At 44.6% G+C, this 138782-nt stretch overlaps 1 protein-coding gene across 1 annotated transcript; it reads right to left on the bottom strand.

Annotated features, from left to right (window-relative positions):
* Positions 1-18968: 18968 nt before the first annotated feature.
* On the bottom strand, positions 18969-136015 carry PRKCH (protein kinase C eta). The gene is made up of 14 exons (XM_005149620.3): positions 135520-136015; positions 107418-107481; positions 88050-88200; positions 87167-87201; positions 85633-85721; positions 83876-84005; positions 82851-82978; positions 80636-80779; positions 79727-79900; positions 65840-65994; positions 40053-40191; positions 38558-38746; positions 21440-21583; positions 18969-19980 (listed from the first exon to the last, which is right to left on the bottom strand). Exons 1-14 carry the CDS (start codon positions 135877-135879, stop codon positions 19834-19836), a joined length of 2049 nt encoding a protein of 682 aa, XP_005149677.1. The 5' UTR covers positions 135880-136015; the 3' UTR covers positions 18969-19833.
* Between the last annotated feature and the right edge of the window lie 2767 nt (positions 136016-138782).

Raw genomic sequence — 138782 nt, 5'->3', positions numbered from 1 at the left:
GGCTGATGCTGAAATCCTGACCTTGTTTGCTCTTGGGCTGCCTGAGCTGCTGCCTACCCTGTAGCCAAGATGAATTAATTTGTGGCAGTCGAGCAACTTCCATGAAATCATAAAACAAGCAGAAAGTTGTTGGTGTGCTGTTGAGGAGGAGACAGGGAACCAACATGTAGGGATTTACGGCGCAGCATACCAAGCTAGCACAGCTATAATCTCAGGTTGTGTTGCCTAAAAAAGAAGCACATCAGGTACCGCATTCTGTTTTGTACTATCCTGAGCAGAAGTTAAGCGATTTAAATAGGCTCAAATCACATGCCAGTGAAGGGACAGTATCCAAGGAGACCAGATCTTTATTCCTTTGATGTTTCATCTCTTATACCAGGTAAGAAGCTGAGCTGTGAAGTCTGCTTTTTGCAGACAGATTTAGTTACAGTGATGAGTTGTAGGTATATATTTCCTTTCAGTCCTCAGAGCTCATCTTTGTGTTCTCCCTGATCCTGTGTTTGTTCGCCCTGCTGTCACTTCACAGTTGTGGTGACATTGCTGGAGTTAGAAAAACTGATTTAGAGGTGTGGCTCATGCTCATGGAAGGGATGGAGGGGAAAGCAGTTGTGCAAGACCTTAGTGGCTGCAAGAAACAGCAAGGCTAGCAGGAGACCTGGAAGGAGGCATAACCCATGGCAGGAGCCTCTCATCACCGTTCCCTTGAAGAAGGTCCACAGGTTGCTTGGGCAGCACATGGTGGTGGGGTTGGGATAGATAGCTCATGTCCTAGTGGGTCTGTGGGGCTACAATGACTCAGATCCATGGCAACATTGCCTTGTAGCAGGTTCACCAGGCCAACTCCACCTTCTTCTTTCTGCTTTTGCAGGTCTTTTTCCTTCAGACGCTGCCTCCTTGGGAGGGAACCATTTCTCACAAAATCTCTGCAAGCACTTTCCAAAACAATGAGTTCCTGTTAGGATCTTCACTTACTCCAGTACCAAAGTACAGGGGAACCACAAACAAGAACTGTAGTGTTGCAACACCACTGTGCTGTCACAAGCCATCTCAGCTAAAAATAAACTGCTGGGATACACTGGCAGCCTAAACAAGCTTCAGACTTTCTTTCACCAAATGCCATAACGAAGACACCTTTCAGGAGCACTAACCCAGACAGGGCACAAATAGATTCAAATACTGCAGTAAATTTAATTTTTTGCCTCTGAGTGTTAAGTCCCCCCTGCCTGCTCCTCTGTCCTCAGTAAGTAGCCTGGAGCCCCTGGGATTTCTCCACAAGCATTTCTGTCTGAAGACCTTGTCCTTGCTCTCATCACTTCAGTATATTTATGTGGCCCCCAGGAAAGCAAATCCCCATATAGGGACAGGAACAGCCCTCACCTTTGCTTTAAGCTGAATTCAAGCAATCCGTGAGCTCTGGTTTGTAGCTCACCCCTTCATGTTTTGTGATGGTATGCAAGATTTGCACAGCTTTACAGGGAGTGGGGAATCGGCCTTGCGGAAAACCACCCACAGGCAGACAAAGGCTAGCACCAAAGCCCAGCAAACTGTTCTGTCTGAGCCAGGACTGCTCCATCTCTGGCTTCTGCTGGGACTGGCAATAGTTGAAAGCCAGGCTAGTTTTCTCAGCTGATCTTGCTTTAGTCTTACCAGGTTATCCGAAGGTCAGCTCTCTCCCACTGCCCCTGTGTGAGCTGAATGGAGTGTGTTACTTGCCCTGAGTTGCAGCCACACACCAGGCTGCCCACAGTACATTGTCCTGTTGCTTTTCAAGAGCCCTTCTAGGCAAGTTCCTCAGCTCCTTGCCTTTTAAGATGAGGTGGAGAGAGTAAAATTGTGCCATGATGGTCCTGAGGACATTTTCACGAGGTTGCCCAATGTGCATCAGACATGGTCCCACTGCAGCAACAGCTTCCCATGAGATGTAGATAACAGACAACAGCTCCCAGCTTCCAAGGACACACTGTGTGTCTCATTTATACAAGATTTTCCTTCCCTCTCTCAATACTTTATTTTCAGTGCTCTCCATCTCTGAGAAAGCCAAAGAGGCTGGAAACAAAGCTGCATCTTTTTCCCTTCCTCTCCCCTAAATGCAGAGATGAGGTGCAGCCTCATAAGACCCACCAGCCTCTCCACAGAGTTGCCACTGGGCTCAGTGGGAAGCCTACAATCCACCTTTGATACCTCCTTGGTCTTTCCATCCTGTAGAGCTGCATAAGACACTGGGATGCAATCCAGAAAGGTTTGGATTTCACCAATCCAAAATCAGTGAGGAGAACAGCACAGCTCCCTCACCAATCCCAGCTTCAGTGCATCCCCACAAACCCCATCAGCAGAGACATCCCCAGTGCCCCTTGCTGCACCCAGGCGTACATGGCCATGTCACCAAAAGAAGCCATGCCTTTACTACCAGCTCTCTCTTTGTGTCCAAACCAGCCACACTTGGGTGCTCAACCCACATCATCAAGCCATGCCTGGGAGGAAATCTCTTACCCTTTATCTTCTTTCTTTGCCTTTTGGCCTTTTAAAAACACTCTGACCAAGTAAGGGAACAGGATGCTGGCAAATGGAGATAAAAGCAGGCTGCAGGTGGTAAGCAACAATATCTTTCCTCTAGCATCAAGCAGTCATGGAGCTGGTGGGGCAGGTCAGATTGCTTTTCTGTGCTACCTGGACATGAAGAATCCCAGTTCAAGGAGAGGTGACACTCAGTCCCCATCTGGATCCCATGGCAGGTGCTGTGGATACTGTGTCCTCAAAGCTGGCTGCAGATTTATAGGCTGGCTTGTGCTGATGTGGTTCACAGAGTGATGGAAGAGAAAATGCACACTGGCTCCTACATCTGCCCTCATGTAGCATGTTCCCTTTATCAGTGCAGAGCAAGGGTGAGAGATGCAACACTGGAAGATGCTGATGGTTCAGCATGGACACCCAGTTGATAGGAAAATTTTTACAATGTACCCAGTTTCAAGCAGGACCAAGTGCTGCAAAGGTTTTGATCTGGAGATGCCAAACTGCTTCCAGCTGAAAACAAAGGTACCTTTAATGCTCCCTCATTCAAGGTTAACCCTTGACTTAACCCAGCATGGCACATCACTTGGACACAACTGAGGGAGGGAAAAGTGTTTTCTAGTGCACAGATCTCTGCTGCAGCACTTCGGAGCTGCATGTAGGGTCATTTGTGGCTTTGTGGAAACAGTTGATCAGTAGAGTCCCTCTCAGAGCTCCTTGGTCAGAGAGTGTAGTCTGCAGAGCAAGGGTCCAGATCACTTCCAAGCACTGCTCCCACCCATATCGCAGTTGGAGCAGGCACAGGCACAAGCTGAGCCAGTGTTAATCAAATGAGGAAGAGTTTTGACTGGCACCTAGTGAACAGTGAGCAAGGGATGCACTTCAGATCCCTGTAACAAACAATTTCAGTTTCAAAACCTCATGTAAAGATTTGCTCATAAAAAATGCTAAAAAAAACCCAAGGTACAGAAATTCTTGGGCAGGTCCATCTGTGACCAGCATGCTTCAAGTCTCGTTTCTTCAAGTTATTAGCAGTTATAGAAGAACATTAAAAATACCTCAGTCTGTGGGGGATTTGGGAGTGAAACCATGCCCTGTCTGTATCAGGCCCTGCGAAAGGCAGAGGCGGTGAGGGTGCAAGAGCAGGCTCTGTCTCTCTGTGCATGGCTGCCAAGCTGCAGTCAGTCCAAAAGGCAGAGGAGAAGACTGTAAAGCCACATGCAAGTGATTATACCTTTCACTCACCTTCATTTGCTGATGGCAAGGCCATGAAGGAGGGAGGCTGACAGTACAATTAAAGCAGCTGAAGGTTGTTGTTAGAGATGCAAAGCACAGATGCAGTTTCCCAACCTCCCAGTGGGCCTGTTATACTCCGGTCCTCTTGGAACAGACTGAGACCTACTGCCTGACAGTGGTGGGCAGTCTGAAATCCTTGGTCCCTGTGAGATAACAGAGATCAGGATGTGGCATTTGCAATGAACCTGGAAGAAAACAAAGCAACAGCTGGAGCTGCAGCTCCAGGCCACGGATGAATTATGCCTTGCTAGAGAGGGGCTGATGCTCGGTGTGCTAGCTCATGCTAACAGGAACTTGGCCACATGTATTTGAAGCCTCTGTACCAAATCCCTCGTCATTGCCTGCAGATGTAGCAGCAGTGCATCAACACGGAGAGGTGAAACAGGGTCCTGGCCTGGGGCAAGGCTCCTTCAGCAGCAGGAAAAACAATCAGCTGAGGTTTGAGCAGAGCTCAGCACCTCACAGCTTCCCTATAGAAACACTGTGGTACTGCAAATGCTCCTCAGTTTTTGTATGTTTTCTGTCAGCAAACACTCAGTCTGACTTTTCCCTGTTTCTGCATAAATGCCTAAACATCTCCTGAAATGCCCTTGTAAAATATTCCATTTTTAAACACAATCTGAAGGCTAAAATAAAAAAAATGAAAAGAGGGGTGCAGCCGAGGCAGACAATATTGGCTGGCTATAGGATTTATGCTGCATCATTGTTATATTTGGCTGTTCCTAATGTCAATACCCACTGTGTTTTTAAGGCTGCATTAAGAAGATAAAAAAGGAACCAGACAACAACAGTTCAGGCCAAACTTTGGCACCACTGCATTGGTCAAATATACAAAGCAGCGGCACTATAGTCCAGAATCAATATTTTCACATCAGAGTGCTGCACAAAACACAAACCAGAGAACTGGGAAGGTTTTGACAGGAATTTCTTTGGAAAGTCCTGGTTAGGCTCAGGCAGATCTGGAGGCTGGGCTGGTGAGGAGTCAAGGCTGCAGGAAGCCTTTACAGGAGCTTTTTTGCAGGGAAACATCCAAGTGTTTTACAGCTCTGCAGCTGTATGGGCCAAACTGGAATTTGCTGGGTTACAGCTATTTTCCACTGGATCGACTGAGAGCTGCTGCTGCTGCTCTGTGGGATAAATTTGATCTTGTGGTGACTTGAATTTCCTCACATGAAGAAAAACATTTCCCTGCTAGTTTGTGTGTCTGAAAATACACTGAGAAGGGGAAAGTCATGTCAGGCAGTGCAGCACAGATAGTAACCACATCGCTTGCACCCTGTGTTATCTTCCCAGCTGACTGCACTGCTGAATAAATGATGCTGCAGGGGTGGCAAGTTGTGATGCCACTGCTTGGAGAGTAAATTACTGCTTTGAGAGCAAAAGCAGCAAGGTTAGTTTGTCAGATATAACTTGTTTCTGCTAGGAAGGGAAATCTCAAGCCAAGGAGCTTCTCTCCACAAAAGCAAAATTTGTAAAATAATTCACGCCAGTAAGTTATTACTTTTCTGATCAAAGCATCTTTAAGATTAATAAGAGAATACCTCTGCATACAACATCTATATGCACATGAATGCCATTTCTTAACCGCTGTCTAGCTCCAGGTGATAGGAAGGTGGAGCAGCAGTAAAAGCTGGATCCATTCAGATAGGAGCCAGCACAGCACACAGAGAGCTGACTTCTGAGGAGAAAAGAAATAAAAATTCAAATTATCAAGAAGAAAAGAACGCTGAGATGTGAGGGATGCTCAGTGCTCTGCTGCGGGGCTGGGTTCGCCTCTCCTTTGGGATTATCTTTTATTAGTTCACTGTTGCAGGTTGAGATAAAGTCCTTGAAAACAAAAGTGTAGTGACCTCTCAAACTCTAAGGAGTTTAGGCAATGTTTAAAAACATGACTTTAAAACTCATGGCAATGGCCATGGTTTTCCAGGGGCCGCTTTTACCTGGATGTCTCTATGAGGAGGGACAGGTTTTCCAGCAGCTTCAAGCATCCTTGCCAGGGAGGGAAGACAGCACTAAATCAGGGACACAAAAAAAGCCATGAGTCCAGTGCTGACCACCACAAATTGCTACTGGAAGTCACGGTCCCATGAAGGTGACCCAGTGCCTTAGCCTGAGTATGAGGAAGTGTGAGAAAGGCAGAAGCAAGCCCCAAGTACACCCCCAGATACTCTCCAGCAACGTCAAGCAGCCCCTCTCCCCAGCCTGCAACACCACAGCACCTCCTATTTATACACCCCATACCCTGTAATTGCCTTACTTGGAGCTTTAATCAGTTGCAGCATAAATACATGGGTGCAGTAAACTGCTTCTGGCAGGGGGGCAGCCGCTCCTTGCTCAGGCTTCCTGAGGGGAATGGGGTGGAACAAAAAGGGGCTGTGTAGTTTAGCCAACACTATGGTGTATGGTGCTGAGGAAGAGTTGCAACCCCTACATGAGACCCGAATTTGCTCCATACACCAGCCTTGCCAGCACACAGCACTGGCCATACCCACCTTCCATCCCCATGGGTGGCCGGAAACTCCCTGAGTGATTTTGCCTGGGTTAAGGCCACATCTGGAATTCCAGCATACTGCTGCTGGGATGGCCTGTGAGCCAGACAAGGCTCTCCATCCTCAGGAGAGCAGCCACAAATTGTACTCCTGAGGACCCCATCCCTCTTGCCCTGCAGAGGGGAGAAAAATGAGACACCAGGCATGTCCACATCCACAGTGTTTAGGTGCTTCTCAGGGCAGACTCTCACCTCGATACCAGACATATTTTGCTAGCAGAGCACGCCGATGGGGCATCCAGGGTGTTGCGGAGGGCAGAAATGTCTCAGGAGAGACTTAACTGGGCAAAACATGTATATTCTGCAATCTCCTATCCACACCCATGCTTGGCTTCTTGGGCAACTCTAACTGCCTGGTTTGCCCTATTCCTGTTCCCGAACAGTGGGGATTGATTTGCAGTCCAAGCTGATGGGGTGTTGAAGAGGCCAGGCTGAGTCAGTGGGTGCAGAAGGCTGTGACTCATGCTGGAGGGTGGATTTCACCCAAGCCCTTGCTGCCTCACTGCCTGCCTGCCACGATGCCAAAGGTGGGCAGCTACTGATCAACTGCTGGCCTCCCAGACAGCGAGGTGATGCCATTGGGATCAGTGGTGTTTTGCACTAATAATCTGGATCTGCAAACCAGGAGTGAGAAAGAGAAGAGCACTATGGGAGCAGAGATGCCAACATGCAGGGTGGGTAGGCAGCAGCCAGAAACATGCTGGGTGCTGCAGCTGAATCCTCCTGGTTCAGTGAGGCAGAGCTCTTCGTCAGAGCTGACATGCACTTCGGGAAGGCAGTGGGGATGCTAAGTCCAGCTAACAGAGCCAAGATGGAAACCCTGTCACTCTGCAAACACAGAGCCTGGAAACACCTAGGGGTCAGGACATGAACCACGGTGTACCAGGAAGGGGGAAATGGGGGGGTGAAGTAGTAAAAAGGTCTGATAAGGGCCTTGTAATCAGGACAAATGCTGAGTGATTCAGCAGCAGCTGATCAAGGAAGGAGTAAAGTATATTTCTTGCAATGTTTAACTTGCTGACTGTGACGGTGCCACAGCCTCCGATGAAGCAAAGCAGCACATGGAGCCAGCAGGCAGCTTCTCCCATCACCATGGCACCTGCTCATCTGCTTCTTCCAAAAGCCCTGGCATCTGTGGGCTTCCTGCACCTGAAGAGGTGCCTCCTCCTGTGGCAAGTGCAGGTCTGTCTTGCAGGACAGCAGCAGCAGCACTTGGTACCAACCACCAGGCAGGAGGCCAGGACAAGCAGCCAGGTTGTTTGCTGTGTGTCTCAGTAGACAAACACTGCTGGCAACCCACGTTACCTCGCGTGGGGATGTTGCAAGAAATCCAATCCCCTCCTTGTCAAGCGTTGTAACAGGGGCAAACAGCCAAGCTTCGACTAAATGTCCTGACAGCCTGTGTTATTTGCTCAGACGGGGCAGGTCTGCCTTTAGCCCTCATTTCACAGTGCTGGGGTGTGGTCCTCATGATGCTCACACTACCTCAGCTCTGGGCTCTGTGGCTGGGTCAGAGCCCAGCATGGGCATTGCCTTCTATTTCCCCTGTAAATCCCTGCAGCAGGTAGTTAGGAGGGGGCTTGCTTCCTCCCTTCCCTGAGGAGGCACTAGGAGGTGTCATGAAATGATCCACATAGGACTTTGCTGGGCTTTGAAAAGCCAGAAAGCCAGTGGTGCTCCAGGTCATGGATGGGCTTCCCTTGTCACCTCCAGGAACGCAGGCTTGGAGTCCAGGCTGAGCACCCTTCTTCAGAAATTCAGACCTCTTGATGGAGACCTAGAGATGCAATGGAAGAAAGCAAACAGGAAAAAACCCAGCCCAGCCCTAGCACCTCCCAAAACCATGACCCAAAGTTTACTTGTGAAAATCCAGGCTCTCACCCCATGCATAAAACACACGCGTGCTTCCTGCCGGCACCACCCTCTTGTTCATGGCACGGCCATTGTTTCAGAATACCTGGCTGGCAAAAGGAATCTTCATCTTTCCAAGCAGACGCCAGCTGAGGGTCTCCGATGTGTGGGGCCTCCATACCTTCAGCCCCTTTTGCTCTTGGTTATCACAGATGGGCCATGGCTCGGATGAAGTTTGGTGGGACACTTCTGCTGCCTATGGAAAACTAGAAATGCCCAGGGGAGGAAACAGCTAAAACATCCCCAAAAATGGTGGTGGGTGGTGTGAATTCCCACACCATGACAGAGTGGAGATGGAGGAGGTTCCTTGGTTACATTGGGTCTTTCCACACTCCCTGCATCTTTTCCGCACGTTGTGCCAGTGCAGGTGGCTGGGAGAGCCCAGCAGAAAGGTGCTGTGGCAGGACGGGCTGTGTGTGTCACGGGGCTGAAAGCTGTTGTGCTGGAGCAACATGGGGAAGAGTGGGAATAGCTCCCTGTGCTCAGAGCGCCCATCTCCTTTCGTGGGAATGAGTGTCTCTGATGCTACTACAGTGCTGAGGAAGAAGCAGTGCCTGCTCTCCCCACCAGTGACAGAGGGGGCTCCTGTCCATGCCATCACTAAAGATGGCATTTCAACACCACATCAACAGTGCTCACACAAAACAGAGCCACAGCAGACACATCCCTACCCAGATGGGCAGAGCTGTGCTTATCTGTGCCAGCTTGCAGCACTGACTGAGCACAGGAGTAGCTTGGCAGGCTGGGTAAATGAAAAACAAACCCCCAAAACAAAACACAGGTACAAATAGTGATAAAATCAACTTTACAGAGATCACATTTATACTTTCTCCTGGGTACAGCATGCTTCTCTCCAGCCAGGGTGCTGAAATGCCTCTTGAGGATCACAGATAGGCAAAAACACAAAAGGAGAGGGAGGAGGATAAACAAGACAATACAAAGATCATGTAGGTACTGAGTGAGGAATCCCTGTGGGCTGGCATGACTTAATGTGGATTTGCAAAGGCTTGTCCAGTGATTGACCAACCTGCAAGTGCCAAGGTGCAGCTGAACATGTCCTGCCAACCAGAATAGTGAGAGATGGAAAGTCCCTTCAACACCTGCCATCACTGGCGAAGAAGAACGGAAAAAAACACCAAGCAGGGGATTTTACTCCCCTGGAAAACAGTTAACGGGACAAAAATGCATGGCCCTACTGGTGCTCAGCTGTTTGATCTTCTCCATCAGCATAACTGGGGTTACAGCAGCCACCACCAGCCACAGTTCCTGCAATTGGTGGTGCACAAAGACTGCTTCTTTGCAGCTGGGGTTCATCACTGTTGCTCCAACCCTTTGCTTGCTACCCCACTGCACCGCCCCAGCCATCTTCAGTGTCTTTGCCAGCAAAGAGGGAGGGCAGTGAGTGGGCTGTGGTGGGAGTTTGGGGATGTGTTACCAGTGCACTGGTCTGCACATAGGGAAAATACAAGGTGTTTGCCACAGGCTTCTTGCCACGGTGCTTGCTGCTAAATCGACTACACTGAGACTTTGTGTTCCATCTGGAGCCCCTTGCCCACAGGAAAACAGGTATTAAAACACTGAGGTCCTCCTGATAATGCCAACAGCTCTGGCAGGCCCTGGAGGCCGGTGAGAGCAGCTGCCCATGCCTCACACTGCCTGAGACCATCCAGTACCTGCCACCATGACCACGTTCCCTGCCCGCCCTGGCCCCAGCCTGCTGCTGGGGTTCCTCAGCGGTGCAAGAGCTGTGACCCATTGCATCATCCTCATTCCACCTCCCTGGGGCAGGCCTCCATCAGCCCCAAACCTGGCAGCTTCCCCTGAGGGATCTTCACCAGCTGGCCCCAGCTGGCCGATGGGAGCTGGGACAACGCTTGTCCTGTGTCCCAGCAGATACTCAACGCTTTGAGTTGTTTCCTGGTCCCAGCCCATGCCAAAGCCAATACCTTCCCTGTTCCTGGTGAGCAGCACCAGTTCCTGGTGTTCCTCTGAGACAGCAGCACCCTCCTTTGTGCTGGTTCCTGCCTACTTGCAAAACCTCGCCTCAGAGGGACAGGGCTGATGGGTGTTGAAGTGTCTGGAGAGGGCTGTTACATGCACATATTCAGCTATACCTATTGCTAGCAGACAGTTTTAGTTGGGCTCCTGGGAGATGGGAAGCGAAGCAGAAGTGGAGCAATTAGCCTCTGAGGAAAGGAGGGAGAGGTGAAGGTTTAGGGGCAGGGTGTTTCTCGGCAAAGTGGGGCCTGGGTGCTGCCAGGAATGCCTTGGTAATACTGTGAGAGAGAAGATGGTCCAGAAAAGTAGCTCCCCTTGGGCTGGATTGCTCCCAGAGACACTGCACCTTCTCCATGGCCACCCATTGCCTGTGCTGTGGGCTGGGAGGCATTGCAAAGCTCTCCATTCTCCTGGCCACCTGCAGCAGGACGGCTCATGGCTCTGCCACAACCCCAACACAGCAGAGTCTTAAAAGCAGATGCAAATCCCCTTCATATAAAAATAAAGTCATCGAGAGGTTTTGGCCTGAAGGAGTCCATGGGCTCCTGTGGGGAACAGGCTGGTACCAGAACCAGATGAGGACCTTGGGAGCTGCACCTCAGCGGATGCAGAGGGAGGTGGCGAAGCCATTGCTGGATCGCACCCGCAATATTTTAGGCATTCCTTTGTGGGCTTTTCTATTTTTGACCTTCTGCCTAATCGCATAAGCTGCTTTCTAGGGCAACTACAGCATTTGCAGCTTTCAGTGACTTCCTCCAAAAACAAGAGCAAGGAGTGCCAGCAGGGAGGTGCCAGAGCCATGCTCACTTTGACGTGGTTCATTCACCTGGATGGTCCACGGGCTTCAAATAACACCAGGCAGACACCTGGGCAAGCAGAGGGCTGGCAGTGCCTGGCTGGCATCTGCCACTGCTTCTTTTGCTGGCAACTAAGAAGCAAAAGACCTGTTAAAGAGGGTGAGCTGTTTGTTTACAACTCTCTCCACACAGCAGAGGCTGAACTTTAAATCCAAATCACTCTCCACTCCACAATAAACAGTGGGTGTTGGGTTTTAAAGAGCATCTCACCATGACCTTGATGGCCCATTTTATTTGTGGTGGCATGGAAGGGAGCCCAAAGGTGAAATGGCTTACTTGGTAATGCTTCAAGCTGATTACTGCAGCCCATATATAGGGTGACCTGCATCTACTATCACTTAGCATGGTAATGACTAAGTACAGCATGTGGTTTAAATATCTCCCTAATGCTAAAGCTAAATGCATCTATAGCCCTAACCCTCTAATTGACTGATTCTAAATATGATAGATTAGCTTTCCATCTCATTATATGTATCTAATCAGGGGATGAGGGTGTGTATACCCTTGGACACATGGTTTTTCATTCCTACTGCCCTACAACAGCAATTAGAACAAAATTACTTGTCTACTTGGGTTTGTTGCAGGCTTATCTCATACCCTATCTCATAAAGCTGCCAGATTAGCTTTATGATTTTAATAAAAATATGCTGCAGAATCCTGCTTCTGTGTGGACACCAAGATTTAGAAACATAAATGTTGCCTGTGTGACCTTTGCCTGATGACCCTAAATTGTTGCAGGGCTCTCACTGCCTGTGGTCATTTCCCCATAAACAACTGGTTCATGTCTCAATGGCAGCAGTGATGAGTGGGAAAGTCTGGGAGCAAGCAGCAGGGGAAGGTCCTGGGACAGTAACCAGCTTAGGCTTCAGTTGCCCATTCTTAACCAGTATGCGCCTTTAGTAATTGCCTAAAAGAAGTTTCCTGATTCCAGCAACGCCTTTTCCTGCGGTCATCAAGCCCAGCTGCAAGGTTCTACACATCAGGCAGGTTCCAATCCCTTAGGAGCTGCTCACCACATCACCAGCCTGAGACACAAATGGGTGGAGAACTAAGGCAAAGTCCCCAAGTGACCTCATGTGTACCATGCTGAGCGCTAGTAAGCTTGCTGCATTTAGGCTTTTACCCTAGGTCTGGGTAGCTCCAGGCACCTCCTTGCTCATCGTGCCTTGCCTCTGCCTAGGAATCAGTCTCCAAAGCAGGATGCTATTGGGTCTGTGTTGAACATCAGTTGCTACTGAGGGCTCCTAAGCCATTTATTAGTGCTCAGCAGTCCTTGGGATACATTTGTGCTCTATCAGGACAGAGAGACATCTACATGGCCATGGATGCTTCATTTCCCCTATGTTTAACCCAACATAAAGTCTTTGGAGCCAAAACAAAGGCCCAGATACATTTATGGTCGCACTGGCTGGTCCAGACCAACGCTGATAGGTCTATACGTAGACACAGAGTAATTCAGCATGGGGAGATGAGCCACGTTATAATTTTGTCATTTTCCACTGAAGTGTACCAGGCATTGATTGCAGCTTGGGGATTTTCCATCTCAGACAAATGACCAGGCTCCACCAGAATAGCTGAGAGACAGCCCCATATTGCATTACATCATCTTCACCAGACTACCACCAGCACAGCTTCCCTCTGTGTGCACAAGGGAAATGCCTGCCATGGGCAGGACACTCGGGGCCATGGTAAATTGCTGAAGCACAAGGAAAATTAGAGGAGTCAGGGTAACAGATTAGAGAAGGCATCCCAAGCTGGCAGGGGAAATTCTTGCTCATTAGCAGCAAAAACAAAAGGCAGCCTTCAGCTGCTGGGGTGTAATTTAGGTGCAGGCTCTACATGGCAATTTCCATTGGTCTGTAGGGAGCCCTGGTGAAACTTGGTGATGAAGGTTCCTGCAAGTAGAAGGATTTTGCTAAAGTCCAGGCCTAGCTGAGCAGGTTTAAAGGTCACATTTACCTTTTTTCCTCCAGTTAAAAATGAGTTTTAACCTACAAAGATTAACATTTGAAAAGGAAAATTATCCTGTGACATATGGCTCACTTGACCAGTTTCCTTAGGCAGTTGGAGGTAGGTTTTCTTCACTGTCCAGGGAAGCAGCAGAAACAAAGAGCTGAACAAAACCACCACCCAGCCTTCCCCTTAGAGAAAGGGTTAGGGATGAGTGAGGATAAAGGGCCTGAGAAGTGGCAAACAAAGGTTGCCCCAAGGAGAGCAACAAGTTCAGATACGTCTATCAGATAACAGTGCTTAAGCTCAGGCCCCAGAGTTGTTAACAGAGCTTAAAAATAATGGTGACTCAGCTCTAGATGAAATACTTACCTGTAATACTGCCCTCCTGCCTCAAGTCAGAAGGTTCAAGGTACCAGTGGCACTGCTTTCACTCCAAGTCTGGGAATCAGCATCCCAGAAGCTAGAGGAGACATTGGCCAGAGTTCTTGTTGGCATTTGCAAACCCAATGACCCAGTTCTTGAGATGAACATGACACTGTGTCTCAGCTCAGAAGAAATGCGTGGTCAGCACCAAACTCTAATAAAGGCTTTCAATACCCTGGGTCTTCTAGGCTGCATTTGGGAAAAGAAAGCAAGACTTTTGTGCAGAGGGTATCTCTGGGTGGCAGACAGGTCTGTAATGACTAGGAGGCCTGGAACTGCTTCCTGTCTGAGTCCAGAAGAAGATAAGATGAAGATCTATGAATTGCCTCTCAGTTCCAGCCCAACCATAGCACATCTTGGCTAATCTCCAAAAAAGGCTTATTGACAGCTCTTGCAATGTTCTTCTCTCTTGGCATACATGGTGGTGGTGCTGTTGCTGCAGTGGTTTGAAAATCATGAGATCCTGTTCCTGGAATCAAGTGAGACCAAGGTGAAACAGGTTTCATTTAAGGAGAAACACAGTTTTAGCTGTCACTGTTGTAGGAAAACTGAGGCTCTGACCCCAGCCCACACTAAACATTTGGAAATGAGAAACCAGGTGATGGATAAACCCCTCATTTGAAGGAGGGGGTAAGGAAGCACTGGAGGAACTGAGTCACCAGTTTTGAGCAATCCTGAACTCATTGCTAAAATCTCTCAACTCCACTTTTATAAGACCTGTTGCCAACAACAGCTGTGGGAGGTCAGAGCTGGAGCAGGAGAGCTACACCACAGGCAAGTTAAAACTGTTTCAGGGCTAAAACCTTCACAATGACATGTTACATGTGGGAGCCCATGCGGTGAAGCCTCTGCCTGACCCAAGCTCATTTCAAGCTTCCTTCATGGGATGAAAGGGTTTGGGAATGTTCCTTGGCAATTCTGCCTGGCAGCCTTTTGCTGCAACACTTTCTAACTCCCACCATCCCTGGGACCTGTGGTCCCCAGGTCTCTTCAATCAAACCACCCTCATGGAGGCAAAGTCATCTGCCTTCCCCAGTGTGGATGGGGGCAGAGATGAAAGGGCAACTTTCTCATATGTCTTCAGTAGTTGCCTGCAAGCAGCCTAAGGCACTTCTAATATAAACTCCACCCTCTCAATCACAACTCAGAGTTGTGACCCCATTTCTCAGATGATACTGTCTGCTTCCTCTCTTTTCTAGCTTCTAATACAAGGTGTGAGCAGGCATACAGCCTGTCCTTCTCCCACAGGTTTCAGTCATATACAGACATCACTGGGACAGTGACAGTACCAAAGTCCCCACCACATTGTTCAGGACCAGAAGGCACCCAGGTGGTCAAGCACCCCTTCTCTTTCTTCCATGCTTCTTGACCTCCTGCTCTTCCTACAGTCTTGGCTCCATCAGCAGGACACGTCCAGTGATGATGGTCCGAGGGTCGATGCAGAGTGCTGTGCTCAGAGGAAGGCAGGACAGGCAGCGGGGCGGATGGGGAATGGCAGGACAGGCTGCAGAAGGCAAAAGGTGACAGGCTTGTGCAAGAACTGATGCACAAGTTCAGAAATGCCTCTGAGCAAGCCCTACATACAGTGTCTATACAGCATGTAAATGCCTTCCCCAGCCTTCCTCTTCTCTTCCTTCACTCCTGGGCTTTCTGTATGCTGCATGCCCTGTTATGTGGGGTTTGAGACAGGGAGACAAGGGACCACTGTGGTGACTATACATAAAGAATAGGAAGACATGGAAAAATACATAAACCCCATGTCCTCTGTTCTTGCAGTTTTATCACCCATCTCTTGGTGTTTGGCATTTTCTTCCAAGCTCCATTGCCTGGCTTCACATCAATTCATGGATCCCAGCTTTCATCTAAAATAATTATGATGACATGACATTCCAGCTTCTATTGATGTGGAGAATAAACGCAAGTCATAATCCAGATGTTACAATAAAAAAAAGAAAAAAAAAAGAAAAGACTTTGACATTTATTAATTTGGAATGCTCTTGGTTCCTGAGAGTGAGCTGGGATTTTCAGACAACCTGACTCATCATTTCTGAATGCTTCGGTTTGGCAGCCGAGTATATATTTAGTAATACAAACCCTGACTTGCAGCTTCCAATAAGGATCCTAATGGCATGATAAGACAGATTTTCATCTCATTCACGTCATTTCCAAATATCAGGAAATTTACTTAGCAGCAAGAGTTGTAAAAGCTGTGAAATGGTCTCCCTGGGGAGGAGCAGAAACCTCCTGCCTATACACTTGGACAGCTGAGCAAACCAACAGATAACAGGAAGCAGTGAATAGCTCTTTCCTTTCTGGCTAAGGGACAGAGCAGATGATCCCAGACACGTTTTCCTCTTCACTTCTCCTGGCTCTGGGCATTACTAAGCAAGTCTTCATGCCACAGCCACCGGAGCCTCTCTCATATCCAACTAGAGAAACAGCAACTTCTGCAGGAGGAACATGCAGCTTCAAGGGAAAATATTGCTGCAAACCATCTAGAATTTCACAAGGAGTAAGGAACCTGTGCCAGTGTTTGAAAATGCATTCAAAGCATCTTCATCAGGCAGTTAGAATTGCATTTTTTACATTAAAATCCCTTAGGCACTTGGAGTCTGTGAGATCTTTTTTCCATTGCCTACCAAGCAGCGGTATTAAAAGCTATGTCTTTGGCAGCACAGCCAGCCTGAGTAGATGCGAGATGATTTTCATGTATTCATTCTAGGCCATCTTCTTCTTACCCCCAACTTTCAAAGGCCACAGATGAGATGTAGACCACTGAATTTCATAGCTAAATTTCATGAACCTCTTTGAAAATGAAACAATTGCACAGAACACAAATGTAGAGACATCAAAGGGACATTCCCTTTTCACGCAGGCACTAAAAGCAGTGCAAAGGGAACTAATTATAATTTGCTCTATTGTCAGTTTTCACACTGGAGCAAATACAAGCATTTTATGCTTTAAACCATGGCTGCCAGCTTAATATACTCCTAAAGCCAGGACCAAATTAATAGACCAAACTCCATGTTGCATCCACTCAGACAAGCAACAATGCCAGAAGAGCTGGCAGGCTCGCTCATGGAAAAAAATCTTTCTTTTTTTGTATCCCTGCTTTGTTTTCTTTTAAATATCAGTTTTTCTTTGCATATTCCAATGCAGCATAAGCACTAATTCAGCTTTTGGAAAGCAAACCTATTGCATAGATACTTTTTATTAAGCTGATCTTCATCCATGCTGCTGCTAAGTTTGGAGGGAACACAATCAAAATGGCAGCTCCTTGTACAAAGTATGGGAGAGTTCAAGGATCTCAGCCAAATGTGGCTGACTCAGGATCTGCTGACTCGAGTAGCCGAAATCATGACATAGACATGTGAGTTCCAGGCAAACAATGGAAGAGAAGAGCTGCCCTAAATTATGAAGCAAGATCCAGGTGAAATTGTGAAAATCAAGCAAATTATAGCAGAACATTAGGCTTCAGGTCCAAGCACAGATCTGCACATGTGCTTTGAGGCGAGGGTGATGGCAGGGTGGAGAGACCTTGACGCCATTTGAAATCAATGAAAAGTGAAACTGGGAAGAATCTCCCTTTGATATTTGATTCCTGCCCCATCAAGCCAACAAGCCCTGGGCCAAAGCAGGTACTGGCTGGCCAGGGCAGGAGCTTTTCCTGCTCCCCAGGGTGGCCTTAGACATCATTTTATAGCTTCCAGAAATCTACAAGCTTTCTGGTTCACACAGATCCTAACAGAGCACTACAGAGGTGTCTCAGGTTCCATCCCCCAAGCTTTCAGGACACAGACTGTTTGCTATTGCTACATAAATAAAGGTCTCCAAAGGTGACTATTGCACATTCTTCATACTGTCAGAGGTGCAAGCAGAGCTGCTTGGATCCTGTGACCATGGAAGCAGGATCACATTCTGATGCTGAAGATAACACTGTGGCAATAGCTTCTCCAGCAGGAATTATTCCATAAGGTCTCCAGAGCCCCAGGGAATTACAACCAATAAAACAGTGGGATGATACCAACTTGCTGGCAAAAAAGCGTATCACTTACTGTTCTCTTGCACCAATCTCTGGGGAAGGTCATTAATAATGCTCAACAGTGGGGCATTCAAAAAGCTGTCAACACAAAATTCATAGATAGTTTTGGTGCTCTCACCCTCAGTGGCCAGCTTAGCTGTACTCACCCCTCGCCAAGCAAGCACTGTCACAGTCATAACATTGGGAAACTGAGTGAGGAGATGCCTAGGTTCATGTCTGTACCAGACAGACGAACACTACACTTAATTCACACCGCATCATGGTATAGACTCCACAGTGCCCCCCTTATGCAAATGCATTCATCCCTGTACCATTTCTTCCTATATGGGAAAGCAATCCAAGCTAGCCTGCATGACTGGTTCTTGGATAACTTTTCTGGATATCTGCTCTCTCTTTTCACACTTACACTACACCTTTCCTCCTTTGTCCTTCCTTGACTCTTGTTCCAGTTTGAAGGATCTATAGGTAGCAAAGGGCTAAGAGACGGGCTGGCTGCAGTGTAGCCAGAAGATGTCCATGGAAGGGAGGGAAGACCAGAGAATGAAGCTGTGCTTACATGTAAGAGACAATACAGGGAAGAGAAAAGGGAGAACTGATACAACACAAGCGCAAAGGCAAGAAGAGTCTGAGGGTAACTGAACCTTTGTTCAATCTGTCAAAGAGTTCAGCAGGTTGTTTCAGGGTAGAAGTAAAAGGGACTCAGCCAAGAAGAGAGGGCTTGAGTGGGAAGGGGTAACACTTTTATGTAGATCTCAGCCTTGATTTCTTATTTCTAACTTGGTCTTACAGCAGGTGAGCACGTACATGCTGGTGGGCTCGTGTTGTAATGGGGGTTATAGCAGTGTAATTTCCTTGACAAAAGCTTCTGCTCCCCTATGTCACCTCCACAGCTGTAGTGGTGCAAGGCCTGTACAGAACATGTCCCTCTCTGCTGCACCTCACCCTTCTTGCAAGTTATAGCATGTGACTAGCCCTATACAACCATGATCAGTTTTGCAAGAGGTTAGAAATCCTCCTCCTTCTCCAGTAATATGTATCTGCACAAGAAACAGGCTATGTTCCTGACGCACAGCTTCAAGCCCAGCAAGGAGTGCAAAGGTATGCCAAGGAGCTATAGAAAAATCATCCCACTTCCAGAAGAGCAGGGAAAGCACAGAACCATCTCCAGAGTGTCTGGTTTCTACAAACCATGTAGAAAAAGTGTCTCAGTCTGCCTGTGGCAGAGGCTTGAGGCTGCAACCGATAAGAAGTGCTCTGTGCGTAATAAGCCCTTAAATCCAAACCAAGCCAAGTCACCCTGTTTCTTGGATAATGTTTATCATTCTCAGGAGAGAAAGTTGTCCTTTTGTGCTACCTGTTGGTTGACAACTTTGCTTTCAAGCACTTTGCCATTTCTGTGGCTCTTGTTACAATAATGTTACAATTTAAGTGCTACCACTTTGGATCAAAATTTTAATGAGGCACTAAACCCACAAAAGGGGCTCTGTATAGCATAATTAAATAGAATTGGCCTAAATAAACAGTAAGGTTTTACAAGTTACATTATAGTTGAAAACAGCTGGGAGGCAAAGAAAGGAGCATTGAAGATGCATGATGTAAAAAGGCACTTCACAGAATGCAAACACTAAAACTTTTCATATCACACAAACAGTAGAACACTACGAGCACATGACTTCCCTCTGATTTGGAAGAATCTGTGTGGGGCACAGGGTGTTTGTTTGTTTCCTTCTGCTAGTCAGCACAATGAAATATTTTACACGGAAAACCCAAACAGTGGCAAAGAGAGCCATTTGTCCTTCAGAAAGAAATAAATACTGCAGAAACAGGTAATGTCAGTAGGAACACCTGGTTCAGTCAGGCCATGGGATGCTGGATCAAGGCTCCAGAATGCTGGACAGTGCTGGGACTCCTCAAAATAGTCTTGCAAACAATCAGAATTGTAACAAGTCTGTTTGGCTCAGAGCTGCAAGACACTTGTTTCATGCTCATGCCGACTCCTTCAATCCACTGCAAATGGTGACATTCAGGCTGAGCCAACTAGCTCAGCATTCAGTTCTCTGTCCGCATCAGCTATTTACAATACCATGTTTGTTCTATCCCTGTCAATATTTGATCCAAGAGCTGCATAAATCCCACAAACACAGGAAGGTTTCAATTTCACATTAAGGTAATGTTGACAGTGGTGCTGCTGTACCGTGTAAAGTCAGTGCACTGTTACTCCTTGAAAACGAAATCTCTCATAAACTTAGTTTTCATTTCCCCCCAGTCCTCTCAGCAGCCCTTTCCCGGAGCTGTAGCTATTGCTGCAGTTCTGGGCTTGTGAATGAAAAGTTTCTAAATTCATCTTGGTTTATCATTGGAAGAACTCCTTCTTCAATGGGAGTGAGAATGGGCTCCTCTTTTATAAAATCTGGATCAAAGTTGCTCACGTCATCTTTGGATTTCTGTCAAACAGAAAAGACAAAGGAAAGAGATGTCACAAGTATGCATCATGTGCTTGATCCTCGCTCTGTACCTTTAGTCTAGTCTTGAGTGCAATGAGCCATCCTCTCCACAATCGAGACTGAGCTTACCAAAAGCTTTTTCTGGGGTTGGGCTGGAGCAGCTGAGTGCCCCACAGAACCTTGTACAGTGCAAACCTTCTAGAGCCTCTGCAGGCTTCTGACAGGAAAGCCCCTCTCTGATTTAATTGATACCACCTCTGACGGGTTGCCTGCCCAGACACAGCAGGACGGGGCACATAAATCTTGTTCCCTTCCTTAACTGGCAGCACACACCCAGCCATCTGAAGCAGTTATCAGCCGTGTTTCCAATTAGTTGACTCCACACTGTCCTTCCTCATCTGCAGAGTGTCTATAGCTGGGTTTTAGGGGGAGGGTGGGTGTACACTCCCATGTGTGAGAGCCATTAAACCTGCACGACAATGAATTACTGGGCCATGAGAAGGCAAATGGCTTGCGTCCAGGCCCTGGATTCCTTGCTGTATGCCACAAAGTGGGACTGTTTACAGTGCACACACACAAACTGGGTCTGTGGCACATTTTGACAAGGCATGTGTTTTTTCTGCATCCAGAGCAAGATGTTTTATGGATATCAAAGTCTAATGTTCCCAGACGCTGTCCAGCTCAAAGCAGAATGAGAAGGCTCCTTTAGTGTTTGATTCAGGTCACAAACCAATCCAAGAGCCTGACTTTGAGCTGCTATGAGTCCATGATCCTGTACCCTGTGATCTTCAAGGAGCAGGACTGGGTCGACCATTGTCACTAAGAGCTTGAAGAGTGACCACAGCATGAGACAAAGCCACCCTGGGCAACAATTTCAAAGGCATGTGTCATGGTTTCACAGAGACAACCTTGGAAAGGCACTTCACAGAGAGCAGCACCTTCTATCACACAGCATCCTTAGGGCTGTGAGGCACCCCTGGGAAAAGGGGCAGATCAGTGTCTGCCCTTTGAGCCACTCCACTGACAGTGGTCTGAGCAGGGAACTCTGTGCTGGCTGTTGTACAGACAGACAGACAATGGAGAGGCAGCCCAATTGTGAAGGGTAGGTGGAGTGGGCAGGATGAGGATTACTTACCCTGCCTTACATCTGCAGCAAGGCAAAGGGTAGTTAGGTGCCTAACCTGCTGCAGCACCTCTTACAAACCTGCATCTTTTGGCTGAGTTGCCTTTGAAAATCCTGCATGGAGGGGAAATGTGACCTGTACAATGTCAGGTGGCCAACGAGCAGCCAAGCCAAGACCTCATCTCCTGGCTCACCTCCTGGGCCAGGGCTTTGGTGTCAAAGTTGCCCTCCCTTCCCCTCCTCCTTTCCTTTCTGAGGGGAACAAACCTACTTACAGAACCCAGAAGAGAACAAAACAAACAGGGTTCCTTCCCCCCACCCTTCCTTCCCACGTACAATTCGGGGCCTGAACGGTGGCTCCATCTGGCGCTGGTTCAGCAGGTCCCAGTCCAGATCTTTGAAGTAGGGGTGCCGCAGAATCGCGGTCTCGCCGCCCAGCCCCGGGCTGCCCAGCCGCATGGTGGGGTTCTTCGTCATGAACTGCAAAACAGAAAGGGCTGTTTGTTTCCTCCCATCCAGCAGGGCCATGGGAGAGGGACCTATTAGCAGTCACACAAAAGCTTGTCCTCAGCTTTCCTGTTGAACCCAGTTGCTGGCCAGACTTCTCCGTTTCATTGTACTGGAGCTGCATGCAAGGAACTTCACTCATTCTCTAAAGGAAGAAGTCACGGTGTATTTCTCCTTGGTCCTTTTTCTTTTGGTCAAATCCTTGGTTACCACAATAAGAAAGGAAAGTTGAATTACATCCTTTGCACCATTATAAATGTTGTACAGTGGTTTTGATGGTTATTTATTTCTGTATTAAATTCTCAGCAATATAAGCTCACTCGCAAATGCTGCTCCCCAGGCTTTGGACTGGAGTCAGTCCCAAGCTGCATCTTTTTCCTAAACCTCAGCCTGCTGAAGCACAGCCAGAAGCCTACACTTTCCTTCCTGTCATCTCGGGATACAGAGGAAAAAGAGCAAGGCACTGGCTTTTAGAGCCCCTCAATCCTGAGCAGATGAGAGCAGACAGGTGATCATCTCCTCTCTCAACAGTAAAACTCTAAAAGAGGATTCCTTTTAGTAACACTTTTATTCTGCGACCAGTGAAAAGAAATCTCAAACCTCAGCCAAAGTGCCCTGATTTGCCAGGGAGAGATGAGAAAAGCCATACATCATGCACATGGTGTGAGAGGGCCCTGGCGGGTGCCCTTTAATCCAGACAAAAATGATGAAGTGTGAGTGCTGCAGATATTTCTTAAGGGGAAGGGAAATATTGGGGAAGGAGAGGAATCTTTTCCCTAGGCAGGAAAAGAGCGAGTTGGCTTCTTAATTTAGGATTATAGTTCTTAAAAATTCAGTAAAAACCCAGCATTGCCCCTCCCCACAAGTATTTCTAATTCATTAGAGAAATCGGGTTATGTTTAAACTGGGAAAACAGCCGCTTTTATTTGCCTATTGAAATAGCAGCATAAAGCAAGCTCCACTCCGGTGGAGGTGTCCAGACGATTTCCTCGAAGATGAAAGAGCATTATGTTTAGCAAATAGCTGAACCAGCCAAACCAGACAATCGGTCACTGTTTCAGGAACGACCAAGTCTGCTGCATCTCGGCAATGGGGGAATTAAAAGAAGGGGAGGTGCAGACCAACTTCATTCTGACTGTAGGAGCTTTTCAGAAGGTACAAATTCTCCTAGGATGAGCAGATAAAAGCTCTAGTCATTCCCTACCTAGAGAGAAGATGGGGAGAAGAAAGACAAATGCCAGATTTATTTTAGAAGTCTGCTCAATACCCCATCCTGATGGGGCTTCAGAGCCAAAGTACATGTGGCATCCACAGCTGAGACCTTGCAGGACCCCTGACTCTGCTGACATCAGCACCCCCCACCCCCCCCCCCCAGCTCCAGCCTGATCTCCTGAGCCCTTCAAGGACATGTGCTGCCATGGGATTCCCTATGGCAGAACTGTTTCCCACCATTCCACCCCAAACATCAGTATAAAGGGCTGCTGAGTGCATCAGGATTTGTAAGAGCAGTCACCAGGAGAGGAGCAGACCCAGCACAACTCTCTGCAGCTGGGGTCTTCCCATGGTTCTCTGGACTCTTGGCCTCAGTCATGCAGCATTCTCAGCATCAGGCCCAAGTAAAAGCAGAACTTGTCTCCCAAGCCTTTCAACCCATTCTTCTCCCTTTCTACCAGCACAACCCCAACACAATTTGTTTCCCAAGAGACTCTGCCCCAAAGCTTCTGTGGGATACTGATCCCCAGACAACAGTTTGGTTTCCAAGCAAGAAATGGGTCAAGCCAAAATCTCTTGGAGACCTGGTTCAGACAAGCTTTTTCAAGTCTTGAACTAAGCTTCTTTGGTTTGCAAAACAGGACAGAAATCTCCTGGCAGCTCCATCTTTCTCTAGAGACTCCCTGCCCAGCTTCTTTGTCTGCACATACAGATATCTGCACCTCACTAGCTCTTATTTGCATTGCTGGAACACTTAGAAAGCTCAAACAAGATCAGAGCTTGCTGGTGCTGGGAGTGGTATAGACAAAAACAGCCTAGAGACAAGACAAAAAGAAGAGTTAGGAGTAAGTTCCTTGTCTCCTGACTCCTGACCTGCCACCACCTCCATCACACCAGGAAGCTTCTACTAAGCCTGGAGAAGTAGAAAAATAACCACAACAAAATAATGAAAGCAAATAATCTTTGAAAAGGGCTGGTAATGTGCTTCGCTTAGATTCCCATTCATGCACAACCATATAAAACCAAAGCCTAAACTGGACTGTCCCTTCCCAGACCAGTTCAGATGCCTGGGATATAGAAATGTATTTATATTCCTGTTTGCTTGCTTTATTCTACATTATGCCAAAACTGTACCAAGCAAAGGCATCCATGATACAAGTTGAGAGCAAACATAAATGCATTCCTGTCTAGTTAAAACACCCTTTTTGTTAGGACAATGAGGACCAGGCAAGTGCCATCCCCTGAGGTCGGCTGTTTTGAGCACTAAAAAACCAAAACATAACATTCAAAACAAAATTATTGTTCAAATTCAAATGGCCAACTCCCATTTGAGTACTGGACCTGCAGTTTAAGAAACCCAGGAACCATCTACCCCACACTGGGTGCCCAAAGGAGGCAGGAGGAGAGCAAAGGCTTCAAATTCACCCACCAGTGGAACACATGCCCCTGTGTTCCAGCAGTGGCTGAGACTTATACTGGGCTGCCACAAAACCTCTCTGAATTAATCTTTGCCTCCAATAGGAATGAGGTGACCTATGGGCACATGATTGAACAGTACCTTCTGCAGCTGTCAGGCTGTTGCCTCTCTTGCTATGCAAAACAAGAGCTTTGAAGTACAAGGGTATCAAAGGATGCAGTGTCCCACCAGCAGCACAAACAACTCCAGACATGTTTCTCTACACTTGTTTTCCAGATACTGTGGAAGAGCCTAACACAGGCTTAGGACCTTGAAAGTGAATATAAATCATGCATTCTACGTGAAGAAGCCTCCCTTTCAAGAAAACCAAACTCAAGCTAGTCTGCTTCAGCAAGAGAATCATAGAATACTTTGGGTTGGAAGGGACCTTAAAGCTCATCTGGTTCCCACCCCCTGTCACGAGCAGGGACACCTTCCACTAAACCAGGCTGCTCAAAGCCCCATCCAACCTGGCCTCAACCCCTGCGAGGGATGGGGCAGCCACAGCTTCTCTGGGCAACCTGTGCCAGTGTCTTGCCAATGTCTTCATAGTGAAGATTAATTTCCTAATATCTAATCTAAATCTACCCTCTTTCAGTTTAAAACCATTCCCCTTGTCCTGTCATTATAAGCCTTCATCAGAAGCCACTCTCTAGATTTCTTGTCAGCCCCTTTAGGTAATGGAAGGCTCCTCTTATGTCTCTCTGGAGCCTTCTCCAGGTTGAACAACCCTAGCTCTCTCAGCCTGTCTCCATAGGAGAGGTGCTCCAGCCCTCTGATCATCTTTGTGGCCCTTCTCTGGACTCACTCCAACAGGTCAACACCCACAGGGTGTGATATCATTTCAAAGGACAGTTGGTCTCTTCTTGTTAACTTACATCCCTGATAAATGCATTGTACACTGCACTGAGTCCTCTTGCTTCCATCTGCACATGGGACTAAAAATGTTGCCTTTGAGCAGCATAATGCAGTACATGAAATATGGTCCCGTATTCTGGGACCATTGCTGCTCCTACCTCACATAAAAACTTCTGGTGAATTTTGGAGGGGGCAGGTCCATCACAGCCTGGTGAAGATAGGGTGTTTTCTCTGGGGAGCGGCTGTGGTCTTTATTTGGCAATTGAACTGAAAAGCAGGTGCACAAATGGTGACTCCAACTGAGACAGTACTGATGTTTTACACTGGAACAGTTACCTGCCTTACTGCAAGAGATTTATGAAATTAAAAGATGAAATTTTGTAAGCCAATTTCACTAAAATGAGTAACTAGTCCTTTCAAACACTATCTGGATTCACTAAAAAGTACTGCACTGACAAAGAAATGGATTCTAGTTTTGTTTTGGTTTTAGTGGTTTTAGTTTGTGTTGTCCAGTATTTCACAAAAAACCCGAAAAGACAGTAATGACCTCTCAAGGGCTCAAAAACACATGAATCCTCTCTCTCTCTCTACCTTACACAGTACTGACACTTCTCTGCTGCAATAGGGTAGCATCTGACAGCCTGTTTCATGACACCTCTGCTATCTGATGGCACTTCTAGCAAAGCAGACAAAGAACCTGAGATTTCTGAGGAACTTAATTACAAGCTCAGCCTTACATCTCTGAAATAAGTAGCTCATACCCACATCTCTGTCCATATAAGAGGCACTTCTTCAGCAGGAGGGGTAAAGCTGAGTGCCCAGAGCAAAGAGATGCTGCCCTCTGTACATATTCAGGCTGTGCAGGGTGAAAGTTTTTGGAAGAGCAGCTAATCTTTCACCTGATCCCTTTGGCTTCATTCAGAAACAGCTGGAAAATGTCTTAGAAAGTGTTGTCCGCTCCTGGAATCCACATGAAGGCCAGGGTCTGACTCTTGCTTCACAGGTTGGGGAGCCCTAAATGTCTTTCCAAGTACAAACCTCCAGTGTTTTTGCAGGTGATGAGAGAAGATGCTCAGCTGAAAGTTTTTCAGCTGGCAAAATGTCACTTCCTAATGTTTGCTGAGTATCTCTAATTTTGCATGATAATCCAGAATCCAGCATGAAGCTCAACCTCTGGCATACAGAGCTCAGCAAAGAAACAGAGAAAAATAATTCAACAGTAAAAACAAGGCACAACAAAGATGCTCCTGAGCAAAAAGAAATATGTAATCACTCAAACCCAGAAGCCTCCCAGAAAAATCAATAGCAAGAGCATCAATCTTATGCCTGAACCAGGCCATCAAGCCCTCTCTTTATTATCACATCCAACCACAGGGAATTATCCCATTCCAGTGTAGACCCCCTTGTGAGCATCCTCACACTGGGTCCCTTTAGGCTACACCAATCTGCTGAGCAGCAAACTTGAGCAAGGCTCTCACTGACCTCAGCTAACCCTCTCAGCAGCATCGCAGCCAAAACCAGCAGTTGGAATGCGCCAAAAACATGACTTCATGAGATCATTTGAAAACATTTACTGAAAGCAAATGCAGCAAGCCATGACAAGAAATGAAAAGCTGGAGATTAGTCCACAGAGGGTCCAAGAAGTTACAAGGGAAAAATACGACATAGCAGTGCCAACCATTAGGAAAACTCTGAGTCAGCCCTGGGAGTTCAGCCCACAGGCAGGTGAGAGAGAGAAGGGTACCCATGCTGGTCCTCCCCTTCACCCACTGTGTGGCATAGACCATGCTGGGGAGGGGTTTAGGTCTCTTTGTCTGCTGGGCAATGCTGTATGAGGCTTCTTCAGTGCTGTTCATATGCAGCATTGCAACTTCTGTCTCAAGAGACTGAGTTTGCAAATCAGTCTAATGGCCTGGAAGCTGGAAGGGATGTTTGCACAAAACAGATGGTCCCAGGCATTAATTTCCTTGAATTTACAAGTTCCCTTTTTTGATACTGGAATCCCCAGTAGGTTTTATCTAACTCATGTATGTGCTATCTGCATCAGGACAATTAACTTTATGCAAATATCACAGTGACTAGATAGTGTTAAATTGTGTCATGTTCTAGGAAGACACTAAAGAGCTCCGACCCCTTCACAGAACTAATGCATTTCAGGAAGAGGAATACAACTTCCTGCTCAGCCATTCCCTTCACACTGTCAGGTACCTAGACAAGGATGAAATTATTATTTCTTGTATTAAAGTCTTAGAGGTACCAGCTCCCATCAGGACTTTGTTGCCCTGGGCAGGGTGCATTTACCTTGTAAGAGAAAGCCTGTGCCCCAGGCAGCTCATCTTTCACATGCAAGTGTACAGCAGAGATGGAAGCTATCCCCCATCTCACAGGCAGGAAAGAGAGACCCAGGGAAATTCATCACTTCATTTTGCCAGGAGCCCAAGAGCAGCCTGTCACAGATACAACAGCAGACCTTTAGTGTCAGCTGCTCTCTATCATACCACATGCCACAGAGGACTTCAGGATTGATCGCAGATCCTTGGTCTCAGGTCCTCTCCATCTCACCACATGCCTCAGAGGAATTCAGGATTGTGCCGATGCAATAGTCAAGCCCAATCCGTTAAAGGAACACAAGATTTCCCTGTTCACGATTTTAACATTTCCTGCCTGTTGCTTTCCCAAAGCAAAAAGCAGCAGCAACAGCATAGATTAACACTCCACAGTCTCCCCTCGAGGAATGAGGGAGAGCAGAGAGATCAGGAAATATCCAATATGCCGATCTTCATTCAGATTCATGAGCTAAACTAACGGGACAGAAATTAACTTGAAAGGAAATAAGATTTCTCAAAGATCTATCCGATCGCAGACAAAAGGGAATCGTTATATAAATAGAGCAATTACTCTAATTAAGGCTTCCCTCCATGAGTCTCTGGACTGAATGCTGCAATTGCTGGAAACAGTTTGGCTGTCTATTACATAAGGCAAACAAACCCGCACTCTGGGGTTTCATTAGCCTTCATCCACCCCTAAATAAAGGAGAAGAAAGATGGCTCTATGGCTCTGTCAATGTCGGTATTATTTCTAAAGATTGGAAGCCAGGTGGCATTAGCATAGCATACACTTCCCCCCCCCCCCCCCCTTTCCTTTATTTATCTTTTAAATAAAAAGCTGCTTATTTGAGCCAGTCTTGTCTTTTGCTCTCTTGGGCAAGGCTCCCATAAACCTCCATCACAATCCTGCCAGGGTGATGCTCACAAGCATGCCTCACTTCCCCCACACAGGAGCAATCCAGAGCTCAGACACACAAGTGGGTTATGAGGTGCAACCCCAATTTCCATAAAGGTCATCAGCTGTGGAGATCTCTCCCGTGGAATTTCTTGTGCTTGCAAACAGCTCAGCCGGTGCCTGGTACTGCAGCAATGTGACTGTGATGTGAGCCAGGTGCTTGGGAGCCCAAGTCTTACTGACCTTCAGCAAGGATTGTGCTGCTGAGAATAGGACTTGGAGTCATTGCGGTTCTCTTGAATGCTGCCTCTGTTTTACACTGGGCATTTGCTCTGATTGCAGCCATTAGAAGCCATGTGGCATTCTGGCTTCCTACCCTGGGCACAGCAAGACCGACTGCTAAAAGCCCTGATTTGTACTTGTGCAAAGTACATCCTAGCCAGAATGCAACCCACGCTTGTACAGGATGCTTCTACTGCCATGCTGGTGTCATGGCTACAAAAAACTCTGAGCAGGTGGAACCCTTCAGTGCAGAGAGGGTCCAGTGACTGCAGTGGCAGGGCAAAGAAGTACAAGACTGCTCTGTGAAAGCATTTTAAGGAGGAGGAGAGGAAGAAAGAAAGTGAGAGATCTCTGTTATCTCCTTTTCCAGATAAAAGAGGAATGGGAAGGGAGGTAAAACCAGTATACAGCCCTGCTCCTACAAGCCAGAAGACTGTAACAATAAGCATGACGGCAATCACGTTTAAGGTGCGAGCCACAGGCAAGAAGGACAAAATGTCAATGCAGTGGATAATAAGCAGAGAAATTTGATCTTGCTTTCCCCTAGTACAGAAATGGCTGTTCAGTGCTGCCCAGTCAAAGCCCAAGGAAACAAGAAGGATTAACTGCATCAGCAAACAATGTGAGCAAGGGAGTCTAGCAAAATAAACCAGATAGAGCAACTCAGATGTGGGATAGACCCAGGCCCAAATCTTCTAGTAGTGTTAACTGGTATAACATTGCTGACTACCACCAGGAGAAAACTTAGCCCAAAATATGGGAATTAAATGTTGTCTGAATAGCTACAAACTTCTTTGCTGTTCTGAAAGCTGCCTGCTTCCATGCCCCTCTCCACTCATCAACAAATAACTCATCAATACTAACGCAGATGAAAAGGCCACAAGTATCAAATGCATATTGGCCCGACAATAGCTAGTGATTTTTGACCCATTTGCCCTTGGTACTCTTGTAATAAATCATATTAAACAGAAATTAAATTTATTCATTAAATATATGGAATATTTAACATAGGTTTTGGTCAAGATGTCACTGTAGAAATCTGTGTTTTCAGAACTGATGAGTCAACCCCAGTTCCCACGTGGGTCACCAGCTGCATAGGCTGCCCAGACAGTATCAGACTCCAGCTGCTGTTTTTAAATTACTCCAATTGGACTGTAGGTACGACATGGGGATATGCAGGTCAATTACTAAATCAATACATCCATCAGACTAACACAAACATGGATGAAGAATGAGCATCGCGCTTGTTAACAGTCTGGGGGTATGATCTCACTCTCGTTTTAAGCAATGGTAAGATTTCCCTAGGGTTGCATGGGAAAACCATTAATCCTTTTCTGATGGTTTTGTCAAGAGGAACTGGGAATCTATTACACAACCCTGGGTGGCCTATTTACATAGGGTCAAGTACAAAGGGACTAAAGTGCCCCACACAAACCTGTAAAGGCCAATTAAGAAAAAAAAAAGAAAAAAAAACCACAGGAAAATACTTCAAAGGAGCTTTTTTTGTGGTCTTGGTTATATTTCAATTCTTTTAAAGTTCCTGAAAAGACACAGCAGGTCAGAAAGTTCAAAGCTGGAAGGACAAGGAAGACCTACAGCCCTGAATGGTGCTGACAGTTGAAGATTTGTTAGCCCTATCAGACCCCCCAGTCAGACAGACTGGCCCCCTCCACTGAGGCTGCACAGCAAAAGCTGGTCCCATCATTCAGCTATCATTCCCATCTCCAGGTGGAAGCCAGGTTCTCAAGGGAGGCCTTGGGCCTTCCCCCAAGATTGGATTTTAACGGACTTCACCAAAACACTTTGGGGAGGTTATAATCACGTTGTTTAACTATAGCAGAGCTGAGAAGGGAGCCCAGAACAAGTCTTAGGCTCAGACACAGGAATCGCTTGTTCCCGAGCACCTAGGAGCAAGCAGAAAAAGAAGAGGGGGAAGACAAAGTTGGCACAATGAAAGCTCCTTCACTTTTTTCCTATCTGGGGCAGGAAAGAGGAGGATGAGTCACACCTGATATTACAATAGGTTGGGTCAGAAGCTTCTGTTTGCAAATCTGAGCCTGCATACTGTGGACTTCAACAAGAAGCTAATTTCAGCCTATTGGAAAGGTAAGTCTTAATGACTACATCAAGATGAATTTGTCCTTGGCAAGCAATGTAGAGATGGCTTTGGCTTTCCTTCCACAGTGAATTATTCAGAAGCATGGGACTATTACTGTAGGGAAGAGGAGTGCTTCAGAAAGAGGTGTGATCAGATCAATTGACAGAAGAGATAAAAATCATTGGAGAAAGCTGTTTGTTGAGTATTAGGAGGCAAAGAATAAGAGACAGCATGTTACAGTGATGGATATGCAAGCTCAGGCAAAAGAGTTAAGAAGGCAATCTGTGGTGGAGCACAGCCTTGTCACTTCACCACAGTGTACGTTTATAGCAAAAATTATTAAGATGAGATCCTTTAAAACTGCAAAACTCCTTCCCAGTTTGGAAAGAACAGAATCTGGAGTCCTGCTTTTGCAGCAGAGGGTCTGGAGCCAACCAGGAAACGCAAGGCGAAAGCTTTTCTAAATAGCAAAATAAAGGAAAAATGCATACACAGAGCCAGCACAGAGTTTCACACAGAGATTTAAATATTGACCTCACTCTGACAGCCAAAACTTAATCAAACTGTGCAAGAGGATTTATCAAGCCTGCCAACTCTGAAGAGATGCCAAGGAGAATAATTTATCAGTGTATTTGAAGGCATTTTTAATATCTATCTGCCTTTGTTAACAGGCTCCTCAGCTCTGAGGTTAAAGCAATGAGCTCATCTAGATCCCCCTTTGATTTCAGTGGGTCCACCATTGTGTTGTTCTTTTTCCTTTTAATCTTTATCTTAAAAAATACTCCCAGCATCTGTTTCATTTAGAAACAAGTTAATTCTGGCTATTCCAGCACTGCATGTGAAACAGATTATCCACCTTTTTCTGTCTGTTGGAAAGAATGAACTTGGCTCACATCTATAGGATGCAAGCTAAAGGATAGACATGTGCTTGCACAGAGCGATGTAAAGAAAACGTAGGCAACCTTGCTGCCCTGTTTCACACCTCATAAGTGTTCAGGAGAGGACTGGAAAGCACAAACATGGGGGTTTAGTCTAGTTCACACAGTAGCCAAACTGACCACCCTGACTTAGGGAAAAGGCAAAGCACAAACGGAGCAGGAATCGTCTATGTACTGCACTTGAACGTGCCAAGCAAAGCACAGCCCAGGTATTCTAAGTCTGTGCAAGGAGGATGCAGGCACTCACCATGGTATCTGAGCTGATGAGAGCTAGTTCTGATCTTTCAGTATCCATGGGTGCTGGGCGTCAAACAAGTGCAGTGCATGAAGAGAATAAACTTCTCCAGATTTCAGAAGACCTCCCCCTCTGTGCTGATGTTGGGGTGATCAGCTGCAGCAAGGAGGCATCTTGGACCATCCACATCTCTCCTGAGCTTAGGTGTCCTTGCCAGCAGTCCAAAACCAGCCCTTTCTCCTCCATTCTTCCGCCACATTGGGCTCTTCACTTCGACTACATTTAAAAATGTACTTCTTTCTGATGTAAAAACACTGGCGCTCTGCCTTCTCTCTTCATTAATGGCATTTTCAAGCTCCTTACAGTGGTGTGGCCATTCTGGTTCAGCATAAAGCCCTCACCATCCAGAAAGCCTTCCTGAAAATAAGCTGCAGCACACACAAAAGGTGCCCTCACCAAGGGTTTGGGCAGTCATGGTGGCGTCCCCTTAGGATGTGTACTTTAGTCCTTCTGAAGCACAGCTCAATTCACTTTGTTTTCTGTCCTTCAGCTGCCCTAGGGAAATCTCTGTCTCTCCAATCTTCTTCTCAGCCTGTTATGGTAAGCGCACGCAGCACAACCTGAGTCTCCAAGGGCTCTGCTGGAGCTGCTATCCTGCTTACAGACAGACTGGACTTCCCTCTGCTCCGCATGCAGGACGTTTTGAAATCATATCCACAGGCTTCCCCCATCAACTCCAGAGAAACTGCTGGTGGAGCAATACCCTACTCATTACAGTACCCTGTGGGGAAGTCTCGTGTCTGATGGCTACCTGAGTGACTGAGGGACCTAAGGCAGCCTCACATTCACTCTTCTGGGCAACAAAGGAATGACAAACTCCTGTAGAAAGTTTTGAGTGGCTTTTTTAATGAACAAGATGAAAATTGGCCAAGCTATTGTGGAAGGGCCCCAATACCTCTCTCCCAGGGAAGGTGAAATGGCCGGCTGCCTTCTGCACTGCAGCATTCCTGAACCCTTTTCTTGCTCTCCAGAAAAACCCATGTGTGCTGCCTCCTAGCAAAGGGGGTAATTTACACCACCAATGAGTCCTTAGTGTGGAACACCGCTATGTGTGCTAGCTGTATAAGCAACCCCAAAAAAGAGGGAACTAAAAAAAACCCATCATTTCCGGGTGTCAGTCTGTGACATGAACTGATACAAAAGTGAGAAAAGTCTTTTACTTTCTAGACCAGGGTTTCTTTTACTTCTTGATCAGGGTTCAAGGCTGTGGGATTTAAATTGTGACACATTTAACCATTACCCTTCCAGCTGCTCCTGAGAATCATGCAAGCTCCCTCCTCCCAGAAGCTGGGAAGGAAATCCCAACTCCCCTACTTTGTGCTCCAACAACCAAAACTCAGTCCGTAAAATACAGGTCATCAGAGCAAGACCTGGCTCCTGCTGACCCACAGAGCATCACTGCTACTGCAGCTGAGTCTGACGCACTAATTCCCAGACACGACAGCCCCCTGATGATAACCTGGCAATACAGTGGGGATTTTAAGCAAATCTGAAAGAACAAAGTATAAAGGAGGATGCGGGGCTGCTGGCACGTTAGACTTCAGTGGTGTTGTCAGGGTGCAGGTATCTGGAGGGAGGAGGTTAACTCCATGACACAAAGCAGAAGAGAGTTCACTAAACCTGAGTATTTGCCTTTTGAGTCAGCATCACTTCCAGGCTATTGTTCTCTAGAAAAACAGTCTTCAAGTTTCTCTTTGCACCCTTAGCTCTGTATTGCTGACATCAATTTTCTCTGAGACATGTCGTGTTTACTGTCAGCTGATCTCACCTTTCAATACCTCTCCCTCTCTGCACTAACCCACCTGCATTTGGATTCCCCTGTGCTGTTCCACTTGGCCTGGGCAGGAGTGCAGGCTGCTAAAATTACAGCTAGTTTCCTCTGCATCTTCCTCTTTTCTTGTCTAGTGTTTATTTTTCACATGAAAACCACTTGGAGGGAGACAAAGATTTTTGCTCATTCTCTTGACTCCAGTAGTGTTCTCTTCAAAATGCATAGTTTTAACCAGCTGGAAGGAGAACAGGCTTTAGTCTCATTTATGTCCCCAGAATATAGAGCTACAGGCAAGGCTGCCCAAGCCTCACTTTCAGAAGGAGCATTTCAGCTAAGCCAGAAGTGTTTCAGAGCTCACATTAAGACTGGAGGTTGGCACGCAAACACTAAGATGACATACTTGGCTTCATCAGACTCAGCTGTGACAGACGGTCAGAAATCAAGGGTGCAAAAGGCAGAGCAATGCTGACGTTTCTGTGGGGAGATGCTGCTTTCTAGCTCCTGCTGTTACCTGGCTCAGAGTGAAAACATCCAAGCTGCATTTGCTCTTCCACGTTTCCAAACCTTTAGGCCAGCCACTGCTATTTCAGATCATCAGTCCATGGAGTGATTCAATAGGCTTAGTTCTTCTCTCCTCATCTGAAATCAGACTTGGAAAGGAAAATCCCTGTAGCTTTCCCTAGGAATTTGCTTCCTGTTACGCCATCGACTTTTGAGATCTGATTTTCATTGTGTCCCTGCTCTCCCCTCAGCTAAGCCTGACTGTGAGCAAGATAGCATGACTGAATTGCATTTGAGAAAGTCATACATGAAGTGGATGAAACATGCTGCCAAAATACCACCCCGCTTATGGGAAACGCGAGGATTGTGTTTCATTTTGCAGTTCAGTCAGCTGAATCCCAAAGCCTCTGGCTGCCTGGAAAGACACCCTCTTTGCTCAAGCACTTTCTGCTAGTGACAATTTCAGAAAAAAATTCAGAACATCAACATGCTCTAAAGTCCAGCTGCACTCTCCCCATAAAAGATACAGTGTGGCAGTCTCTGCTCTCTGCATGCTCACAAAGCTTCTCTTTCACAGTCTCTTTATCATCACAAACTGGTGACAACTCTGTCAACTGATGGCAAAGAGCATTTGAAAGAATTTCTTTTACTCACACAAACCCAATAACTTCTCTGGCATAAACTCCTTGTGACTGCATTCAGGTAGGGCTATGGAGAAACCTTTTCAGAGGAGGACTCAAAATCAAAGCAAAACTTAATGTTTAGAATGTGCTGAAGTGGTCTGAATCCATTCAACAGCAATTCTCCCTTTCTGCACTTATTTTACTCCCATAAGCAAATCCAGGCCCAGTTGCTCACACAAGCAGTGGAGACCTCAATTTGAGTCCTCTTCACCTGACTTGACCCACCAATACCCAAATTCCCCAGTGACACACTCAGACAGGGCAGAGCACATGAGTGAGATTTTCTGCTTCCCTCCTCTAGGAGTATTCACTCCAGGAAAATCCGGCTGATTTACACTGATTTAGCTCCCCCTACTCTTTCCCCAGTTCTTGAGGGAAAACATCCAAGCGTAAGAAACAAACATTAAAAATGGAAATAGATAAAAACTTTGTAGAGCACAAATACTTCAATTCTAAACAAGGTCCCAGGGCACTGAGTTTGGTTTGTTTTCCTTGGTAAAGTGCATAAAAACACACCAGGAACACCCAGTGATCTAAATGAGGTCCTAAGGACATATGTTGGCTATTATTGGGAAACTGCAGAGATGAATAGGATACAGCTTTCAGAAATCAGCTGGTTTCTGATGGGGGGAAATTGATGAAGCACAATTATGGTAAACAAAAGCAAACCAAAATAACAGCATCCACAAAATGGGTCCTGAACCATATTATCCTTGTTTACAATGAAGCTCTTCATGAAGGCAAATGGACCAAGTGCTTTCTAAACCTAGATGTATCCATTTGTAGAACATATCTAAGCACCTGCATCTAATTGCATCTTCCTGGCAGAATTTGATTTCTGTTTCAGAGCTTTGTACAATTCAGGACTAAGTGAATTCTCGCTTAGTCCTTTTCAAGGTTAGAGGCCAGAACTTTTAGTGAGGGGATAATCCAGTTATTAAGGCTATGAAGACCTTAGCCTGTAATACAGGAGACCCTCCGTTTAACTCCCTGGTCTTCCACAGGCTTCCTATGCCATGTAATTACTTATAATCATTTATGTCACTGCTGTAGCTCTGAGTGCTCTGATTCTCTGGAGCATTTAATATCACGGGTTAGAAAGCCCTGCCACAGTTGTAAGTCAGGAAGCTTAAGTTCACTTTTTGCTGGAGGCAAACACAGTAGTGATTAGAATACACTCACACAGTAATAATGCTGTATCTAGGAGACATAATATTAGCATCAGTAGTCTCTGAGAAAAATAATCTACATACTTAGCAGCTGAAAAATCTATCACCTTCCTTCACGAAATAGCCACAAAGGTACAAAAAAAAAACAGGTTCATCACTCTGTGTTACACTAAAACCTAAAAATACTGACCAAACATTATCAGTACACTGCAAATATACCTCAGCAGCAATCATATTTGTTATCATTCAAAAGAAATCAAAGCATGTGGGTTTTTCCCTTTTTAATCTAGAGTCCCAGCAAACCTCATGACAGGATGTTTCCTTCCAATTAAATGTAGTATGCTGTGATGCCTCTAAAAACTCAGCATTAGAAAGGGAGATGGAAATGAGTTCTAGTTGTCAGCTCTTTGTCCCAAAAGCAGCTACTGTGAAGTTGCAGAAATTCATGCTTTATTTTACTATCAGTGCTGTAAAATAAGATGCAAAAGTTGCCTCCAGGTAGCAGCTACCCAGGGAACAGAAACACTGAAGAACTGAAGGTCCAGTGAAAATTCCAGTTGCAACTTCCCCCCGTTAAGCACCAGGCTCCTGGTTAGTGCCTTAAATTTTAGCCTTTTTCCCAAAGCATACATAGCTTAGTGCTTCTCTTGAGTAACACACGTGCATGCAGAGAGGCAGTTTTGCTTTCATTCGCGTTTCACCAGCAACACGTGACACAGCAGACAAGCAGAGTGACAGGACAGGAGACCTTTTTCAGGCAAGTAAGCAGCAATTGCTAAGCTGTGCAGTTTTGGAGGCACTCAGTCGGTCTTTATTGAAAGTCTTAGCTCAATCCTCAATTCTGGCCCTCTTCCCCCAAAGCCTCTCATCAGGCTGCTTGCTATTAGGAACAGAAGGGACCCATTCTAAAAGCTGGGCTCTGAACACAAGCTAAAGAAGCCTGGGGTGACTGCAGCTTGTGCTGGCTGTTTCTATGATGTCCCTATCTGAATTAGGAAAATAAGCATCTATTCAAGAGGCTGTTACAATGAGCATCTATCTGGCCACATTTTACCTCCATCTTATACTTACACTAGATGCCTGCAACAAATCCACTCTGCTGTTACTTGTTCCTGCAGAAGAGGAATTGGCTCAGACACTCAGGATTCCCAACCCCACAATATGAACATGGCTCCAAATGCCACAAGAGTCTGAACTTAACTTAAAAAAGAATAAAATAAATAAAATTGAATATGTTACAGGTTATTTCCAAGACCAAAGGTAGCCTTCAGCATGACAATCACTCCTGAGCACAACCTGTTATTTCAGTAATACAATCCTTGGCCTCTCAATTCTCGGTTGATTTCTGTAGAATTTATTAGATGTGTTTTCAGAAACAGAAAGTAGCTGCTCAGTCAGTATACAACAGAAGTCTTTCAGCAGAAACCTGAAGATCTAATGAAAATGAACTCTCCTCTTTCCTTTAAATAGTCCCATCATTCATTACCTCATTTCTTAGGGTCAATGCTCCACAAGTTACTATGAGATCCCATTTTATCCAACTATTTTCTAAATCCTCTATTATGACAATATTTAATTGTATCCAGTCTTAAACACACCTTTGGTCACAGTGCTTTTGCAAGGAAATTGAATACTCTTATCCTTCTCTATCCAAAGGGTGCCTAAATATATTAAGTGTCTTGATTAGGGGCAGGAAGAAGCCAGTAGCAGAACAGCCATGTTAGGTCTCCTCATTTGTAGGTTAACACTCCCATCATTTAATCACATTTTGATTCATTACAGTAAAGCCAGGCCAGTTCCACTTCACTAGGCAATGTTTGTACATACACAGCCTGAAATCTTAAAAAGCTTCACTCCTGTGTCACAGGCAAAAATGGAATGCACGTGGATAAGAGCTCCTGGGAAAATTCAGGAATACATGGTATAAAAAGGACTAGGTATAGCCAGCAACAGCTCTCCTCAAACTGTTTGCTGTATGGCTCCATTTTTTTTTTACTCCCCACAAAAATCGAACCCCTGTCTTTGTATGCAGGTAGACAGGAAACCCTGGGGGATAACTGGTATTACCATCAGAAGGAAGGATTATCATGAAAACTTCACTTTTCCACCACTCCAATTGCATGGAAATCATATATTCACTATTGATTAAATACTGTATATAACTGCTGTTTCTGTTCTGACTGTATAGTGCAAATCATTAAGTCAGCAGGGGAATGCCCAGACACAGACATGCAGACACTTTGCTTGCCAAGAAAGCAGCTGAACCATACAAAGGACATAACTAAGCAAACACACATAGGTGTGTCAGAATTTGTTTGTTTGTTTGTTTGTTTACACTTCAAGATAAGAAAAAGACCAGGGTAACAGCAACTTCCGAGTGCCCACACCCCCAGCCCTGTTTCCTTTTGCTAGATTTAGGCTGAAGAAAGCCAGAGAGAATGAGAGTAGCCAAATGGACTCACTGCTTTGAGAATTGCCACTGCATCCTGCTGGAGCCACGTTGGGTAGACGACTTCATCATTTAGAATGGCCTCAAAGAGGTCGTCCTCATTCTCCGCCTCAAAGGGCGCGTGGCCACACAGCATCTCATACAGCAGCACACCCATGGCCCACCAGTCTACATCAGGGCCATACAGCATCTCCTGCAGGATCTGAAGAAGAGATGGGAAAGAAATATCAACCTGGAAGCTTCTTAGGAAGGGAGGAACAGGGGAGGAAACATTAATGTGGAAGTTCTCACTGTGTCCTAACAGTGCTCTCTGCTAAGCTGGGTATGTGTCCAGGAATATATAGGTGATCTCAAGCTGGTATTAACACAAAGGTACATCAGATACATTAAGAGAAAGTTGGGGCTGTTCAACCTGGAGAAGAGAAGGCTGCATGGAGACCTCTTAGCAGCCTTCCAGTATCTGAAGGGGGCCTACAGGGATGCTGGGGAGGGACTATTCATTAGGGACTGTAGTGACAGGACAAGGGGTAATGGGTTGAAACTTAAACAGCAGAGGTTTAGACTTGATATAAGGAAGAAATTCTTTACTGTTAGGGTGCTGAGGCACTGGAATGGGTTGCCCAGGGAGGCTGTGAATGCTCCATCCCTAGAAGTGTTCAAGACCAGGTTGGATGAAGCCTTGGGTGATATGGTTTAGTGTGAGGTGTCCCTGGACATGGCAAGGGGTTGGAACTAGATGATCTTGAGGTCCTTTCCAATCCTAACTATTCTATGATTCTATGAAATAAGAGCTTGACTGCTCACAGGGTCACCGGGAAGCAAACCTATGCTAGAGGTTAGCAGGAGAAGGGGATTTCAGCAAAATTGGCTGAGCCTCAGAAGTGGCAGAGCAGCCATGTGTGTGGGTTGACACCGCCTCTTTGCCCCTGGGAAGGAATTGCTTACCCAGCTCCAATGGCAAAGCTTTTAGCTGCAGAGGGGAAGGAGCATGAGTGTGTGAGAAAGGCACAAACGCAAACCACTGGCAAAAATTCAATTGTGCTGAGGAAGGATCTGAAACCCTGTCAGAACATCTGGCAGCATCTGGAGAACAGCTGCTCCTTAAAGAGGTGTTTATTAATTTTGTAGTGAAATTGGGGAATGACAGGGAATAGGAGGAGGTAGGAAAAAAAAAAGGAACAAGGGTGAATTCAATCTCCTTTCAAATTAAACTGGGCCAGTATCTTTATGTGCCTCAAGATTTTTACAGCTGCTCCTCCATTTTTCACCTCACATTTCCTAAAGAAAAATACAAGTTTATCTTGATGCTTACAGCAGCATGAAGGTTTACTCATGCTTTACTTGCACAAAGAACTAATTATACAAGCACACATCTAGGAGGAATCCTCGCACACAGCAGTCAAATAAGGTGTAGCTAAAGACACCAGGAAGTACACTTGCTGTTCCAAAGCTAACCTACACTTTTCATATTGTAGCCAGTTTTCCTGGGCTCAGAAAGGTTCCTATACCTCCGGAGCGATGTAGTCTGGTGTACCACAGAAGGTGGCTGTGGTAATGCCATCATGAATGCCCTCTTTGCACATTCCAAAGTCTGCCAGCTTGCAGTGACCCTCGTAGTCCAGCAGCACATTGTCCAGCTTCAAGTCCCTGCAACAAGAATTGTTCATCAAGTCACTACATGCTTGAAGCAACCCCAGCACAAACAGAGACAGCGTCCCAGGCTTCAGAAGCTTAACCTGCAAACTGGACAAGCCTCATAATCATAAAAAAATAAACAGAAGTCATATAGGAGGGGTTTTCTTTTGCTTCATCTCTTACAAAAGGGAGGGAGGAACAAACACCCGTTTGCCAAACTGCATTTAGTATGGGCAGGTGCTATACGAGTTCGCCCACATGGCTTTCTAAACACACCACAAGCCTGGCTGGCACAGCTCCTGTTCATTTAGCTCTGGGACTCACTGGAGCAGAGGTTGCCAGAGCTGTCAAATTGCGTAATGATGTTATGATGCAGCAGAACGCACCGCACGGGACGTGCTCTGATTCAGCAAAGTGTTGCACTGGGAGCACGGAGCTGAAGCCAGGAGGCGTGCAAGGCTTCTTCAGGGGGAAGCATGTCCCCTCTTCTGCTGAGGTGTGTGGGGTTAAGATCCCAGACTTGCCTGCTCTGATAAACCAAGCCTGGAGCATTATCCAAGCTGAGAAGAAAAGAAGCTCCCTGCTGACAACACATCATATAGACTGGGGGAATCTGTGGCTAGCATCAGATGCCCCCATCATAAGGCAAAGTCTTAGTCCTTCCAGGGGTATCAATTCCAGCAGGACTGCACTATTGCAAGAAGTGAACGTCCCCTGTAGCCTTCATTAGGGTGCATGGGGACCTCCTTGTCACTGTTACAAAAGACCAGCTGCAAAAGGGCTCATTTTCCAGTATGTTACCCCTAGGAGGCTGGGAGCTCCCTATCAAAAGCAGAGCTGCCAAAATGACAGAGCCATAACACAGATTATCAGCTTCCCTGACCCTGATACTGCCTGGGGGAATAGCCTGTAGTCAGAAGCACTGTCAGGAACATGACCAGAAAACATGGGGTCATCTGCAGACTTAGGCAACGCCTTCCTAAGAATACATACCAGGTCATAGCACCTCTGCTTTTCAGCTGCCAGGCATGCTGTAGGTACTGTCACAGATGGAGAAAAGGAGCTAAGATGGGAGCTTTGTACAGTACACATAGTTAGCAGTTCATTTTTTGAAGCATCTCAGGTACTGGTCCAAGAGTTAGACAGAGCCTTCACAGCAGCTCTGAGGCAGGGAAGTGTTACCATCACCATTCCACTGAGATGGAGGACACATTATAGGCCTAGACAAAGCCACTTTCAAAGTCATGAAGATGCCCAGAGAAGGATCATATAAATAAGGGTCTCAAGACTGGAACTTGATCCATTTTGCCCTCTGGTTGGACACCTATTTCCCTGGGAAGGGGGAGCAATGGGGAGGGTGGTAACATAGGTGATGGCATCTCCATATCAATATGAAAATCTCTGGATGAGCTGAAATCTGAATCCACCTTGATCCTATTCATCCACTGTAACTATGGTCTGAAAGTGAAAATCAGGTCATCGATTGCTTTGTTGTGCATTGGCATTTCTACAGCCCACACCACCACCAGGAACCTCTCTGGAGCTTGAGAGAACTGTGCAGTGGAAAGATCAGTGATGCATTGTGCTAGACATTTAGAGCCACATCCTGTGGCTATCCTAAAGAGATAAGGAAAAGCCTGTGTTGAAAGGATAAGAAAGCGAGGAGTAGAGGTTAAGAAATTTGCCCGTGTCCCCGAGAACAGGGACTGAACACCAGCTTCCTGAATTCCAGCTGTAGATCTTAATCACAAGATCATACATCCTCTCTCTTCCTCTCCAACTTCGACACAGCATGGCAACACAAGCCAGCAAAAAGCACTCTGCAGTGATGCTGCACTTCCCAGCAGGCCCACCAACTACATGGTGACCAGTGAGATTCCGATGCCAAGGACAGTTTATGCTGCAGTGTTTCCTGTGGGCAGGATGCTCAGCAGAAGACACTTATTTTCCCCTTTCTGAGAATCAAAAATGGCTGTCAAGGCCAAAGGTTTGTCCTGGAAAGACTTTAGGTAAGCACAGTGAGAGGTATTGTACGTGGTCACCCATGACAGCAACTGTCAGCAGCAGTTTCCAGCCAAAGCTCCTGTTGCTCTTCCCTGTGGTTCCTGGCAAAGCAGGGAAGCCCTCCAAGCATGAAGGCAGGCCTTGTTTCCAGGAGTCTGTAGCACTGTGGTTGAAATACACAGTTTATTCTTGGCTCAGTTTTAAATACAGCAGACATCTTTTTTTGGGCAGGACTGACTGCTGGGGGTGCCCACAGAGGTGCAACTGGAAGGGAAATTTTGATGAACTTGCTTGGAGATCCCCTTTGCAAACCTCCCCCCACTGTCCCAAACATCTGCCAAGGAATGCCTTGGGAATACTTCACAATACACCTTCCTTATATCCAAGCCAGCAGAAACATAGTCACATATATGGAGCAAGCAGATTACGGTTCCTCATGGAGAGCCTGAGGAGCAGAGGCAAGACACCAGGACTAGCTCTGCAGACAGGATCACCAGGCACTGTGAAATCCCTGCTAGCTGTGTAATACACCATGCTCACTGCACCAACAGGATGCTCAGAGCTTCTGCAGGTGCAAGAGCACTCTGTGCCTGCTGCATCCTCCCAGAGCCCCTATGTATGTAATTGCCATTAAATTTAAACTGCCTGCCTCTCGCTGGGTGACTACAGTTTTAACCACACAAAGCAAACCTCCATCCCCTCAGTTTCTCAGCACGTTAAATCCATTAAGAGCACCTGTTGTCTCCTTGTGTAGTTAGGATACTGGCCTCTCCTGACTTCTTCCCAGCTATGTGAAATCCAAAACTTGCATTTTCTGTTTCCACTAACAGGTAATGTGACATCAATCTGCTCTCACTTGCTCAGGCGCTCTGGCTATGTGCAGATCACTTTAGAGGAGGACCTCCCATGACAGAGACTTCTCAATGCTCTTCACTTGGCAGGGCCACAGAAGATGGCCCCACACATTTCTCTTGGAGCAGGTCTCATGGACCAGCACAGTGGCAGGCTCAGCCACGCAGCTCCTCTGGAGCCTGCTTTCTCATAAGGTAATAATTGTCAGGGAAAGCTGTGGTTTGGTCAGGTGTTTGAGCATTCATCCCAACCAATGCCAGCAGCCAAAAGCTCTGTTCTCACTGCGCAATGTTGACAGATCTCCCTATGCACCGTACCCCGTGAACCAACACAGCCACATGAGAGGAAAAACACTGACAGGTTTCTGAGAGTTACAAGGAGCGCTTCATTTTCTCAGTAAGGATTCCGGGAAGCTGATGAAACTGGAAGTCATCCAGCTCAGAAAGCCCAAATCTACCTCATTTCCTTAATACTTGCATTTTCCATTCAGTATTTTTAGCAGTTCAATAAAGCAATAAAGGTGGAAAGGTTTTCTGAGGGCTGAGATTCTAAGGTCCATCTGAGGTTCTGCCTTTCACTGGCAAACCTCCACTGGAAAACAGGCTTCATCCTGACTCAGAAAGGTAGCCTTTGTCCTCACAGGCAGCTCAACGGCTTAACGGCCTCGGTTTAGTCTAGACCCAGAAGAAATGACAAAATGAGCTGCTTCAGCGTCACTCGCTGGAAGAGGTGCTCTTTACACATCTGCTGCTTGAGTTTAACATCTGTAAAACCCCAAAATTGCAACTGCAGATGATCCAGCCCTTCCTGCAGCATCTGTCAAATGCAATTTCCCTACAGCAGGGAGCTTTGCCAGTGAAGAGGTGTTATACGTGTACCTACCACTCGTTCTACTCTGAGCATCTCACTCGTGATGTGGAAATGAGAGTTTAATGAATGAATTTTTAGTTTTGGGGTTTTTTTCTGTTTTGATTTTACCACCCTGTGCTGTAAGGGCTGTACACATGGTAAGGATCTTCCTCACAGGAGCAGGGAGGGCAGAAGCTGGCTTCCTGACTCAGCTCAAGGTTGTCCCAGGTTTAGTAATCCTAAAAGTCCAGTTTAAAGCTCATAGAAGCCTGTTATTCCCATCTTGATGCAAATCATTCAGTCATGAAAGACATAGGTACAAAGCAGTGGGAGCTAGCCACAAATAGGTGAGACTAATGTAAAACTCCAGCCAAATGTTTAAAAAAAAAAAAAAAGAAAAAAAAGGCAATTGAAAAATAAAATCCCCGAAACTGGAACTAGATAAATGAGTAATTTGGGCATTTCTGAAAGAGAAAATCTTTGCTTTTTTAAGTCTTCAGCATACAAGGCCATTTAGATACTCCTTGGGAACAGCTCTGGGTGATCAATTGCACATTCAAACACCCTTCACAAGCAGGGAGTAGATTTTGGTTTTTCTTCACCTCTTCTGCTGAAGTCATTTTGCTCCATAGAAATACTAAAATCTCCATCACGATGGAGAAAAATGTGTTTCTATTGCCTGCTCTGGTATCCAAAGCAACACAAGCTTCCAACTCCAGCTCAGTGAAAATGAGATTACTTTTTGCAAAATGAAGCAATTTCAATAGAGGAGAACAAAAGACCAACAACCTGTGGAACAGCACAGTTAGTAAGATGCTTATTGAAGAGGTGGGATTTTTCAAGTTGGAGGTTTGCTCCAAATACAGAAGACAACAGATTTAAACCAGTATTACGATTAAATAAGGAGGAGAACAGATGTTCTCAGTTTTATGTAAAGCCCTAAAAACTCATGTGAAGCTAATATAATTTCCCATTTTCCTTTGCATTCATTAATAATACTCAAACAAAAATATTTTATTTTATTCAAAAGCCATATTTTCTTAGGTTGCAAAATAATATTATTACTTTTAAGAAGCCCTAATAACTATTTTGGGCCCACAGCTTCTGAAGTGATTTTTTTATCTTTCTTTCCACACCAAACGCTGGAATTTCAGTTACCAGACTCAAAGCAAGTAATTATTTCCACAATTCCGTTCTCACCAGCTTTGGACTAGGGACCTCCATGAATTGTTCCCAACATTTCATATCACTTTGGAAACTCAAGTGACTTCCAATCCCATGTGCCTTAGGTTCTAGAGAACTCACTTAGAAATTCCTTCACAACAAAAAAAAATGTGTATCTCCCACATTTTTCTAACAACTAAACTTTTTTTTAATGTTCAAGTAAGTTTTTATAAACAGAAACTGATATTCTTACAGCATCAAGGAAAAGTTAAGGAAATTTGCTAAGCAATGGTAAAGCTGAGCGTCAGCAGGTAGCAGTAAATGCAGGCTAAAAACAACACTTGCAATATATTCTACTGGAGCTAGGACTTAAAAACACAGGATAATCTGTTATTTGCTTAGTTGGTAGACATCTTTAGGGTAGGGGGAAATACTGAAATCACAAATGAAACACCATGTTACCAGCCTTAAAAAAGGGAGCCACAAAGCAGAGATCAGGCAAAGATCAAGCTGCACAGAGCTGGAGAAAAATGGTTTGAAATCCTGAGTTTTGCTGCCAAATAAAAGGACGAGCTGTTGTTCCCTCCCAGCCTTGGAGGCTCCCTCTAATTCAGCTCCTGACATACTTTAAAGGGGAAAATCAGTGCAGCTGGAGCAATCCTGCTGTGCTTAAAGATGACACCCTCTTGGGTGCAGAACCAAGTGAAGAACCAGAGGTAAGATTCAGTGCTGTTATACAGAATATAACCAGCATGTAGCCATTTACATACACCACGGTATGGGACTCACAATCTGAGATGGAAAGTGTTGCTACACACACCCACAGCTTTACAGCACAATCCCCCAGGTCCTATGGGATTTAGTCTGTGTACTTTATCCTTCGCAGTACTGCATCAGTAATGTTCAAATACAATGCTGGGACTGCAGAACATCACTATACTCCTTATTTTCCTGAAAACTGTTCTCTTGGGTGAAGAAAACATTTCTTCTAATTTCCATACAAGTTCTGAGGTGCAAACCCGTTCAGACCACCAGCATGCACATGGACAGCCCAACTACAGTAGTCATACTGCAACTTCCAGGGTAACAGAACAGGACAGGTGTGAGGTGTCCCTGCCCATGGCAGGGGGGTTGGAACTAGATGATCTTAAGGTCCTTCCCAGCCCTAACTATTCTATGATTCTATGACAGAAATCAAGAGAAGATCTCTCCAGATATTTGTAATTCATAATTACCAGAAAGCAGGGATGAAACATAGTGAGGTGCCCTTCTGCTCTGTTCTAATGACCAGAAGTTATTTTCAAAAGCTGACCACACATGAGTGTTTAGGGACTGCAAATACAGGCACAACAGCCCCAGACTGAGCTTTCACATTTCTCAGAAACAAAGCAAAAGCAGAAATGTGACATATTGATTCAGAGATCCAACTCAGACCCGGATGAGTGATATGAGTGAGTGATACTCCACTAAAAGTTAACAGTGCTAGGCCATGTAACAGCAGACAGCACTTGATGCAGCTCTGGGAAGCAGAGGCAGCTCACAGGGAAGGTTAATTGCAGAGGCAGCTCAGTACTTGAGCAATTTTCCAGCCAGGAGCCCAGCACTAGTTCTGGGGATTTTACAGCCTCATCCCACCACAGCATATTCTACAGTCTCTGCAGAGAGCTGCAGAGGGGGAGTGTGCCAGTATAAAACATCCCCATGGCTTTTCTCCACCTAACCCACCCATGCTGGCATGCAAGACACAAACCTTTTGAAATGCTCCGCACCTGCATGTTAGGATAAAGGCATGATGGATTATGGCCACCAAGCCTCTAAAGCGGGCTCCACCTCTCTTGCAGACACCAGGATGGTAATAGTGATGCAATATGGACTGGTATCCAGGGTCAGATACACCACCAGAATACATGGCTGAACTTCTCTGAAAACTCACACTACAGCACTAGCCAAGGACCATCCTGGAGGACAAAGTCATGGGTGTTTTAATTTGTGCAAGACAGAGGGAGATTCTCATACTCACCTGCATCCATGCTCTTCAGTATGTCCAAAGGCATTCTGTATCAGTCTTACACATTCACAAGGATAAGTCTGATTAAGCTTTGAAATACATTCCTGCTCTGTTGCTTGGGCTTCAGACTAAACTTTGGCAAGCATTTGTATCCAGAAGCACTATGCTATTACATTTTAATCTCAAAGTCAAGCAGCCCTTGAAGCATTAGGACAAGTTTCTGCAAGTCTTCTGCCTGGGTTAAGGCCACACCATGGGTTTTTTGGTAGAGATGGGCTGGAACCCAGTGCTGCTGCTGGCTCCCCATCTGCCTGACCCCCTCCTGCTGGTGGGGCCTCTCTGGAAGCTAGTTCCCCAAACCACATCAGAGCACCGGTCCCCTCCTGGCACTCCCTGGGCTGCTGCTCTGAGACAAAGTGGCGCCCAAGGCGTTGACTTCTCTTATGCAAAGAAGCTGGCATTACTGGGGATCCAAGACCTCTCTGGTGATTTTAAGTGCCAGCAGTCCCACCTCCCCTCCCTCTGGGCACTTCAGAAAAGCATCTGTGGAAGCTAACACAATTACTGACATGATTTCATTGCTATTGAGATGAACAGGCATGATTCATCCTCCAATTAAATTAGAGCGGTAGACTAAAGTATACAGACATACACTAAAAAAATCCTCGGCATACCACAATATATAATTACAAAGCTTCCACCAAGTTAGTGGGTCTGAACCTGAGTGGTACAGATCCAGTGAGACCCCATGGGTGCCATGTTTCCCTTCAAGGCCAGGTACAGCTATTAGCTTCCCCTTTATTAGATGCACAGTGGCTGTAAGAGAGCTAATTATAGTTTCCAAAGGCAGATTTACAAGGGCAAAAAGACACATTGAAATGGAGCACCCAAAACCTGGAGCCATTACCCATTACTGCTGAAATACAGACACGTTGGAGATTGCTACATTGGAGTAATCTCAAAGATGGTGCAATCCATACATATTTATATACGTCCACATTTGTGGACATATATATGTATATACAATACATATATTATTTGCTTCACTTTTATGTGGGACTCTAGTCAGGAAAGAGGAGTTACACTTGAGGTATTTCCCCGAATCGCAGGGCAAACGTCCTCCTATTTACTGCAGGAAGGGGAGAGGTAGACAGAAGAAGGCTTCGTGTCCAGCTCTTGGTATGCATGCCACACGCTCCCTCTCCGGATGAGCCGTCAGCCTAGGCCTGTGATAGACTCCTCAGTCCCACTGGGCAGCGACACTGGAATTTGCTGGCCCTGAGACATCACTTGCTGAGTTACTCCCAACAGAGCTCCTATTTTATCCTTGCCAGAAAAAGAGGGAGAGAGAAAAAAAACCCAACTAACCACAATACTTCTTTCTGTGAGCCACATTGCCTGAAGTCTTTAGAGGAAGCATACAACAGACTCAAGACCTAAATGCACAAACAAGAATCAGGTGTGGGCTTACAACTGACAATGCTGAGAGGTTAAAAATATAATCCTATTATACCACTTTGACAAAAACAGACTATCACTTATTTGAACCCTTAAACTAGAATTAAATCAGGCTTGTGCCTACAGTACAACACGGTCTCAACACTTCAAGATGTGGTGAAAGAGTTACTCAAGATTAACGATCACCAACTGCCCATAGGCCACTGCAGAGCTGCTCAAAGGTCCTATCACAGCTCCAAGCTGTCCAGGTAGGATCAGGGTTGGACTGTGTTGCTGAAAAGGCTCCTCTTTCCACCTGCAGAGAGTGACACGGGTTTAACTGCTGCCTGCCACTAAGCCCGCCCTGGGGAATTAGTATCTCACACGAAAGCAACTCTTGTGTGCTGTCACTGCTAATCTCAGGGATGCTGTGAAATCCACCCTCCCCGCACTTGGAGTCTTAGGAGGAATGTTTCACTCCAGGAAATATCAAAGAACAAAAATAAAAATAAGGATGGCCCTATCCATCATGATCATGTGTTCAGACTGCCTCTGGCAACGGCTTGGGCAGCAAACCAACCTGTGCTAGCACTGATAATGCCAGCAAGTCTTTGTGGGGAAGACACTCTTGCACTGAACCTGTATGTCTAGTCAGACAGACTTCACCACGTTTATCTGATACAGGTAAGATTCACTCTACTGAGCCTGATCCTGAAACCAGGGAAATTGGGGGGGGGGGGGGGGAAATCCTGTTGGTTCAGTCAATTTTGGATTAGGACATTAAAAGAAATAACTTAACCTTATTAAGGCTCTGAATTACAGATCCAGACTTATAAAGCTAAAGTTGTAGGTGCTAATCTCCTTTCTACTATGGAAAGGACAAAGCTGAAGGCAGAAGTTATGTATTTTTAGACAGGACTTTTAAAAGCATTTTGCTTTAGCCTGCACTGCTAAATTTACTGCTGACTTTTAAAGGAGCAACACTGGACCAGCACGGATGCCTCTGAAATTTTGTCTGCACTGAATTTTTGTCCACGTGGAGAAAGAGCAGTCTCTGTGTTAATGACACACTGTGAGCAACAAGCACACAGGCATCCCAGTACATTGCAGGAGGGAGTACTGCCTAGTACCCCTTGGAACAAAGTTTAAATACATTTCCTAGGAGATGCAGTCTTGAGAGTTGTTTCTTAAAAAAGACTGGGACCATCACTGATATCATTGATTCTCTTTTTTTTTTCTAAGACTCCAATAAACCCACAGACAAACAAAGTGCTTTCTTCACTGTTCTGATCCCCCTGCTTTTTGCCACAAAAATAATTTAAATAGCAGCGGTGAAATCAGAGGGTTTTGTAGGTATTTGTATGAGCATAACAAAATGGGTCATTATCCCAAGGTTTAGTTCCTTATTTCATGTGGATTACTGTTGCTATTCACTCATTACAGCTGATTCATGCAGGGCTGTGTGAAGCTCAGGTATCCTGGATAAGCAGGATAGAGCCAGGCAACAGTCCTGGCTGGGCATGTCGAGCTCTCTGCAATCCCACTCCCACTTCTGGGGACTCCTCCCAACCTGCCTGCGTGCAAGAACCAGCAGCCCTGAGCTTTGTGCCAGGCCAACAGGGACAGACCATATCCCATGGGTCACCCCAAATGCCATACAGGCAGCAAACAGACCCCAACCAGTCTATGAACAATGCTGGTTGGTTTTGTCCCTCTGTTACATCAGGCACTCAACCCACAAGTCTCATTGGTCAGTGCTCCCAATTCCAGCTATCAAGGGAGACAGGACCCTTCCCAAGGCAGCTCAGCCCCTCTAAAATATCATCCATCAGCAGGCAAGGCCACCTAAGTTCCCAGATTGGTGCCTTAGCTGGTTGCCCAATTGCAAACAAAACTGAAGTAAGTGAGAGCACGAGTCAATCAATGCTTAGCTGACATGGCTACCGTGCACAAAAAGCTCCCTTGTTCCTGTAATATATGAAACAAATGAATCAGAAAATGAAAATAAGCACTTTCTCAACTGACCTCACCTAGAAAAAAAAAGACAGAAAAAGAACCAGGAGGGAAGTCTGTCTTTACACTGCTCACCCCTTGAGTGTTTAGCATATACATCTATCAAGTCCCTGCATGAAAGTCACTGCAACCCAACTGTCATCTCCTCAAGTGCAGCAGGGCACTCTGGCCTCTGCAACAAGCAATCATGGAAGTACTGTGCATTTGTGCCTCTGGAAATACACTTCCTGGCATGTCTTGGCTTTCCAGATGAAATATTACAGTGCTTCTTCCCCTGATAAACAAGCCAATCCTTCCATGGACATTTATAGTCACAGCTTGCAACATGAAGAATCAGAGTCTCTTTCCTTTCGTCACCCAATACACAGAGTATCAACTCCAGAGCAGAAGTGGGAAGACTGTGTAAAGGAAGCACAAGTGGCATTTTCAGGACAGGAATGGGTAACACTAGCAAGCTCCACTGAGACAGAAACTTGGGCATGTTAGGCACAAGTAGCATGTGCCCTTCAGTTGGCTGATTCAGTCAATTCATGATGTGACTCTGCATTCACCCTTCTATCCAGGACCAGGATGCCTTGCTTGTTGGAGGTACCTCTGACAACTGTTCTTACTTTGGCCTTTTCCAGGCCACAGACTACCGGACTCTCAGATTTTATTATTTTAACTGGGGAAGTTCTAAAACTGTCAGGTTCTCCTCATTTACACAGGCCTGTATTATATGCTTAGGTGTCTCCACTGTTAAGTCCCTTTTCTCCATGAAAAAGACCCCACAGATCCTCAATGAAACTTACTTCTTAAGGAGACAGGAAACAACAGGCAAACTGGACAGAAATCTTTGCTGAGAGGCATGATGGCACTGCACCAGATCAGAATTCAGAATTAAAGATAGTGTATCTGAACCTGCCATGTTTACATTGACCAGAACTGCACACCGATGCACATTTTCTACCACAATATAAAAGTCAATGTGAAAGCAAGATGTTTTTCAAAGAAGTCCTTGTCTGTGCCTGCAAAAGGTACACCCAGATGACATCTAAAGTGCATTGCTTTTTAGCTCATGTCCTCATCAAAGTTTAGCACACTCCACCTACAAGGCTGTATTTTTATTTTGTGGCAGGAAAGCAGTTCTTAATGTTATTGACAATTCCAGTGGGTTCTGTCATCAAGTACTTCAAACTCATCTACGCAGTCTAGTACTGCTACTCCCCGATGGGACTGCTGTTTTAAGATACTCTCCCCATGAATAAATAACTGAGGACTAATGGAAGACCACAGAGGCTCAGATCGACTCTTTACTGCCCTGAGAAAAAGGAACAAAAGGTGAATTATATTAATTTTAACATGCTGAAATACATCACCCACAAAAGATACATTAAAACTAACAAATTCTCAGAGCTATTCCAGATAGGCTATGCAAACAAGGAGCAACAGATGTCCCCTTTGCACTTTGAGGACACTATACACATGTGATTTACCAGTCTCCCGTTTCTGTTCTCAAGCAGAATTCACAGTCCTTTACTTTACAAATGGTTTGCAAACCTCTTCATGATTTTGCAGAAAAAATTATTTCACAGTAGGGTTGTGAGAGCAGAGAATGCTGTGTGGGGAATTGGTGTGGGTGCTACAGCACACTTTGTGCTAGACTGGAACAGGAAAGCAACCACACCATGAGGCAGCAGCTACTTTCACATCAAGGTTACATCCATGTGCAGTGGGAATCAACTTTTAAACACAGGGTTACTTTCACTTCCCACCTCACATTGTCCCTGTGGTGACTTGGGAAGCACCAGTGATACAAACGTATATCCAGCTTGCTTCCTCCTCTCCAGCCAATTCCTTAAGTTTGCACTACTGGTTTTGAATCTCCACATTCCCAACATGCATGCTTGTGTCTCCACAGCCACCTGCTACCTGGAACTCAACCCTTGGGCATTTGTTTCGCTGTCCCCAGACCAAGCACTTGTCACTCCTGGCACTGCCAGCAACCTTCACCATGGCTGGAATGACTCAAACAGAAAATGCCCAACAAACCTTATCAACAGCCTTTCATTCACCTGCAGCAACTAAAGCATGCTCCCAGAGCAGCTCTGCCCAGACATGGAGCAGGTTCAGTTGGCACCTGGTATGATGCTTGGATGGGGTAGGCTCTGCCCCACAGCTAATCCAGACTTCAGGGATCAGGCAGAATCACCTTCAACTGTGCCTGTATGGCAGATGAGCCTGTATGGCAGATTTCTTCACAAGTGCTTCTCCACCCCAGCTTTCTATCTCAAGGCAAAGCCCTTCACAGCCCAGCGGCTCTGGTGCCCACACAGCACCTTCATACCACAGACGTCAGAGCTCTGGCACTAGTGACATATTACTCAAACATGCGGTGACTTGCTATTCAAGCCAGCAGCCAAGCAAGCAGAGCTCCTTTTTGTCCTCAGTTGCTCTGGGCAGCTGGAGTTTTTTCTGGCACCTGACTAGCAACCCTGTGGCTTTTACCTCATGTACAAAAATGAGACAAAACATGGATTCCGGCTTAGCTTTTTCCTGCATCTTTAAAGAAAAGTGTTCAGGTTTAGCACTGGCCAGCCACTAAACTGCCATCAGGGCTGCTTTTTAGAAGCTAAAGACAGCAAAGTCCATCTTTATGGTGATTTAAGCCTTCTCCTCCAGCACCATGGCCACATGGATTTTTTACCTGAACATGCCCTTTCATGTCTTGTCTCATCTGTGTTTTTTGGGGCAGTAAAGCTGCTATGTGCTGGGCAGAAATGGTGCCCTGCAGAGAGGTACAGCGATGGAGGTCAAACCTAGTGCTTCCCCATGTATTACAACCAACCTCAGCAGCAAGAGGAAGGCCCTATGCATAGCACAGCTGCAGGCTTCACCGTTGGCAAAGGACAGCACCGCACATTACTCATGTCGTAAGCAGTTATCGGAACTGAGAGATTTCCTGGTTTGCTCTGTGTTGTGGCTCTCTGGTGCTACCATAGGACTTCAGATAGACCCTCTCCTCCCTATTGCACCCTTGCTTTTTGCCAAGCTCCAATGCATTTGTTCACATCACACAGTCTCCTGCTCCGCAGCACTGTCCCCTTACACAGTCTGAGACATTCCTAGGACCAAGTACCACTCAGATGAGCAAGACTGGAAAAATCTCACCCACCCCCCCACACACACAAGTCCTATTTTGCATGCTGTTGGTATAAACCACAGACTACTTCATGACTTTCTGGCATCCACAATCTACTTCATCAGCCAGTGAGTGGGATGGGTCATATACGCATTGAGAGCGCCCAGGCAAAACCACAGAAGGGTTAACACTGCAGTGGGTTGAGAGAAAATCCGACCTTACAGAAGGCTCTCAGAGGAGCCAGAGGCTGTGACTCACTGGGAGGGGCTGCACAAAAACAGGGCTTTCAGCAAGGCCCAAAGGAATTTCTTTAGGGAGATTCAGACACAGTTGAAGGAAAGTGCCTCACCTTTCCACCACAGAGGGGATCCGATGACTGCCCTGCCAGGAAGGGAATTTGCTATTGTCCAGCTGATTGTTTCCAGTCTGGCTAAAATGGGATTGCAGAAAACTAATTGCTTCACTGGAGAGGAAAAAAAGAACAGTCTGGAGTGATGGAATTATTTTGTGGATTGTTGTTGTTTGGGTTTGTTTCCATCCTGGCTTAACAAGCATTAATGACTTCAGTGGCAGAAGAAAGAGGGGAGGAAAGCCATTAGTGTGAGAACATGATCCATACAGACATCTCTCACCCAGCACACACATTTCTGCCCCAGACAAGCTCTACAGCCATGCTGGCAGCAGCACATTACATCTATCTTCTGCTCATCCCTTCCTTCTCCGGCCCTTTAGAATGAGGAAGGCAGCTGAAAGCAAACAGAAAAGTTTTCTTTTTTCATCTGTCTGACCATGAGTGCCAGCCTTACTGCAGCTCAAATGCTTTAGCATGTTGGCTATGCTCGGCAGCGTCTCCAGAAAAACCACTGTCCCTTCTCAGCGGTAGGGAAACAGAAGCAAAATGTCCCAAATCAGCGGATGCTCCAGGAGAAAACAACAGAGTGCAAAGCTTGTAAAATAGTCTGTTTGTTTTGTTTGCAGAAGCCACACTGAATCTTCCGAGATTACTGCTGTCCAGAGAGACAACATGAAACCTAAAGCCAAGACACATAATTAATGTCGAAATTCTTCCTTACATAACAGTGCCTGGGATGCAGCCACTCACTTGGCCAGTGCTGTGAACGGCCCTGCCAACACAGGCCAAGGAAAAGTCTGTGAGCGAGCGATGCCTCTGTTATACTCTGTGGCTACAGGCATTCTTACATACTCAGTGTGGGCTTCAGAGGATTAGGGATCAGGAGCCTACGGAAATCATGTGCTCACATCTACAAGACAACTCTCCTGTGGGACAGCCATCTTCTAACTGGCCACTTAGCCCTGGGAACAGAACAGCTTGAATTACACCAAACCACAGCAAAGTCTCAAGAAAGACACAACCAGAGCAAGGACCTGGAAATATTAGGAGCTTCCCTGGAGTATTTCAGAACAAGTCTGATTGTAAGGAAGTGAAGAGAAAGTATGGAGGACTCTCAGTCAGTCAATGATTTCAATTAACCTTTCCTAGACATGATAGAACATGGAAATACCTGATACTCCATGACACCTGTTTAATATCTTTGTCAGTGACATGGACAATGGAATTGAGTGTGCCCTCAGCAAGTTTGCCGATGACACCAAGCTGTGTGGTTCTGTTGATACGCTAGAGGGAAGGAATGCCATTCAGAGGGACCTTGACACACTTGTGAGGTGGGCTGATGCCAACCTCATGAAGTTTAACCATGACAAGTGCAAGGTCCTACACCTGGGTCTGAGCAATCCCAGGCACAGCTACAGGTTGGGCAAAAAGGAAATTCATGGTAGTCCTGCGGAGAAGGACTTGGAGGTGTTGGTCAATGAGAAAATGAACATGAGCCAGCAGTGTGCACTCACAGCCCAGAAAGCCAAACGTATCCTGGGCTGCATCAAAAGGAGCATGACCAGCAGGTAGAAGGAGGTGATCCTGCCCCTCTGCTCTGCTCTCGTGAGACCTCACTTGGAGTATTGTGTGCAGTTCTGGTGTCCTCAACATAAAAAGGACATGGTACTGTTAGAACAAGTCCAGAGAAAGGCCATGAGGATGATCAGGGGACTGGAGCACCTCCCATATGAAGACAGGCTGAGAAAGTTGGGGCTGTTCAGCCTGGAGAAGAGAAGGCTGCGTGGAGACCTCATAGCGGCCTTCCAGTGTCTGAAGGGGGCCTAAAGGGATGCTGGGGAGGGACTATTCATTAGGGACTGTAGTGACAGGACAAGGGGTAACGGGTTGAAACTTAAACAGCAGAGGTTTAGACTGGATCCAAGGAAGAAATTCTTTACTGTTAGGGTGGTGAGGTACTGGAATGGGTTGCCCAGGGAGGTAGTGAATGCTCCATCCCTGGCAGTGTTCAAGACCAGGTTGGATGAAGCTTTGGGTGATATGGTTTAGTGTGAGGTGTCCCTGGACATGGCAAGGGGTTGGAACTAGATGATCTTGAGGTCCTTTTCAATCCTAACTATTCTATGATTCTGTGACATTTGACTCATGCAGGGGTAACAGCTAGGCCTCTAGAAACAAACATTTAACATCCCCTCCTTTTCACATATCCCCAGTCCAGTGCTGGCTTACTGGTTCATGGCAATAGTTGGAATTTGCTGTCTTACTTCCTGGCCAGCAGGGATCCAGAGATGCTATAAGTTCATGTTGGGAAGCAGCATCCAACAGCTCTGACAGGAGCTTCTCTTGACTTTCCTGAGGCTTATAGAAAGCCCTCAATCCAGAAAGACCCAAAAGGCAGCTGTGATTTGAGATGATGAGGTGCAGGAAACAGGGCAGGCTGCGAGACAGCTTTCCATTAATTTTATCACACAACACAGCTGATTTTCTCCCTGGGGCTATCCCTGTCAGGGTAATCACCAATTTGAGTGAGCAGGGCAATTTTACTAGATCAAAAAAGTGTAGAGGGATGTACAACACAGACTTTTCACTCATGAATCAGACTTCAGCCCACTAGAGCCACAGATGTCTTGTGGCTTTAGAGGTTCAAAAGCCAGTCTTGCTTCGCTCTGACTCCTTTCCAAACCAGCATGATTTCCAGGAAGCAGTACAGGTTAGTATTGCCTTTCTGAAAGCAGACAGGAAAGTATGTTTCAAGTGACTAAGTCACAGATAAAAGCTATCTACTTAACAGATATGGTGCAATAAAAGCTTATTCGGGCATTTTCTCTTTGTATAGGGGTAGATCAAAAATCATGATTTCAGGTATGAGTTACACTGGTTCCATCTCAAACCTACCATCAACAGTATTTTTTACATTGATGGGCCATCACAACTTTGAAATTAACTGTGCAGTTCAAGATACGAGTTGGACTGGCTAAATTATCATTGGCTTGCATGCTGAGAGCTGTGGTCCTCCTCAGGGGGTTGGCTCTGGCCCCAAAGAGACCCCAGTGAGAGCAGGACTGGCAGGACCATGCTCTGTGCTTACACAAGGAAAGAGGGACCTGGCAGTGCTGCACTGTGCCCGTGGACTATCTCTTTGGGGGCTTGGCCAGCTACCAAGAGTCAGAACAGCTCCTTGGCTTTCTCATTTATCAAGGCTGGGCTGAGACACAAGAAGCAGGCATCAGCTGACAAGATTTTTTCTCCCTTCAGTGCTCAACAGTGGGTGAAGGTAGAAATTCTGGCTGTAAAGCTTCTGTTTGGGCACCAAGTTTCAAACTAGTAATATGAGAAATACTGAAATGGGGAGCTCCAGCTAGGAATAACCATTAGGGAAGAGAAAACAATTAAGAGAAGGTGCAGGCAAAGGCTACAGTGAGTTGATAAGATTGAGTCAAAATCTCCAAAACATAGAAAAGCATACAATTCCTCAAGTTACGGTTAAGAGACGTTGACAGCCAGAAATACAAAGGACACTGATTCAGCTTTTAGGCACAAGTCACAGGAACACAGGAACTTGCTACATTTTCACATCAGGGAAATGTCAAAAGGAACATAACCACATCCAGAGAAGGAAGGAGAAAATCTGATGCCCACATGCTAAATGTCACACATGAGCATGGACTCTAACATGGGTGCCACATAACCTCCATGCTGAAATGCGCTGCAGCCTCACTACAACAGCACACCCAGGCTTATTTGAAGGCCCACAAAGAGTTTGAAGGGATCGCTTCCGATCACTCCCCTTCTACCACACAGGCTTGCACATGAAATAAATTCTCCCTGCAACCTTGCACAGCTAATCCTGCTTTTCCCAATTCCCTGTCCCCATCAGGTCTCTTCCTCCAGCCCCCTTCCTTTTCCAACACAATAAACAAAGGAGCATGACCCTTTGGCAAGGCACCATAACACTTCTGCCTCCCTCAAAATGGCATAGATCAGAAATGGTTCAGATGCAAACATTCATGTCCTTATTGGATGGACTTTGCTACAGCAGTACACCTGGATCAGGGATTTAGCTAGTAAATAACCTCTCCTACCTGGAAGTAATACTCCTGATTCATAAGCACTTCTTTACTATGCTGCTGAGAGATTTGTGAAAGCAGCTCCTGATGGTAATAATAAATCATGCTTGTGAAACTTTAATTGATCCAGAAGAAATCAGCTCAAAGAGTGGAGGATCTCTGGTTGTGAATATATCACACCTTGTACATGGTTGAGACTTTAAGGTTTGCTCCTGTTCCCATTGTTGTCAGCTGGAATACTGCCACCTGCTTTAGTGGAATAATAATCTGAGACTAAATTGTGCCTTTAGGCACAGCCTCATAAAAGGGGAGGTTCTCCATCCTATTAACAGCAAAGGTGTTATGACTCAGAGGCCAAATGATGAATAATGTTTTCCCCTTGCTTTGTGGGAATAGGCTTTGCAATCTGCACCCTGGCCTGCACCAGCAGCTAACTACAAGCCTCAGCACCAGCTCAGGAATATGATGGAATTTTCTCCCACATACACTTTGAGTCGTAAAGCAGACAACCATTGCTGCAATGCTGCCATGTAAGAGCTGAAATTTTCAACTGTGTTATTATTTTTAGTTTATTTTTTATCATTACAGGCAGCTGGTGATTCTGAACTAGAATCTAAAGATAAGGTGTTACAATGGTCCATCACTGATATTAAAAGCTGCAGCTGACTTTACAAATTCCTGTTTGCTTAAAAGCAGTGTACCTAAATGCTCACCAGTATAAAGAACAAAATCTAAACACTGGGATATTGACCAAGGAAGCATCAGGCACTGATCTTGGTACAGCTAAAAGAATAAGTCAAATTCTCCCTGGATAGCTATGGCAGTTGCTGCAGGCCAAGTATGTTAACTATACTGATTTCCTCATTGTCTCCGTTACATATCGCCCGCTGCAACACAGCACATAGCAAGAAATCTTCCATTTCAGCAAGTCAGAGGGAGCAGATGCAACAGCATTTTGTTTTCAAAAACTGTGCAAAACATTTATTAAGGTTGACAGAGACCTTTTCCTCAGCTATATATACCAGCCTCCCTAATGCTATCCCAGGGATCATATTCTCTGACATTAATATTGACAGTTTCCTCAATTAAAGGTGGGTACAAAGATCAGTAAAATGATAGGATTAATGCTGGGCAATTGTGGGGATCTCAGAGCAAAAGTTTTCAAAATTGGGTCCTTAAAAATCCCAGGCCTGAAGGCTCTTGATATCAGGAAACACATTAAAAATCAGATGAGCAGTTGCGGCTAAAGAGGTAGCAGCAATGTTCACAGGTGGTTTTTAAAATAAATTTTACGTAACATCTTAAAATCTATTTCTGTTTTTATTTTTCTCTCCTCATGACCTTCACACCTTTAAAATGAAAGAAAAGGGCAGGAAAGGCAGAAAATTGGTCTTTTTGTAGAAAAACTTCTTAGTTTCAGAGTTCTAACCTAAACACTCCCAGTTGTTCTGGGGGTTAAAACCTGAATCTAATTCTGGACTCCTTTCTTTAAAAGCTTGCCTGAAGTTGTTACACCTAGCTATTTCTTGAATTGCATCTATATGCTTTTTTAATTGTGAAATGCCTTCATAAGGATATATTAGTCATGAAAAGCAGGACGGAACAGAAGTCACATCTAATCACTTATCTCCTCCACAGATGGGTAGCATTGCTTATGTTATTGCACCAATACCAGAATTCTCAGCTGACGCTGAGCTCTCATTTCAAACACTGCATAAATGAGAGTCCATGCCTGCGAGAGTGTAGTACGCAAGTTATTACGTGCAGGTCTAACAACTACACCAAAAGAGAAGAAGAGTGAAAGTATGAGACACTTGTATTTAGGTAAAGGTTATCCAGCCCTGGGGCAGGTGGGGAAACTAGACAAACTCTTGAGGTCCCTCCAAAGCTCTGTTTTTTTAAATGATTTATACAAACTCATTATGTGCAGGGTTTGCAGGTTTCAAATCAATCCCTTTAAAGAGCCATAAAGAAAAAAGTAGACACTAGCAGAGCCAATAACTTCTGTAGGCTATTCAGTAGTCCTTAGTCATGTGGAAAGTTGCATTAAAGTTCACAGACTATATACAGTGGAGTCAATGGGGCACAGAGATCTGATCTCAAAACAGAACTGCTCTACGTAAGCATAACTGTAAATCAGGACTCAACTGTCCTGCACAGTGACTGATTTAACATGACATGGAAACGTGAGAGGCTGGGGGTTTTTTTCTCTGCACTTTCCATTTGATCAAGTGCAGAGAAACAATACTTTAAACACTGCATGCCAGAGTCTGTAGAAGAGCCCCCCTTGCAAGGATGCAATAACCACATTTGAGAGGAAAACAATGTGGAAGATGCACTGTCTAGAAGCACAAATGAGGTCTACATGAGCTGTTGACTGCCAGATAAGATAGCCACAGACATTACTACACTCCTGACCCCAAGAGACATTCTTTTGTATTTCCTAAGCTGAATGAAGCCTTCCAGAGACTCAAGCATGAAAATTTCTCTTCTGCACTAAGCAGTTTTTGTAGGGACAGGGCTGTTGGTATGCTGTTCTGTGCCAATTTGCAGTTTTTAGCTGATTTGCTTCACTCACTCACCGTAAAATCAGCTTATAGTTCATTCTTTCCACTATTCTCATAATATAGCACATCCTTCATTTTGTTCTGCTTACATTAATCTGCTGTCATCTTCAGGACCCCAGTCCAGGGAAACACCAAGGCTAGGAGTTCTCCCAAATGGAGGTTTTGAAGTGACAGGGATCAGATCCCACAGCTGAGGTTATGGTGCTTCACAGAGCAGAGACTCACACGTGTTTGGCACTTGCTGAGCTGTTTCCCACCTTTTCCTCCTGGATGCAAACAACCTGCCTCTGCCCACATGTCAGAGAATCGGGCTGCAGAAGAGGGAGGCATCAAATAGAGCAAAGATGCCTCTACTGTAGCACATTCAAGCAAAAACTTTGAGAAAACTTTTAGAACACTTAATTATATAAAGATTTATTTGCTAAGAAAACAAAGCTATGCATAGCACCTAAGCAAACCAATGTTAATCCCTGGAGAGCCCCCCAGCCAGCCAGTTTGCTTTGCTGGGCACTGCTGCTGTCAGTCACAGATCCATTTCAACTGCTAATTTATCTCCCTTGGGAAGGCCTCTTGACTTCAAGGGAAACAAGATCTGGCTCCAGATGTGAAAAAGGTCATGAGATGAGAATAAACAAATTCACTAGTTGCCAAAAGAAAACAAACAAACAAACCTACACACACATACACAAAGTAAGAGACAGAACATGAGGGTTTCCATGTCTACAATACCTTGACTCATTGGAAAAAGCAAACTGAACACTAATAAAATTGATCTGTTAACAGTGGGTGTATGTAATTAGAAAAGGCATTCAGCTTCTGATTTCAGCATGTAACTTCTAACTGATTTTGCTGAAAGAAACTTTGGTGTTGTTTCAGTTAATAGGTGACTTTCCAGCAAAACTGGTCTCTGTAAAAGGCTTATGTAAACCTTACATCAAGTGCCACAGGCTTATTGTTTGAATTGGCAGAGAATTAACCTGTTGCAAAAAAACCCTTCACTATATAAGCCAATAGACATGAGACACATACCTGCAGACCTGATGGGTCTCCTGCCCTAGAGAAAGGTGGTGGTTTCAGAGACCCAGCCAGTATCCAGCAATCTTTCCAGATCCCAGAGGATATGAAGCTTTTCTGTGTCAGAAGCACTACACATGTGAAGGTGGTGCTTTCAGGTAACATACAAAAAAATAAACATTTCCTATTAACAAACTTATCTTATTTTCCTCAAGAGCTGGTGTTTAGCCCCAGGGCAAGACCTGTTCTCAACTGGGTAATTGTATAATTATCTTTTGCCTCCCAAAGGGACCACACATCCTATTAAGCACAATCAATTCACAAGACTTAATGGTGGCTGGTGCCACATCAGAGCATGGGGACTCTGTGCAAACCATTCCACATTCAAAGGCATGATAGAGTACAGTGAGACCCCAAGCATCTGCAAAATGATAAGTTGCATAGAAATATGGATATGGACACAAAGGCAAGGAAATAAGCTAACTAGCATGAGTCCTCAGGATAAAAATAAGGTTCTGCAGCCAGCCAACAACCAGTTCCTCTCCCAAGATCTCTAATCCAGTCTCTTAGCTCCTCTGGCTCTTGGTCAGCTAAATTACCTACATGCTACACTACCTATACCCTTAACGGTGTATCTGCCAGTCTGCTATGCTAACCCTTTCCTGGAAACACCCAACATGAGCTGATCCCAGATATGTCCTGGTCCTACTACTCTGTTGGTAGGGGTGCACAATATACTGTAATGCGACAAGTTGAAAAGCTTGTTTCCCTGGCTGGATGCATTCCCCTGTATGATGGGATGAGGAACCACACTGTACTTGTTGACATTTTTTTTTCAGGAAGCAACTATAAATAGCTGCTGCTGAGCTGACAGCTAAACCTCAGCTTAGGGCAAGACAGAGATGTTTCCTTGATAAGCCCAGAAAGCCATTTCTCCTTTACAGTGTTGCAAATGAAAAAAGAAACAATCACCATAATCTGTGAAAATGAAAGCTCCCTTCTGAAAACATACAAATTCACACATGTATGTTTACAGGACATCTATTCTGGCCAGAGCTTAGTAGCAAAAAGCAGTTTCCTTGAAGCAAACCTGCTGAAAATTTCAGCTGCATCACAAAAAACATCCTATAAGAGTACCAGTCCAGCAGCAGACCTGGTTTTAATGTTTAAAAGTTGCATACAAGCAAAATACAGCATTTGCCTCAGGAATCCCATTTCAAAGACTCACAGCAGCAACTGCAGGAATAGGGCACCATGGCTGTTTCAAATTGTGCACGTGTGGCTAGAAAAGTAATCAACAAACACCTGATTTTAGCTGTTACCAGCATTGTCACCCCAGGGCAAAGTGACACATTTCAGCTACTTCTCGATGAATTTTCAGTGCTGGCTCTCAAGCCTCTCTGGCATTTCAAAAGAGAGAAGACACAGCTTTTGGCAGTGCTTGCAGCAAAAGCAACTCAACCTCAACTTACCAAGAGAATGCTCATTGTGTTGGTAAATGCAGATTCTCTCCTGAACTGCTTAATCTTGAAGGGAGCAAGGAACAATACAGTATTATTATGTATAAGTTTAGTGCAGAAGAAAAACAAATTACTCAGGGTATTCTAGGCCAGCATCATTCTTACTTCATTGACACTGGGAATCCAGAAAGAAGATGCACAATGAATAGTTTGTGGCAAAACACTTTCTGATCAAGCTTTTCCTGATGTCTCTTGCCCCTACTCCCAGCTTCCTAAGCAAGCACTCACATTCTGATCACAAAATCTCCAAACTCTCTTACACAAGTGCAGTGATTCCCTTCTGGGCATCTCCTTCCATTCTGCAGACTCCATTCTGGAACCTGGTGTTCATGACCCGGCAGAAGCAACCTCAGTTCAGTACAACTGGAGCCCGCAGCTCTCTCCTCTTACATCTCCCAGAGTGGAGTCACCCTGACTAATTTTAAAACAAGTCATCCCCCTGCAAATCTGCCCCTTGCAGCTGAAGCTGTCTGACTCCAAAGCTCAACCAGGTTCTTAACAAGATCAAAGCCCATGCAGTTGTTCAAGCAGCTTTTCAATTACTCCTCCAGTTTCTACCATGAATTACAGCAGCACTTGAAGAGTGCGAAAACCCAGATAGATTGATTACTCCTGCCCTGTGACAGGCAGCAGGCTGGGGGGCACAGGACAAGCTGTAAGCACAGTGGCATTATATTATGCACAGACATAGTTTTGCTGCTGAATGACTGACAATAACTACTGGATGTCACTATTTTAAGGATAATGTCATTCACATAATTATCTGGCATGGTTTCTCTTTGGCGGCTGGCATTATTCACAGGGGAGGAATTAGACCAAAATCCAGCTGTAGAGCAAGTAGATTTGCTATTCTATGCAGACAATCACTGTGCCTTACAAGCTCAATACATATGGTATGTATCAGTAGTAATTTTCATACTCTCAAGACCCAGAGAACATTAAAATGACACTCCTTCTCTGTTTCACTGTGCCACATGTATCACATGATTTCATACTTGAAAATGATTTCATATTCTCTGTCCTCACCTGACCATCTGGTTCTCACTGGAACTCAAGCTAGGAAGAGAAAGACAAGTTGCTTTTACTTGATTTAGCCTATCATCTCACCATCAGATAGTAAAGTGTCCCCTGCACAACCCCTGGCCCTTCGGCCACTTCAGTCCTCAGCTATTCTGGTTTTAGTGTGTGCAAACCTGGTTTTATCTGACACAGGACAATGCATTACTAAATGCAGTACTGCATTGCCTAGGTTAAACCATGCAAAGCCCCAATCCAAATGGCATTTGGCTCAACCCACAATGTGAAATGGTACTAACAGAGACTAGCTGGGATTTGAACTGGTCCTATCCTGAACCCAGTTGTGGGTCTCAGCTGTACAACTGTAACCAATCAGCAAAAATTGAGAGCTGGCATTATTCTTTGCAGTGCTGGCATGCCACAAGTGGGACAGAGCAGAGCTACAGCAAAGCATACAAAAATATGCGTGTTTTGCTGCTGGAACCCAGGTAACAGTAGCCCAAAGAAAGCAACTGACTGTTCCTCTTTCCAGTGGTCTGGGCAAGATGATGCCAGAAATGTTCTGCAAAGCATGTCATAAAGAACTGTTTCTGTATAACCAGAATGCCCCATAGCTGACATCTCCTGGATCTAGCTGTCCTGTTTCAACTCAGAAGTCCTGCTCTGCCCCTGGCCTATATGGGAGGATGCTGGTCAAATGGTCATCTTGTTCAGGGAGGCTTCTGCAAAGCAGACTGGCTGTCTGATCCACGCTGGCTAGTCTATGCCTTGATGCTTGAGCTGATAGGGGAACACTTTAGCAGTACAGAAGGGAAAAAAAATAACCGTCATCCTGAGTACAGAATAATGACAAATAAAGAGCTGTGTATAGGAAGTAGCTTCCTGAGAACAGCCTTGAGACCTGGGAACGGAGGCTGACACAGGGAGGCAATGATGCTTTGATACAGTTGCAACACAAAGATGTCAGACATGTACAGGAAGGAAAAATACCTGCTGTAGGATCATGGCAGGAATTAAAAGATTTTTAGCAGCTGAGCTGCGTGGCACTGGATATGTGTGTCAAATAGATAGGGTTTAAACACGGGCCTATAGCTAATACAGGGAAATAAAAAAGCATTGGTATAAACAGCACATATTAGCCTTTAAATAACACAGCGGCAAGAGCAACAGTTCCTTGCATTTATCTCCAAGAAAATCTAGGAAGGTTTCACTTAGAGCCTGACCCTTTGCTGTCAGTTTGACACATGCTTTATGGCAGCAGGACAGGCCCAGGCAGCACAGTGGATGCTGGTCAGCATCTAACACCCAGCAACCACGCAGTCACCTGAGGTGCAGACAAGTCGCAGTTCTGGGGCTAATACAAACCAGCTACGTGAATCGCCACCAATGCAAACCCTAACCTCTGTGCCTCTCAAAAAAGCCATTTTCCTATGTGCTTGCACACACGTCATAGGAAGACCCTCCCTGCAGCCAATACTGCAGCCAGAAATTTCACTCCTGTCTAGAAGCTGGTGTGCCTTGGACAACATGCAGGGGAAAGTGGAGGCACTGTTATCCCAGCTGACAACTTGTTCCTGGTGGGCAGCAAGTCAGAGTTATTTATTATGCAGAAAACTCAGGCTATCATCTCAGCCACGGTATTCAGACAAAGAGAATGAATGAATGCAGGGCTCACCGATAAATGATGCCTCTTTCATGGAGAAACATAAGGGCTGAAATAATTTCTGCAGCATAGAACCGGGCCCGATCTTCATCGAAGCGACGCGACTTCTGAATATGGAACATCAAGTCCCCGCCATTTACGAACTCCATCACAAAGAACAGGCGATCCTTCACACACGCAAACACAACAGACATGAACAGCATTAATCATACCTTCTGTCAGGCTTAGAAAGTTCTAAGTAAAACTATTATCTACCAAACAAAAACAGATTAAATACCCATGAGGCACTGGGGAAAAAGAAAAAATGACAACTTCTTCAGAAGAGATTAAGTCAATATCAGGAAGAGCTGTTAGTGCCTCCTTGCCTTGCACTCCTCCCAGAAATGTTGTCCCTGTCATGAAATGAATTCTTGTCCACATGGGATTAGGCATATCCATAGGTGTGTGCTCATCCCTAACCAGTTCCCATTGGGTTTCCCAAACTGTCTTTAGCCTGAATCAGCAAAGAATGACACCCTTTCAATAGCACTCTCCAAGCTGAGCAGGCACAAGAGAAATCTGTAAAAGGTCACTTGCTCTGTAGTAAACACCACAGATCTCTGGGGGAATACATGTATAACCAGACTACACTCAGACTGTAGCTTCACCACAGCAGCACATGATGACATTGTCTGGAGGGTATCCTAATGTCATTTCTGGGGAATATACATTGTTTTCCAGAATGGGATTTCCTGCCATACACTTGTATAGCAGCTGCTTGACAGACCCTCCAATTTCAGCTTTCCTCTGATTAACTTGCAGAGACCTCTGGGTGTTGAAGGAACTGATAAGGACAAAGTATAAACTAGTTTTTCAGCCGGACAGAAAAGCAACCTGTTTGATAAAGTTCAGTTCACTAACCACAGCTGCTGGTCTCTGAGGTTTCTTTTTTGGCATTGCTCTGGCTTTTGCAAAAGTCTACAGATAGCGAGGCACTTGCTTAGGCTGCATGCTCACCAGTCTGGGTACAGGTTTAGTGCATGCAAAAGGGGTGCTCACTTACTTGCGAGAGGAAGGACAAACAACGATTTGGCACAAAACTAAACCCTGAAGTTGTTGCAGTCTGGTTCAGAAATTTCCCCTAGTAATTGTTTCTGGACATTTGGCATCAACTGTTTCAGTTTTACTCGGAGTATGAGGAACAAGCAGACTGGAAAACTGGCATACAATTCAGTTGAGACTAGTCAGCCTTTTAATGGTGCTATTTGGCCTTCTTTCCCCACAAGCCCCTTCCCAGGTCTGATGTTAATCATCTACAAGCTAGTTTTAAACCCTCTCTAACTTTAAGAGGATAAGCATTGTTATGCTCCACTTTCTGGCAGCCAGCCAGCTTGAAATGACTACTGGTATTAACATCTTGAGATGCACACAGCAGAAGAAAAGCCACCAGGAATGCTTTCATTCCTCTCTGCATATGAGCAGGAAAGCAAATGGCTCATGACAGACAAGAACAGCTTGCTTCTTGTCACCATCCTGGGCTCTGCTCAATAGCTTCTGGGCTCCTTCCAGAAGCTAAGATAGATGTGTTCCCAGCAATCTCACAATACTATTGTGTCTAACACCAAGGCCACGTGTTTAATGTTATCTCTGTTCCCTGTAAACAACAATACTTCATTGTTTCACTGTGCTTTTATTACAGGGCTGCTCAAAGACACCCAAGCTGGCTTGTCTACAGCACCAGTCTTAAGACAGTAGCACAAACTCTGCAAACAAGCAAAACTTGGCTCTTCAGCCCACATCAGACCTCTAATGCTACATCTTTGATGCATTAGTTAAACTGAGCCCGGCTACGCCTTGCCTACCTGTTCAGCAAGCCTTCCTCCAGCTACAGTGCAGTTATCACCCCTGCCTTGCCAGTCAGGCCAGCTTTTACATCTTGTCAGTCCTCCCAGCCTATCCTTCCTTGCTTATCTCTCCACATGACATGTGTTTACCTAGACCAGCTTGTACAGACATCTCTTCAAGCCCATACTTAAAAAAGAAATCCCTTTTGCCAGATCTCCAACAGGAAGGAATTTAGCAGCAACCCGATGGGTGTGTGTGTGTGTATGTGTGTGTGTGTATGTGTGTTTATATAAGTAATATATATATACTTGTATAAACAAGAATACAGTTAGGTGAACATGCATGTATTTTCTACTCTTTCCTTAAAAGTGAGCTTCAGGGAAACAAAGTTAACTCTTCCTAGCATAAAACTGCTTCTCCAGTGTGGATAAACCCCCACGGCTCATCTTGATCTTTTGGATGTACTCATCTCTACTATGATGCATAAAAGAGATACTACTTCTTTCTCAAATGTTCCAGTGAGCACTGAAACAGCCAGGCTTAACATTCACATCACTGCTGTCACGGCATTAGCAGCTTTTTGTTACAAACAGCTCTTGCTTCAGACTAGCTGTAAACCTGAGCTGGTATAGAATCACAGAATGGTTTGGGTTGGAAGGGATCTTAAAGATCATAACGCCTCACCTCCACCCATGGTCTCACTTCAAAGGTCAAGTATAAATACAGTACATTGAATATACTTATTTTTTTAAGAGATCCAGCTAATTTTCTGTCCAATATTCTAACATTTAGAAATCCTGTGGGGCATCTGAAGAAAAAAGCAGGATGGGTATTATAACTTGTTTATGATACAGCATTTGTGCACTGGCCTGCTACATACCTGGCAACATGTATTAGCAAAATGAACACTAAAAACCACCCTTTGGGGATCTAAGAACCAGGCAGTCTTCCATTTTCACTCTTAAGCACCATTGGCTTGACAAACTTCAAAGGCTCTCCCAGGAATCACTGAGAAATAAACTAAACAGTGGTATTTTATGGGGGAAAGAGGTGCAGGGGGAGGAAGGTAATTTTGCAGCAGGCAGATTAAGAGTGAATAAACAGATTAAAAAGGCACCAGGAAAAGAAATCTTAAAATAACAGATAGTTCAGATACTTAAAAATTTGACCTGATTTAAAGTTATGTGCATCCTTTCTTGGGGACTATCAGTGAGAATTAGTAGAAGTTGAAAGCTGGAGTGTTTTATGACAGGGCTTGATACTGAAATCCTCAGATTTCTACTCATAGAATCATAGAATCAACTAGGTTGGAAAAGAAATTTAAGCTCATCAAGTCCAACCATTACCCCACGACTGCCAAGACCACCACTAAATCATGTCACTGAAGTCCCATTACAGAGTTTTTGAACACTTCCAGGAACGGTGATTCCACCACTTCCCTGGCAGCCTGTGCCAATGCCTGAGCACCCTCTCTGTGAAGAAACTGTTCCTATTTTTCTATTTTGCATTGCTCAGAAGTCTTCCCTGATCTGCTATCTCTGTTTGACGTTGGCAAGAGTAAGAAAAGAGCATTTGAGTCAACAGGAAACAGTGACGTGAAAGCCTTTGCAGCAGTGGCAGCCACATGAGGAAATCACATTGCACCATTTCTGGGCTGGGATTGAGATAAATAAGTCACAGAGCAACTGTTACTGTAAATTAAAGAAATACTCGGAGGAAATAAAGTCCATGAGATCAGGTGGGGTCATTTCAAGGTCGGCCTATGGCTAGAGATTAGACTTGCCAATTTCAATGTGAGAGAATTGTTTGAGGTTTTTGGGGAGTTTGGGAGTTGGGTGGTTTTGGTTTTTTTAATGTATTTGTTTAAATTTTAATTTGTTATTCCTATGTATTTGTCTGTTAGCAGGAGGGGCTGTTGGAATCACACATTATGTCTTAAGGACAGTGTTTGACAGCAATTACAAATACCTTCAAAGCTTCATTTGCTTGTTGTCTTAGTGGGGTTTTGGTGGGGCTTGAAGAGAGTCCTCTGAATGCAAAAGCCACTGGGTGGGACAATCCACATACTAGTTACTGCCCCTTGCAAACACAAGCACTATGAAATCCAACCCAAACATTACTTCAGCCCTTTGCCCTCACCAGCTCTACAAGCAATCTGTTTTGAATCCTCCTACCTTTCCTCTTCAAAAAAAAAAAATACAGATTTTATTAAAAGAGCATCCTTGCCCTCTGCATGACCCAAAAAATTCAGTGTTATGGATAACTTACACCTCCTCCTAGTTAAAAGTCTAGCTGATGTCCATGTACAACCTACACAAAACCAAAGACCTCTGAAGAAAGGTAAGGTGAGAACCTTACCTTGATCACAGGCTTTCATGCTAAGTAAATGGGACAGGGCAGCAGCATTGCCCCCTTCAGGAAACACGGAGGGAGGAGATGGAGAAAGAAATATTTCTTATATGCAGGCTGTAACAGCAGATCTGCCTTCCCTTGTCTGCCCTACAACAGCTGTTGTGCCAAGGGCAGCATGGACCAGAGAGAACTTCTCTCAAGAAAGTCATCAGCAGAGGTTCAGGAAATCCACTGCAAAACAATGTGTGTCTGCTCTCCAGCTTCCAGAGCCACCAGGAATAGGCTTGGACAAGCCCTGCACATCCCATTCACAGCAGATCTCTCCCAGACACTCCTTCTGCACACACTGATTCCTCTGCAGCACAAGGGGCTGAGCTGACCCACCAAGGACACATCCCAGCAGTAATTCCACCCAAGCATCTTCTTTAGCTATCAGCTACCATGTAGGGCAGTATTTGGAGGATACAGAGACCTGGTTAAATGTGGTTTAAAGCAATAGTTCAATTTCCCCCCTCCCCCCCCAAAAAATGTATTAATCAGAATTCCTGGCTCAGGAATTCTGCTAGGCTTGCATTCATCTTTTGGAAATAATTAATGCACACAACTTCTCAGAAAATCAGCTTCAGGCTCAGTCTGAGTTCCCTGAAGCCAAAGGATTTTCCCAAGAAAACAGTAGTTCTTCATTGTTTCGGCAGTTCATGCTTTGCAGAGCAGAAGGCAGGCTTTCAAAATTATCGCCATACAGAGACAGCTGTGTCACTGCTTCCCAGCAAAAGTTTACTGTTTCCAAAAAAAGAGTCGCAGGGCTCAGGGAGCTTGCAAGCAAATTATTACAAGATAATTACAAGAGCTGGCAGGCTCCCTCAAGCACTCTCAATGTTCCTGTTCTCCCTTTGTGGTCCACAACCCCCACACAAAGCAATCTGCCTTAGGTATTGCTGGGAGCGTGCAAATAAACCGTGCTGTCACTGTACCAGGCTTTGGAAAGCCACATGTCCAACCCCCACAGCAGTGCAAGTAGCCATCCATATCTAGGTCAAGGCACTGCAAAGCACAGGACCCCAAGGTTGTTTCTCAATGTTTATCTTCATAGGTGTAACAGAACCATGAACCACACTCAGGCGCTGCTCTGCATTGAAATACCTTCCCTCTATACCCAGCCCTTCGACCAAGGATGCACCACATCCTTGTGAGCTGACTACTGGCCCAGCTAGGAAGTTTAAAGGAGGGCAGGCTGCTCAGGGGGCTATATGTGGTAGTGTTTCAAATCCAGAGAGGACTGTAGGTGTCATAAGAACGGGTCACTAAAAGCAACATGTGTGCGCACAACAGCTGAAGCAGATGGGATGAGCTCAGCCCCAATTTCCAGGCAGTGTCAAAGTCAAATTCACCTGACCAAGATGGAGCAAGACACCGACTTATGTTAACTGAAGATTTGGTCCTTTGATTTCAAATCAGAATAACTACATCAAGCAGAGAAGAAGAAACACCTCCATGCCACGCTTGCTCAGCGGGAATTACGTGCACGCATTAGTTGCGCTTCCAAAACATGGCCACAGTGATGACTGCCACGGTACCTGCTGCTGCTCTGCTTGTGAGACCTCCCAGATGAGCAAGGCGGCAGCAGGTTTTACAGCCATCTGGCAGCTGGCTTTTGGTGCTCTGGCAGCCGTTTTACCTCCCTCTTTCAGTGGCTGCAGAAGTGCACACCAGCCTCAGGAACCACTTCTGCCTAGGAAACATCAAGCCACGCAAGGGAGCATTCCACAGACAGCCCTGGGGCTATCAAAATGGAGAGATCACTGCGTGCCATATATGAGAGGCTCAGAAAGAGAAGGTTTCTTTCTTCTGATGGTTTTGGGGTGGTTAGGTTTGTTTTTATGTTTTTTTCTTAGCTAGAAGGGGGTGCAGTAAAATTAAGCACTCAAAGGGGATAAGGTGCATGTGGCATCTGTTCCAAGCTGGGCGGCTCGTAAGCATGATTCTGAGAAGTGCGGGTCACTTCCCCATACCAGGCTCAGTTTTAGTTCCTTTAACAAAGCCACTGGCATCATTGTCACAACTCCTGGAACAGGACAGTTATCACCAGTTATCACTTAAAACCACACTCTGCTATCTGACCCTGCTAGTAATGGGCACAATGCAGGTTCTCCTGTGTGGCAGTCAGGCACATAAACATCGCCTAGAGAATAACAAATTGGCTCTTCCCATTTGCATAAATAAACTCCATGGGGTCCCTCAGGGTAAAAGGCTGCCTTCTGCGCACATGTGTGCATGGCACCACACAGAATGAAACCTGAGCTCATTCCAGAAGAGCTGAACAATGACAACCACAACGCAGGGCAAGCTGATCGGAGTTAGTGCTCCCACCTGCCCCAGGAAAGTAAATAGAGAAAAAAATCACAAATCTAACTACACCCTCCAAATCTCTGCCTCTGTTTTCTTAACCATGTGACTAAATTCTCAGACTCATAGACTGGAGAGTTTTTGTAACACACAAATTCATTCAGCCATTTCCCCAGAGCAATGCAGCCTTTGGGGTACACAAGTGAACCATATGTGCATCCTTCCTCTTCATACCCTTCCCTTAAGATGGTCTAATTTGTACACTATTACATGATTAGCTAATCTTTTGATCAGAAACTTTTACTCAGCATAAATGCAAAACGATGCCTTTTATCACTCTTGCTCATCTGTATTTTTCTATTAGAAACAAACCAAAACTCACAACTAGAAAAAACACTAAATTCATCCCAGACACTAGGTCAACGATTTAAATCCTGTACCAAAAAAAGCCAATTAAAAAAGAAAAGCAAGCCAACTTAGCTACCTTTAAAACAAAACACAAAAAACCCAAAGCTAACTGAAAGAATAAACAAAATTAAATCTTCCCCTCCAGACCTTTTAAAATGGTATAGAAAACTACTTAAATACCCCTTCTCACCTCAAAGATCAAAACCCAAAGGGCTGGCTGCATTTAGAGGGGAATAAATTGAGGAATAAGGAGTTAGAATGCAGCAAGATATAGACATCGCCCGTTAATCAAAGATTTATAGGACATCTGCCCCCTTCAGCTGGCTGCTGGTATCACGGTGTCTCAGAAGAGACCTGTATGAGCTCTGTCAAGATCATGCTCATTTTACAGCCCCCAGTTCAGAAAAAAGCAATTGGAATTGGTGTTTCTGGTTTGGAGTGACCAACCTCAGACAGGTCTGAACTCTGCAATACTTGCTGGCCTCAAGCTGTGCTAGGGAATCATGGAGGAGTTAGGCTTGGAAAGGACCTTAAGATCATCTAGTTCCAACCCCCTGTCATGGAAGGCTGGAGAGCTCTACAAGCTCAGCCAAAGATCTTCAGGAAAACTTAGGATGCCAAAACACTCAAAGGCCACTTGGAACCTGCTTACTTTGAGAGCTTTGTGGATCCATTCTCCCACCCTAAACATCACCTGGAAAGCAATATGGATTCAGAGACTGAAACCTAAAGCACTGCTGGGTCACACCTCATCTAGTTACCTCTTCTCTGAGCTTTGATTGCCCTTTCTTTTGGTTCTCTTTTTCTCTATCCTTAGTGGCACCTTCTGGCTCAGGCTGCTTGTGTATTGCTTTCATTTCGATCTGCATTTATGCTGCAACTTCCTTGATTTTAAGGTCAAAGACAAATATTAGTTTCACATGCTGTGGCTAACCATTGGCAACAGCATCTCCTTCAGCTACCCTTGCAATAAACTTGGTAAGTCTAAGTTACAGTCTATCCCATAAGCCACTGCAGATGGAGAAAGGCATTTTCTCAGCTTCATAACAATGCAAGTATCCATGGTCCCTCAACAACTGGGGGTGGGAAAGTTACACTCAGGAGCTACAACATGATGATGGCAGCTAACCCTTCAGCTCACATCACCTTTTTGTGCAGCCTAAGTGTGGACACCCAGCAAAGTTCACAGATCAAATCAGAAATGTCAGTCAGATCTTGTTTCATCATCCACTATGCCCACAAAAAAAAAAAAACCCAACTGAAACTCTGACCGTGTTTGTTCCTGCAATGAAGAGACCATCACAAGGTGTACAACAGAGAAAGTTGAGCCTTTCAGATGGGGCCCTGGAGGCTTCACATATGTGATTTACTGGCAACTTGAGCTGGCATACCAGCAAAGGTGTCATGGGTTTTGGTGGATACGAACATTGTAAAACCACAGGAAGACACACTTTTTACCAGGTTGCCTTTATTCGGTGCTAGACAAAACAGGAGCCAGAGAAAGGCAGAAACAAACTGCTTCTCCCATGGTCACAAAGCCAATGTGAGAGCACCATGATGCACATACCTGCAGAAGCCACACTGGACAGAAAGGTGGAGAGAGGGAATTCCCCTGTACTTCCTGTCCAACAGCCCCCCCAAAACCCCTAACTCTCCTCTGTAGAGTCCCAGGTAAAACACAACTCAAGCCTGACCTCAGAAAGACTCTGAAGCCAGCCTCCAGTAGGGTGCCTTGTGTTTATAGCCAGGATGCATGCTAGACTGCACCAAGCTTTTTGGAAAATGCCTGACCCAGAAATAGGATGTCCCCATCAACTTCTTCACTTGATTTCTGACTGACAGCAAGAAAACTGAAGTGTGCACTGGTCTTCCAACAGACTGGCCTGGGGCTAACAATGGTCTCAGTGCTCAAAAACATGCAAAAAGGTCTCAATGCTGACAGAAAAGCATCCAAGGAGTGCACTTGGCTGTCAGGTGTATGCATGTGTGGCATCATGCCTCCCCCGACATGCCAGAAAGGGAAGGTTGGGGTTTAGCGCCTGGGAGATGATCAAAGTTTTCCTCTCTGCTTTTAAAGGGCTCCCTCTCCAGTGCTTTTCAAAGAGAATATCAAAGAAGCCTTGGCACTTCCTTACCACCCACCAGCATGCTCCTAGGCCTGTCTCAGGACACTTGTTTATCTAACCAAAGCCCTGGGAAGGCTGTCACTGCCTTTCCAGTCTTCCTTACCTCCACTATGCCATGCTCTGCCCAAGGGCTGCACTGCACTCTGCTCATTTGGTGGCAGTGGAGTAACTGGTGACAACCAGGGTGATACAGAGAGCCACTGGAAGGACCAGGACTGAGGGACTCCCCTGGACATACAAGGGCACCTACACCTCTCTTCTGGCATCTGGGGACTAACGGGTGGGTGAGCAGCCAGCCAGCAGCCACTACTCAGTCCCACCACTTTGGCTGGTGGGGTCTCACTTGAAAATTATGCCGCCATCAAAGGCTCCAGCTTATCTCCAACACTTCTAGGAAGTGAAATAAAGGCTAATCTCCCCAAACACCTGACCCATGATATGATGCCCATGCTGACCATGGGAGAACAGCTTGAGTGCCCAAGAACCAGCAGAGACGTGCAGAAACCTTCCCCTTTCATGTCGAGAGCATGACATCAGCCCGCAGCTTGTAAAGGGAGCACAAAGCTGTGTGCCGGACTTCAGGTTGCCCTTGTAAAATGGGACCAGTTCAATTATTATGCTGCCCTGGAGTCCCGGGGCCTGTCCCTATTGGCTTCAATAGCACTCCTGCTAGCTATTATCTCGGAAGGACGCTCGTTACAGAAAAATCACATCTCTGCCAAGTTCTCGTGTCTCACTATTTTTGGAACAGCACGGGCAGGCTCTATGCCTCAGCAACTGTCAGCAGAACCACCCAAAGCAAATCCATATAATGATCAGGCTAGCAAGGACAGTGCTGGAAACAGCATCGCCTGGGGTCCCCTGAAAGCATGAGAAAAGGGATAAGGGCAATAAACATAAAACCCAGAAGCTATTTGACACTATTTGCATAGGAAGTTGATCTCCCCAGTCCCTCTTCATTCTCATGCATATGAGTGGAGACAAAGGGATTTAAGAGCAAACCACCTGCACAGGAAGGACGGTTCCTAAAACCCAAAGAAGACAGGACCTACCTACTGCAAACTCCTTTTAATTAAAACATTCCAGGATCCGCATTCCCTAGGATTAAATTACTGATTTAGCTATTTATATGTATAGCCCCTTTCACCCATTCTAGGACAGTATGGTTGAGGTGTTGGATGACAGTGTCAGGTAAATAGAAACAAGCATTTTTTGTGCTTGTGCTCCCTAATACAGGATCCACGATTATCCACAGGTGCCAGCACCTGTCAGCAACTCACAGATTACTGGAGTAGGAGCATAATCCTCTGTGACACTAAAGGATGATTCTAAGGCCCTACAAAAAGCAGGGGTAAATGGCTTGGGCAAGCTGCAAAGCTCCCATAGCAAGGCTTTCAATTAAAAAAACAAACAAACAAAATATTAAACCCCAGAGATGTGGGGAGCAAGAAAAACCTCACTTGGATTCACTTCAGCACAACTTAAACTGCAAGGAAGCAGCTGGTCTCCTTCCTTGCCTTTCACAGGAAAGGAATCTGGAGGTGCAAGTCCAAAACTGCCCAGCCAAGCAGTGGGCACTCAGAGGGCCACGGCCACTCTGCTGGCCTGCTGTGCAGTTAATATTTTCTCTTTAGGCTCTGAAAACTGTGACCCATAGCAGGCAGAGACCACACTGGCAGCTCCTACCACCTAGTGGCTGCGACGTTTCTCTGTGACACAGCAAGAAGGCTGTTTGGAGGGCCAGCAGCCCCAGCTCACCCTGGCCTTTATTTGCAGCCTTTGCTAGCAGGTACCACTTATGCCACAGCTGAGACGAAATTAGGACCACAGTGAACACAGAGGCAGCACGAGAGAGCAGGAAACCTTTCTGGAAAACATCAGAGGCTAATGTAAGCATAAAAAGCCCTCCACTAGCTCTAAAGCAGGAGAGCAAAGTATCAGCAATATAAAAGAACTCCAGTAATGCATTGCTGTTTCTGGTACTTATCCCAGCTGAGCTAATGCTAAATTACTGGCACTACACGACATGGCACCATGCAGCGCAGACATGCCCCAGGCTGTTTAAGTTACTCCCTAGGCTGCTTAAGTCAGGGGAAGAGTTTGTTGGTTTGGGTGGAATATTATACAAGAGCCAGAATTCAAATGTCTCCAGGTGCAGCCAAACCCTCGATCACTTTGAGCACTCTGTCCTCAAACTGCTGCAGCATTTCAGGCACTTCCACGGTCCTTCCTTTCCAGGTTCCACAATTTCCTCTTGGACTGGGGAAGGAAGGGTGAGAGTGCAACATAACTGGATACCCCTATTCTACATGCAGCCTCACCAATGCCAAGCAGAGGTGATAATGACTTACCCTGAGCTCCTGAAGCAGCTCAGGACATAATTTAACTTATGTGCAATGAGATTCCAATGCTAACTTATACTGAACTTGGCACAGACCATAAGCTTTTGCCAGTTAGTCGCCAGCCTGTCTTGACACATCTTGTGGGATCAGGCTCTGACTTCGCTTTAACAAATGGTAAGAAGATTCAAAATGACTAGTTCTTGACAATGTCCTAAAGGCAGGCCCAGTAGCTCATTATTTATCCAGGATCTCTACAGCTGACTGGACTCAAGCTTTGGTCTTTTATAACATGAACTGTTAATGTCAGAGTTCAGGCTATGTGACACATGTGATGTCATTTCCATGTAATTTAAAGTGAAAATGGGTATTGTTTTGTGTAGCCTTGTTCCGAACTCCAAACATAAGTAGTATTGCTAAATATTCAAGACACTGTCCAGCAGTCATAAGTGATTAGTATTTCCTTTTTTTATTTAATTTATATATATATATATTATTTTCTGTTAAGTTTTTGTTCATGGAAAGGATAACGCCACGCCATACACAGAACAAGCAGAAACCCCAAGTACTGTTGGGGGTTTAGCTTGGCTAAGTCCTCCTGGAACAACTCTATCCAATGAATACCCTGCTGTTGCAGTCATTCCTCTAATATAGCAAAGGGATCTAATTACAATTTTATAAGCAATTTAAATCTGGTTATTCTGGATTGCAGTGGGTGTCACTGAGTTCGGAACATGGGCAAAAGATGCAATGAACCACATTAGTCTTAAATCTACTTTTTCTTTTGTAAATACTTTCCTGTTTGGTTTTGTATATTATCTGAGAGAAGTGGTTTTCTGTTACTGACAATCCAGATAACAAAGAAAAGTGAGATTCAAGTAAAAGTGGAACCTGAGAAAAGACTGGCAATAGCAGGGTCCTGCTGTGACAAGCACCACTCCCTTGGCACGCTTTCAGAGACTGACCAGCTCTGCGTTCTGGGCCTCAAGGACTGAGGGGTTCTTCCCTCCACTCCTCTGACAAGCTGGTCCGGAAATTCCTGTTCCAGGCTGCTCTACTGTTTAGCAACCTCTTTTTCATTTCCAGCCTAACTGTATCCATGGTCAGTCTAGACTCATTTAATCTGAGCCAGCATCTTGACAGCTTCGTTTCCCTCCTCAGTGTTCAGCATCTGCAGACATCAATCAGATCCTCTTTCTGCTTTCAATTTGCTAGTCTAAACAGACTGAGTTCTTACATTTTTTTCTTCTTTACAAAAGCCTCTGCAATTACTTCATCAGACCAGCAGACCTTGTCTGCACCCATAGCAGATCGCATTCATTTTTTAAGATGACTGACAGTACTAACACAGTGACCTTAAATCTTCCTTAAGTTCATGGGAAGTACTCTTTGTAGCTCAGCAGCACACCTACTATTTTCACACCTACGTTACAATTCAGTTAGCAATGCCATAGCAAAGGGCATAGCAACAGCTCGCAAAACCCACTGCTATCCTGCATCTGACTTCAAAAAGCACACACCAGTACTGGACATCTCCAACATTTATATGAGAACTTCAGGAAAGCCATTAAAATATGGGCCCCGTTTCTTCACATTATAAAATACAAGAGGAGTTTCCTTGGTTACTAGTGACAATAGTGACCTTCAAGTTTTATTTCTGCTCTACAGCACAGCTGCTCTGTGAACCCTGTATACAGGGAGAAAAACAAACCCAAACCATCTCAGTCTAATTTCTGTTACATGAGTCTACTCAAGGGCTCCACCCTAAATGAGCACAGTTCTAAAACTCCATAGCTGGCTGTTGCATCACCCCAGTGAGAAGCGTAAGACATGGGTGTGTGGCAGGATCCATTTGTCTGCCTTCCCCCATCCCCTTTTTTTTTCCTCCACAGTATTTTTGGTTTATGTAGGAGTGAAGCTACAACTAAAAGGGTTTCTCCTGCCTCTTCTAAGAGGAAAACAAGCTCTATTACCATTTAGTAATGGACAAAAAGCATTCAGAAAGGAGCCCAGGCAGTTTGAAAGACCTACGCTGAAGAAAATGTTTTGGTCCTAGTAACAGCTTAGCTCAGGGGCTTCCAATCTTACCTTGCTGGTACAGTGCTGCTGCCACTGCCTGCATCACAGTCACTCCTCCTCACCACCCACACCAGCAACAAGCTCCCACCCACATGCACACACCACAGGAGGCTCTGAGCTGGACAGACAGCGCATGCACAGTTCTCCACTGAGGTATACACAGCACAAATGACACGCTTCCCTGTTACTACCATTTTGTCAGGGAGCTTAGAACAAGCCAGGATTTTGTTTGCCAAATGCCCAGCAGTTGTTAGAGGTGGACTGCAGCAGAGTGCCCTGCTTACCCCTGAGCAAAGAAGTTTTATCCTGGTTCTAAGTGGACATTTATACCAGGCCAGGGACCACATACACAGGAGAGGGCCTCTGTTCTGAACATGCCAGCCAGCGTCAAGAGGAAGGCTGTCCACCACCTGGGCTATACTTACAGGAGTCTGGAAGCAACAGTAAAGCTTGGTGAGGAATGGGTGGTTCCTTGCTAAGGAAAGGATGCGTTTCTCAGTCATGGTGCATTCAACATCGTCATCTTGGAGAATGACATCTTTCTTCAACACCTTCACTGCATAGAGCTGCCCACTCTCTTTCATCTTGGCAAGCATCACCTAAACCAAAGGGGAGGGTGAATTACAAGGGCTGAGCCCTCACTTTATGAGCAACGCAGAGACTGTCACATTTTCTCACACTAGAAAGGTCAGTTATCTCATGACCAGGCTTGTGGATGCAAGTGAATCAGCCTGTTAGTATCAGCATCAGTGTACAATCAGTGACACATACACTACTGTTTGCAGCAGGCTTCTCCACATAGAAATACACACACACATTACTGCACTGTCTGGTGCAGGGCTAACTGCTTAAAGCTTATTCATTGTGCCAGGGCAAACACCCTAAGCAGTACCACTCACCCCACCTCCCTCCTCAGTTACCAAATTCAAATGCACTATTCCACACTGTCTTTGTGGCAAAGCAGAGAAACAAAGTCCCCATCTCACCACATTTGAAACCACTGCCTTGTTTCCTTTAAAGGAAAAGTCTTCACATGCTCCAAGAAATGCTGCCCAAACGAATGCTAATGCACACACTTGTAACTACCGGTATAGGCCCTGGCATGCATCTGTTCTTTCAGCTGCATTTTTCTTTCTTGTGATATCCAACTCTTCAACTTTGCTCTCAGCTTTCTTTCTCTTCCCTCTTCTCCCTGCTCTCTGTATCCAACTTTTTTGACAAAGCATACTTCAGTGGAGAGCCCATGTGCCACTTTATGAAATAACTTCATCCATCTTGCAGCTTCTTAAATAAGGAATGTGGTTCTCTCCAAAAGAGCCACAGATAACTCTCACCTTTCCAAAACTGCCCTTTCCTAATACACGAAGGAAGGTTAAGTCTTTGATCCCAAGTTTACTCGCTGAGGTTTCACTAACATTGTTGCTGTCTTTCAGGCTGCCTTTTCCCTGATGTCTCAAAGTAGATCTTGAAAGTAGTTTCTGTGGAAGAAAGTAAATAAGCATCAGTGTGGACAGAAATTATACTTCTGCATCAGAGGTGCTGACATGCAGTTACCCTACCAACCTAGGCATTCAGGACCTGTTCAGATGCACTGTGTAGCCACTGGAACAGAAAGCACACTGGTACCACTACCCCACATTGCTGCTGTGTGGGACTGGCAAACCTTGGTATTGCAAAGAGCTGTGCTGTCAGTGCTGGGTTCTGACCTGGGCATTCCTAGTGGTAACCCACTGCCCAGCAGATCCAAGAGGCAAGCCTGACTCTCTCCACCTCACTCCCCAGAAAAATAAGGTGCTGAGTGTGGAAATTAAAGTCTCCTACATAACATCAGAATGAGAGAAACCACGTAATTTCTGCAATATGTGAAATGCTGGTGAGGTCTAGAACCTAAGCAGATTTCATTTGATCTCTGAGGTTTCTACCCAATTTTAAGACTTTTACTCAAAGCCTACTTCAGTGGGTCAAACAATCAAAATATTTTTCTTCTCCATAGCTGCCTGCTGGCTTCTTCCATTGCTCCAAATGTAATAGAAGGATGCTCATTCTCATGCCAGCAGTGAGGGGTCTGCACTTTCAGGACTTATAGCAGTATCAGTACACATTACTAGAGATCATTTATTTGCAATATGCGAAGACCAGGCAACCTCCAGCGCCCTCTGTTCACAGCTCTTCAGGTATGAGCGTACGTATATAAATGACTTATTCAGGTAATTAGCCCGAACAAAATCACACGGACTTCTTGGGCTCCACCTTGTGACTACTTTGGTGTAAAGCAAAATTCTTCCTGCACAGAAGCCTTGTCTCAAATGCCATAGAAATGGCAATCCCTGCTATGGATAAAACCACAAGCACATTCATCATAGCACCCAGCAAAACTTTCAATAGATTTAAGCTTACAGCACTCTGAACACTCACCTACAGCCTTTAGCTCATAGATAATGAGAGGAGACTGTTAAACACCGAGCACAGATATGTATTTTCCTAGTTTCATCTCCTTTTGATGTGCAGATTATGCAAACAACAAATGTTAACAAGGGCTGTTTTTAACAGAGTTGAGAAGGAAGTGTGGGACTTGTGTTTCCCTGTAACTCCCAGGATAACTGTGTTGACTAGTGTAGCTGGCTAACTGTATGACAAGATTTAGCATGTCTGGCAATTATGTTTTGGGGATTAGTATTTTCTTTTTGGCAAATAAAAATAAATAGACCAACATTTTATTATGGGTTATTGTGATCTCAAGCAAACTCGCTTTTCAGCACTGCTCGCAAAGGAAACATGATGAACACAGACTTGTTATCAAATGACAGCTCTGCTTTCCATTACCGAGTATGGGCATTTTCACTCAAGTTCTCACAGAGTGTATTAAACTCTGAATAGATTCACATATATAACAGCTGGATTTTTAGGATGCCTGAAGTAGTGGAAAGCAGAAAGCATAAAGATATGTCCAAACCACGGCAATAATGTCACTGGGACCATGTATCAGACAGCAAAGACAAGAGATAATGTTGTGTTGACCTGGACCACAGATTTTAGCCAGGGAAACTGTAGTGAAAAGTAAAATGGTTTCCCAAAAATCACTCAAAACAACTGTGACAAAGCTGTGAAGAGAATCTAGGCTCTTGCTGTGATATTCCTTTGCTCTGCCACAAGCCACATATGCAAACAGAACATTTGTGCTTGCAGTAAAAATAAAAAAGTATGGCATGGATTAGATCAATCATTTATCATTTAGGGCTCTTATTCCCCTCTCACTCATGCCAAACAGATAAAAGAGTGAATGGTGTCACAACAATGAGAAACATAAGCAAACAACAAAGCAATATCTAGAATTAAAGCCTCCACCAGGGTAAACCTGGACACATGACATACGTTTTTCAGGGGAAGTCTTTGCCACAAGACACTGACAAAAACAAACTACTCATGCAGTCCACTGCCCAACACCATCTGTCCTAACTGAAGTCTCCGACTTCTCCTGCACTATGTAAAGACTCAGATGTCTTGTAATGAAGGGGTGAAGGGGACAAAAGGAAAAAGAAAAAGACTCACCGAATTTGGGGAAATGCTTCCTGGTTGCAAACCCATGCAGGCCAAGGTTTTAGCAAGCTCTGCTGAGTTCACCCCACAGTTCGGCGCAACATTTGCTTGGCATCGGATGTGGACGTTCATTTTACAGACTGACAAAGGTGATGGCAGGGATAGAGAGTAAAAGCAAAGGAACAATTAAAATAACTTGAAGGGATTTATTACTGAGAAATAATTTAGCAATTCTGCTTCAGGAAATATACCCATATGGATGTACTCTGGGTCTTTAAATTAAAGAGATTTTTGCCACTGATCTCAGCAGAAACAAAATCAGGACTCTCAAGAGGGTAAACTCCTGAAACTCCCCAAACCCTCCAAAAGCAGGATACCACGTGTGAAGCTATTCACAAGCACATGTTTGTCAGGTATATAAATACCATTGTACCTATGCCTGCAGATAAAATTAGTATTTATAACTCTACAGAATTCACAACGAACTTTCCCTGCATTTGCAGGTATCTAACTTTATAGACATGCTGTTAAGTAGGAAACTAAAATCTTTCTTGCTCTCACTCATGGATACACACACACCCTCTTGTGGGAGATTGAGGTAAACGTAGACTGTTGGGGTTGTGAAGTCTGAAGCAAAAACATAACACCAGGACACGTTTTGTCATGAATTAACAGGGTGACGGATAGGGTAGCCAACCTAAAGCAATGACCATTCTTCTCAAATGCATTGTCATTGCCCTATTTCATTAGCTGAGTAAAAACGCTCAGGTAAAGGAAAAAATGAATGCACAAAGCAGTGCTACCCATGAATAATTTTCAGTAATGCAAGTCAAACAAAGCTGTGCTGACAGTGCAAAGCAGAGTCCTTCTGGAAGCCAGAGATTAAAAAGTAGATCAGTGTTTTATAACTCTTGCAAAGATGAATATTTATTTCTCAGCTTTCTCTTAAAAGTTACAAAAATCAAGCCCACACAGTGTATTGAGAGTCTAAAAATATATGTATTCAGTGCAAAACGCTACAATAAGAAGCTGCTTACTTTTACACTGTAGGCCCTGTCGCATGATTCCCCACAGCAAGGAACCACAGTGGTCACAGAAAGTAGGGACTTTGTAGTTGTGAACACTGAACTTGTGAGGAATGTTGATTCCAAACCTCTGTTCAGTCACCTGAGGCACCAAAAGAAAAGCACAGATTTAAAATCCAGATATATACATATATACAAGCATTCAAGTACAAAACTATGACAAAATAATGACATCTCGGAAAACGTCCCAGTACATCACCCCACCGAGGTTTACTGCAAGTGAACACTGAGTGACCAACCTCACCCGCTGTGAGCCTCTCTGGTTTCTCTGCTGAGCAAGCTGGGCTACCTGACAGAGCAGATTTTAAACAGGGCTGCCTAGCCAATTTTAAATTCTTAAAACCGAATTAGAATTACAAGTGTGGAATAGCTCATCAACCTATCATGCTGAAGTGCCACATACAAATTAAAGCTACAGCGTTTAGTAACTAACCAGTTTTCAAATTATTAACTTGCGTATTATGTGCAAACATGTAACTTCAGGTCAAACTGCTGCTTTTATTAAATTTAACACAGAATAGTTTTCCCAGCTTCTAAAATTCTCATTCCTCTTCTCATCCTCCTAGTAATTAACAGTCTTTTAGCCCACATTTCACTCTATTACTTGCTCTCATCCCCTTTTTAACCTTCTTCTTTTCCACTTATGAATCATTCACATCTCAAAGAAACCTTAGAAAATGTTGCACTGCTGAAGAAACCAACACCCACTTAGCCTCTTTGTTATTTTCAACTTTGTTTCTGAACACGCAGATCCTGGAAGACTGAGGGAAAACCCACAACTTCATTAAGGATACAACTGAAACTATGAGCTTGAAGTGAGCAGTGCTGCTCATCTTTGTCTTCGTTTAAAGGAGCTTAAAAGTGTTATAAACCCTTAATAATCCTAAGAAAGGGGTATGGAACCTCACTATTTAACTTGCAGTTTAGCTTTAGGCATTTTAACTTATTTTCAACTGGCTTGGCAAGGGTCATTTTAAGAAGCCTAGCTCTGCATTTTGGAGGCAAGAAATAACGAACAAAAGCAATTACATATCTGCACTGGAAAACAGGTTTCTGCATGACACACACAATTAAAAATAGTACAACTGAATTTTCATTAAACAGCTGTTAAACAATTTCCAGTTACAGAAATGAGACACACAGTACACAGTGCAGTTTTAGGTAAGAATGGCGCTCCTGTCAAATACAGCTAAAACTACCAAGAAAACAAGCCTTCAGAAACACAAGTTATACAAAGATTCTTTATTAAAACGTACAAAATTTCCTAGAGTAAAGGTGTGGAACAAAGACTAAATGGGCACTTTAGGTTACCAGAAGAGGAAAAAAAAAAGACACATAACAAAGACCAGTGGTTGAATTTTAAAGCAGAGGAATCCACATTAAGAACCGGACATCAAATTTCGACGCAACACAGTTAATCATGCAAGAGAATTACCAAAGAAAACAGTGGATTTGCTATTTCTTGATGTTTTCCAGTGAAGACACCCTGCCTTCCTAAACTAGCTACCAGTCCAACCACTTATTAGCATTGACAGTAGAACAACTAGATTATATTGCTTGGCCTTTATGCATGTCCTATCACTCTCACTTTTAAATCCATGAATAAAGATAACATAGAGTAAATTCTGTTATAGGACAACCCCTAGCAACCCAGACAACCCTGAAGTATCATAAATTATCATGACCCATAATAACCAACATGACTTTACCTTGAGATCGGTCTTGTTAGTATTGTTTTGGCACGTGCAAGCTGTAACAATTAGATGATGGCAGCGCTTGTGTACAACACAGGTGCATACTAGGAAATAAAAGAGGCATGCTGAAAAGAGCTCTTGAAAGACTCTAAACACATCAGCCCACCAGCTGGGTTCTTTAAGGCTCAGCTGTATCATCAGGACACAGTAAAGCTGTGAAAAATAATCAGTGGCTTGGAATTTCCAACAGATCTGGAGATGCATCGCCAAACCATTGCAACAGAAATTCTGCACTGGATCATTCATACAGCCTATAAAACAGCTGTCTATATAAAATATGGATGATGCACACATAACAACACTATTATTTCTCAAATGAACTAAAAAAAATTTTGTTGAAATAGTTATCCAAGGGAGAGTATTTCACACAACGTACAAAAGCAACATTAGGGAACACAGGTCTGAGATGCTCAAAGTCATCCCTACATCTCAGTGGCATTAGTGCTTCTTACACTGGATATCCAAGTGAGTCCCAACCAGGTTAGTTTGTTACTGAGGGTCAGTGCAATGCTTCTGTATGGGAAGCTGGATAACTGCAGCAGAATGGTGCTGTGCCCAGGCTAATTAACTAGTCCCCATCAAAAAAGCTAATCAGCCTGAAAGCAGAATTGGGCTCCCTCCAGGTATGAAGCTGGCTTGGCTGGAATGAACTTCCACAACCCAGTGTGCCCTGCAGACACCGCTAAGGGCCAGAGATATTGTCTATGTAAGGAGATTTTTGTAAAGGAAACTGCAAGCTACCGATATGTTGCAGGGACCCACGCTATTCTGTTTGCTGCAGACTTAAGCTTGTATTTATGAAGGGTTATCAATAACATTCACTTTCACCCAGAAATTTTATGTGGGATATCAATTTTATTTACATGAAACTTCCTTTCATATGGGGACACAAGAACCCTATTATATTGCACAAGAAACAGGCTGCATTAGAAGGGTATACTGAATGACCTCTAAAGAAAGTAATTCTGGCATCTCACCACAGAAAAAGGGAAAGGCAGAACAATAATTAAGAGCAAACAAGCACCGTAAACATCATTCAGCCAAAACATGCATTCAGACAAAAGTGCTGTGCCAACACAGGACTGCCCTTTGAAGTCACATTAATAATTTCACTTTGTTGAACTTCATAGGCAGGCAAAGGAAGAGGGTGGTCATTTCATTAGGGTACTTTGTGTACCAGTACCAGCTGAATACTGGCTGAATGCTGTCCTGAGGAGACCCTGGAGGTCTCAAGCCTAGCTGGGTGTTGCAAGTACTCAGCAACTCAGTGGATCAGCACAGGAACCAGACCCCTAGGTGTTTGTATGAATGTAGGTGGCTGCTCCTGCAGCCTGACAGCTGTTCAAATGCACAGTTTTGGCTGGCTAGGGAGGAAGAGGAGTGGTGACTTCAGAGAAGCTTATAACCACAGGATGTCCCAGCAGCATGGGAAAGCGTTCCCAAAACAGCACATCCTACACACTCACCACATAGGAGAAGAGCACCTTACCTTGGCACTGGTATCCCTGCTTCCCAAATACGCCCCTGTTCAATACAAAGTATGAACATAATTTTACATCAGAATGCCAGTCTTCTTCCAGATCACTTATAGAAAAGAGCCAAAATGCAAGGGGATCCCAAATGACCAGATGCTTAGGGCAGAACTGCTCAGCAATAATGGTACAATTCAGCACATGGGTATGAAAGCATAAGAAAGAACTGCAAAGGTCATAGTTTATAGGGAGGGCTGTTGTATGCATGTTATTCCCCATATTCCCTTCTCATGCTACTTTCTGAAATAACTCACATTATTACAACATACACCACACTTAGACTGATCCCAACAGTCCACACCCTGTTATTATCTCTCCCACTCCATGCTCTTTTGAGACATATCTAAGATGTTCTCCCTGCTGTGCCTACTCCCCCACATGTATCACCCCACACTTCACACTGATAGCTTTTCCGTTCTCCAGGCATTTACTCTAGTGTTTCAAGCAACTGTTTTTTTCTCAGTGTAATATCAAAACTCCACTTGAGTTAAGATCTGGGGTCTTACTTCAGATTGTCTGGGTTACTTTTTCTCCCCCTTGAGATAATAGGTATGCTTACGTAAGTGAAGAACATAGCCTCATCGCATACCTTCCCAGTTTGTTACCAGCATCCAAGATACACAACATCTCTGGCTGTTCTGCAGTAGATTCCAGTTTGCAGCATAAATGTGCCCTGCTAAACCTGATGGCCAAGGGGAATCACATCCGTGGCCCTTGGTACAAAGTGCTGGGTGATTGATTCAGGATTGGGGTGACTGATTCAGGATCAGGGTGGCATGTTGGTCCCCAGAATGTGAAGGGACGGAAAGCTTCACATTACCATGTTTAAGCCGTTCTTACCAGATGAACTCCCTGCAGTGTGAGCAGTAGGTTGGCTGTCGCAGATAGGTAGCCATGAATTTGTGCCCGTTCACTTGATGCACTCGCCTTCGCATTGCCCGCTGGCGCTTCCGAGTGAGGTTCTTAAAAATTCGATCCCTTTGGAGGGTCCCTGTGCAGCAAGCAGGGAGGCAAAAAACAAAAGACAACAAAACATTAACATTATCAAACATTATCATGCATAGTTATTGCTCCTGGTTTTGCTATGGCATAAGAAGAACATGGACCTGTTGGAGCAAGTCCAGAGGAGGCCGCAAAGATGATCAGAGTGCTGGAGCACCTCTTCTGTGAGGAAAGGCTGACAGAGCTGTGCTTGTTCAGCCTGGAGGAGAGAAGACTCCAGGGAGACCTTCGAGCAGCTTCCAGTGCCAAATGGGGCCAATGAGGAAGCAGGAGAGGGACTTTTTACAAGGGCAGGTAGGAATAAGACAAAGAGGAATGGCTTTAAATTGAAAGAGAGGAGATTCAGAATAGATATTATGAAGAAATTCTTCACTGTGAGGGTGCTGAGGCACTGGCACAGGTTGCCCAGAGAAGCTGTGGCTGCCCCATCCCTGGCAGTGTTCAAGGCCAGGTTGGATGAGGCTTTGACCAGTCTGGTCTAGTGGAAGGTGTCCCTGCTTATGGCAGTGGTTGGAACTGGATGAGTTTCCAATCCAAACAATTCCATGATCCTATGATAAAATGCTTCAAGAGGCCACAATTACATCCCTGACTTAGAAGTCAGGGAACCATGTTCTTGAACAAGGATAGCACCTGGGACTGGCAACAAAGGTGATTGCAAAGGCCCCCAAAATTGCATTCTTCATCTAGAAATAACTGCCTCTACCCATCTTTCTCTCCCTCCTCTCCCATGTTGAGACATGTCACCAACAATTAATTCATAAGCTGTAATCAGACCAAGAAGCTCAAGGCTAATGAGTTGTTATAACTCACAGCTTTTTAGGCAGTAACTCCTAAAACATAACTACATGCAATCAAGTGACCAGCGCCCCAGTTGCTGAGGCAAAGCAGTGACTTGCTCAGTGAATAGTGTTTATTAGCTGTTGGTATTCACATGCTACCACTCTGTATCACCATTTCTAGAGATTTTGCTTCCTATATTGGAGAAAAAGGCATAGCTTAATTTTTCAAGGACTTGTTTGGTACATGCCACTCAGCTTTCTTTCAAGGGATCATTTTCCAAAGGGTAGATAACGTTTTATAGTTCTGGAAAGCAGGAACCCAGGAACTGCTGGCCTTTAAATGTGCATTGTCTCAAAACTTACCTTATTTTTAGAATACAACAGACTGTTGGAAGGGACCTACCAGAACCATCTAGTCCAACTGCCTGACCAAGTTAAAGTATATTAAGGGCATTGTCCAAAGGTCTCTTAAACACTGACAGGCTTGGAGCATCAACCACCTCTCTAGGAAGCCTTGCAGTGTGTGACCACACTCTTAGTAAAGAAATGCTTCCTAATGTCCAGTCTGAACCTCCTCCGCACAATTTAATATCACATTTTAATATCTACCAATTTAATTACTTCTTTTTTACTGCATTTAGTTCAGCCATTGAACAATTTCCTAGCAAAGCTCAGCTTACACAAAACAAGTCACTCTTAAAAGGCAGAAGTGAGTTCTACATCAAGAAAGCCATTCCGGTACAGCAGCATCTGACTTGCAAATCACAGCCAGCTGGTCTCAGAGATGCTTGCATAGACCAGGTCAGACTCAGCTGAGCTTCCTAGATCAAAGCCTCATCTGGGACACACTTGCCTCAGAAGCAAGAAATTAAATTCGCTGTTTTCAAGTTAATTGCTTTGCAAAGTAAAGGCCCTGCTAACAAGTGCATTTTGGGGATGCACACTGGAGTCTGATAAAGGTGACTGTGAACCAATATATGTATTCAGGGCTCTTGTTTTGGGAGTGTGGACTGAATGCAGACAAAAGCCAGCTACTGCCAAACTCTCTGCATGGATATAATGACACAGGAAGGGATAGGCAGTCTGTAAACTTCCCACACATCTGATCATCCTGGAGCAGTGGACTGGCAGCAATACCCAAACACAGCTGTTACTGTCCCACTTCATTTACCCATAAAAAGGGGGCAGAGCATTTCCCTGCTTTCAACTAGCTTTGTTGATTAACCACTGTCAGGAAAACAAAAGGGAAAAAGCTGTCAACCTGATCAAGGCTTGAAATGTAAGAGTCCAACATCACAGGCATATTTCCCAGTCCTCTTAGTAGGAGTGGGGATAAAGGAAACCATCCTGTCAGTACTGAACCCAGCCACTTCAGAAGGCTGTAAGCCACATGATGTATTCCCTTTCAGTACTCTTGCCACACAGGTTTAGAAGCAAAGCTAGTCATAAAGCTCAAGGGTTTTTTTCTGCTGTGTTCTCCCAGCCACAGGCTAGAAACCTCCTAACCAATGGTATAACTATGACATGGAGGACAGCTTGACTTTGAGACAGTTTGCATTTATTTTTAATAGAAGCACATGCTATACATTACAATTTTCCTATTAAAACACACACAAAAAAAGGATGTGGTAGGGCTGATCCAAGTACTTAAAAGAAACTGGCTTTGTTCATTGCAGAACTTCACATAGATGGACAGAAAGACTGGCACAGAAAAGCCTGCCTTTCTAGGGAAGTACTTAAAGATGTGTTTAATTTTCATTGAAGTCAATAGGACTCAGGGGACCACAGGAGCTGCCAGACTGGATCAGAACATCGATCCATCTAGTTCAGCATCCTGCCTCTGTCAGTGGGCAACCAGAAGCACAGGAGAGCAAAATGGAGGAACCCTGCATCTTGGAGATATCATTTTGATCTCCAGAACTGAGAGCTGATGTGCAGAGGTTTAAAATCCCTTCCAAACATTCAATCATCATTGTACAATTTCAATAGACTAATTAATCATCATAGGAAACATAGCTGAGAAGAACTTCAAGAAGTCAACTAGTTCATCCCTCTTCCCCAAAAGAGAAGAACATATTGCTTTGCTGAGCCCAAGCTTCCTACAACTTCATGTGAGAAATAATAAAAAATAAATTCTTATAGTATTACAGAATTTGCCCACCTTTAAATTCAAAAGAACATCCCCATCTATATTTAAACATACACTTAAAGTGTTTTCCTGAAGCAGGGCCAAACACCTCAACTAGCAATGTACCCATCTTGGCATTCAGCATGTACAGGAGAATTTCCAAGGCATGGAAAGGGAAAAGCAGGGTTTGAGTGGGTGGTGAGCATGTAAGTAAACCACCTAAAGCAGCAATCCAGTTACCAGCTTGCTCCATGCCAGCTGCTCCATTAGAAGTCCAACTGCTGATGCCCTTTAGGTTCATGCACTTACAATTACCAGAGTTTAAGGGAATATGTTCCCAATTTAGCTCATGTAGTTTCTGGTTTTGCTACAGTTCCCCTCAAGGATCAGCATGGGGTAATTGCCTCTCTGGTGCTTGTCCATGCAGCAAGAAGCCCACACGCAGCCAAAAGAAAACCAGACCTTTGCATGAGGATTAGGGGACACTCAAAGGTGGTCCACAAAGCCACCAAGTGGGACACTGCTGTGCATCTCTATGGTCTGCAGAGCTTCAGAGAGACTGCAATTTTGAAATGGTTCAGGGAGACCAAAGGATAACAGGAAGTCGATTTTTCATGGGCAATCCAGGAATTCTCCACACTGCCTGCACTAGTAAACCACAGCCACGGCCAGCCTTAAGCCTTCTTCTCCAAGCTGTCCTTGGTCTCCCTCTCCTGTTCCCCAGCCACCACCACCTCACACAGCACAATGGTTTCCATCTTACAGACCCACTTTTCACTAAAACACCCTCCACAAGTTTTTTTGTATTTTTCTTAATAGCATAATTTGTATTTAAAACATTCCTCAAATTTCACATTTTTCCCACATTACTTGGCTGCATTTACCCGCTAACTTTCTCCACATGCTGCACATCTTCCAGGTGATCCTCATGCATGCTTACATTCACCTCACATTACATTACCTTATAACGAATCTAAATGTTACTAAGCAGATAACTGACTTCAGCAAGGCCTGGATTACTTTCCATATGCAGCCAGCTCTTTTGGGCACTGTTCTTATTTCCTGATACTCTTTTGAGCAAAAAGGAAAGGGAGAGCACAGGACATCTACAGCCACATCTAGGCCCCAGCAGGAAACCATCCACCACAACCTCACAATCTAGTGGAACTACATATACAACCACATCCCACAGTATAAATCCCTCTTTCATAGGGCTTGGGTACTCACCCATCCCACATGCCACACCATGGAACAGGCAAGTTCAACCCTCCAACAAGGTGCAAGTGATTTTGAAATGATGGAACATTTTGCTTTCAAAACCACCTTCCTCCCAACCACCACCACCACACACCCCCCCACCCCCCCGCCACCAAGATGGCAGAGGGGATTGGAACTAGATGATCTTTAAGGTCCTTTCCAACACAAACCATTCTGTGATCCTATGAGTCTTTCTTCATGTGGAGAGCATTTTACAAAACAAAGCAGCTCTAAACCACTTTAGGAGACCCATACTTTTAAAAGCCTCTAATCTCTGGTAAAGCAGCAACCACTGTGAATGGTTCAAATGTCCAAATACTGCTATGAAAATAGGCAAGTAATTGCTCAGTGAAGGGAGTTTCCACATCCATGGTTAAATTTGGATGTCTGTAACTATGGGGTATTAACTGTGTCTGGCTCTGTGCAAAAGCAACTACCAAGTTAAATAGTAAAAAAGCTTCTTCCTTTTCCGCTTCTCCACTCATGCCTAACATGTGTCTATTGCACATGGATGGAGAGGAGAATAAATAACCCACCAAGTCATCTGAGGACATCTGCATGCACTAGCACACCGCTCACCCACTCAGCAGCCTCATCACACTGCCCTATCTGCCCCCTGAGCTTACTCAATCCAGCCCTGCTGGCCAGAGATCCTCCCCTTCTTTCTCCCCCCATTAGGTTATTTCAGGTAAGTCCTTTGGTGGCATAACTACAGCAGTAAGACAGGAGGAAGAGCTGCAGAATTAAGGGGGGTGTGTGTGTGTGCAAGTAATTATTTGCCTTTAGCAGTTAAAGCCTGCTAGGCCTCATCTATTGGAAATCAATCTCACCATCACACTATCAACCACTGCTATCGTGCTGGCACAGCAAAGGCCATTTGGGCACCTCCTGATACATGACAATTTCTACTGTTATACTCCTGTATGTGTCACTGGGATTTTTCTTTGAAAGAATAAAAAAAAACAAACCCCACTGTGTAAAAAGTTTTAGAACAATAATGCTAACAGAGTAAAACTTAATTAAGCCTTTTTCATCAATACCAGTAACACTATATGTTAGCTCCCCTGGAAAAACTGCATGCAAGACCCCATTACATTGAGTGATACATAAGCACGGAGCAGGGGCCGACCACTCAATTTACTGAACTGTAAAAAGCAACACAGTGGATTGGCAGACCCCTTGCTTTGCACTGCAGCACTTAACATTTCAGATCAAGCTAAATGCTCATCTAGCCCATGCTCTAATGGTGAGTAGTAGTGACTGTTTTAGGAAAATAATATATAAAACCAAGTAAATGGCAGGGAATGAATACACTCACACCCCCCAGCCATCAGTATGTAGGTGTTCTCTCAATATTTATCCAACAGCAGGCTTCCTCACGTATACTGAATATAAACAGAGGCTAAACCAAAATGAACCAAGATGTTTATTTTCCAAGCTGGAAAACACATATGTCATGTCAAAAATCCCTTACAAAAGCTTGATATCTTAACCAGGAGCTTTATCACCATAATCCTGTGGATAGTCAAACCCACAGGAAGCCTTGCTAATTAAAACATTACAAACACAACACAGCCTTGAAGAAGAGGCTGACAGCCTGACTCTGAAAAGGGAAAAAGATTTAAAGGCTACAACCCAAAATGGCATTTCCGGTGTTGACTGTTCTACTTTCCTAGTATTAGCGCTGCAGTGTGAAAGCACTGCCTTTCTTCATTACTGCAAAGTATTTTCTTCAGTTCCCCTCAAAGGTCACTTGGATACATGAATTGGACAGCTGGAAAACAGCCACATCCACAGGGATGGTGTTAACCACACAGGGTTTCTCTCCCACTTCATGTCTGTCAAAGTTTCTGTCCTGCTGCTTTTCCCAGTCTGTGCACGAAACCAGATTGGTTCAAATCCCAGGTGAGTCTCATTGCAAACCAGGCGTGTGGCTCATCAAACACAGGCTGGGACTTATGTTTGATCCATCTGTCATTTTCCTCTCAGAATCTGGATGAAGTTTTGTGCAAAGACCAGAGAAAGCCAGCTAGCGGTGGCAGCACTAGCTTCTAGGGCTTCTAGGACTTTAGAGAAAACCCATGTTCATCTTTTATGAAGCCAGCCTGTCAGTGTTGTCTGAAAGTGTAAGAATGAGGCATGATGCTGGCAATCCAAAAAATAAGGATTTTCCCCAACTCACGAGTATGAAGCAGCATTATCAGCAGTCTTGGAAATGCAGAATTACGTAATCATCCATGCATCAAATCACACGGAACTCTGCACTCAAGACAGGGTCCCTGTTTCCTGTCTGAGTGCTGAAGTAGGCCAGGTCCATCTTCCTTGTTTTCCTGACAGGTCTAGTGCATAAATTCATCTCAGCTCTCATCCTCAGCTCTCAGTGATTAGCAGCATTTGAGTACTGAGGCTGAATGATGATGTTTCAGTGCAGCAGCAGTGACAACACACTCAACAAAGTTCACACAACAATATCAGTGAGTATGACAATGCTCAGCTATTGCTACAAAAGCACATCAAAGGCTTATTGTTACAATTACACAATGATGCCAAAGCTCTAGTGGCACTAGTGGGTGAGACAGAAAAGTTCAGAGGATGTGTTTCCATGTTTCCCAAGTTTATCAGCTACAGCTCTGCTCCATCCATCACTGCTAACCTTACTGGTATGGAACTGGTGTCCAGGACTTTTTGGAGGGTACAGTTTTCTTCACTAACAGTCCCTTACATTAGGATGTAGCAGTGCCAAGAACAGCATGACAGCTTTGTTGAGTTGGAGTGATTAATATGTGCTGCTGGGAGCTATTCACATGTGCAGGGAGACGGCTGCAAAGCACAGGCTAGAGCTCAGTGCCAGGGCTGAAGAAAAAAAAAATAGCTGCTTTTTATCTGTTTGCATAAGGTCTGTGAGAACATGAGAGAGAAGGAAGAAGGTGGCTTGACAAACTCTTAAAACAAGTATTCTGCTATCACTTCAAGTCTACCAATCAGTTCTGAATACCATACAGGTTATTTTGCATAGTGTTTTAATCATGATTGCCACACAGGCTTTCAGACTTGCACAGGCCAGCTCAAAAATACTATTTTCCACCTCTACTTTTACAAGTTATTTCTGGGAAAAGATGTCTGCTCGTCGACATTGACAGCTATGAAGCAAGGCACTGCAGCATGTTGTGTAAGGCAGAAAAACATGAATGGAAGCGCCTTTCCATTCACTTCTGTGATAACAATGAAGGAGCAAACAGGATACTGAGGATAACAAAGTATTTCAGTGAATATGAGCAACCCCACATTATAAGAAACCATGTTCTTAAACACAGATTGTTGCATGCCAACCTATTTGAGCTTTTCCAGGCCACAGGCTGCAGAAATGCTGCTGGCTGCCAACAGTGTGTGAAGGAAGTGCAAGCACTTCCCTGCACTTTCCCCTCTCTTCTCTTTACAGCCACACAGCTGTGAAAGAAGGAAGGGGACAGCCCCATTTTTCACCCTGTGCTTGTTTCTCTGCCAAGAGCAACCAAGGTTTTACCCGCACTCCATTTAATCATTCCATCTCTGTCAGGCTTTGCATTTGTTTGGCAATGGTAACCTCATGATACTTCTGGTTGTAAGAGAGATCAGGCTGTGGTGATAATAGCAGAGAGCTGTCTCAGCTTGCACTAAGAGAGGATGCCAAGAGAGAAGGATTTTATTTAAAATTGGAGTAGGGACTTGAGGGAAACACAGAAAAAACCTGAACACCAAACTGAGCCCTTCAGAGACCCAGGCTGGCTCTGTGTGTGGAAGGTCACCCCATATCTGTCCAACACCTAACAAGAGGTGCACAATACCCATGCAGTTTGGAAAAGCAAGATAAATTAGCCAGGTTCTATCCAGCAAGATAACAGGTATGTGCTTCCCTCTGGCTGTAGTTGAATATGGTCTTCCAGCAGCAGAAGGACACTCCAGTCCCACTGCTCCCTCCTCACAATGGAATCCCCCCTCTACCATCTAAGACCTGCCAACATAACTCCACCTGCAACTGCTCCATAACCCACTCCTGCCCCATTTTTCTGAAGTAAGATCTTCAGGCAAAAAACCTTCAAAACAAAGCAAAAAATGCTATAATTAACATTTTCAGTTGACCCACACAAACAGTGAGAAACAGGCAGTAATAGCCACCTCCCCTACTCAGCTGCAGGTAGAATGGCACATCTGCTTGCTGTCTCAGTTTTATCATAAGATGGGGATAATCCTCCTTCTTACTTTAAGATGTGCAAATAATACTAGTACCTCATAATTCTTACTGTATTGCTCATTAAAGCCTTAACGAACTGATTCCTCTCTCTCCTCCCCTCACCAATTATAATCATTATTATTTCCTTGTGCTTAGGCAAGTGAATTTCCATTGTAAAACCTCCTGTTAGTCCTTCCCACCTATTAAATTCCAGAGAAAAAATGTTGAGATATGACTTATTAGTGTAGGAAACCATTTAAATACATTATTCATTAAAAACAGGAAAATAAAACTAACATAGCAACTTTGATCTTTCCCATGATTAATTCATGCACCATAAGCCCTCTTCACCATAAGTTTTAGATTTCAAACTATGCTGTCTACAGAGAAGAAGCAGCACTGATGGAGTGACAGCATTCATAAGTCAAAGCTACCAGCACTAGTGCAAAATCCTTCAGAAAAGCAGAATTGGCAGGCTGGGCAAACAGCAGAAGATCCTGAACCCTCCCCTGCTCCCAACACCTCAGGGCTCGTGCATGTTGTAACCATCAGAAACTCACATGCTCATAGGTGGCTCCATAGTAGACATCACAACATGCCATTAGGAGGCCATACCCACACAGGGAAGCATGAGTTCCAAGTTAAACCTATTTTTAACCAGATGCAGTTTAAAGCTGTATTTAAGCAGATGCTCTGGGGATATCCTTCTTTTGAGCTATGTGCCCAGCTTCAGAATTAAAATCGACCACTTTGGTATTAAATCAAGATTATCCACACAGGGTTTTACACTCAACTAAATGAACTTAAAATTCACACCTTTATGTTTAGGCAGTGCAATTTTCAAGAGACAAGAGCTTAGCATCTGTCCCAAAGGAGAAAGACCATGAAAATATTTTTTGTGTAACATGGGACAAAACACACGAAAAACCCAGGATCAGCAGAAAGCCAGCTAAAACAGAAGCATCAAGCAGCTTGTGTCCAGAGGGACCCAAAGTTTTGCAGCAGTTCCAAAAATGGCAACTGCATTCCTCAACACAGCAGCCATCCCTAGCACAAAATGTCAAGCTTTCCTCATCAGGGGCACTGCACCTCTCGGTAAGAAAGTAAGTTGTAACCCCAAGCACAAGTGGAATCTAGTCCTGAGCAAATTAACTGTGAGAGCTAATTAAGCAGGACAAGTCAAACACTCCCCTTTTTCTATTGTTGGGGCCTTGACTGGTGTCATGCAATACGTCAGCCCTTCTCCAGTCACTCAAGGTGCACTGGCCTTGTGCCCACCTGAGAGGATGACCAGCCCCTGAATCACAACCCTGCAACACCTGCATTCTTCTGGTTGATGGGTCACCCAACAGTTGCACCAACCCAAGTGGTCCAGCCACAAACTCAGCTCCGATTATAAAGCCCATCCTCAGCACTCTTGAGATTTCCATGTGGCAGCTTGGTAATAAGTTCTCTAATTGCAACAGCCTTAAAAAGCAACTCTCCCACTCAGATTCCCACACACCATGGGCCGAGTAAGACACTGCTGCGGCAAAGCATCTGCCAGTAAAAATAAATTCAGCCTCTTGTATCCCAAGCATATTGCTATCATGAAGATATCTGCCAAGAAGAAGCTCCGTTTTTCATCCAGACAGTCCCTACCTTGGTAATACAGCAAGGCAACGCTCACTGCTCAAGTACTCAGGCTAGCAATCTCACTTGGCTTCACTGCACAGCCCATCCTAAAACACTTCTGCAGATGGCACAGACCATTGCTGCTCTGCCACACACAACATCCCTTCTAGTGCCAGCTGACTATTATTCCTATATCACAGAGGGATTTCCCAAGGGCTGCAGGCCAGGAGGAATGGCATATTCAGATAACACAGCTGAGCTGTCCCCAACAGCTTCCCATGCAGCTAGCATAGCTAAACCTGATCTATCCTTCTTTCCCATCTCCTCCCCAATGAGGATTTCACCCTGCAATACATATTTCTGCATTTCTGAGATGTCAAAAGCAGACATCCCAAAGCTTTAAAAACACTGGGTGCCACATGCGAAGTGTGCTGCTTACCTTGGCTCAGAATCTCTTTACATGTAGAGAGAGGGAAGGACCCCACTGGTTTCACCAGCTCCGTAACAGCCACCAGTGCCATCAACTAATTTTATTCTTGCAAATGGGTGGCCCTTTCCATAACAGCAGGAGTAATAAGCACGTATTCTGCCTCCCTGCAGGCTCCCCCATCAATTAATGAACAAGCAGAGGTGGATGAGGAGGAGGAAAGCCTTTCTCCAACAGCTTGTGAGAGACACCTAAAATCTGCACTTTTCATCATTTTCTCAGTCTCAATGGGGAAGGAACACACAGGGAGGGAATTTGTTTAGGCTCAAGGGACAGTAGATGAAAGCCATCATGTGGTTTGAAGCTCTCAACAGCTCACAGATTTAAGCAGTCCTCCCCCCATACAGCACCCTACCTTCCTTCCAGCACCCCCTTCCACACAGTCATTTTCCAGTTATATCAGTTCCCAAATCTGGTTTTCCATGCACCCCACAAATAGCTGCAATGGCATGATATGTGACATGAAATCAAACTGGGGGAAAAGAATCAGCCAGACTTTGTCACGCCTTTCATAAGGTTCACGTCCTTAGCATCCAGGCTCCACACTCCTTACAGCACAGCCCAAAGCCCCATCTGCTGCTGGACTCAGCCCTGCTTGCCCACCATATGAGACACAGGGTACCTCTACAGCTAAGGTGTTTGATGGCCCTTGTGTGCAAATCATCATCAGTCCTTATGGATGCAACACTGGAGCCCTCTGAAGGACTTGCTTTTCTTGCCTTACCCCTGATTCACTAGTGAAATACAGGACCAGAGTCAATGTAGGAAAAAAGATACATGGAACCAGACTGAGCCCCCAGATTCCTCACCCACTACTTAAGCACTCCAAGCTGGGCAGGCTGGAGAGGAAACATCATTGTGCCTTTGTTATTTTTGATCTGCAAGTGTGATCTGCACTTCTGCATCATGACTGTAGAGGCAGGACAAATTTTAGACAAAAATTGAGCATTTCCTGACTTTTGAGATTTTGATTTTCTACCATTAGTGATAACCCTCAAATGAAAAGGTTTCTCATTTTAAGACAATGTCCTAAGCTTTCTAAACAAAATAAACTATCATTGGAAATAAGTTCATTTACTGGAACTAGAGCAGACTTCCCCCTCCATGGTTGTGGTTTACAAGCGTAACTATGGTCCCAGGCACACAGCTTCAGGGAGAGAGGACAACACTAACAGGGAAGCACTTTGCAGAAAAGGACTATGCTCTGCTGTACTAGCAACAGGCAGACACACTTGCTCAACAAGTTTGACAGCTAGACGGCAGAAAAGAGCTGAGATTCTGGGACTAAAAACTTGATTCCAGGTTCTAGCAAGAAACAGGCTTTGCTGGTCACAACATTCTGCTGCAACCTTTCCTTGTCCTCTGCTGCTAGAGGAGCTCCATTTGTCCAGTCTTGCCCTTCCACTAACTTTTGAGCTTCTTTTAGCTTCTTCCTTACAATACCTGCCCATACCGACCCATCACCACTCCCCAAATCAGCCTCCTATTTTCTTCTATAGCTCCTTATATTTCTTCTATATCCTTATTCCAGACCCTTATGGCTCTATTTCTTCTCCAAGTATTTTTTTTCCAGTGTTTCCACCATTCACTGTCTTTGTCCCATGACAAGGACAGGGTATAAAGAGCAGGACACCTGCTCAGCCAGACCTCCTGCCTTCCTCCCTCCTCTGCATCACCACTGGGGGTTCCCCTCCTGCCTGGCTGCAGCACCCCAAGCCAGCACTGAGCTCACCCAGAGGACGGATCTGGCCCAAAACCATCCCACACCCCTGCTCCAGATTTGCTCAGTTCCCCAGTCCAGACAGTGTAGAACTGGCCCCACACAAGGCCAGCCTAAAGAGAAAACCAAGAGCATCCTTTTAAGACACACAGATTTACCCTCCAATTACCTAATGGCCTCATTCCTGTATCTGCAACTACCAGCAGTGTCAGCATTGCCAGGTTCAACAGCCACTGAGGTGGGAACCTGCTCAGTGCAGGTGATGTCCACAGCCCAACCCTCAAAGCCACACAGATCTCTTGCGGTTTATCCCAGAAGATAACAAATGGGTAGATTTTTCCCAAAGACAACAGAAGGCAGACAGGGACAGTGGAAGCTCTTATCCCTCCCACCCTCTCCTCCACTAAGCCGGAGGTTGCCCTGGCAAAACAACGTCGGGATCTTTTCACTCAAAGCTCTATTTTGATTCAGCATCTCATTCTGGAAAGCAACTGAGCAGTTTCTGGAAGCACTCCAGAAAACAAAAACCAGCTGGCACTGAAGAGCAGGAAATGCTGGGCACACTCAGGAACAACCAAAAACAGGGGCATATAAATTGCAAGCATGAGTATTTGCCTCTCAAAGAACCACTAGAAGACAAGCTCTGCTTGCTACAGTTTCATGCCAGCTTGCCTAATGCTGAGAACCCCATTCGGCTTGGCTGTCAGCGTAAGTGCCTGATCCAGTGAGGTGTGGGAGTTGACTGCTACAATATCCACAGCATGCAGCAGGCTGATGCTGCTGGTCCTCCTTGTGTCTGCAGGGCCAGAAGGAACCTTGCACCTCACCCTGCAAGCACTAACAATGCATAACTACACTCCAGGTAAATTGAGGTAATTAAGCACTGTGGCACAACAGGATCCTGTTACCTCACACATCCTCTCATACCAACAGGCCCAGCAGATCTACTCACACACCAAGTCCAGCACTGCCCCACGCAGAAGCCATGTGACAGGGATGACTGACAGACTGAGCTGCCAGATACCCAGACACAAGGAAAACCCTTGCCTGTCGTGGTACCACCTAAACAGGAGTCTATTCCAGCAGCCAGAGCTGACAGACCTCCAGTTTCTGCTACAGATGTACAGGGTGACCCTAGGGAAACTACTGGGGCTTTTGGACAGACATTCATTTATTTCATTAGTCAGGTACCTTGTAAATCAAGGTCTATGAAAATTTAGGTGCAGCCATGAGCTGTGCTGGTACACGGGGCACCTCCCCTTCATCTCAGTTCAGGGCATCATCCAAATGCCCCTAACCACAATGTGTGCAGACAGAGATAGCCATGAAACAGCATCCCCCAGGGACAGAGCTGCTGTCATCATCCCTGGCCACACAATCACAGCCTCAATTTTCAGTGGCTTCCAGCATTGAAAATTGGAGCAGCATTCTGTTCCTTCCAGCACACATTTGCCATCCTGCTTCACTGCAGCACAAGCACAGCAATGTTGTCCAAGGCCAAGAAGATAGGTTTAAGCTCCTCTGGGAACCACCACCACTTCTTCCAGGAATCACATTAAAACAAAGCAAAAATCTCTGTTCCTCATTACAGCTAGGAACACTGAAATCCAAGAGCATATTGCAAGCTTGCATATTTATATCTAGGTTTCAGAGGCCAGACAAAACACAGCCCATTGGAGAAGCAGAGTTAACCCTGATATTGCTGTCTGTTGCATTTTTACAGCGTTTGGATACCTAAGCAGTTAGCAGATCTTGGCAAGCCATGAATTATTGCCAAAATCCTCTCAGCATGAGACATAATGCAAGAGCTGTGGAGCTCAAACAGATTATTTTCCAAGAAAAAAAGGTGGTCTTGTGTATATGCAGTAGGCTGAGGTACTGTTCACCTCCTGGCTCTGCATTAGAGTCCCTCCATAACACAGAGCAAGCTCATTCACTTTGTCTGTCTTCCAAGACTGCACTGTCTCTCTCACTGTCTCTCAGTGACCCCTTCTCATGCCACTGTCAGCTTGAACATGGCAAGAGAAAGGCAAGTGATACCCAGGAAGATGCAGTCAGCCCCTTCTCCTAACAGCAACTCATAGCTCAAAGGACATTTCTCAGAATGCCCAAAGGCTCCTCCCTGTGAAAAGGATCTCCAAGAGGTTCTTCATGGTCTTCCCGATTTTAAAATTCTCTCCTGAGATTGTCAGTGTTGCTGAGAAGCTTTCCCATCCGTGTGCTTAGCTCATACGGGCTTCATGACAAGGATAGAGCTGCTCTTGTTCTACTGACTTGGCTAACATATCTCTGATGGGGTGCAGGTTTGCAGAGTCTGACCTCCAGGAGAGCAATACGTGCTCTGGACTTCAAGGTCAGCTTCTGGAACTGCTTTTTAGTTTTTGACTCAACTGGCATCTTCCAGTGAAGGTGATGATCCACTGAAGTTCACCTGCCTCCCACCCAGAGATGCACAACCTCTGTGGACAACATTCCTGGTGTTCACAAGGGCTCAGTCTTCCCCAGGCTGCACTTTCTCCTCCACTGGACTCAACATTGTTCTCATCTATTTCCATCTGGAAATGCAGAGTTGAACCATATGGAAATCCCTTGCCCACAGCATGCACATGTGACATGCACAGGTGTAAAGACCTGGAAAAGTGTAGGCATTGGAAAAAAAAATACAGGGGGATAGGAAAAAAAACCTCCATGTCTCTTGCTTCCCTCTGTCACATTAGACTTTGGGCTAGACACTGAAGACCACAATGTTCTCAGACTGTGAGCCAAAGATAGACAACTCTTCTTTATGCTAGCCTGCACTGATATTGCCTGTTTAGATCTGGAGGTTCTCTTGATGGTGTCTACTACATGCCTTAGAACTTTGCTTGGGCTAGTGACCCAAAACAGAAGAGTGGCCAAACTAGGCAGGGAATGAGACCAGGGCACTTTTTGTTCCTTGTTTCCAATAATTATCCCCTTACATATAAAAACCATGCTGAAAACAGTCATTATTGAAGTTTACGGAGGACCAGTAAACATCTTTTTTTTCTCCCTCTTGTGAAAGAGCCTAATAATGTATCTGTAAATATAAGTTTTGTGGGGCTGAGGAGCTACATTACAGTACAGAGCAAGGACCCACTCAGCACGACACCTATACACCATTTGAGACTTTCAAGCTGAAAATCTTTACTGGTGCCTGCCTGAGCTGCTATTTCTGTAGATATACACAACTTAATGTTAGAAAAATGTATTCAAAGAAAAACAGTAGTAGAAGACTGAGCCTTCATGCTTGAGAGCAAATCATCCTAAACACACGTGTGACAGTTGGAAAATAAAGAAGCACCTCCTGCTCTAGAGGCAGGTGCAGGCTTCCTTGCTGCTGCAAAGCCTACCAACATTAAATATTTAGTAATGGGTACTATATCTGCTCTACAAAGTCACATAGCTTTTCAATATTCTCACTGTTCTATTTCTTTCCCAGAACTCAAATTTGTCTTTGTCTTTCCTGACTCTGAAAGAAAAGAAAAAAACATTACTTACCTCACAATGACGAAATTAAATTTGAACTTCAAGCCAGAATTATCATTTTGAATGACAATGTAAAAGAAAAATAAAGAAAAAAGGCTAATTGCAAGAGTTTGAAGCACTAAAATAGAAGCACTTTAATTTCTACAAATCTTGCTTCATTCATTGATTCAGTCAATTTTTTATTAATTTCATTAGCTTTGCTCAAAATTAAAGAACAAATAGTAACAGAGGTGGCAAACCAAGGGCACAGCAACACACCTTTCAGGCAAAGCTAGAAGGGGCTCAGCTTGCTCTGGAACTCCAGTGTTGCAAGAGAGAGAGGTTTGTGCCATCTTTCAGACACATACACTGGGCCTCTCAGTGCCAAGTCTCACCTCGCTGCAGTGAAACACACTGACCCATGCATGATTACCTGCTCTTTGGTGTCTCTAACTTCTCACAGGTGTCCAGAAGCACCAACAACAGGAATAGCTCACCCACACTCATTGCAAGGCTGTTGATTCCAAATCACACGGGCACGCTCAGAGGTAACCTCCTCTCAAGATAAGGGGATTTTCATTTTACTTTTGCACTGGTCACTTTACACAGGAAATGCCAGCTGAATTGAGTTGATATAATCAGATACAGCTAAGTACAGCAGCAAATACATCCAGCAGAGAAAATAAAGACAGGCAAGGATAATTTCACTAGACCTCTCTCACTTCCTCTCGCTCCATTCCTTTCTCTTCCTGAAAAGTTACATGTATTTTTAACATGTGAAACAGGCTTATTTCCCTGCCTCAAACAGCAGATTAACACTGACAGACAGAAGAGCCACATGGGAACCTTCAAAAGACAACTTCCTTCCAGCTGTACAATTTTCTATATTGCCCTCATCTTGACGGTACAGGAATGCTCCTGTCGGACACGCTGTGCCACTCAGAGGAGTGCCACCCTTATCCCCCATCACTGCCATAGGTAAGCGCAACCAAATCAAACTTTTACTCAGAAGAACTTTTAATAAAAAAAAAACCCAACCAAACAAAACAACCAAAAATCCCACCAGTCCAGAAGCTAAATAACAGACAAGCTGCTAAAATCACTGGGACTATCTACTTCGGGTAAGCGTTATAAGACAACAAAATAACACAGTCTCAAGTGGACATAACATCCCAGTCTTGCATTGGCTTTTTTCCCAGTCATGACCATAGCTTGATCCTTTTCAGAGCAAGAAACACACTAGAGTCAGACAACCATTCATACCAAAAATCCTAAACATCATATTGATTGAAATTCTGCGTGGGTCTATATGCTATTCTGATAGGGTCTAATACAAACTAATCATTGGGTTCTCTGTGTACCCATAGACACACACAGCCTTTATGTGGCCTCTGCATGTTAGCCATAACAAGCAGAGAGGATGTGGTAGCAGCTACCCTCCAGATTAGGGCAAATAGGTGGGAAGCCACTTTTCAGGCTTTCAAGTTGCAAGTTATTCTCAGATTCCTGTCCAGAAAAATCTCAGATTTCAAATACAATTCTGAGCCTCCATATTTCCAGCAAAAAAGGGAGGAAAATCTAATAAAACAAGATGTTATGAAAGAGACCTCACCTTTTCTCAGAAGGAAACCCCTCCCTGATGGATGCCTTCACTAACAGCTGGGAGAAGTCAGTATCTGCTATCAGGCTCGAACTGGATTATGTCTATTCTTGGAAACTCTAACTGTAAGCACACATGGGACTAACTAGTAAAAAGAAAAACAAAACAACCAAAACCAATTCAAGAGCTTTCTTTGATCTTCCTGTTCTATAAGTCCACACATCCTCAATAAAGGCAGAGAAAAGAGAAGTACTTTTTCCAATATTCCTCATTTTCCTCAAAAAGCAGTAGCTGTACAAACACTTCAGCTCTCCATCTTTCATCTTTGAGACCTTGTTTTCAACATGCCTAAACATCATGTGGCCTGTCCAGCTTTACATGGTAAGTGAACTTCACTGGAAAAGGTAATTCTGGTTCGTTCCATCCTGCTGCAGTGCCAGGGTGTGATACTCTTCTCCATTGCTCCAAGACTGTATTTCACTGGTAGTCAAAAACAGGCCTTCTGTTCATGTCTCCTTCCTAACAGACCTTCTGCAAGTGGGATTACTCCTTCTCCATAGTCCATCAGAGTAAGAGCAGCCTCAGCTGCACACGGAAAGATGTCTTTAAACCATGGGGCTTGGGACGCTGCTGTGGAGGAGAAAAACATCTCCCTGTAAACCCTTGATGTGCCCTCAAGTGAGGCTCTGCTGATCACTCCTGTAGTCAGCTCAAATGCTTTAAACAGCCATGCGGCCAGGAGCAGAGTACTCCTTTACGCCAAGAAAACCAAGTTTCATCAGCTCCTCTGCTGCAGCAGCTCTCCACCAAGCAGCTACCCCAGCACACCAAGAAGATAAGAGTGAGACAGCTCCCAAATAGCACCCAAGTACAGTACAAGCTAGCATTCAAACCTGCATTTGAAAAAACGAACACAGGGGCATTGACAGGCCTCGGCACCTAGCACAGGGTATGAGCTAGGGGAACTGCTAGGCAGTGGAGCAGAGCTCCCTCAAAACCCTTGATGCAAGCATCCCTCCAGCTCACACCCTCCTTGTGTCCAAGACACAGCATGGCAGGGTGGGCTCCCATGCTGCAGCTTCCAGCACAGCCTTCACACTGAGCAATCAGTTTATGGGCAGAACAAGAAAAAACATTAAAAACCATCTCCCCCAGGATGCAGGTGACAGCAGAGCAGACCCTGCCTCGATTCTTGGTGTCTGTACAGAGAACAGCTCCCAGTGAATGCAGTTTGAGGCTGCAGCTAAAACAAGTAAGAACCATGGTGTAGGTCTGAAGAAAATAGTTCTTTTGTGTGCCCCATCCTAGATTTCCTGGATTCTTCCAGCATAGGTCACATGCGTGCTCATAGCTGGTATCACAATAAACAACACAGAAATTGAAAACATCACACTATAAAATATAGTTACAGGGGAACAAAATCTGCCTGGATACTTTTCCAGAGCGGCTGCCACACTAAAAATCTCCTAAGTTTCCTGTGCAAAGTGAATTTGGGAAACAGAAATACACATGAAATAGATGAGAATCATTACAGGATAAGAATCATCCAGATGTTTTGAATGTGTTCTATTTTAAACATGTCGTACATGCTCTGTAGCTTGCCCTTCAAGAAGCACCCAGGTGAAAAGTACAGGTGACAAAAACAATCCCTTTGAAGGACAACTTGAGATAAATAAACCAGATCAAGCATGAATCAGCTCCCTGGGTCTGAGATCAGAGCAACACTAGAGCAGTGGGCACACACAGAGTGAGCCATTAAGAAGAGCCCCTTCCAGATTTTCCCTAATGCGCAGAAAGTCTTCGGCATGCAACAACATATGGCCTGCATGAAGAATGCCATTTACTTCTGTACTGCTCGGTGTGGCAAGAATAAACACCAGAATTCAACTTTTAATGGAAACAAGCCAAAATAATTCCCTTACCTTCTGTGAAGCTGCCTGTAAGAGTTATGACAACAAACACTTTGCCTTCAGGCTCCAAATCCACCTGAAAAAGTAAAGGAATCATTAGAAGATTGTTTTTCAAAGCAAAGACTCTTCTTGGGATTTTGCATGATAAATCTGGCCAACAGTTGATACAAAAAAAATAATCAAGCGTCCATAGCTCTAATTGTGCAACATTCAGGGCTCCATAAAACATAACCTGATTCCTTCTTTTTCCTAGAAGTACTGAACAAGCTCAACCTTGTTAGAGAAAATGGAGATTAAAGAAGAAAAAAACAACCCAAAGGTTAATAGTGTTCCAATTTGTCAAATAAACTAATAACACTAAACATATGCAATTCTCTGAAAAAGATCCATGCATACCTGTTTGGTGAATTATATGGATATTTCCTCCCTTTTATATTTTATTACATTGAAATAGTTTCAGTCTCTCAAAATACCACCAGTACTGGGGTAAACACTGATTTCTTACATAAATCACCTTTTGGCCTTAAACCATAAAAAACAGGAAACTTCATGGTGTTAGCTAAGTACTTGTTGTCATTTAGTCTATAGTAGACAGAGAGGTAGAACATAACTTTAGGTATCAGAGACTCAATCCTGGTGTCAGCCAACCTGTCTGAAAGAAGGTATGTATTTTTTAGTGAGTAGATGTTTTAATTTTTAGTTACATTTTTACACAGTTAAGGTCTTTGGTTGGTTGAGGTTTTCTGTATTGTTTTTGTTTGTTGTTGTTTGTTTGTTTGTGGCTTTTTTCCTCTGTTCACCAGCTACTTTTTAGCAAAAAAAAATCACAGCTAAGGATTCTTGGTGTTTGAGTCAGGCTGTCACACAGAAATTTCACTCAAAAACCCCTCAAAAACAACAACAAAACCAAACACACAAACACAAAAAAACAAAAAAACACACACACAAGGCACCTCCAATGCATCCCCAAGCTGCAAGGTTAAAATGAGCAAAGAAAAACTTCATACCTTGTGGGTATTAACAATCTGTGCAGAACAAGCATCTTGAAAATAGAGCTCTCTGGAAGTACAACTGAGCACAACCATCCAAACCCCCTCTGCTCTTGTACAGCCACCTTCCCTTAGTCTGGCAGAAATAGAAGCAAGTCTCCTATGTCAGCAGCATAGAGTTTCACCACAGAGGTGCCCAGAATTTAATACACCTTGCTGTATTTATGTATTTATGACTTGCTGTAGTCCTAAATCATAATAACTAAAAAAAAGAAATAAATAGAAAACTATTTCCTGCCCTGCAAGGAAGATGAGCCCAGGCTACCTCTTTTTTCTTTGGTATCATATATATTGTGTATCTATATATGTATATGTGTGTGTGTGTGTGCGCGCGTGTATACACACACAGACAACAAATCCTGCCAACACTTTGATTCCTCTCCAGTGTTAATACATATCACACCTTTCAAATAAACTTCTAAGCATAAGCTCCCACAGCAACAGTATATGGTCCACCACTAATGCAAACAATATTTGTGCATGGACTGTAAAACCCTGCCGTGTACCAACCAGTCCTTTCAAGGGACTAACATTAAAATACCATCAAAAGAGATAGCTGAACTCTATATACTAGAGACAGGCAGCCATGCTACAAATGGACACCAAGTGCCTACGTAGCTGTAAGTGGCGGAAGAAGGTGTCCAAGGCGGACTGACTCCGCTGTGTTAAAGTATAGCAGCTCTTTCTGCTGGCACCTTTACTCCTGGGAATGCTAACTGCAGCTTCACTAACATGAGCGGAGAGAATATTGAGGGGTAAGCAACAGACAGCACACACAATCCCTGTACATTTCCCTAGCCTATAGTGTGGTACAGAAATACAGAAATTGTTTTTGAAACCACTGAGAACTTGTTAGGATGAACAGAGCAAATCATTTCAGGGAAAGGATGAGAGAACATCCTGTTCACACCACTCCAGCTACAATCCAGAAGTGACACACCTCTATCAAAGGAATACAAAACAGGGAAGCTAGAACTGTTTGGGAATATCCTATCAAGATGCTGATTTTGTGGACACTGTATTTTCTGCTGGGGGAAAAAAAAAAAGAAAAAAGAAAAAAGAAAAAAATGAAAAAACACAAACTCATTTAAAAAGTCAATCTCACAGGGAAAATTTGAAGTAAATATGTAGCTCTGACTCAGTATTAATTTTTGTGTTTGCCTGCTCTGCTTACTTATGCACACTTTAGGAAGCTGTATTTAATGGAGACAGCCTTCTGTCTCCATGCCCCCTAAAAATACCACTTCAACTCCAGTGATCTCATGCATCATTTTTGCCTAGATTTCAATTCTCTGGAGAGAGACGCAGCTTTTTAAAGAAATTATTCTTTCAAAAATATTTAATATCTGTAATATATACAGTCACCCACATTGATTTATGGGACATCAAGAATTCAGATCTTATGAGAAAATCCCTCCTTACTTAGTTTTCCAAAACAATTCAGTGCTTATCATTTTTCTGCCAGTCTCCATATACATACATTAGACTTCTACTTTCGCATTCACAAACATGGTCTGTGGTGCAAAGCAGAGCAAATTCTGCACTCCTTGTTTAGTCTTAAAAGCAAAGGCTTACCAAGATACAAAGAGCTGGGTTGAGACCAGGAGATGCAACAAAAGCAGCATCCAAGCAAAAATTGTTCGAACTCTGTGACACACCTTGCTCTCCATCATCTCTGCAAATGGAATTCCTCTACCAAGGGTAGCAGGGTCTTACAGAACAGAAACAAAACAATTCTGAAAATAATAGCAAGAGATTTATGACAGTTATAAAACAATCTCTCTCCCCTCTGTATTCCAAGATTAAAGGCCAGTTAAATTCCCTACACCAACTAAGCAGCCCTGCTCATAGTATACCACAGTTCAAGAGCACTCAATAAAGAGGATCTAGCTACACTTAAGATGATCTCGCAGCCCTGTGTAAGCATGTGAAAATTAAAAAATACAGCTAAATTGCTCCAAAATGAGAACTGAAGCTTCAGCATGCCAAAAGCTGCTCAAACTTGGCACAGCAACTCCCCACTGGATGCAGGACTGATAGTAAAATCTATACAAGAGGTGAAATCAGACAGTCTTAAGAGTTTCTCTACTCTTAAACTGATAGCAACAGCAACAAGAACAGAGAAAATACAATGAAATGAGTAATTCAAATTAATAGACCACTGGTAAAAGTCTGGATTTTGGAGCTGCTGTGATCTCCTTTAAAGATAAATGTGACCAGCTAAGCAGCAGCCAACACAACACCTGAGGTCAACTCCCAAATACGTGGAAAGCACCTGAAACAGAAAATAATCTCCAACCTAGGAAGCTAAAAGGAAAATATCTGATTGCAGACCTCCTCTATGAGCCTGCCCAAGATCAGACAATCAAGCAGCCTCCAGACAGCAACTTCCACCTGACTGCACATGCTTCCTCTCACCATCGCACAGAGCCCCCATACCACAGCCACACAATGTGGAGGGGTCTCATGCTGGTATCATTAACTCCTGTGAGCTCCTCACATGTACTGGACCACAATCCATGATGCATGTGCAGCCTGATGGAAGCTCTTATGCTGATCTGGCATGCACTACAAGTGGCTTGCTAAGCCCAGGTACAAGGGCTAACCTCAGCCATCCTTGCATCACACAGTTCCTGTTCCTGCCCCTTCTTTACACCTTCATTACTGCCTTCACACTCTATGGTGCAGCTACTGAAATAGCAAATGCTTTGGGATAGCTTTACCAACACAGCCAACAACTGCAGCCACATTTGGGCACATAAAAATAAGCCATAACCATCTGAAAACAGATGTTCACAAATGAGTGTGCTACCCTACTTCCTTCTCCAAAAGGAGAAATTCCTAACATAAGCCCTCCTTCAATCTCTTCAGTCACTAAAGAACTTTATCACTACCACCTCTTTTCACAGACTGAGAGGACATCTCACTATGCTGTTATTTAATAGGACTCGAGTACCTCAAAAGGAAGCAGCTGTCGAAGGACTGGCCCTCCAGCCATGAAGGGATAACTCTATAGGGCTGGCTGGCAGCCCGAGCCCTGACAGTGTGCTGGCGGGGCTCTGGCAATGTCAGTACCTCCCAGCATCAGCAAACACCCCGGGGATCCAGCCTCACAACAGCACTGAGGGTGTAACACCAGTACCACACATACACCAGGTTTTGTTACTCACTTTTCTTTCTTGTCTTCCCAGCATCGACCTTGGCTGCACAAAGATAAAAAATGTATTTTTACAAAGAAGCAGTAGCCACAGTATTAATCTTGATGGAATTATTAAAGTCTAAAGCAGACTACACAATTGGTTTAAGTCAACAATGCAGCTGATGCTGATCTTCTTTCTCAAAGAAAGCACAAGAGGCTGAGAAACTCAACAGCCTGAAGACAACATAGATGATGCTAATGGGGAGTTCCTATTTCATAACATAGGAGATAAGTGATACAGGAATGCAACCATCTCTATGTATTTGACAACAATAGTCAAAGAGTAATAACTACAGGGAAAAGTTTTCTAATGCCAAGATCTATTTGGCACAGGATAACTTTTGGAGAATCACAGAATTCAGCCTGGAAGGTTTAATATCAGAGCAGGAGTCATACTGCAATGGGGAAGTCCTGTTGTACTGGGAGAAGCAAAGGAGAAGCCTGAATTTTTATGTATGCATGATATTGAGAATGTCATGAGGTACACCAGTCTCCAAATAAATCAAACTAAACTGGTGGCATGCAGCAGCACACCACTGGAGCACACAGCTGTAAACAGTAATCACCCTCCCCTCTCTCCAGTGCTTTCATCCTCAGCCTAGGCCCCTAGAGAACAACTGGGAAAAAACCCATCCACTTTCTGGCCGTTTTAGAGGCAATTGGCCAAGTTTTAGTTAACTGGGAAAGTGTGATTATCAGTGTAGAAAAGCCTTTAATCACTGTTCTCTTCCAGTTCAGGGAAATGGAAGACAGCATGCTCCTCCATAGAATAAAGAGTGGATAAGATCAGCTGTTGGAGCTTGGTTGTATCTGTGAAGAGCAGCACAGGATTTTGGCCCAGAGCTAAACATACACTTTAACTTCTGTTGAACTTCACAGCCATATCCAAGAGAACACAAGCAGTGGAAGATTTTGGCAAGCGAGCTGGAAACGAGCAGGTAAGGACTCATGAGTTCAGCCACGGTTTCAGTATGCTTCCATTGTGAGACGCAACATCTTGGCAGGGAGGCTGAGCACAGGACCGAGGACTCCACTCCTAATTCAAACCACTCACACGGTGCCCCATGCCTGAACTTGCCGACACTGTGTAGCTCCGCGTGACTTCAAAGGGAGCTGCAAGGGATTGGTTTCCCACAAGGGGGGCCCCAGTCAACCATCTCACACACCCCCAGGAAGGGACTGTACCAACATTGTTCCGACAACTAGGCAGGCGTTAATTGCTCCCCTTCTCATTACAAAAAAAGAGCTAGTTCGGGAACAAACAAGGGAACAGACACAGGGAGACCAGAACAGGGCTCCTTAATCATATGCCTTCACACATATAATAACTGGTCGTGCATGATTCATCAATGGAAGAGGTTTAGAAGACAAATTCAGGAGGAGTGTAATCTCTCAGGCAACATATCAACACCCAGCTGAAGCATCCACTGAACTCGAAGAGCAGGTATAGTCAGTCAGCCTCTGAGAGTGCCTGGCAGGTTAAAAACCTGCTGCGGATGGGAAGAGGCAGATCTGAAGGGTGGCTGCCTTCTTGCAAGTCGCTTGTTCACCAAAATGGAGACAAGGTGGACCTCCAGGATGAATAGAGACCTTCAACACTGCATCTGACATGAGCATTAATTCTTCCAAACACAAATTCAGAACAGTTTTTCCACCCTTGCCTGCAATCGATAATCCAGACTGGGAAGTCTGATTTGAAGTGCACTGAAATCAGTGGGAATTTTTTATTGTCTTTGGATCAGACACAAAAGACAACTGCATTTACCCTGGAGCTCTGAACATCCTTTCTCCCGTTGCTGCCCCATCCTTCCTTCGCCACAGGCACAATTAGTAAGCATCCTAGAAGTACAACCTTTTTTCTAAGCCATGTCAATGTTGACGTGGCTTCAAAAACAGAACAAGCCAGCCACTTGCAGTGAATAAAGCAAATATAAAAGCTAACTGGGGAGTTAATTAGCTTAATTAAACAAGTAGCTGTATCTTCTGACTTCCTACACAATTTTAAAATTTAATTAACAGAACTGCATATGTAATCAGTCACTTGTGGAGGCAATTCCCAAGGCTCTGCTTGGTTGAAAGGGCTGAAAGTCTGGGTTAGGCTAAAGCTGGTTTTTCACATGCCTCTAGTTATTTCTTTAATTTTTTCTTGTTTAAATTCCTAACAGGTCATGCTTATGGAATGTCAGATCTTCCTGTACTTTAATTAAAGATAGCACCTCCATCTGAGCATGCCTTTGTTGGACAGGTCAAAGTAGCAACTGTCTCAGCCAAATACATGGTGTCTGGATTAATCAGTCCTTCTTGTATGTTTTGAGGCTGACAGACACCTGTATATCAAGACAAGCACTTCTGAAAATCCTTAGGGCTCTCTCATACAAAAAAGATTTTGCATTTCCAGACCAACAGATTAAACTATTTTTCCTACAAACATACTGCATGCAATCTCTAAAATTCAAACCTGTGTGCCTAAAAAAAAGCAAAATGGGGTGCTGAGGCATCTTCTAATTCCTGCAAAGGCTGCAAATGCTTTGGGCAGTAATTTCCACCACAGGCTCCAAGTGCAGACGTGGATAGCTTCTCAACAAACCATGGAAAGCTCTGGCCAGGGGAGGCCTAGGAGATACCATGTGGTGAGTGGCAGCAACTCCATCTAACTTGTCCACCCAGGCTTTGGATCTGGTGCTGCTGAGCAGCAGCAGCATCTCCCTGCTCCCACCAAGATGTAATTTTGATGCCAAGTCTCAAAACAAAGTGAGCACAGGGTGGCACAGCACTGCAAAGGCTGCCAGTCCCACCTCAAAGTGGTAAGTGCAAACACCATGCTGAATTTGGAGTGTTGAAGCCCTCGCAGCTCACTGTTTCCAGCTTCAGTAGATGCATGATTAGACCTAGAGATGAAACCTGGTCCCCTGGGGGTCAGCATGTCCATTCCCTGGTAGGGGACAAAGACTTAAAATTTCCACTTTCTCCAAGCCATGGTTACTGTCAAAGTTTCAGGGGGAGAAAAAAAAAACATTTTCCAGTCACCATTACTGCCACATGGTTGACGCTCTGGAGGTAAACCCTCAAATGGGTGGAAAGTTAGTCTCTCTCATAACTCCTATAACCTGTTATTCCAGCTATTACTGAATATTGTCATTCTAATTTTTTGTTCCAGGATGGCTGTTTAACATATTACTTTTGTTTCCAGTCAAGCTGCATAATTATAAGCTGCAAGCCAGCCATGAACAATCATGCATAACTAACAACTTACTAACATAACTAACAACTAACTAACAACTCTTAGCCAATCCTGGACCCTTTAATCAATTTTAGTTTCATCCAAGAGATTACACCCCTCAACAGGAGTTTTGCTTGGGTAGGAAGAGCAAGGGCTGCAATGAGATTTATCTATTCTGTGAAAATTCCTGCCAAGAAAATCTGTGATTCTATGGAAACCTGCCTGAAAGGCTACAAATAAAATACAGATAAAAAAGGAGGTTCCAAATCTTCCAAAAAATTACATTTTCAAAAGTGTGAGCCAAAGCCTGCTCCTAATGGGGTTACACGAACTTATACTGGTTTTGATGCAATGAATGAGGTATGAATAATAGTTGTGTGTGGCTAGTCTTTAATATATCTAAAAAATAAAGGTAGCATTATCAACCTAAAAAAAAAGAGATATACACACACACACAATTGTTCAGACTGTTATATTTTTGTTCTCCTTATATTTTTAAGGAAAAACAACAGCTTCCTTCTGGAGGGATTTCTGATCTCTTTTCCCCCACCCGGAGTTACATGGCAAAAGGAGAAATCCAATCGCCTGTTCATTAGTGCCACAGTACTGAAATTTCTCAGACTCCAGGCATTAACCCCAGCACCACTGAGCAAGACCCATTCCTTCAGAAATTAAAGTGAAAATCATAATGAAACAGGGGCTGGGGGAAGAGCCCAAGGGTCCCACGCACACACTGGAGTCTTCAACAGAGAAGGGCTTTCATGCACAAACCCAGGATAGACTGAAATGATGAGGGTGGTGAACAGGCTGAGAAGTAAACAGGAAAGGTGATGAGAGCCCAGCAGTGACGATCCAGTTTCTGAAGGTGCAGAACACACTAATGTGGAATAAGCACAGGTGCTGAAACTCCCCACTCTGAGCTTTTCCCCTCTCAATTCAATGAGGAACATTGTCACACACTAGGATGTGTGCTGTCACACTCAAGGAGGTGTGCTGTCACCCCTCCCCAGCCAGGCCTGTGGGGCAGGGGAGGAAAGTGGTCTCCCACACTGCTGTCAGCATGGTTAGAAATGTCGTGCACAGCTCAGGCTTACCACAGGCAGCTCTGCAACTGCTGGGGCACAGCCACGCTGCAGCATGTGACTTCCTGTCCTACACAGCTCCTGCAGTGAGCCCCGCTGACATATTTCTCCTGTACACACAGACAGTGGAGCAGCACTACTGGGATGCAGAGCCCTGGGAGGCCAAGGTCTCCCCTTTTCAGAAAAGCCTTGGGGAACAGATAGGAGCAAGGCAGCAAAAAGCCTGCTCTGAAATAACTTCAACCCAGGAGACATCAAGTCATAAAACACATAGATGAGGCCCTCAGTGCCATGGTTTAGTGGTGGACTTGACAGTCCTGGGGTAATGGTTGGACTTCAGGATCTTAAAGGTCTTTTCCAACCTACTTGATTCTGTGAAATTGCAGGTCACTCTGCTCTGTTTTCCAGCCTGCCTGACAAACAGAATTCCACTTGCTCTAGTGACTGTATGTGGCAGCCAGGGGAGATGACAGGCAGAGAGCAAAGGCTGCTCCGTGCCTTTCTGAGCAGCTCTGCAACCCAGTCAGCTGCAGAGAGCAGGGGCAGGACCCACTTCCCAGAGGGCCTCTCACACCTTCGTGCCACGTCCTTCCTTGAGCTGCATGACCATATCTCGTGTGAAACCAAAATCGTGTGGGCAGGATGCATTCTGCCTTTCCCACCATATACAAACAAGCAGAGCTCTAGTTCTGCTGAGCACAATTTATTAAGCACACATCCTGCTTTGTAACACTACACCAAATACCACCACGTCCCATCCATCACTGGATTTCCCTCCCAGCTCCTCTTGCCTTCTTCCAATAGCTTTATTTTACTTTTTTTTAAAGATGGGAGGAAATCACAGATTAATTTCCTAACAGACAGATACTGATCAATGCAGGACCACTAAATTAAAGGATGGCAAATGCAAGGCTTCATTTTCAGCAGTTTGACTACTTAATTACAGCAAATATGTCCCTGCACACGTTCAGTAGCTGGTATCAGGCTATTGGCTATACATATGCAATGTATGGAGATCTGCCTGAAAACACCTGTATGTGCAATTGCAGGTAAAAGAAGCAGAAAGCAGGACAGAGTCTCTGCTCTTGGGAAAACAAAGCAAACAAAAATCTGCTATTTCCATTCAATAAGCTGTAACAACAGGTCAATAAACCTCAACAACCAGTTATTACCAATAAAACAAAAATCCCTCAACAGTTATAGAGCCCTGGGACACCACTTTAGCTATTACATTCCAGGCATAGGGGTTGTAAAGGGATGATGCTGACAGTTCACAGTTTAGGTTTCTCACCAAGAACACAATGCAGGAAACACTGGTTGCTATCTCCAGGTTCTGGAGGTGATTAATAAACATATTTTCTGTCACATAATTAACTTGGGAAAAAAAAAAAAAAAACAAACAATAAAAAAACCTCAAAAAAAAAAACAGGAAGCTGTGCCAGTTTCGCAGTTTTCAGTAATAAAGATGGGTGCCAATCAGGCAAGTTGATGGCACTTCACATTTGGAAACACTCCAAAGACCATAGGAATGAGTTAGTGAGTGGAGTTTCCCCCAGCAAAAACAGTGACATAGCTGACCTTAGCAGTGGTGCAGTGTCCCTGACAAGGAAAGGGCAGATGAGTGCACTAGCAAGAGAGTGAGCCCAGGTAGCCCATGCACCATCCAGCACACACCAGAGACCTGGGGTTTGCCCAGGGAGGAACAGAACAAGCACCAGGCAGAAAGACAGAAGGAGAAACAAAGAAATTGAGCAGAAAAGAATTAATGATGGTCTCAACCTTAAGGAGAACTCTTCCTAGGCACAGCATTCACCTGCAGTTTTAATTAACCTCATTAACAAATCCAGGCAGGCTTATGAATCATTCACAACTTTATATTAAAAGCAGCAAAGTCTGCATTATGGTCTGAGGTTCTGTGTTTAAAGCACTCCTGTTGAATTCCCAAGGACAGTCACCCCACAGTTACAGCAGGAGAGCACTGGGTAGGTTAGGGGAAATCCACCAGGTTGTACAATCAGACAATGGCCCTCCATATCCTGTTCATGGATCCAGCCCAAGGAATTGTGAACCCCTAAGCCAGCTGCAGCAACACTCTGCAAAGAAACCCTCTGTAGTTGTCTCCCCAGCACATATTTGCCCACCTATGTATTTGTGCTGTCCTCCAGTATTCAGTGCTGGAAACTGATTTTCTTGTTATTCATAGGTTTCATTGCATGACCTTAAACTTTTGTGAAAATCTTCTCATTTGAGTACCCATTAGGTGTGTCACTAGTTCTAAAATATCTTCCTACTACATATATTTCATTTGGTGTACTGCTGCTTTTCCATTTTTGTCCAATAGCTCTCCCTTCTTCAAAAAACCAGGCTGCAGCTGATGAGATCATGAACCATTAAAATCCATTAGTCCTCCAGATATAATCCATCAGATTTCTCAACACCCCAGGTAGAAAGGGGAAAGGTCACAACTTTCTGCTACTCCAACCATTTTAAGTCAGAGGATCACTTTTGAAGAGTCAAACCCCATCTTTTCAATAACAGCTGAAAAGTTAAGTCCTGGTGGTACAGCAAAAGGCAATCTGTTGGAAAAGTCCAGCTCTTTACAGTGCTTGATCACTATTGACGGGGTGCTGTAAACTAAAAACTCCTTGAGTGAGGTGTAATAAGCATCTTGATGCCTCCAGCTTGACAGCAGGAAGGTGGGGTCCTATGATACAGGGATTCAAATCCAAACCAAAAACCCTGCAGAGGGCTTGAGTTGCAAGCACTTACTTTCTTCAGAGGGCTTGAGTTGCAAGCACTTACTTTCTTCCCTTCAACACCAACTGTTGAAAAGGTCTGTGTTTAATAGAGGGCCTTGCAGTAATCAGTGCTATGCTGTTTGGTGGGTAAATGTTCTGTGTGCTGCATGAGGGTCCAACAGCTCTCTGTCCTGACCATTGCTCACCTGTCTCAGCCCAACCTCCAGAGCTGCTGTAGCACAACACTGGGAATAGCTGGAACCCCATAACATGGATTCTAAGGGAGCTTCCATGCCAGGTAAGCCTACAGTGCTTGCCTTCACACAGGGAAACTTCCCATGCAGGGTGCTATCCCTTTGTTGTCTCCCTGGTATATTCCTATAGCAGTGTTGCTGTATCTCTCTTAAAGGCAATGCGATGTACAGGAGGAGCAACATAGATGAGATCATACACATCTCCACATATTCAATCAAAAGTCACAGAGCCCCTTGGGGAGCTCAGGAAACCTTACACCATCAATTTTATAGACAAGGAAAGCAATGTATGGAGATAGCACAGAGACAGAAATGACACTTATGGTCTTCACAAACCCAGTTTAGCACACCACGTGTCAGGCACACCACACTGAAAAAGTACAAGACTCTGCAGTACCTGTGAAAGCAATGAATGAGTGCCTGGACTGCCCAGCAGTCCAATGGCAAGAAAAGTCAATTGCTCCACAGCACCAAGCCCATCATTCTTCTCAGTGACTATAAAGCCTTGCACTAAGTGTACTTGAGGGGTATACCCCACCACCAACCCTGTCAATATCACAATTACTTAATATGCAAATCAAGTTATCAGCAATATTTCTGACAAAACATAAGATTTCAAATGACACATCTCAGTAGCAAGCCAGTCTTTAGAACTACAGTTCCCACCACAGATATCCCCCCCATAAAACCTTTGCATTAATCATCCTTAGCGATTAATTCCAGCAACTTCTGAAACCCAGATCCTGGCATGGGCTATAACACCACGGAGAAGCCTAAGTGCCTATGCTCTGGCGATTCTTTCCAGATCTTGAATTCATCACAATGACTTTCTTCCTCCTCTCACTTCCTCACCTGGCAGTTTCTTAACACTGACACTATTAACATTTATATCCAGCCAGTATGAATCCACCATATCTCCTCTCACACTCCATTTTGCAAGATGATCTGTCAAAAGATTTGACACTGAAGGATGAAAAACAAACTCTCAAATATGGGTGACATCTCAAGGACAGAAACTTCTTGGGGGACAGAGAAGGATGGAGAGGAAGGTTAAAAGTCCTTTAGTTCAGACACTAATCCCTCTCTCATTCCTTGCCTGCAGCCTACGGGATTGTTTAACATCCCTGGTGCACACATCCCAGAACATCACATGAAAGAAGCAGCAGTTTCTGGCCACCAATTAGATGTTTCTAAAGGTACAGAAGACAAAAAGAAAAGAAGAGAAAAAAAAAAAAAGGAGTGCCAAGGCATGCACTCCCCCAGCATTCCTGAAGGTATGATGCTTGCTCCTGGTGTCCAGATGTTACCACTTGCATCTCTGTTTTAATCCCATGAGGTATATTGCTGGAAGTCACAGTCAAGTCTTCATGCAGCAAAAAGAATGTAGATTGGGATCCAGTACGCAGCTGACAACACCCAGAAAGGATATGCCATTGCCAACATTTGCTTTGCCAAGTTAGATCATATCCTATTTGTATAATGGTTTTTGTTTGTGGGGGTTGTTTTCGGTTTAGGGTTCCTTTGGTGAGGGGAAAGTGGAAGAGTACAATAAAAATATTTCTGTAAAATAGCAGTTAAAAAAAGGTGCATAGATGAGGTTCTCCTTGTGAAGGACCCTGGGTTGTAAGTACAGAAAAAGACTAATGGGGTGGTAAAGGGGAAGTCCCAAAATCCTGAAGGCAAACACTGCAACAGGAGACAGACTGTCCAAGACCAAACAATATTTAGTCCCATCAAGTCTGTGATTACAGTTTTCCTCACCTACCTCATGAGAGAGATGATCTCACTACCCACTTGTGACCATAAAGTCATAGCTGTGACTCCAGCAATTGAGTTAAGGCAGGAAGGAGCTGAACAACATCAGCCTCCAGTCTTCTGCAGGCCACCAGATGGGTGACAAAGTGCCATGACACTGAGATATGCTATTCAGCTGACCCAGCCATCTGCCTCCCTCTGAAGGAGGAGGCACTTGCGGGGTCTGTGTGCAACTGCGAGCTGACAGGCAGCTTGCTGGTGCTACCAACAGCACATTGTTATGTATTTCCCCTTTTCAGTATTTCTTTTTCCCTTTGAAAAGTGTGGTTTCAAGATGCGGAAGCACTTCTCACCCATGTGACCAAGATGTACCTTGGATTAAGCACATAAATGTTCTTCTCTTCAAACAGAGCTTTTACTGGGGACCACTGCAAGCCCAAGCACATGGTGATCCAAGGTGAGTCAAGAGCAGAACAGGCTCTGTTACATGACCATGATATTTAGGACAACTGATGTCATATTCCCTCCTTGACAAATATTTAGTTTCTTTCTGAATGGCAGGCCTGGCATTTTATCCATGCCACAGCCAGTGTTGCATGTGCTTTCCGTTACAGATACACATGCTTTTAACTCCAGCCCACTAGCTAATATGATTAAAAATATAAATTCCCTTCTGCAAAAAAGTACATCCCTACGTGGGTGGCACTGCTAATGTGGACCTCATGCACTTCTTCCAGTTGACAAATGGCCCTTGCTTAGAAGGGGCAACACTACCTTAATTCCCAAAGCAAAATGTTATTTATTCCAGGAAAAGTAACATCAGTTTTAGTCTCACAACTCTAACCAGAAAGCTTTCACCATCTGACAACATAAATCCCTTAGACAGCATTTACCTTCTTTCAAAATAAAATCAAATAACTTTCTTTTTTTAAAGTTTACCAAGCCCTGTAGCATAGAGCCAAGACGCCAATCAGATAGTTCCTCTCCTCTGTACAAGCAAAACACTCAGTAATAACCCTGGGAAGAAGAAAATGGAAGAGATACAGTCACTGTAATAACTTCCATACATCCAATGAAGTGAACCATGGCAAATACAGTCCCCTAAGAAAGATAATAAAACACCTAACACTGCTCAGTTCCTAATCAGCATGATATTGAAGGACCCCTAGATAAGGTTACAGAAGTTAAGAGTCAGATCCTAAACTAGCTGCAGTGGAGCTGCTGACTAGATCCTCACCACCACAGCACCATACGTTTTGGCTTTTTATGAATATTAAAAGATTCCTCTTGCAGCTCAGCAGCACTTGAAAGGCTTCTAGGACATAACCACACACAGTAATATGAAGCACTGGGGTGGTTTTGAATACTGAGATAGAAAGTCTGAACAAGTATTGACCCACTGGAAAATTCATAGCGAGAGATGGAAAGATTTGGCACTCTTCAAACACCTGCATGTTCTGACTGTGGCTTTAAAGCAAGCCACAACACCATCTATTGTAAAGAGCACTGTTCCTGTGGAAACAATTGCTTAATATTGCTAGAGATGGAGTAAGAATAAGTACTATAGGTGTACAGAATTTTGCAACTACCCATTTACTGGTGAAAAAAATAAATATATTTAAAATAAAAATTAAAAAGGTCCTGATCTTATTGTTGACAGTGAAAAAAAAGTAGCAGGCAAAGATAATGAGTAGTTTTGTGCAGCTGAAGTAATTAAAAAAATAATAAATAAACAAAAAAAAACCCAACCCACATTTCTCTGCAAATAAAATTTCATATGCTCAGGACTATTAACATAAGGAGACTGTTTAGTCAAGCTAGAAATTAAACACAGAACTTATACTGAGAAAATGTTGGTGAGTTTTTTTGTGGTCAGGAAGATTGGAACAATTTTTCAGGAGCCAAGCACAGGGGCACCAGAGGCTGTTTAAAACCAGCAAGCCTCTGTTACTCCTTTCTCACCTAATGTTCTTGTTCAAAACAGGAACAGACGCTTCCAAAATGTTACTAAAATAAGTGGCATTGCTTAAAAACAATGACTGCTGCACATTCACTGCTGAGGCAAGTCTCTTTGCAGTAAGCTTCTTTATATATAGAAATAAAACCAGTGACCCCACATTCATCATAAACACTCCTTTCTCTATAACAAAGGGACATGACAAACTAGCAAGGACACATCTGAAACCTTCCAAGATAATATCCACATAAGCCAAAACATGCGAAAACTTGAATGATCATTGCTTTTCTCTGAAGAAATCCACTCAGACCCTACGGATTATTCTTGACAAAATCAGCAGAGTGCAATTCTAAAATGAACCACCTGATGGTTTTGGATATAGCTTCAATTCTCCATACTCAAGTTCTTCTAAAATACTAGAGTTCTAAAACTCTTAATTATAAGAACTTCAACCAACAAAGCAGAAGTCAGAAGGTGCACAACCAGCCAAAGGAATTTTTCCTCCTTAAATGCAGCACTGAAAACTGAACTGAGTGTGCATTGTGACTTGTCTGCCCCACAAAACACACACGTCCACAGGCATTTCTACACTGCGAGTATTAACATCCTGTGCTCCTGCAGATGTGCAGCCACAAGCAGCAACTGCTCACCTAAGGCAAGCTAAAAGATGCAGCTTTCAATATCCCTTCAGAAGAGCTTTGGTAACATCAGAGTGAGGTTTTGTACATGTCCAACAGTGACTGTAGTTAACTGCTGGGAAGAGCACAGGCTTGATTAGGAACTGTTAAATCATTAACTGAGCTCCTCAGTACATATATAATAAAGGAAAAAACAATCTTGGTACCAAGCTTTGATCAAAAGAAGATTACTGCCCCCAGCTCCCCTCCCCCAACCAAAGTTTCCTCCCTTTTTCTTCCGGCTGTCACCCCTCCTCTGCAAAGGCAGCAGAATGGACACTGCTTTTGCACGACTCCAAAACCATAGTTCACAGCCCACCACATTAACTCATTCGGCCTTTGACTAATGCTTTATTTAGCAAGCTCAGCTGTGAAATGGGGTAGGTGAGAAAACCTCTGCCTCTCCTGCTGCACAGAGACTGCCCATAGGACAGAGGAGGACAAAAAACTGCTGGGTATCCTCCTAGATCTGCCCTTTGCAAACTGCCAGAGCTCACAAGACACTGCTAAGAAAGTTCTCCACCATGGTTAAACACAACCCCCATTCCTACTCTGGATGGTTTTGTAAGCATTAGCCCAAATAAAAAGGATTTCATACCAGCACATGAAAATATTTTATCTACAAGAGGCTGAAAACCACTCTATGAGGATGTGCAGATAGCCTGAATTTTTGATGCTTTATTCCCGAGCTAGGCAGACACTCTAAAATCCAAGAGTTTGCTCTCCATTTCAATGCTGTCACTCCAAGACAATGACAAGCCCTAACGATTTGGATACAGTGAGTCCTGACCTGCAGAGTCAGCACCATAACAGTACACACAGGGATCCCATTGTCTTTCAGGTAGAGCTAGAGATCCTACCTGCAACCTAAAGAGATCTGGAACATGCAAGAGAAAAAGTATCTGCTTCTGTAGCACTGCTGCCCATTTCTTTTGCCTGCATCATACCCTTTTTGCCCCTCAAAGGCAAAGAATAAGCACCTACTATCTTGGCTCACTAGTGTACTAGAACTTGCTCCTTTCATGTGGACCTGAGCACAACAAACATGATGCTCTTCTAGGCTCACACCAAAATCCATTCAGCAAGATTTCACAAGGGAAAGTGAAAACATCATCTTTATTGGCAAGACAGGCTAAATATTATTATCTAATTATTTGAAAATGTGGTAAAAATTATTTACTATCATTAAGTACTGATGGGGTTATTATAATAGGGGCTAATTTCTGAGAGGAAGATGGCTTATTCTAACACATCTGGGTTTCTACACAGTTTTGCTCCACTGCAAAATGAGAACAGTTTAGTTGCTTGTATAGAAAACACCAAACCACCACAATTCCACATCACTGCATTAAGGAAGACTTAAACCAGCATTTTTGATTAGCATAGGTCTGTAAGCTACTATATCATGCAGAAACAAGAGGCCGAAACTTCTAAGGGAAACTGACTGTAGGGTCATTCCCAGCTATCTCCAAGAAGTTGCCCTCTCTCATATCCACTCTTATGAGCAATTTTTGTGGTAACATCCAAAGCTCCTATACTGGACTTTTTACTGTTACTTAAGCAAACAGATAATGAAGTGAGAGGCATAGGGTTCCATCTTGCAAAAACTGATCATCAAAAACAATACTCCTACAAAGCCCTGTTAAGAAATAGAGGACCACCCTACACATTTGACACTCCTGTAGCTTTTGTGTTAAATGGTGCAGTACGAATATCTTTGACAAGAAATCCCACCATGAATTTGGACCGCACAGGAACATTTTCCTCACATGGTTATATTTTCTTGAAGGCACATGGGCAAACAGCCTTACAGAATAAATTTTCATTGAATATATTAACATTATATGCCTCAGTCTGTGAATGACCTAGATAATAAACTCATTGCACAGAAGCCAACTCCTTCCTCTTTCTCAAAGCTCCACAAGCACACACTGTACTCAATAAATTATGTACAACCCAGCTATCATTATAAACCCTTGTTGCATGCAAAGAAGGGGAAAGAAATGTGTCCAATTCTGCTCCTAATTAGATCAGTGCAACTGGCAGCATAACTCCATTGATGTTGTTGGGAATACACTGATGTAAACCTTGCAAGCAAAAGCAGAGGCAAGAACCAAGCTCCTATTCTGCTGAAATCTCACACAAGACACAGAAAAACCTTTTATAGAGTGACATTTTACAATAAGAAAGAAAGGAGAAGGACAACTTTCACATCGATGCTACACAAAATAGATACCAGAAAGTAGTGAGGTACAGAGAGCACCTTCTCATGGAGTGTGCCAGAATTTACATGGGAAGGATAAGAACTGGGCCCCACTGCGAGAAAGATTTCTCTCCCTTTTCTTGAGATTTAAAGCATTTAAATTTTAAAAGAATACGTTTCTATAGGTTTCACCACTTAGAACGAGGTATTTTTCCTCCACTCATCAGTCCTGGGGAAAAAAAACCAACAAGCTATATGACCTTGTTTGTCAAAAAAAATTAATGCAGGACAAAGTAGGAATTAAAACAGGATAAGCTTGTCTTTCAGTAGTTGTTCTTGATCTAGAAGACCTTCATTATACTGAGGAACTTAGCCCAGAATTGAATACATTTAGTACAGGATGAGCACACTGACCAGTTGAGGTAGACAGAATCACCCGAGAAACTAATTTGTATGTAGAAAAGCCAATTCCAATGCTATCAGAGACAGCATTTATTTGCAATCACTTTATCAGATAAAAGCACTCAGGAGTACAGACATCCCATGCTTATTTTTACTGGCATAGTAAAACTATCACCCTCTTTCCTATGCAGATCGTAGAGCCAGCCACCTCCAGCAAACTGACAAAACCCTAAATGACCTTTCTGACAGCTCACATCTCTCTCTGACTCACATCTATAGCACTCAGTGTAGTTATGACTGGTGCCTGCTCGAACCTTCTACAACATGTACAAAACTGTGAATGATTCTATGATTCCATGATTCTATGGCAAATATTTCCTATCCAAAACCAATAAAATGGTTCCCAAACTAAGACCCCATTGCTACCATAGAAAATACTAAAGCAAGTGAAGATCATAGAATCACAAAATTATTTGGGTTGGAGGGACCTTAGAGAGCATCTAGTTCCAAGCTATGCCATGGGCAGGGGCACCTTCCACTAGACCAGATTGTTCCAAGCCCCATCCAACCTGGCCTTGAACACTCCCAGTGACAGGGTAGCCACAGCTTCTCTGGGCAACCTGTGCCAGTATCTCACCACCCTCACTGTGAAGAGTATCTTCCTAATATCTAATCTAGATCTACCCACTTTCAGCTGTACATGAAGATGTATACAAAGACTAATTTAGAAGTGACACCTTGCTTACACAACAGAGTAAAATTAAAATTTAATTTGAACAAGAGAAAAACACAAAATACAATACTATGTTAAAATGGGACTAATGACAAAGATCTAAGAAAAAAGTAAGAAACAAGCAAAGGCAAAACAGAAACCACAAAGCAGGTCAGAGAGAGGGCTAGACACCAGAAATGCTGTAGGGAGGTATGAGCTGCTTTTTCAGACCAAATCAGGCCAGTTGACAAGTCAAACTCCTGCCTCTGAGGATGGCTGATACTAAATATGAGACAAAGGCAAGAAAAACACCTCAGTGTTCAGATATGGAACTGCCATCTGTCAGACTGTCAGTGTAATTCTTACTGCTAGGTGTAATGTCCTGGGACAGCATAGATATGCAGGCTGGCTGTTTCTCACATTCTCTCGCTCACTTGCCTCCATCTGAGAGGTTACAGGGCTCTGCTGATCTGTCAAATGATTTCACATTGCAAATTATTTTATCAATTTTTATTTCTTTTCTTTTTTTAATCACACAGCAGACATGCAATACTCATACACCAAATCACACATTTAAAAGTATCTTTCGCATGGTGTATTTTCATCCTCTACTGTTGACAGAAATACTCGTATTGCAATAAAACTAAAAAAGTAAAAAAAACCTTCCACTAAAGCCTACACAGCATTGTCATATTGGTTAAAGTAACAGGGTAAGTCATCTATCTCCCATCTCACAAACTAAAGTCAGCTACCAAAGCTGCTCAGCTTTTGTTTCTGTGCCAGTTTTTCATCTCCTGTCTTTCAACAGCAAGGAGACCTCTCCTGGAAGGAGTCTGGAGAGCTGCCACAGTATCACTGATACAAATACAATCAACTCACCCATGAAACTCAATCCTTACGAAACTTGGCAGATAAACACCAAGAAGAAGTCTTTATGTAATGTCATCTACAGGTTCACACTCCCCTCCCTCCTCCCCTGCCAACATTTTTTTGTATTGGCAAAGCTTGTTGTAACTCTACTCACAGCACTCTCATTTCAGTGCACCCGAAGGGCAGGTCTACACTGTATAATGGAGTGCAGAAATTCCCACCCCGCAACCAGGAGGGACAGCAGACAAGCTGAAATCTTATTCCACACTTGAAGTTTCAAATACCCTGCATATGAACAGCCCTGGGCTGCTATTCTTATTCCACACTTGAAGTTCCAAATACCCTGCATATGAACAGCCCTGGGCTGCTATCCTTCCCAGGCTGGACTTCATGGCTTGCAGGGTGACACTCAGAGGAGACAACCTGGATGCAGCAACCATCTGTCACACAGACAAGACACAGGCAGCCCCCATCTGCAGCAGATGGTACTCTCCATCTTGAGGGCTGCATCCTTCCATTGGGACACTGATGACGGTTGGCTAGAGAATACAAGTCTTTCTGGAGATGTAGTGGGTCCCACAAGGAAGACAGTGGCTGAAAACAAGCTGACAGATGCCAGAGCAGCTCTGCCTGCAACCTGCCCCCTGCCCCACATCTGAGGAGCCCCAGGGAAGAGCAAAGCAGAGAGCTGACCATCAGCCGGTAAAACTGCTCTGGCAGGCCTGTGGGATAGATCTGGTCATCGATTAGATGCCTCCAGTCTAGTGTAGCAAGGGCACAGTGGCACACAAGGCCTCGCTGGGGGAGCCAAAAAGCTATTTTTTCTATCACCCTGGGTCCAGCACAGACACTGAGATTTAGTGCTGAATGTCAGTAACACCAGAACTGCTGAGGAACGCTTACTCTCACACAGCACAGCACTAATTCAATGAAACCTGGCTTCATAGTGCTGGCTTTTGAAATAAAGCATGATGGTTTCTTTAGCAATTGCCTTCCCTGAGAGAACATCTCATGATATCAAAGAATAAAAAATGTTGGCATTGCAGAAATTTAAGTAATTCATCTGGCTTACCCTAAATGGCTTAGTAACATGGACTGGATGCTTCAGGATGCACTTTGTTTTAGACATACATTTCATATCTTTGATATAATTATAAAGCAAGCCTCCCTTACAACCAGCCATAGCTACTTGTACCAGCACATGGCCATGGCTTGGGAAAGGAACAACTGCCTGGTGAGCTCCGCCAAGACACGACGCCAGGTTAGTTATCCAGGACTCCAACCTGGTTCACTGCACGGCCCCACAAGTAATGCAGGGGTGGAATAAGCAATCAGAACAAAGACTGCTCACTGTCTCCAGAAGAAATTAAGTCTGCAGCATGGTTTGACATATATTAACTGCATGCCTAAATAGGCTGAAATTCAGGAGGCAAGGAGACACGATGCCTGATCCAGAACCCTTTACAAAAGCCTCCAGCAACTCATTTCACTGATAACCCTTCTGTTCACATTTTTCTCCATGGTTACACAAAAGGTCCCCAGTTTCTTGATTGTATTAGCAAAGCACACTAGCTACAATCAAGCCTAAAAACATCAGAGGAGCTTTTATAGTTTGCAAAGTAAGGGATATGCTTTTTGTATTGAATTATGGGGAAAATCAGTAGACTTTCTAACGGCATTACAATAGCTTAAACAGCCCCCTTCGCACTCTTTTCTGCAGGGTTTATTGCCTAAAAATGCTCAAAATGGCCCAAAATCAATCATTACTCAGAAAATTCTCCAAACAGAAAGCCTCAGACAGCCTGGGTGAGATGTATTTCTACAGAAAGGCCTGTGGTAAAAGCTAAATATAAAACACAGAGTGAGGCGAGGCCCACAGGGTGCAGAGGGCAGGGATGGGGACGGAGCTTCCTGGGGTACTGGGCTCACTTGTGCTGCAGTTACCCTGATGGCCTCCTCCTTCACACCACACCTCACACCACCCTCGGACTGGGGCACGGGTCTGCAAACACCCTCAGGAGCTGCCATGACTATCGCTGCTGAAAGAGACTCAAGCATCAGCCCCAGGCCTGTCCCCCTCCTTCTAACTGAGGCTTGCAGGTAGTTCAGTGGCAACACCCCCAGAGACAGAGAAATAGGTAATCTGGCACCAAAGTCACCCTGCACCCAGCAACCACATTAGCAGGGGCTTTGATCCAGAAAACCCTGTGTGACTGCACGACCTGCAGCCTCTCCCAGCCACCTTTTCCACCCCGCTGGAGAGCCAAAGCATGGTGAGTGGACAGGCAGGCAAAGGCAGCATGGGCTGACAGGCCAGACATGTGGGGAGTAGACCAGGCTCCAGCTGGAAACATTCGTGCCCACCATGCTGCAGAGCCAGAGGGCCTGGGTACCTGCCAGCTGCGTTCAGGTTGAGCTTCAGCTTGGCAGCTGCTCACAGCCAGGGAAAGCAGTGTGGTGGTACTTGCACAGCCTGTCCCAAACTGCGCTGGGGGGAAAGCGTTGCCTCCTGCACACCTCTCCAGTGTTCTCACAGCCCTTCCCAACTCCAACAGCATCAAAGCAACAGTTCTCGAGGTGTAGCTGTGGAAAAAACAGACTAAGGAACACACTAGGAAGTCAGTACCACAGCAGGACCAGGCACCAGCTGCCTGAAAGACAGTGAAACTCACGTCCTGCTGTACCCAGTTGAAAGCCAGAGCATGAACCCCAGTCCCACAGGCCCCTACTGGCATCCCAGCAGCTCCAGCCCCTGGAAACTGGCTTTCTGCATGTTTTAACCAAAACTTTTTTAACCAAATCTTTCCAACCTAACACACACTCGTTTTCTCCAAGGATGTTCACAGCTGCCAGACTGGCTGTTTACTGGGGAGTAAGCATACAGCTCTTTGTGACACAGTCAGCTCTAGTTGTCCTCACCTGCCTTGATCAGTAAAACTGTTATTAGCATCACACACCCCAGGATTATTTAATACCTGACAAATAGCAAAAATATTTCCTTCATTTATTTCTGACAGCCTTTATTTCGGACTGCAGGGCACTCTCAGACAGCTGTGGTACACAGGACTCTGCTAGCATTCTGGAGGGTTTGTTTGTAGGGCCAAAGGACAGCTGTTTGCTAAAGGAAAGCACAGAAGCCAAAATTCCAGTAGTTTTCAAAAAATATCCTATCTCCTGTGGTGGGTGTTTCCCTCTACTAGTCCATGCTGTAATGCAACATAACAACTGCATATCTGTAATAATAATTACAGAAACAACTTAAAACTGATCAAGAAATAGGAAAGGAGCTTAGTTTACTCAAGCCTAGTTTGCAATTAATGTGTAAAGTGACTCTCACTCAGATCAGAGATCTGAGCTATGTACTTGTTTGTCACATGCATGGAAACAGAAATGACATGGACAGACTGCTGTTGCTTTCTATCTCAGCCTGCTACTGACCTATGGAAGAAAACGCCATTTACTCCCATGCTAAAAACTGTGGTCCATATCTTCAGGTGGGCACAAGCTAATGCAGACACAAAATACTGTTTCACAAAATCCTCTGTCAAGACCTATACCCTATTTATGGCTTCCTGATGCAAGTTGCACACACCTGGAAAATACACTGCAGTGAAGTGGACTCAAAACAAGAAACAACTATATCGTATTTGACCTGCAGCACTGTGGCTCTCTGCCAAGGTCACAATGCTCTGGTGAAGAAGTTGCATTCTCCTTTAACTCTTCAGTTTAATGTTCAATATATACAACTGCACATAGACATGGGTAAAACACAATTATTTCTGCCTTAAGAAAGAAAAGGTCACAGGAAAACATAAAGGCTAAAAGAGCTTGAATCAAAGAATGCATAAGAATTATTTGTATTAATCTCTTGCTGCACACATGAGCAAATGATAACAAACTCATCAGGAAGCTGTGATTGGCTCATTAATCTTCTAGTCCATCTGTAATGTAATTTCCTTCAGTATACTCTGATAATTTGCTACTTCAAGATCATGCTTTAATTTTAACTCCTTGTTAAAATCCTAGAAATTATGACATCCCTACCCAGGGACTAACAATTTTTACAATCATAATTAAATAATTCCCTAGTCACGATGCAATTCAGTATCTGTAAACAGTGTTTCCCCAAGCTTAAAAATTACCTCAGCTACTAAATAAAACTCATAGGAATAATCTTATGTATTGTAAATGTCTCCCTTTTCAATTACAACTCAGTACTCTGAATTACTTACATTGTTTCACTGACATATGACTGCTTCCTATACTGCAGTCGGAGACAGTTAAACAGAAGATAGGACCTTTTAAAGATGCATATGCCGAGTAAAAAGTTCTTTGCAAACGCAAAATTAAGCTTTAGAAGACAAGTTTCAACCCTGATGTAAATCATAACACAACAGCTCTCGGACAGCAGCCAGTTTAATTCTCTACTGCATTGCACCTGGCTGGGTCATGCGCACCTGTGCAAAATGCTACCATTCAGGTTTGCACAATTTCACACCCACACTGGAAAATGCCTGCCAGAAAGAACACGATACTGGGGAGAACGCTCCCAATTTTAACTGCATTACGCATCCTCAAGGCAAGATGGCATTTAATGGACAATATTAGTAAAAACTACAGCTCTGCAACTTGACAAATATAAGACATGGGAAACAGAGACAAATCTTGAAGTTTATAAGCTCTTATGGATTTGATCTGTGTGAAATTAGTCACATGTGTTTAACAACCAAGATGCAACTTAACAAATATCCAGACCATGCTAACATGTTTACTAGAAAGACCTTAGAAAATAATCAATAAACAATTTAGAAGAAAAAGGGTCAGTTTTGAAGAGTCTCTGGAACATGGATTTTAATGCAAATCATGAACAGAGAACTCTGTCCCAGTAGCCAGTGGGATGAGTCAGGTGTGGAAGCATTACTGATGAGACAGTTCATGTCCATACACTTACTCATCTGCATAATTGTCTGGGGTCATAATTGCAGAGATGTACCTGCAAGTCACGCTTACACACCAGCTGCCCCTACTTGCCCCTCGCTGACACTTCCTACAGTTGTCACAAGACGTGGTGACCAATGTTATAGCTAATCTCTTTCTTCAGCAGGAGAAAATCCATGTTCATAGAATAATAGAATAGTTAGAATTGGAAAGGACCTTAAGATCATCTAGTTCCAACCCCCCTGCCATGGGCAGGGACACCTCACACTAAACCATGCTACCCAAGGCTCTGTCCAACCTGGCCTTGAACACTGCCAGGGATGGAGCATTCACAACCTCCCTGGGCGACCCATTCCAGTGCCTCACCACCCTTACAGTAAAGAACTTCCTCCTTACAACCAATCTAAACTTCCCCTGTTTAAATTTTAACCCGTTACCCCTTGTTCTATCACTACAGTCCCTAATAAAGAGCCTCTCCCCAGCATCCTTATAGACCCCCTAAACATAAACAGAGCAGCATGAGCCTGGGAACTTATGCCAAAGCTTTCAGGCCAGTGTATGTGAGCTGAAGAACTGTTCCAGGTAATCCCTGGCAGCTCAGCAATCTGGAAAAGAGTTGAAGGACCAGAGGCAGCCAGCTCCCCCATCCTGCTTGGCCGTTATCACTCCAAGAAACATTTGGAGGTTACTTGTCCTTGTCTCTGAAAAGTGAACGTAAATATCATGCACAGCCACATAAGTATAAACCAGGTTAAGCTTCAAGGATTCACCAATTCTCCCCTCAGTCCATTCACTCCTTCTTTGCCTACATGTGCTTTAGTTTTGGGGATGGAAAAAGGGCAGCATGAAGAATTTCAGAGTGGAGGTGTTACAAATCATCTACAAACCCCTTGTGCTGTCTTGTATTATGCCAGCAGTTCCTGAACCTTTGGTTACTACAAATCAGAACTCCGTATCCTTCTAATTATACAAAACTCCATGACAGCCTTGCTGGATATGTCAAGACATATTAAATTATCAGGGCAAGATGCTGTTCCCTCATCATGTTGTCCTGGTTGCACACTATGCAAGATGCTAACGAAGCAAGCCAAAAGGGAGAGGAGAAAGGGAACAGAATATGAATGCTTGCTTACTTCCCACTAAATCCACCCAGTTGTAATATTTAGACATTAACTGAAAATGAGAGAAACAGCTCCGTCTACATGCCCAGATATAACATCAGTTTACAGCAGCCAAATTGAAAAGAATCACCAATTTCCCACCATTTTGCACCCATCAATTCACAGGTACAGGAGTTCATAAAACACAAACCTATCCAGCAGGGATAAAAAACTTTTCCCTCACCAAAAAACAAACAAGCGTTTCAGGTAATCTGTCTTAAAAATCAGCACTACAGGATGGACAAAATGAAAGAAACAGTGGGTCCCTGGACATGCATGCATCCACACCAGAGGCAATACTATTACAGATATTTTGGCAATGTCAATAAGGCCACCATCTTTGCAACAGAGCAGCCCAATCCCATGTGTAGCCAGGGCTCCAGCCTCCCAGGAAGACAGGGCTTCTCTCAGGAGCAAAGAGGAAACACCCCCAGCAAATTAAACACAAAGAAAACCCTCAAAACCACAGCTCTCTATCCTGAGCTCACTCCTTTGCCCTGGCCCATAGGGTTCCATTCAGTATTTAAAACTGTTTTAGCACAAGACCCAGGAGCAGTTTCTCTCCAGCAGCACAGCTAGCCCAGGAATCAGGGTACCCACACACTGAGCAAACCCTTGTCAACTCTGTTCTGGCTGTGCTGTCAGGAGCAACACCCAACCTAACTTGTTTGAGGCTACCTTAGATCCCTCCACCTGGCACAAAAATCACATCAGTCACTGCCTGAGAGGGCCCACCTTGAGTACGTGAACCTCAGGCCTATCTACAGGGTATGTAAGTACATCATAAGAAGAAAATAAAAGAAAGGAATAGTACCAACATACACCAATTAATCCTGCAACTGGTATTTCCCTACAATCACCTCAGAGGCGCAGCATCACATCTCAGTCACAGACACCAACTGAGAACAGAAAGCAGCAGCATTCTCCCCAGTGACATGATCAAGATGCTTATCTGCTCTCTACAGTGTCAGCTCTCTTTCCTCCACATGTGATTTTATTGTGGCGGTTACCTGACCACGCATGCTGAACTTCTTGGCCTTAAAAAGCTAACACCAATCTTAACCATGGAAATTTTCAGCTCTTCTCCACCTTCTCTACCAGAAGAAATACCCTTTTTCTCCCCTGTTTTAACACTTACAACTTTCTGGATCAATACAATCACTTCCTCCTCCTTTACAGTAGCAGAAACAAAGGTGCAACTTTAAAGCTAGTACTATTCCTTTCACTCACCATTAGGACTAAGACATAAATGAGGTTCTCTGGACCAGACGCAAGTAACACCTACTTGGAAATAGCCTACAACTAGCTGTAAGTGAAACTGTTCAACCAGCACAACAGCAGACATAATATACGTAAGACTATTCCTGCCATTCTGTTAAGAAGACAAAGAAACTTACGTTCACACATCAAACAATTGTGCAAGCATGCACAGATCTGAACTGAAATACATCCAACCCCAGGTATTTAAGTTTCCAAGTACATCTCTGCATGCTAAGCAAAAGAACAAAGGTACATCATCATGTAAGTCTACAGGTGTACTTTGATGGTTATGTATTATGAGTCTTCTCTCTGCTAACCTACAAAGGGAGAGACTTCACATCCCTCAGCTACAGGGTCTTGACCCTCAAGCTATGACAGCCAAGACTTTTTGTACTTCGGTTTCCAAAACACATCAGCTAGAATAGCAGTCTAAATGGCATGCTAAACAAGTCTAAAGCATAAGGACACAAACAGACGCATGAAAGTTCATCTGTGTAAATGAGACACACACACCGGGCTGCGTGCATCTGCAGCACAGACGTGCAAGGACAAGCCCCAGCTCTGCAAATACCCTTTGAGTGCATTCATTCATTCAGAGAGAAGCCCGGCTCCAGCTTCCCCTCAAGACGGGTACTCACCCAGCCTTCAAAGCTGTCACTGGGACCCGCGGAGCGCAAGAGGTCCTGGAAGTGCAAGGTGCAGTTGGCCACAAAGTCATCGTAGCCGATTGGGGTGTCGTGGAAGACGGACAGCTCGATCTGATGGCCGTCACTAACCGTGGTGGAGAACTCCTCATTGTAGGTGGGTTTGTTGGTCTTCTGCTTAGTGCTGGTCTGTCCGACGCGCACCTGGTCCACGCTGATGGTGACATAAGGGTCCAAGAGCTGATACCCCTTGCGGAACAGCGAGTGCCGGAGGGACCAGCGGGTGGGCTGCAGTCCCACCGCCTCCCCGATCCGCACCTTCAGGTACCCGCTGAACTTCATGGCTCCGGACATGGCCGCCCCCCCGGGGCGCCCGGAGGAGAGCCCGAAGCCAAACCCCGGTTCTGCCGCGCCCGCCGCCAGCCCTGCCGTGTCTCTTCAGGGGGCCGGGCGGCGGCGGCGCGCCCGCCCCCGGGCCATGCCGGGGCCCCGGAACCGCCGCCCCCCGCGCACCGCCCACCGGCAGCGGGTACCGCTCCGCCGCTGCGCTCGGTCCGAGCCTCTGCTGCCGAGGGGCAGCGACTCAGCGCGGAGAGGGACACCTGGGGCGTGGGACGGCGCTGGGCGGGCAGGAGCCGCGAGGGCGGGCAGGGGTGCGGAGCGGGCGGGACGGGCTCGGATCGGCACGGCCCGGGCTGGCCCGGCAGCGCCCCCGCCCTTAGCGCAGGTGTGCCCGGAGCCCTGCCGAGAGGCGGAGAGCGCGGGGGAGCTGCCTGCCAGGCCGTGGGGAGCGGCGGAAAAGCGATGCCAGGGCCGGGCTGCTGCTGGGACACGGCCCTTCCCCTGCCCGCCCCGGGTCGCACCGCCCGGGGAGGGGCTGCGGCTGCTCCGGCCATACCTGCGGTACTGTGCGGGAAGACGAGTTCGACAGCGCAGCACTCGCTCAGCTGCGTTGTACGTTGTCTTCTGTGGCAGGCGATTTACCGCATCCTAACGCTGGAGCAGCGCAGTTAACTAGGAGAACGTGTACAGAGAATTCAAGGATATGTTAATTTTGCTATTGAAAAGTGTATTGTTATAACTCTGCCGTTTGGGATTAATTCTATGTGATTACCATTCTTGGCACTCGGTACGCAGGGCTTGTTTTGGGGTGGATTTCTTTTGCCTTTTCAGTGCACTTAATGAAGTCGGAATTTAAATACTTTTAATTACTTCCCAAATTTCACAGCAAAACTCTGTGGACTGGGTAGGGTAGCAGTGAAATCCTGCTTTCCTGGTGATGCTGTTTGGCCAGCATTGTCTGGATTAGGTTGCAAGCCCCGCAGTGGAGTAAAACGTCATCTGAATGTCCCTGCCACAGCAGGATGGTGCCACAGTTGGTTGTGAGCATGCAGCCTCTGTGTGTTTCTTTTTTATTTTTCTTTTACCTTTTCAGCCTAAGCCTTTCCCCCTAGCCCTTTATCTCTTACATTCTACCCATTCCCTAGCAGACTGCCTCTCATTTCCCACCCCTTTTTCTCCTTACCCTCCTCCCCACACCCTCCTCTCCTAGCCACTCCACATTTTGCAGGAGCACCAAGCCAAAGCTCCTTTCAGCCTCAGAGCAGGGCTCTTCTTGCCTCCTCAGGAAAGAGCAGGTGGAACAGGTTCAGTAATATGATCATTCATCACATAGAAGCAACAGTTCTGCCAGAAAAACTTGTAGACCCTTAAATCAGACCTTTGACAGGTCTCCCTGCAAGGCTTTCGAGTTCCTTGATTTGTCATTGTTAGCCTGAGAAAAGAAGTGTTTAAGAATTTTTTGAGCTTGGTTAGGACAGTTCACCCTGAGGAGAAACAGCCTTAATTACCAAGCTGCATGTAATCCAGGCGCCACAGGGGCTGGGATCTTGTCTCCAGGAGTGACCAGCTCCAGGTCTTTCAGCAGAAGGTATGGCTGTGAAAACACAGTAGTCTGTTCCTGTAAAAGACTTGAAGATATAGTATTTTTTTTTGTTGGGCTGATGTTCCTTCTGAAATGCATGTAGCATTAGGGATGGTCATTCTGAGTGGTTTTCTTTTCTTTACAAATATTCTGGTTTTAGTCTTCATACCTTTTTGATTCCTCCATCCCACAGCAGTGAGGTGGTCAGAAATAAATATTTCTTTTCATCAGCTCTTTATCTGCTGTCACTTCAATTTCTTGATTCACTGCTGCTCTTCTTTCATAACAGCAAAGAATAAAAAAGCCCACCATTTACCTTCTCAAGAGCATCATTACTTGTCCTTTTGCACTTTCACCACCTCTATTGTATCATTTCTAGCCAGGAGCTGTCCTTTGGAGTCCAGCATGAATGTCCACAGGATGAGGCTCAAGGCCTTATGCAGTCTGGAGTTCTCATTCTTTAAACTCAAAATCATTAAGCATAGATTTTACTTTGTTTAGAGGCCTCCAAAGAGCTCAGAGCAACAGCAATGAAGAATAGTGCAGCATGTCTGTTTTGCCTCTGAGTTCCCTGTGCTGGATCGTTTGCCTCATGGAAGTTAAAACCTCAGTATGCTCCTGCAGCTGTGCAGATAAACCCTTTACAGAAGTTTTAATATCAACTTTGATTCACAAAAGCTCTTGGAGATTGGAGACTACAGTTAATAGATAAGCATGAGTTACATTCCCAAACTGCTATCATAGTGTCAAAATTTTTCTTTTACCTTTACCTCAGTTTTCTGAGGAATCAGAGAGGATAACTTTCCCAATCAACTTGTTAGAAGTAATGATTGGCTCACATATTTACTGGCACAAACAAGAAATAGACCAAAATCTACTAGTTAAAGGTTCAGGTGGGCCATTTCCTCTGCTTAATCATGCAAGGTGAAGTACTTTGCTATACTGGATTTTCATATGTAATAGCAATACCAAAGGGGACTCAGAGAACTTTTTCTGTGCAATGGTTCATTGGAGTCTCATTGATAACATGATTCCGGTACCTGGGCCTTTAAAAAAACAGCAAACATTTTCAAACATATGGAAAGCAGGTGAGCTATAGTTATAAATATTTCTGACAAGCAACAGTACCCACTGCTAGCTTGTTTTCCATTGGAGGAAAAATTCCATCCTGTGGGTTCACATGATGTGAATCTAATTAATTTTGTTTACCCACTCAAACCAGTCTGGAACAGATCATCTCAAACAGCATCTCAACACACCCCTATTCAGAACTCCCAGCCAAAGCTCAAATGTTCTGTTCTCAAACAGAACTCAGTAGTGACATGAAGTCAGA

Source organism: Melopsittacus undulatus, chromosome 4 (assembly GCF_012275295.1).
Source record: "Melopsittacus undulatus isolate bMelUnd1 chromosome 4, bMelUnd1.mat.Z, whole genome shotgun sequence".
Classification (NCBI taxonomy): Eukaryota; Metazoa; Chordata; class Aves; order Psittaciformes; family Psittaculidae; genus Melopsittacus; species Melopsittacus undulatus.
Note: the sequence above shows the minus strand (reverse complement) of the source record. Positions and strands in the feature narration are given on the sequence as shown.

Coding starts and splice junctions, on each gene's coding strand:
- PRKCH (XM_005149620.3), bottom strand. CDS start 135,879: ATGTCCGGAGCCATGAAGTTCAGCGGGTACCTGAAGGTGCGGATCGGG. Junction 82,979..83,875: donor ACAGGGCCTACAGTGTAAAA/GTAAGCAGCTTC, acceptor CACCTTTGTCAG/TCTGTAAAATGAACGTCCAC. Junction 79,901..80,635: donor GAAAGGGCAGTTTTGGAAAG/GTGAGAGTTATC, acceptor CCTTTGGTTTAG/GTGATGCTTGCCAAGATGAA.